The sequence below is a fragment of the Coregonus clupeaformis genome, chromosome 19 (assembly GCF_020615455.1).
Source record: "Coregonus clupeaformis isolate EN_2021a chromosome 19, ASM2061545v1, whole genome shotgun sequence".
Classification (NCBI taxonomy): Eukaryota; Metazoa; Chordata; class Actinopteri; order Salmoniformes; family Salmonidae; genus Coregonus; species Coregonus clupeaformis.
In genome coordinates, this window is record NC_059210.1 from 57,227,762 (window position 1) to 57,337,289 (window position 109,528).

At 43.7% G+C, this 109,528-nt stretch overlaps 3 protein-coding genes and 4 gene segments (V, D, J or C); 3 read left to right on the forward strand and 4 right to left on the reverse strand.

The window, feature by feature from the left end:
* Positions 1-6,381: 6,381 nt before the first annotated feature.
* Positions 6,382-23,571, reverse strand: LOC121580030 (protein mono-ADP-ribosyltransferase PARP12-like). Its single transcript, XM_045205042.1, is given in 13 exon segments — positions 6,382-8,468; positions 8,579-8,730; positions 9,295-9,425; positions 9,539-9,626; positions 9,898-9,994; positions 10,226-10,346; positions 10,447-10,612; positions 10,969-11,095; positions 11,635-11,685; positions 12,701-13,004; positions 22,643-22,734; positions 22,737-22,765; positions 23,063-23,571. Coding segments are annotated over 13 exon segments (3,459 nt in total). The 5' UTR covers positions 23,335-23,571; the 3' UTR covers positions 6,382-6,639.
* A 92-nt stretch (positions 23,572-23,663) lies between these two features.
* On the reverse strand, positions 23,664-41,371 carry LOC121579018 (protein mono-ADP-ribosyltransferase PARP12-like). Of its 2 annotated transcripts, XM_045205039.1 has the most exons (12): positions 41,047-41,371; positions 40,567-40,702; positions 30,896-31,199; positions 29,808-29,858; positions 29,401-29,527; positions 28,631-28,796; positions 28,410-28,530; positions 28,079-28,175; positions 27,720-27,807; positions 27,476-27,606; positions 26,762-26,913; positions 23,664-26,651 (listed from the first exon to the last, which is right to left on the reverse strand). In XM_045205039.1, exons 1-12 carry the CDS (start codon positions 41,316-41,318, stop codon positions 24,109-24,111), a joined length of 4,188 nt encoding a protein of 1,395 aa, XP_045060974.1. In that variant the 5' UTR covers positions 41,319-41,371; the 3' UTR covers positions 23,664-24,108. The 2 variants fall into 2 exon arrangements, with proteins under 2 accessions (XP_045060974.1, XP_045060976.1); XM_045205041.1 differs by lacking the exon at positions 23,664-26,651 and having other exon boundaries at positions 26,785-26,913; positions 27,476-27,580.
* Positions 41,372-42,095: 724 nt separating this feature from the next.
* On the forward strand, positions 42,096-51,117 carry LOC123481367. 2 transcript variants are annotated; one of them, XM_045205044.1, is made up of 23 exons: positions 42,096-42,473; positions 43,003-43,205; positions 43,421-43,525; positions 43,796-43,891; positions 43,977-44,087; positions 44,239-44,362; positions 44,530-44,923; positions 45,049-45,116; positions 45,210-45,462; positions 45,603-45,763; positions 45,998-46,220; positions 46,397-46,566; positions 46,812-47,061; positions 47,175-47,317; positions 47,488-47,749; positions 47,909-48,030; positions 48,143-48,377; positions 48,504-48,649; positions 48,841-49,087; positions 49,353-49,486; positions 49,599-49,842; positions 50,033-50,181; positions 50,287-51,117. In XM_045205044.1, exons 1-23 carry the CDS (start codon positions 42,443-42,445, stop codon positions 50,523-50,525), a joined length of 4,110 nt encoding a protein of 1,369 aa, XP_045060979.1. In that variant the 5' UTR covers positions 42,096-42,442; the 3' UTR covers positions 50,526-51,117. The 2 variants fall into 2 exon arrangements, with proteins under 2 accessions (XP_045060979.1, XP_045060980.1); XM_045205045.1 differs by lacking the exons at positions 42,096-42,473; positions 43,003-43,205 and having other exon boundaries at positions 43,511-43,525; positions 43,796-43,868.
* Positions 51,118-61,815: 10,698 nt separating this feature from the next.
* LOC123481368 lies at positions 61,816-62,753 on the forward strand. The segment is given in 2 exon segments: positions 61,816-61,926; positions 62,060-62,753. Coding segments are annotated over 2 exon segments (408 nt in total).
* Positions 62,754-64,152: 1,399 nt separating this feature from the next.
* On the reverse strand, positions 64,153-66,200 carry LOC121580032. The segment is given in 3 exon segments: positions 64,153-64,584; positions 65,672-65,770; positions 66,185-66,200. Coding segments are annotated over 3 exon segments (432 nt in total).
* Positions 66,201-75,301: 9,101 nt separating this feature from the next.
* LOC123481369 lies at positions 75,302-75,874 on the forward strand. The segment is given in 2 exon segments: positions 75,302-75,411; positions 75,549-75,874. Coding segments are annotated over 2 exon segments (399 nt in total).
* A 13,015-nt stretch (positions 75,875-88,889) lies between these two features.
* Positions 88,890-90,699, reverse strand: LOC123481376. The segment is given in 3 exon segments: positions 88,890-89,476; positions 90,174-90,290; positions 90,684-90,699. Coding segments are annotated over 3 exon segments (450 nt in total).
* Between the last annotated feature and the right edge of the window lie 18,829 nt (positions 90,700-109,528).

Sequence of the window (109,528 nt, forward strand, 5' to 3'; positions counted from 1 at the left end):
GCCAAGACCAGAGAGCTGTGTAAGGACATCAGGGATAAAATTGTAGACCTGCACAAGGCTGGGATGGGCTACAGGACAATAGGCAAGCAGCTTGGTGAGAAGGCAACAACTGTTGGTGCAATTATTAGAAAATGGAAGAAGTTCAAGATGACGGTCAATCACCCTCGGTCTGGGGCTCCATGCAAGATCTCACCTCGTGGGGCATCAATGATCATGAGGAAGGTGAGGGATCAGCCCAGAACTACACGGCAGGACCTGGTCAATGACCTGAAGAGAGCTGGGACCACAGTCTCAAAGAAAACCATTAGTAACACACTACGCCGTCATGGATTAAAATCCTGCAGCGCACGCAAGGTCCCCCTGCTCAAGCCAGCGCATGTCCAGGCCCGTCTGAAGTTTGCCAATGACCATCTGGATGATCCAGAGGAGGAATGGGAGAAGGTCATGTGGTCTGATGAGACAAAAATATAGCTTTTTGGTCTAAACTCCACTCGCCGTGTTTGGAGGAAGAAGAAGGATGAGTACAACCCCAAGAACACCATCCCAACCGTGAAGCATGGAGGTGGAAACATCATTCTTTGGGGATGCTTTTCTGCAAAGGGGACAGGACGACTGCACCGTATTGAGGGTGTTAACATATAGACTAATATGTTATAAATTGTGTTCTTACACTGGTACAGTTATGCCCTATGAGAGATGTACAACTGCGCATGTGCGAAAATAAAGAAAGGGCATTTTCCCGCGTTCTGGTTGAAACACCAACGATGAACATGTGTGTTTATTCCTCCGTTAAGTAAGCCGGTATTCCTGTCCTGAAGATGACAGCACCAACAGGTTATGGGCCCAGGAGGGAACATGGAAGCCGATGGAATAGATTATGTTTCGACGGAGATGAAAAAAACTACGAGTTATGGGAGACGAAGTTTTTGGGACACTTGCGTTTGCTAGGGCTAAAGGCCACCATATTGAGCGTGGATGAAGATGAAGAAGACGGAGAGAAAAATGAAGAAGCCTACGCCCGAATTGATACAGGTTTTGGATGATAAAAGTCTTTCCCTGATAATGAGAGAAGCAGCAGATGATGGGAGAAAAGCGTTGAAGATATTGAGGGAACATTATGCAGGTAAAGGGAAGCCACGTGTGATTAGCCTCTACACTGAGCTAACTTCTCTTCAGAAAGCCAGTGACGAAAGTGTTACGGATTATATCATTCGTGCTGAGACGGCTATTACAGCACTGAGGAATGCTGAAGAGACTTTAAGTGACGGGCTGTTGATTGCAATGATTCTGAAAGGTTTGCCCGAATCATTTAAGCCGTTTGCCATCCACATAACGCAGAGTGACGAGCCGACAACTTATGGCAAGTTCAAAACCAAGTTGAGGAGCTATGAAAGCACCGAGAAGTTTAGCGCCATTTCCACTGACGACAACGTGATGAAGGCAAGTAACATTAAAGTTAGCTGGCCAAGAGGAAGAGATAAAGGGACTGAGATAACCTGCTTCAACTGTGGCCAGAAAGGGCACAAGGCCCGGGAATGTACTGTTACTGGAGAGCACAGAGAACGGAGACAGTGGTGTAGTTTTTGCAAGCGCTCCACTCATACTGACGCAAATTGCAGACGAAAAAGAAGAGACAATGTGAAACAAGCAACAGATGCTGAAGGCCACACATTTGCATTCAAAATAAGTGACTGTCAGGTTCGTGGACTGAAACATAAAGGGCTGATGGTTGATACGGGAGCAACGTCACATATAGTCACGGACATCGGGAAGTTTAAGGAGTTTGACGAGACTTTCAAACCGGAAAAACATTCCGTGGAGCTGGCTGACGGAACAAGAACGAATGGTGTCGCGGAGAGGAGAGGTGCAGCGGAGGTTTACCTGAGAGACATTACGGGTCGTCGGGTGAAAACAACGCTGACGAAGGCGCTGTACGTGCCGTCGTTTCCACAGGACATTTTCTCTGTTAAAGCAGCGACAGCCAACGGAGCTTCAGTCAACTTTCGACAGGGGTGTAACAAGCTCATCCACAAGAACGGTACCACTTTTGACATCGAGGAGTACGATAGACTTTACTATCTTAACACTGTAAGTGATGAAAATTATGATGGATGTCATGGGTGCTATGATATTCACACATGGCACAAAATTCTTGGCCACTGTAATTTTGAGGATGTGTCAAAGTTAGAAAAATGTGACAGAGGGAATGAAAATCACAGGTAAGATTGACAAATCTACCCTCAACTGTGAAATCTGCACACAGGGAAAATTTGTTCAGAGCAGAAACAGAGAGCCTGATGAAAAGGCAAAAGCAGCTCTTGAGCTTGTGCACACTGATTTGGCTGGCCCTATTGAGCCAGAGGCGAAAGATGGGTTCAGATATACTCTAGCATTTACGGATGATTATTCAGGGGGCAGTTTTTGTGTATTTCCTAAAAGCAAAAAGTGATACTGTAAAAGCTACTGAGAAGTTTATTGCTGATGTGGCCCCTTATGGAAAAATAAAGTGTGTCAGGTCAGATAATGGCACAGAGTACACAGCCAAAGAGTTCCAGTCACTGCTCAGTAAGAATGCCATAAGACATGAAACTTCAGCCCCTTACTCACCCCATCAAAATGGGACCGCTGAGAGAAATTGGAGAACACTGTTTGAAATGGCAAGATGCATGCTACTTGAGAGCAACCTACCAAAGAAATTGTGGACATATGCTGTAATGACTGCTGCAGTAATTCGCAATAGGTGTTACAATAAGCGTGTAGGACAGACTCCACACTACATGTTTACTGGGAGAAAGCCTGATCTTTCAAAGATGAAAGAATTTGGATCTGTTTGCTATGCATACAGACAGAACAAGAAAAAGTTGGACTCAAGATGTGAAAAGGGTATTTTTGTCGGGTATGATAAAAATAGTCCAGCATACCTAGTCTACTACCCAGACACTGGAAAAGTTCTTAAAAACAGATTAGTCAAGTTCGTTACAAAAGATGTAGTCGAACGCCAAACTCAGACAGATTTGGAAATGAGTGATGATCTTCATGGGGAGAGATTTCAATCCCCCATGCCAAAAGCCAAGATGGCAGATCAAAATTCCGAGACTTCAGATAGTCAGAGTCCACGCTATCCAGACAGAGAGAGGAAGAAGCCCCAGTACTTAAAAGACTATGAGTGTAAAGTGAAGTGTGATGACCAGATACCACCTAGTGTTGACTACTGCTACAGAGTAATGTGCAATGCACCACAAACCTTCAAAGAAGCAATGATTTCACCAAAATCAGAGATTTGGGCTACTGCTATGAAGGAGGAGATGGATTCCCTTAGGGAAAATGATACATTCACATTGACCACACTGCCAGAGTGTAAAAATGCAGTGGGGGGCAGGTGGGTCTATGCGGTCAAAAACAATTCAGATGAGACTGAGACATACAAGGCAAGATATGTTGCAAAGGGATATAGTCAAGTGGCAGGAATAGACTATAAGGAGACTTTTTCTCCAACTGCAAATATGACATCAGTACGTTGTTTGATGCAGCTAGCAGCTCAGTATGACTTAGAGTTACATCAGATGGATGTCAAAACAGCATATCTACATGCTCCTATTGACTGTGAAGTGTACATGGAGCAACCAGAGGGTTTTGAAGTCAGGTCAGATACAGGTGAGCAACTAGTCTGCAAACTGAACAAGTCACTGTACGGCCTGAAACAGTCAGGAAGGAACTGGAACAAAATGTTGCATGATCACCTTAGTGAAAATGGTTTTACACAGAACCCAGCTGATCACTGTGTTTACAACAAACAAACTGCAACAGAAAGGATCATTTTGATAATTTGGGTCAATGATCTAATTATCGCTGCTAGTGATAGTGACTCACTCACAAGTGTAAAATAAATGTTAAGTGAAAAATTTAAGATGAAAGATCTTGGGAGGCTTAGACATTTCCTAGGCATTGATTTTACACAAAGTGAAGGGAAAATAAAGATGAGCCAAACAAGGTACATAACCAAGATACTGGAAAGGTTTGGTATGTCAGACTGTAAAACAAGGTCAACACCATGTGAACAAAAAAACAAACTTTGATGGTGATGGTGAACCTATTGATTCAAAAAGGTATCGTGAAGTGATAGGCAGCTTGATATATGTTATGACATGTACAAGACCGGATATCAGCTGGATTGTCAGCAAGCTGTCACAATACCTATCAGAACCAAAAGAGCAACACTGGATAACAGCTAAACATGTGTTGAGGTACTTGAAGGGGACAATGAATCAGGAGTTGTGTTACAAAAAGGGGGTGGAAAAACACAACCTCGTAGCATATAGTGATGCTGATTGGGCAGCAGATCAAAGTGACAGATGAAGCATAACAGGGTATTGTTTTAGTTTAACTAAATGTGGACCTGTTATTTCATGGAGGTCTAAGAAGCAGCCAACAGTAGCTTTATCTACATGTGAAGCAGAGTACATGGCACTGGCTGCTACTACACAAGAAAGTTTGTACCTTGTACAGTTATTGGGCCAGATGGATAGTGAGTGCCAATATGCACCAGTAACAATCTTTGAAGATAACCAAGGTGCAATTGCTCTGTCAAAGAACCCAGTATGTCGTCAGAGATGTAAACATGTTGACATCAGATATCATTTCATTCGATCTGCGCTCAGTGATGGCAAAATAAGTATTGAATATTGTCCAACGGCAGACATGGTTGCAGATGTTTTGACTAAACCTGTAACGAAGTTCAAAAATGAAAAATTCTTGGGTTATATGTTTGGAATGTAAACTGACATTTGTGAGATGTATAACTGTAAGCTAAATGTGTTGATAGTTAGGTTGAGTACGACTTGTACAGTATAAGAGCAAGTGGGGGTGTTAACATATAGACTAATATGTTATAAATTGTGTTCTTACACTGGTACAGTTATGCCCTATGAGAGATGTACAACTGCGCATGTGCGAAAATAAAGAAAGGGCATTTTCCCGCGTTCTGGTTGAAACACCAACGATGAACATGTGTGTTTATTCCTCCGTTAAGTAAGCCGGTATTCCTGTCCTGAAGATGACAGCACCAACAGAGGGGAGGATGGATGGGGCCATGTATCGCGAGATCTTGGCCAACAACCTCCTTCCCTCAGTAAGAGCATTGAAGATGGGTCGTGGCTGGGTCTTCCAGCATGACAACGACCCGAAACACACAGCCAGGGCAACTAAGGAGTGGCTCCGTAAGAAGCATCTCAAGGTCCTGGAGTGGCCTAGCCAGTCTCCAGACCTGAACCAAATAGAAAATCTTTGGAGGGAGCTGAAAGTCCGTATTGCCCAGCGACAGCCCCGAAACCTGAAGGATCTGGAGAAGGTCTGTATGGAGGAGTGGGCCAAAATCCCTGCTGCAGTGTGTGCAAACCTGGCCAAGACCTACAGGAAACGTATGATCTCTGTAATTGCAAACAAAGGTTTCTGTACCAAATATTAAGTTCTGCTTTTCTGATGTATCAAATACTTATGTCATGCAATAAAATGCTAATTAATTACTTAAAAATCATACAATGTGATTTTCTGGATTTTTGTAGACATCCTTGGAGAGCTCTTTGGTCTTGGCCATGGTGGAGAGTTTGGAATCTGATTGATTGATTGCTTCTGTGGACAGGTGTCTTTTATACAGGTAACAAGCTGAGATTAGGAGCACTCCCTTTAAGAGTGTGCTCCTAATCTCAGCTCGTTACCTGTATAAAAGAAACCTGGGAGCCAGAAATCTTTCTGATTGAGAGGGGGTCAAATACTTATTTCCCTCATTAAAATGCAAATCAATTTATAACATTTTTGACATGCGTTTTTCTTGATTTTTTGTTGTTGTTATTCTGTCTCTCACTGTTCAAATTAACCTACCATTAAAATTATAGACTGATCATTTATTTTTCAGTGGGATCAAATACTTTTTTCCCTCACTGTAACTACCTCTGGAGCCAGATAACGCTTTCAATCAAGCCAGCCACTGTGGTGCCACTTGGATCACCTAATCAGTGGATTGGGCTGATAGTTTCTACACCAAGCTCAGTGACAGGTGATGAGTGTGGTGCAGTGATTGAACAAAACTATAGCCTTCATATATACCTTATGCACCACAGGACCAAGGTTGCTTACTGTACCCTTTGGCAGTGTTTACACAGGCATCCCAATTCTGATCTGATTGGTCAAAAGAGCAATAAGTGGCAAAATAATCAGAATTGGGCTGCCTGTGTAAACATTCATAGTAGTTTCTGAATGCACCACTGCCTAAAATAAAATTGTAAGTTAGTGCTACTTATTTTAAGGGGTTTGCTTCCCTCTAGGGGTTATGTTGCTGAATTGCACCCCAATCCCGCTACATTACTCCTCACCAGCAGTCAAACAAATGTCACCAGTCAATGACTTTCTATTGGTCATTGAGTTTATTTAGTTGAAAACACATAAAACACGGAAATCTAACTCCTTTACAAAAGGTGTCAGCAGACCAGAAGTCCCAGAGTAAAGGAAACATGCTCATCATATTCCTTTTTTCTAGTTGAACATAATTATTGTGTGCTGTAAGAGTTGCAAGGATTTTACACACCAAGAATGCATATTTGTCATTCAGAATTTGAACACTTTCTTTCTAAACACTTCAAATTGTCACCAGGTTGATCTTTGACCACCAAATCGTTCAATTAACTCCTGCAGTCTAGATGATGTGATAGTAGTAGAAGATGTGTCAGAAGTAGTGTTAGATGTGGAGTGGGGAGACCCCGAGAGTGTGGAAGAGTCTGTGTAAGTGGGGGTGTATGATGAGTGAGAAAGTGTGTGATAAGGTGTGCTCAATGAGGAAGAACGGGATAGTGGGTGAGAGGTACTGCTGGCAGAGAGAGTGGGAGTAGCTCTTCCTGAGAGGGTGTGACCCTGAGAGGGTGTGTCAGTTGAACAGGAAAGTGTGCAAGAAGTGGTGCTGGCAGTGGTAGTGAGTGTGAGAAAGGGGTTACTTGGTAGCCTAGTGAGTGTGCGAGAGGGGATGCTGGGTAGCCTATTGAGTGTGCGAAAGGGGATGCTGGGTGGCCTAGTGAGTGTGCGAGAGGGGATGCTGGGTGGCCTAGTGAGTGTGCGAAAGGGGATGCTGGGTGGCCTAGTGAGTGTGCGAGAGGGGATGCTGGGTGGCCTAGTGAGTGTGCGAAAGGGGATGCTGGGTGGCCTAGTGGGTGTACGAGAGGGGGTACTGGCTGGGGTAGTGGGTGTAGGAGAGGGGGTACTGGCTGGGGTAGTGGGTGTACGAGAGGGAGTACTGGCTGGGGTAGTGGGTGTACGAGAGGGGGTACTGGCTGGGGTAGTGGGTGTAGGAGAGGGAGTACTGGCTGGGGTAGTGGGTGTACGAGAGGGGGTACTGGCTGGGGTAGTGAATGTACGAGAGGGGGTACTTGCTGGGGTACTGGGTGTACGAGAGGGGGTACTTGCTGGGGCAGAGGGTGTACGAGACGGGGTACTGACTGGGGTAGTGGGTGTACAAGAGGGGTTACTGGCTGGGGTAGTGGGTGTACGAGAGGGGGTACTGGCTGGGGTAGTGGGTGTACGAGAGAGGGTACTGGCTGGGGTAGTGGGTGGACGAGAGGGGGTACTGGCTGGGGTAGTGGGTGTATGAGAGGGGGTACTGGCTGGGGTAGTGAGTGTATAAGAGGGGGTGCTGGCTGGGGTAGTGAGTGTATAAGAGGGGGTGCTGGCTGGGGTAGTGGGTGTACGAGAGGGGGTACTGGCTGGGGTAGAGGGTGTACGAGAGGGGGTACTGGCTGCGGTAGAGGGTGTACGAGACGGGGTACTGACTGGGGTAGTGGGTGTACGAGAGGGGGTACTGGCTAGGGTAATGAGTTTATGAGAGAGGTTGCTGAATGAGGGAGTGTAAGACCAATTAGCTTGGCCTAGGGTGGTATCCACCAATTGAGAACTTGGGGCTGGCTTCATGAGGACTGCAGATTGACTCAATCCCAATGGGGTTTGGGCAGGTTTTGGGAGACTTGAACGGGGAAGAGAATCGGTTGGATTAGAGGAAGTGGTGGCAGCTTGAGATGGACTCAAAGTGGAAGTCGATGGAACTCGAGAGTTTGACAGCGTAGCAGCAGCTGCTGCTTGAATCCGTTTGGATGTTAGGTATTGGACAATGGAAGAGGATTGGATAGAGACAGTCTTGGGTGGAGCTGGAGCCGAAGAGGACCAGTGCATGACGCCATCATCGTATTTGATTAGGAACTCAGGGTACACCTGGTGCCTTTCAAACACTACATATATGGATGGGTCCAGGACATTGTCCACACAGCTGTCATAGAGAGTCGGGCTTCCCTCGCCTTTTGGAGGGGGACGACGGAGGTCCGAGTTCCCCCGTGTGTAGTCACCAACAAGCACCCGACAAGCAAACATTGACCTCACTCCTGAGTGGCTGGTGTAGCTGTGTGAGTACTTGGCATCCCTGGCAAAGTAACTCCCTAAAACAAACAGAGAAGATCATCAGTAAAACAAAATGACAGACTATAGTGAGATCATGACTGCTTCTAAAATCTGACTACACATCTGACAGATGGTTAACATGAGGTACCTTCGCCATACACAGTTCCGTTGGTTCCACACAGCCTCCAGTCGAAGTTATCTCTGCAAATGGCTTCTATGTGTTTTGGATCCGTTCCGTGGAAGAGATGTAGCTCCTTGCTGTTTTTACCTCCATTGTTTTTCTTCATTAAATCTCTTTTCCTGAGAAATGACCATTAGCTGCTGTTAAGAATGCTATTTTCGGATGGTTATTCCCTATTGGAATTTGCCTCTAGGTACCATATGTAAGGCCAGAGGTCAACTTAAACAGCTCTCAGTAACTGGTATCTGGGCCCCTGAGCCATAAAATCGGCCATGGGGGTCTTTAAGCGATTAAGACGTTTCAAATGTATAGTCTATTCAACCCCAAGGTCTCCGCATTGATTTAATGCTTTGGCACCTGGCACGGAAGGATGAAACAGCGAACAGATAAAGCAAGAGTAATTAGGTCAGCCCTCCCCTCTGGAGGGGGAGAGATTTGCCTGCGGACCTCTTACAGGAACGTGTCTGTCTTTCCATATGCATGTCTATGTCTCTCTTTGTCTAATAAATCTTTAAATATAGGAGCTGTTCACCTTATATTTTGTATCTAGCATTTCTACACACCTTGACCAGGTTTTCAATTCCTAACACTGCCTACCTATAAATCGCATTCAAGCCAGGGTTTACTAAGCATTTTTGGAAGTAACATGCTAGGATTGTGAGTGAGAGTTGATGTAAACATACCACTGGAAGACTTCCCAGAGGTCCCTGTTTTGGACCCTCTCGATGCTGGTGATTTGGAAGCCCCTCATGGTCTTGTTGAAAAGTTCCTGGACCTTCTGATAGTCCCTGTCAGAACTCAGAAGAGTGACTGTCTGCAGGAGGGGAAAACAAAATGGTTCTCACAGCTGAAACCAAATGAAAGGCAATGTTAAACAGTAGACTTCCCTGCAAGCCAGAGCAGTAGAATCCCATGTAAACATGTCACCTTGTATCCAATGTCAGGTATGGCAGACTTGTCCCAAAATCCAGGAACAGCTCTGAAATTCTGAGAGCGGTTGCGTGGTCCATTTCTCCTGAAATGACATATGAAAAATAAGCTATATACAACACCAAGAAAAAAGCAGCTCAGTTGAAAAGCTCTATTAGTTCTCAACTTAAATATGCAAGTCATACTCAACTAAATAAATCCCTCTATTGTTTGAGATACAAAACCACATTTTATGGTCTATCCTAAATAGTTATGATTATAAGTAATCTATTAGGTAAATATAGAAATGTAATAAAATAAATGGTTCGATACAGAACATAGTACCCATCCTCAGTCCATTCCCATTCATATATTACCTGCTTCTTGCAGCTTGTGTGTCTGCAGTTGAAACAAAGACAGGACGTCGTCTGACCATCCTTATAGTGCCATATGTTTTTTTTTTTTGAGTCATGTCTGTAATTACAAGAATAACTATTTTAACCAGCATCCTTACAGCTACTGTTCCACATCGCTAATATCTAGGCTACCTGCCGCTGATTTTAGTACTAGAATTTGAGGGGTGTATAAGAGTAGCCTTTTTTACCCTAACTGTAACTTGTGCTGAGCGCTTGTAACTAAAATATATTATTATTACCGTAGGTTGCACATGAGAGCTGTTTTTCACAACAGTTTGAGATGTGTTACCTCTGAAACTCAGCTCATAAGACTGCTGGCCTGCAGTGAACTTTACCACAGCACTTTGATCCTCCTGGTACCTTTTCTCAAGGTATTCACTGGTGATGGATGACAATCTGTGCATCTCTTTCTGTGATTTATAGAAAAAAAATAACAGTTTACTCTCTCCAACACCAAATGTGTTGGTCCTTGTAACTCATCAGCCTGTTTGAGTGTTTCACACCACTTACGATGGATGCGTACTGGACCCATTGGCCGTACTCGTCCTCCCAGAACCACGCCCACTCTGTGGTGAGTATGTATGTGGGCTGGGTCACAGAGGAAACTGTGGAGAGACGGTGAACTTCACTGAATCCACGGGTCATGGAGTCGAAATGCACACACTCAGATCCATCACTGTGATGAAATAAGAGAAAGTCAATGGTTAAAAAAATGGGTATATTGTACCTTATTCACAGTTTGACATACTTTGTCTAGTTAAAGGTAGACTCAGCCAAATGACGTTGCCACGAGCAGCACCACAGATATTGAGATGCAAGACAGTCACACACAGCACTATATCTGCGCATGTGCACGGGTTCGCTTCACGCTGTTACAGCGTGGTAGCCACGGGACCAAAACAGCGGGAAGTTGAGTCTTGCGCTTCAATGCTCTTAGTTATTGCGGAAATTGACCCACTATGCTGTTCACTTTGTGCATATACGTCATATCGCTGAGTCTATCTTTAAGTATGACATAACAACATACTGTACCTGTGTATCTTAGAAGGGTCACAGAAGTCTCTCTCGATCGCTTCGTTTTCTGGCAGTGCTGACCAAGTCTGTCCATCCTTCACTTCCCACTTGTAGGGCATGTTAAAGTGGACTCTCCAGCATTTCTCTGAAAGTCATACGTTTGCAGTAAGATGTGATACAGTGGGGAAAAAAAGTATTTAGTCAGCCACCAATTGTGCAAGTTCTCCCACTTAAAAAGATGAGAGAGGCCTGTAATTTTCATCATAGGTACACGTCAACTATGACAGACAAAATGAGCATTTTTTTTCCAGAAAATCACATTGTACAAATCATAGTTGACGTGTACCTATGATGAAAATTACAGGCCTCTCTCATCTTTTTAAGTGGGAGAACTTGCACAATTGGTGGCTGACTAAATACTTTTTTTCCCCACTGTATGTTGTTGAGTATCATTGTTGCACCTGGGTGCCAGCCTGATTTGTCCCTGAATTGTGGTTTCACAAGGTTTGTATTGTGTATCTACTGACAACCTTGAAAGTTATAAACTCATATTCAGCCGGCTGCCATAGCTTCTGCCTGAGTAAAAATGTGGCAAAGCCATTGCAGGTGTTCTGCCAAAGCAAACATGGGAAAGCTATCCTCCAGACCCTCTGCCACACACAATATCTCCCTCGTTAAATGTACCTCCTTGTTTGCAGTCCCCCTTGACAAAGAACAGGCAGATCTCATTCCTCACTGTAAATAAACAAACAAACATTTAGTTAAATGAAATCAAAGTTGGCAACAGGGTTGGGGTCAATACCATTTCAATTCCAGTCAATTCATAAAGTAAACCAAATATCAATTCCACATTTTCCTCACTAGCTAGGTTTCCATCTGAACTATATGCACATTTTCCCCACCAGAGATGCGTTTCCATCAAATTGACTGGTTGCGGATAAAAGGCTGTGCGTGATGACGTAGTGCATATAAAGATTATGTACCGAATGAAAAATGTTGCGTTATATAGCGAATGTGCCCACTCTGGTATTGGCATGTGCGCTCTAGCCAACAGCTCGCAGATACAGTGTGGGTATAGTCTACATGATGAGATTATTATGGACATAATTTTTATTTGTCAAACGGCAGCCAAGCATTGATGATTATGTCACCAGAATAAGACCCGATTTTTATTGGAAAGGAGCATCAACCGCATCACCTTGCACTTTCACCACCATGTGAAGTTCATCATAACTTATTTCATCTGTAGCCTAATAAACGGCATGCTTTCTCAGGTTGTAGTAGGAGGACCACAACATGTTATCCTGTGACTCCAAATTTACTCCATGTTTACTTCAATATTACGGTTATTATATCAATATTTGTTAATAAAAGCGTTTCCACCGCCATTTCTCGCATAATACATTTTACTGACCCCCAAAAATCCCACCTTGTCTAACGTATTTTGTTTCCTCGACATTTGGAAAGTTTACCAATACATTTTCTGTTTCAGGCCTGTAATTACATTTTCTTTCAAACATGTACTTTATTCGCATAAAAAGGTTGGATGGAAACCTGGTTATTGAAAAGTATTGAAGAGAATTGGAATTTCAGTGTACTTCCTGAATTGATTGGTCTGGAATTGAAAAGGTATTGACCCCAAGTCCATAGAGAAATACTTCCAAGTAAGGGTTTGAAGGCAACTATGACTGTTCTGAAACATTATTCCCCACTGAACACAACCCTGTTGTTTACTCCTGCAGCCATCTACCTGTATTTCTCTGAGGACAGCTCTGGGGCCTGTTGATGGAACCAGCACCGCCGGCACCTTCACTTTTCATGGCCTGGATGTTCTGGTAGGTGGACAACATGGACGCCATTAGATCGTTAGGCACTCCCCTTTGCTGCAGGGTCCTCCATGGGTGGGGCTCAAAGAAGTCATGACACCTGTTGCAGTCGGCTCCCGAGGAGCAGGTTCCTCTGATGTACCTGTCGCACACGTGAAGTCTCCTGCACCCCTCCTGATCCGGGCACTTGCCATAAGGCCCGGTGCCTTTGTTATAAGAGTTGCATACCTGAAAGAGTGAGTGACAAGGCTTTTAAAATACTTGTTTACCATACTATTCGGGTCTATATGCAAGAAAGCATGAGAGCACACAGAGCTTTTGGGTAAATCCATTTGAATTCAATCACTTTTTGACAGAACCCCTATTGATTTCAACGAAACCTTGCCCATTGTAGAAGTGCTACACTTCTTGGACCTAAATGCCAAAACATTCAAGAGATTAAAAACAAAAAACAGTTTTAAGTGAAAATAAAACAGCATAATTCCTACTCTTAGAGGACGTGCTTCCACAATAATGTTATTTGTACCGGATACAAGGTAAAGCATTGGATTCTTCACACACCACAGTAAGACATTATACCATTACGCTACCTTTTCATGCTTTTAAAAAATGTAATTAAAGCAAGCTTTGCTTTTATACTTACAAGACGATCAAGCTTGATTGAGGTGTTTTGTCTTGTAGTAATGTGGTGCATGCCTGTATTTTCTAAAACCTTTATTTTAGCAATACATGTCATAAAAAAAAACAATGTAAAAATAACATATTTTTGGGTCAGTAGGTGCCCAACAGGTGGTGGTGTGTTGGACACAGTATCTCAGATAGATAAATCCTGTCTGCATTCCTAATTTCTGCAACTGTTAGTTTACCTGCATAATATTGACATAAGCTCTTGTGCTTCAAACATGGTCCTGTTTTATCAATTGTTGTGCTGATCAATGTTCATTACCTGTCAAAATAATATGTAGCTTAAAGTTGTTTCTACTTGTATTTCTTTTTGCAATAAAGATGGTGATGCAACAATAAAACACATTTACAACAGGCCTATATCTAAAAACATTTCAAGAACTTGGAAAGTTTCTTCAAGTGCAGTCACAAAAACCATCAAGCGCTATGATGAAACTGGCTCTCATGAGGACCACCACAGGAAAGGAAGACCCAGTTATCTCTGCTGCAGAGGATACGTTCATTAGAGTTAAGTGCACCTCAGATTGCAGCCCAAATAAATGCTTCACAGAGTTCAAGTAACAGACACATCTCAACATCAACTGTTCAGAGGAGACTCTGTGAATCAGGCATTCATGGTCGAATTGCTACAAAGAAACCACTACTAAAGGACACCAATAATAAGAAGAGACTTGTTTGGGCCAAGAAACACGAGAAATGGACATTAGACCAGTGGAAATCTGTCCTTTGGTCTGATGAGTCCAAATTTCAGATGTTTAGTTCCAACCGCTGTGTCTTTGTGAGACGCAGAGTAGGTGAACGGATGATATCCGCATGTGTGGTTCCCACCGTGAAGCATGGAGGAGGAGGTGTGATGGTGCTTTTGCTGGTGACACTGTCGGTTGATTTATTTAGAATTCAAGGCACACTTAACCAGCATGGCTACCACAGCATTCTGCAGCGATACACCATCCCATCTGGTTTGCGCTTATTGGGACTATCATTTGTTTTTCAACAGGACAATGTCCCAAAACACATCTCCAGGCTGTGTAAGGGCTATTTGACCAAGAAGGAGAGTGATGGAGTGCTGCATCAGATGACCTTGCCTCCACAATCACTCGACCTCAACCCAATTGAGATGGTTTGGGATGAGTTGGACCACAGAGTGAAGGTAAAGCAGCCAACAAGTGCTCAGCATATGTGGGAACAGATGTGAGCTGATTTGGAGGTAGTCATCCGAATGTTCCCCAGGACAACGGTGGTCTACTCTGACAACACACAGTGGAGGAGTTGGAAGTTCCAGTGGGAGGAGGACATCAACAAGCGCATAGAGATGGCCCGGCGCTCTGTCAACCAGCTGGTGTTTGCATTTCTCTGTGACAGGCGCATGCCCACAATCCGCCACTCTGCCATAAAGCACTGTGTCCCTGGCAGTACCTTAGGGATGGCATGCATCTCACTGATGAGGGCAACAATCCCTTCCTTGAGAGTCTGAGCGCTGGGCCCGTATCCACAAAGCATCTCAGAGTAGACAATTGGTCGTAAGTGCTGAGAAGAGACATTTTACTCCTACTCTTATGGGTAAAAATAGAAGCTATGCAAGAAGCCTCTTTAGTCGTAAGAGTCACACCTAGTCGACAGATATTTAGGACACCTCATGAGCTGTCCTAACCAGTTAAGAGTTACCAGCAGGTGTCTTGATTATAGAAAAAGGTAGCGAGTCAGTGGTTCCTGGATCATAGACATGCAATTACTTTGGAGTTGAAATAATATTTTGATATTTCTATATGATCAATCCATAAATATTCTAGACCTACAGGCAACAGTTTTGTTGATAACGAAATCTGAAAATACTCTGGATACATTCAGTAACATTATAAGACTATTCCAGGAAAATGTGGTGTAGGTGCAACATAAGACAAAATAATTACAACGGTTTGAGTGAGGACTAACTGGTGTCTCCAAGTGGCCACACACCTCTCCAAAGTGTGCACAGTTACTAAGTGATTTCAATGCTCTTGTATGACTCAAAGATGAGTCTTCAACTATAAGGTCGTTTTTTTTTTAGCTCTCCTAGCCGTGCCATTGAGGAACTAGAGCAAGCACACTGGTAGTTGTTTTGTTTGGAACACAAGCGTCCCTGCCATCACACAATTACTGTTGTTGTTAACATAATCCAAAAACGTTATAAATCGCAATCTGGGCCAGGTGGGCATGTTTGAAAGCTTGTTCTATTGCCAACAAGCTAAGTTATAAAATATGATATTACAGTGTCAGACTTTCACAATGCAATTCAGAGAAACAGATAGTAATTTTGGTGTACATAGAAAGGAGTCATGAGTACATTCAGGTGTGTGTGCAGCGGCAAATGTTCTTCACAGTAGACAAACATAGGCTCATTCTGTTCAGGGTATGATGCCATGTCATATCGTAACTGTACATCAAACATAGTGATCATAAACGTTGACACTGTATATGATATGAGTTTTATGATATGGAAATGTGAAGTGCACATTTGGACTCACAGGTGTTTGGCTTACTTGTATGACATCAAAGCAGTATTATTATAATCCTCAACATCTCATATTTCAAAATACTGTACATTTACAGCATTTCCCTCACTCAGTCAACAAAACATTTACAAAAGTTGCCCAATTACCGGCAGCGCATGGTGCTCAAGTTGAGAACGTCTGTCAGTCAAAACCCCTACAGCGCTGTGAAGCACAGAGCCTGAGGTCTGACGACATGTATAGCATCTTACTGTCCTGCCACTGCGTTCCAATTTAGGCATGCCCAAATCTGCCATTTTCAACCTGTATACGGGTACGAGTGTAAATGGTTAACATTTTAATGACAATTATCTAAAACAACAAACTCAACAAAAAAAAAATGATATTCGCATATGTTGTAGCTTAGACCTATTTTACATAATCTAAAGTTATGTTGTGCCCACCATCGGTTGAGACACAACGTGCTCTAGAATACAGGGTGGGTGTCATGTTTTGGCTGATAAATGTACTAAAATGGGAATACAATTGAAATGTCTTTCAAAATGGTGCCAGAAAGATTGTTGGAGGTGCACATATTAGAGAACATTAACTTGAATGGGAAAATCTGTTGTTTTAAATTATACTGTCAATCCTCCATTGGAAACCTATTGAATTCATAGAAAAATAGACAATAGAATAGACAACTAGACATTTAAATTGACATTCGATGGTGTGTGGAACTGCGGTCATCTTTGTGGTTGAATAAAGAGACAATACCATAAAAAATCCATAAATGTATAATTATTGTGCAAATTATATTTATAGGCTATATTAAGGTTTTTTTTCTTTCATTATTTTAGGCTATCTGGCATTAGTGCGTAAACCTAACATGCTGACCAGACCACACGCGCTGCGCTGCGTGCATGAGCATTGAAAAATAAATGTACACATACATGTTATTCAATAATTTCATCCAAACTGCTCGTGGGTGTCTGCGTAGCCAGGCGCTAAAATATTACATTTACATAAGTATTCAGACTCTTCACTCAGTACTTTGTTGAAGCACATTTGGCAGCGATTACAGCCTCGAGTCTTCTTGGGTATGACGCTACAAGCTTGGCACACCTGTATTTGGGGAGTTTCTCCCATTCTTCTCTGCAGATCCTCTCAAGCTCTGTCAGATTGGATGGGGAGCACAGCTATTTTCAGGTCTCTCCAGAGATGTTAGATCGGGTTCAAGTCCGGGCTCTGGCTGGGCCACGCAAGGACATTCAGAGACTTGTCCCGAAGCCACTCTTGCGTTGTCTTGGCTGTGTGCTTAGGGTCATTGTCCTATTTGAAGTTAAAACTTCGCCCCAGTCTGAGGTCCTGAGCGCTCTTGAGCAGATTTTCATTAAGGATCTCTCTGTACTTTGCTCTGTTCATTTTCCCTCGATCCTGACTAGTCTCCCAGTCAATGCCGCTGAAAAACATCCCCACAGCATGATGCTGCCACCACCATGCTTCACCGTAGGGATGGTGCCAGGTTTCTTCCAGACGCGACGCTTGGCATTCAGGCCAAAGAGTTCAATCTTGTTTCTCATGGTCTGAGTCTTTTAGTTGCCTTTTGGCAAACTCCATGCGAGCTGTCATGTGCCTTTTACTGAGGAGTGGCTTCCGTGTGGCCACTCTACCATAAAAGGCCTGATTGGTGGAGTGCTGCAGATACGGTTGTCCTTTTGGAAGGTTCTCCCATCTCCACAGAGGAACTCTGGAGCTCTGTCAGAGTGACCATCGGGTTCTTGGTCCCCTCCCTGACCAAGGCCCTTCTCCTCCGACTGCTCAGTTTGGCCAGGTGGCCAGCTCTAGGAAGAGTCTTGGTGGTTCCAAACTTCTTCCATTTAAGAATGATGGAGGCCACTGTGTTCTTGGTGACCTTCAATGCTGCAGAAATGTTTTGGTACCCTTTCCCAGATCTGTGCCTCGACACAATCCTGTCTCGGAGCTCTACGGACAATTTCTTGACCTCATGGCTTGGTTTTTGCTCTGACATGCACTGTCAACTGTGGGACCTTATATAGACAGGTGTGTGCCTCTCCAAATCATGTCCAATCAATTGAATTTACCACAGGTGGACTCCAATCAAGTTGTAGAAACATCTCAGGGATGATCCACCTCTGGCCTGCTGGCTCCCCTTCCTCTGCGGAAGCATAGTTCCCGCTCAGCCCAGTCAAAACTGTTCGCTGCTCTGGCACCCCAATGGTGGAACAAGCTCCCTCACGACGCCAGGACAGCGGAGTCACTCACCACCTTCCGGAGACATTTGAAACCCCACCTCTTTAAGGAACACCTGGGATAGAATAAAGTAATCCTTCTACCCCCCAAAAAAAAAAAAAAGTATAATTGTAAAGTGGTTATCCCACTGGCTATAGGGTGAATGCACCAATTTGTAGTCGCTCTGGATAAGAGCGTCTGCTAAATGACGTAAATGTGCCCTTGAGCAAGGCACTTAACCCTAATTGCTCCTGTAAGTCGCTCTGGATAAGAGCGTCTGCTAAATGACTAAAATGTAAATGTAAATGATCAATAGAAACAGGATGCACCTGAGCTCAATTTCGAGTCTCATAGCAAAAGGTCTAAATACTTATGTAAATGTGGTATTTCTGTTTTCACTGTAATTATTTATTTATGTATTTTACCTTTATTTAACTAGGCAAGTCAGTTAAGAACAAATTCTTATTTTCAATGACGGCCTACCCCGGCCAAACCCGGACGACGCTGGGCCAATTATGCGCCGCCCTATGGGACTCCCAATCACGGCCGGATTGTGATACAGCCTAGAATCGAACCAGGGTCTGTAGTGACGCCTCAAGCACTGAGATGCAGTGCCTTAGACCGCTGCGCCACTCTGGAGTATTGTGTTTAGATTATTTAATGCATTTTGGAATAAAAGGCTGTTGAATAACAAAATGTGGAAAAAGCCAAGGGGTCTGAATACTTTCCGAATGCACTGTATGTTACGAATTTGCAATAAATTGCAATTCGTACAATATGTTACGAATTTGCAATAGGTATGATACCTTATGTTACAAATTCCAATTTGTTGTGGCTTGCTGGCTAACATTAGCTAGACTAGGGGTTAAGGTTAGGAGTTAGGTTAAAGGGTTAAGGTTAGGAGAGGAGAGGTTAAAGGGTTAAGGTTAGGATAGGTTAAAGGGTTAAGGTTAGAGGAAGGGTTAGCTAACATGCTAAATAGTTGCAAAGTTGCTAAAAAAGTAGTAAGTAGTTGCAAAGTTGCTAATTAGCTCAAATGCTAAAGTTGTCCCTGATGAGATTCGAACACAACCTTTATATGCCCACTCATCCACCCCGACCAATCACCCTCCTTTTTTGCCTCAAATAACCTTCTCTCTTATGTAACCATACCAAACGTAACATATCATACTATGGTGCGGGTGAACAAACAGCTGACCCTCGCACCACCAGTCTGCAGTGGTGGAAAACGTACCCAATTGTCATACTTGAGTAAAAGTAAAGATACCTTAACAGAAAATGACTCAAGTAAAAGTGAAAGTCACCCAGTAAAATACTACTTGAGTAAAAGTCTAAAAGTATTTGGTTTAAAATATACTTAAGTATCAAAAGTAAATTTAATAGCAAAAATATACTTAAGTATCAAAAGTAAAAGTACAAATATAAATCATTTCAAATTGCTTATATTAAGCAAACCAGACGGCACAATTTTCTTGTTTTTAAATATTTACTGATAGCCAGGGGCACACTACAACACGGAGACATAATTTACAAACAAAGTATTTGTGTTTAGTGAGTCCTCCAGATCAGAGGCAGTAGGGATGACCAGGGATGTTCTCTTGATAAGTGCGTGAGTTGGTCCATTTTCATGTCCTGCTAAGCATTCAAAATGTACAAAGTACATTATTTTCTTTAGGAATGTAGTGAAGTAAAAGTAGTCAAAAATATAAATAGTAAAGTAAAGTACAGATAACCCAAAAAACTACTTAAGTAGTACTTTAAAGTATTTTTACTTAAGTACTTTACACCACTGCTAGTCTGAAGGTATAGGTTCATTCTATGAATTATATTTATATGATTGAAATGACACCCACCCTGTATTCAAGAGAATGTTGTCTCAACCGATGACACAACACAAAAACCTCAGATGATATGAAATAGGATCTAAGCTACAACATATGCTAATATGACAAAAATAAGAGTTTACGCGTTTTTAGACACTTGACGTCAAAAAGGTTTTTTCCAAGAAATAATAAAATAGTTTGACAACACTTTTTGTAAGCTTTTAAATTATATCAAACTCAACCGTTTATCTTTTCCAGTGATGAAGACATGGATGTCTCATAGGTAGGGTGGAGTATGCAAAATGGATCAACTTAGAGCACCTTTATCTCCTGAATGTTTTGGCATTCAGGCAGGGTGAAAATTACAGGGGAGCAAGAGGGGCTCAGCTCCCCTGAATGAGACATTAACTCCCCTAAATGCAACAAAAGACAAACTTTGGGTGGGTGGGGGGGGTCTCTAAATAATGCTAATTTAACCATTCTCCTATTTGTATAAAATGCAGTGGTAAATATGTTTTACAGTGGTAAATATGAAAATAAAAGCTTCCAAATGAAATGAACACCCCCACCTCCCTGTCATGGTTTAAACCCTTTATATCTATGTGGAGGTGCTGTCTACTCAGTCATGCTGAATTTCGGCCTCAGCTGAGCTCCTTTACGCATAGATTTTCCTTTGTACTTCCTCATTTTCGCCATTTGTTTGCCATACGTCCTTGATTTAAAATAGCCTTTATTCAAATGCATTGGATTTATCTATTGATTTGTCATTGTTTGCTTTTGTCAGTCAGCTGTTTAGAGCGCTCATTGCTTTGTTTTTCAGGTTCCTGGTGTTCTCTGTGTCATCCGTGGCCAGAAGTAGTAGACCATTTATTTAGCTTTATTATTTTCTATCAATATTTGTTTTCTTTCCTGGATCAGCTGATGATGGTCGACAATATCACTAGACAACTAGCCTACAGCTAGACACCAATGTGCATCCAATCCATCCAACACGTATACTTTAATGACTGTAGGCCTATAGTTGACTCTATTGGTTAGAAGCATTCGATTTTGCAATGGCATAGGCCTACATTATTTTGGATTTGTGTGCCCATGAGATCTGTTTTCACTGCGAAACATAATGAAATGTTATATAGGCATAGTTAAACTTACAGTTCATTTTCCAAGATCTCCAAGATCCATACAGGGTTTGTTCAATGTTGTAATTCAATTGTGAAATGCTTAATAATGACAAATAACACTGTCATAAATGTCATTCATGTAAGGAAAGAAAGGTAGTGTTTTATGTCACACGATCTGTGAAGACTCCAAGCATTCAACTCATGAATTATGGTCAACTCATGAACTAGGGTGTAAACATGTTTTGATTAAACTCATAGGCCAATTATATTGAATGTAGGCTACCTGTTCTGCGTGTGTTCATGTGTGTAAAATTGCATCGGCTGACAGGGTAGGCTACCGGCAGTTGTGTAGGCCTAGTGGAGGGTAAACACAAGTAAACGCTGTTTACCCACCCTTTTCAGAAAAATGCATTGAAAGTATAGGGAGTATTACTTTTTTCACCGTGACAGGCAATCAGGAGTTTACCCACCTATTTTTAACCACTACATCACTGGCTACCGGTAGGCCTATTTGAAGTTCATGGTAATACACATTGTAGCCTAGTCTAGTAAAGTTGACCGTGTGTGTTAGGGTGACCATCCCGTTTTTCCCGGGACAGTTTCAGCCCCATTTCAGGTGTCCTGACTTTTCAGGCTACAAAAAAGGTACATTTGTCAGCAAGACACAATTAATGTAGGTCTAATCAATGGCAATCCCTGAATGTCATTAGGCACACTTTTTGGTGTTTTGTAACAGATGTCTATTTCCATTCATGAAATGGCACCAGTATACATGAAGTTTGGATGCCGGAATTATTTTGGAGTGGACAAACATGCACAGGTAGCCTACTTTTCAAGTCCAAAAGATCACTTTCTGACCACTTCTTCCATGGGCAAACATATGGAAAGTTTTATTTACATAAAAAGGATGCTGTCAAAAAGTGATTGAATTCAAATGGATTTCAAATGTGCAGAGAACACATTTACATTTACATTTAAGTCATTTAGCAGATGCTCTTATCCAGAGCGACTTACAGTTAGTGAGTGCATACATTATTTTTTTATTTTTCATACTGGCCCCCTGTGGGAATCAAACCCACAACCCTGGCGTTGCAAACGCCATGCTCTACCAACTGAGCTATCTGCCGGCCATTCCCTCCCCTACCCTGGACGACGCTGGGCCAATTGTGCGCCACCCCATGGGTCTCCCGGTCGCGGCCGGCTACGACAGAGCCTGGATTCGAACCAGGATCTCTAGTGGCACAGCTAGCACTGCGATGCAGTGCCTTAGACCACTGCGCCACTCTTCATCCGTCACACACACACACAGGGCAGGCTCTATCCTTTTTGGGTCTCTAAGTGAGATTTGGTTGCCCCCCCCCACCTTGCAGGCAAAACATTTTAGTGGCCCTCCCTCTTGATGGCAGAGAGAAATTTACGTTTTAAAGTGAATTTTCTGCAATTCTACACATTTTGCCATGACTTATGCCATGTTAATGATATCTGAGTGAGAGTGACTAACAACATGAGGCACATACTGGGGGTATAAGGGCGTTGTCATTCTGCAGCAGTAATGTACACAGCTCCTTCCTGTCCAGTTCCTCCAGGTGATGCTCTCTCAGGACTCTGATGTCAGCTCATGGCAGAGACGGCATCCTTGTCTGCAAATCACAAGAAGAGCGAGAGGAGATTTCATATTTAGCTCTTTAAAAACGTTTTGTTTTAGTTTTTCTTAAATGTCATATCTACAAACTGGCACGAACCTGTAGCAATTGACATTTATACTGTAGTGCATTACCTATGTCACATTCTGTAAGACCACATGAATTTAGAAAATTGAAGAAATAAAATAGTAGAATGAATAGAAGTAATATGATGGGTAAATAACTGCACGTTAGAGATTCAGAGACGGTTCATAGGCCAGAGTAAAAACAAACAGTAAAGTAAAAAATGTTTACCTCTCATTGGATGGACATGTTCCATACAGGTAGAACTTGCACAGGTGTAAATTGCTGCAGCCACTACATCCATTAGCTCTGCATAACCTCATCTTTGTCTGGGCAACTATCAGTTTGTTTCCCTTAGAGACAGCACTGGTAAACATCTCCTGATTCCCTAAAACACTTTCCAGGTCATCTTCTATCGTGCTAATGTTGGCACGCAATTCTCCCAGCTCAAATGATCCATTATGGGCACAGAGGACCTTGTAGATCAGAGCTGTTGTATCCATGTCAGTCACCGTAGTAGAACACCAGACTGTTGGCCCTCGCAAACGCACAAACTGTACATATGGTCAAAGCTGAAGTAGACCTTTGCTCTCCATTACCTACAAAACAGGTGACCAGCATGCGACAAAACCATTTCTGACTAAATGAAACTTACAGTATATGTAACCACTCCCCTGTTATGAACGTAGCCAAGTATAACAAACAGGCAATAGATCACACTAATGCCAGTAAACACCCTTTTAAATACGTCACATTGAACTCTGCCCGAGTGGCATGTGGAACCTTCATTTCCGGCACAATAGGCCTGTTAGACACACAGGAGCAGCAGTAGTGAGTCATTGATTCAGTTTAATGTCAATAAAGATTATATGTGTCCAAGTAAATAACGTTTCTGACATTAGGGTGTTTGAAAATCTCTTAGAAACAAGTAGGCTAGTCCAAAAAACATCCACAATCAATGATTTTATGAGTGTTTAAGTTTAAAACAAAGAAATCAAACTTGTTTCATGTATGGACTGTGTCAGCAGACCTGAATAGGAAACATCATCATCAAATTCATATTTTTGCAATATTACAAACTTCGGGTACGTTGTGAACAGATTTACTGTTGTTAAGCCCTTACAGGTAAAGATACACAGCTATACTACATCTTTAATATGCAAATGCACTTATCATTCATCATTTTAATACATTTTCTTTCTTAATATATATATATTTTAATGAAGTTCGCGATCAAACTTTCCATTAACTTACTGCTCAATCCTGACAAAGGCAAGTTATTGGAGAAGGCACTTGTTTTTTTCTTTGGTGTCCCTCCTTTGAGCTGTTGGAACACTGTACAGTGACTCAGGAGGAGATCTAGTGATGCTTGTTGTGGTAGTTAGTGGACGAGAGAAGGCACCTGTCGAGGGAGGGAACACCCGAGATAGGTTGCTTGCTGAGGGGGAGAGTGTGCTAGAAGAATTGCTTGACGTGGAGGGGGAAGCGCGTGAGGGAGTTTGTGTGTAAGTGGAGGAGTATGAGGAGTCAGAAAGTGTGTGATAAGGTGTGCTCAATGAGGATGAACGGGATAGTGGGTGAGAGGTACTGCTGGCTGAGGGAGTGGGAGTAGTGGTCGTTGAGAGGGTATGAGGCCGAGATAGGGTGCCAGTTGGAAGGAAAAGTGTGCGAGAGGGGGTGCTGGCTGAGGGAGTGAGTATAGGAGAGGGGGTGGGGGGTTGGGGAGCCAGTCTACGAGAGGCGGTGCTGGCTGGGGGAGCGAGTCTACGAGAGACTGTGCTGGCTGGGGTAGTGAATGTATAAGAGGGGGTACTGGCTGGGGTAGTGTGTGTACGAGAGGAGGTACTGGCTGGGGTAGTGAGTGTAGAAGAAGGGGTACTGGCTGGGGTAGTGAGTGAGGGAGAGGGGGTACTGGCTGGGGTAATGAGTGTATAAGAGGGGGTGCTGGCTCGGTAAGCGAGTCTACAAGAGGCTGTGCTGGCTGGGGGAGCGAGTCTATGAGAGGCTGTGCTGGCTGGGGTAGGAAATGTATAAGAGGGGGTACTGGCTGGGGTAGTGAGCGTAGGAGAGGGGGTACTGGCTGGGGTAATGAGTGTATAAGAGGGGGTGCTGGCTTGGGGAGCGAGTCTACAAGAGGCTGTGCTGGCTGGGGTAGGGAGTCTATAAGAAGGGGTACTGGCTGGGGTAGTGAGTGTACGAGAGGGGGTGCTGGCTTGGGTAGGGAGCGTACGAGAGGGGGTACTTGCTGGGGTAGTGAGCGTACGAGAGGGGGTGCTGGCTTGGGTAGGGAGTGTATAAGAGGGGGTACTGGCTGGGGTATTGAGCGTACGAGAGGGGGTACTGGCTGGGGTAGTGAGCGTACGAGAGGGGGTACTGGCTGGAGTAGTGAGCGTACGAGAGGGGGTACTGGCTGGGGTAGTGAGCGTACGAGAGGGGGTACTGGATGGGGTAGTGAGCGTACGAGAGGGGGTACTGGCTGGGGTAGTGAGCGTACGAGAGGGGGTAATGGCTGGGGTAGTGAACGTACGAGAGGGGGCACTGGCTGGGGTAGTGAGTGTAGAAGAAGGGGTACTGGCTGGGGTAGTGAGTGAGGGAGAGGGGGTACTGGCTGGGGTAGTGAGTGTATAAGAGGGGGTGCTGGCTCGGTAAGCGAGTCTACAAGAGGCTGTGCTGGCTGTGGTAGTGAATGTATAAGAGGGGGTACTGGCTGGGGTAGTGAGTGTAGGAGAGGGGGTACTGGCTAGGGTAGTGAGTTTATAAGAGGGGGTACTGGCTGGGGTAGGAAATGTATAAGAGGGGGTACTGGCTGGGGTCGTGAGCGTAGGAGAGGGGGTACTGGCTGGGGTAGTGAGTGTACGAGAGGGGGTGCTGGGTTGGGGAGAAAGTCTACGAGAGGCTGTGCTGGCTGGGGTAGTGAATGTATAAGAAGGGGTACTGGCTGGGGTAGTGAGTGTACGAGAGGGGGTGCTGGCTGGAGTAGTGAGCGTACGAGAGGGGGTGCTGGCTGGGGTAGGGAGTGTATAAGAGGGGGTACTGGCTGGGGTAGTAAGCGTACGAGAGGGGGTACTGGCTGGGGTAATGAGCGTACGAGAGGGGGTACTGGCTGGGGTAGTGAGCGTACGAGAGGGGGTACTGGCTGGGGTAGTGAGCGTACGAGAGGGGGTACTGGCTGGGGTAGTGAGCGTAAGAGAAGGGGTGTTGGCTGGGGTAGTGAGTGTGTGAGAGAGGTTTGCAAATGAGGGAGTGAAATCTCGGCCTAGGCTGGTATCCACCAATTGAGAACTTGGGTCTGGCATTATGAGGACTGGAGATTGACTGGATATCAATGGGGCCTGGGCAGGTTTTGGGAGAGACTGATGGACTAAACGCAAAGTGGGATGAGAATTGGTTGGATTTGAGGAAGTGGTGGCTGCAGTTTTAGATGGATTCAAAGTGGATGGAACTCTCTTCGATGGGGTAGCAGCAGCTGTGGCTTGAATCCGGTTGGATGTTGGGGTTAAGGAAGTGGATTGGATAGAGACAGTCTTGGGTGGAGCTGGAGCCGAAGAGGACCAGTGCATGACGCCATCATCGTATTTGATTAGGAACTCAGGGTACACCTGGTGCCTTTCAAACACTACATATATGGATGGGTCCAGGACATTGTCCACACAGCTGTCATAAAGAGTCGGGCTTCCCTCGCCTTTTGGAGGGGGACGACGGAGGTCCGAGTTCCCCCGTGTGTAGTCTCCAACAAGCACCCGACAAGCAAACATTGACCTCACTCCTGAGTGGCTGGTGTAGCTGTGTGAGTACTTGGCATCCCTGGCAAAGTAACTCCCTAAAACAAACAGAGAAGATCATCAGTAAAACAAAATGACAGACCATAGTGAGATCATGACTGCTTCTAAAATCTGACTACACTTCTGACAGATGGTTAACATGAGGTACCTTCGCCATACACAGTTCCGTTGGTTCCACACAGCCTCCAGTCGAAGTTATCTCTGCAAATGGCTTCTACGTGTTTTGGATCTGTTCCGTGGAAGAGATGTAGCTCCTTGCTGTTTTTACCTCCATTGTTTTTCTTCATTAAATCTCTTTTCCTGAGAAATGACCATTAGCTGCTGTTAAGAATGCTATTTTCGGATGGTTATTCCCTATTGGAATTTGCCTCTAGGTACCATATGTAAGGCCAGATGTCAACTTAAACAGCTCTCAGTAACTGGTATCTGGGCCCCTGAGCCATAAAATCGGCCATAGGGGTCTTTAAGCGATTAAGACGTTTCAAATGTATAGTCTATTCAACCCCAAGGTCTCCGCATTGATTTAATGCTTTGGCACCTGGCACGGAAGGGTGAAACAGTGAACAGATAAAGCAAGAGTAATTAGGTCAGCCCTCCCCTCTGAAGGAGGAGAGATTTGCCTGCGGACCTCTTACAGGAACGTGTCTGTCTTTCCATATGCATGTCTATGTCTCTCTTTGTCTAATAAACCTTTAAATATAGGAGCTGATCACCTTATATTTTGTATCTAGCATTTCTACACACCTTGACCAGGTTTTCAATTCCTAACACTGCTTACCCATAATCACATTCAAGCCAGGGTTTACTTAGTATTTTGGAAGTAACATGCTAGGATTGTGAGTGAGAGTTGATGTAAACATACCACTGGAAGACTTCCCAGAGGTCCCTGTTTTGGACCCTCTCGATGCTGGTGATTTGGAAGCCCCTCATGGTCTTGTTGAAAAGTTCCTGGACCTTCTGATAGTCCCTGTCAGAACTCAGAAGAGTGACTGTCTGCAGGAGGGGAAAACAAAATGGTTCTCACAGCTGAAACCAAATGAAAGGCAATGTTAAACAGTAGACTCCCCTGCAAGCCAGAGCAGTAGAATCCCATGTAAACACGTCACCTTGTATCCAATGTCAGGTATGGCAGACTTGTCCCAAAATCCAGGAACAGCTCTGAAATTCTGAGAGGGGTTGCGTGGTCCATTTCTCCTGAAATGACATGAAAAATAAGCTTCATATACAACACCAAGAAAAAAGCAGCTCAATTGAAAAGCTCTATTAGTTCTCAACTTAAATATGCAAGTCATACTCAACTAAATAAATCCCTCTATTGTTTGAGATACAAAACCACATTTTATGGTCTATCCTAAATAGTTATGATTATAAGTAATCTATTAGGTAAATATAGAAATGTAATAAAATAAATGGTTCGATACAGAACATAGTACCCATCCTCAGTCCATTCCCTTTCATATATTACCTGCTTCTTGCAGCTTGAGTGTCTGCAGTTGAAACAAAGACAGGACGTCGTCTGACCATCCTTATAGTGCCATATGTTTCGTTTTTTTGCGTCATGTCTGTAATTACAAGAATAACTATTTTAACCAGCATCCTTACAGCTTCTGTTCCACATCGCTAATATCTAGGCTACCTGCCGCTGATTTTAGTACTAGAATTTGAGGGGTGTATAAGAGTAGCCTTTTTGACCCTAACTGTAACTTGTGCTAAGCGCTTATAACTAAAAAGTATTATTATTATTACAGTAGGTTGCACATGAGAGCTGTTTTTCACAACAGTTTGAGATGTGTTACCTCTGAAACTCAGCTCATAAGACTGCTGGCCTGCAGTGAACTTCACCACAGCACTTTGATCCTCCTGGTACCTTTTCTCAAGATCTTCACTGGTGATGGATGAAAATCTATGCATCTCTTTCTGTGATTTATAGAAAAAAAATAACAGTTTACTCTCTCCAACACCAAATGTGTTGGTCCTTGTAACTCATCAGCCTGTTTGAGTGTTTCACACCACTTACGATGGATGCGTACTGGACCCATTGGCCGTACTCGTCCTCCCAGAACCACGCCCACTCTGTGGTGAGTATGTATGTGGGCTGGGTCACAGAGGAAACTGTGGAGAGACGGTGAACTTCACTGAATCCACGGGTCATGGAGTCGAAACGCACACGCTCAGATCCCTCACTGTGATGAAATAAGAGAAAGTCAATAGATAATTCAAAATAGGTATTTTTTTTATTTCTTTTTTATTTTACCCTTATTTAACTAGGCAAGTCAGTTAAGAACAAATTCTTATTTTCAATGACGGCGTATCCCGGCCAAACCTGGACGACGTTGGGCCAATTGTGCGCCGCCCTATGGGACTCCCAATTACGGCCGGATTGTGATACAGCCTGGAATCAAACCAGGGTCTGTAGTGACACCTCTAGCACTGAGATGCAGTGCCTTAAGACCACTGCGCCACTTGGGAGCTCATTGTACCTTATTCACAGTTTGACATACTTTTTCTAGTTAAAAGGTAGACTCAGCCAAATGACGTTGCCACGAGCAGCACCGCAGATATTGAGATGCAAGACAGTCACACACAGCACTATATCTGCGCATGTGCACGGGTTCGCTTCACGCTGTTACAGCGTGGTAGCCACGGGACCAAAACAGCAGGAAGTTGAGTCTTGCGCTTCAATGCTCTTAGTTATTTGCGGAAATTGACCCACTATGCTGTTCACTTTGTGCATCTACGTCATATCGCTGAGTCTATCTTTAAATATGACATAACAACATACTGTACCTGTGTATCTTAGAAGGGTCACAGAAGTCTCTCTCGATCGCTTCGTTTTCTGGCAGAGCTGACCAAGTCTGTCCATCCTTCACTTCCCACTTGTAGGGCATGTTAAAGTGGACTCTCCAGCATTTCTCTGAAAGTCATACGTTTGCAGTAAGATGTGATATGTTTTTGAGTATCATTGTTGCACCTGGGTGCCAGCCTGATTTGTCCCTGAATTGTGGTTTCACAGGGTTTGTATTGTGTATCTACTGACAACCTTGAAAGTTATAAACTCATATTCAGCCGGCTGCCATAGCTTCTGCCTGAGTAAAAATGTGGCAAAGCCATTGCAGGTGTTCTGCCAAAGCAAACATGGGAAAGCTATCCTCCAGACCCTCTGCCACACACAATATCTCCCTCGTTAAATGTACCTCCTTGTTTGCAGTCCCCCTTGACAAAGAACAGGCAGATCTCATTCCTCACTGTAAATAAACAAACAAACATTTAGTTACATGAAATCAAAGTTGGCAACAGGGTTGGGGTCAATACCATTTCAATTCCAGTCAATTCATGAAGTAAACCAAATATCAATTCCACATTTTCCTCACTAGCTAGGTTTCCATCTGAACTATATGCACATTTTCCCCCACCAGAGATGCGTTTCCAGCAAATTGACTGGTTGCGGATAAAAGGCTGTGCGTGATGACGTAGTGCATATAAAGATTATGTACCGAATGAAAAATGTTGTGTTATATAGCGAATGTGCCCACTCTGGTATTGGCATGTGCGCTCTAGCCAACAGCTCGCAGATACAGTGTGGGTATAGCCTACATGATAAGATTACTATGGCCAAAAGAGCAAGATAATTTTTATTTGTCAAACGGCAGCCAAGCATTGATGATTATGTCACCAGAATAAGACCCGATTTTTATTGGAAAGGAGCATCAAGCGCATCACCTTGCACTTTCACCACCATGTGAAGTTCATCATAACTTATTTCATCTGTAGCCTAATAAACGGCATGCTTTCTCGGGTTGTAGTAGGAGGACCACACAACATGTTATCCTGTGACTCCAAGTTTACTTCAATATTACGGTTATTATATCAATATTTGTTAATAAAAGCGTTTCCACTGCCATTTCTCGCATAATAAATTTTACTGACCCCAAAAAAAATCCCACCTTGTCTAACGTATTTTGTTTCGTCGACATTTGGAAAGTTCACCAATACATTTTCTGTTTCAGGCCTGTAATTACATTTTCTATCCAACATGTACTTTATTTGCATAAAAAGGTTGGTTGGAAACCTGGTTATTGAAAAGTATTGAAGAGAATTGGAATTTCAGTGTACTTCCTGAATTGATTGGTCTGGAATTGAAAATATATTGACCCCCACCATGGCTGGCAAGCAAGTCCATATAGAAATACTTCCAAGTAAGGGTTTTAAGGTAACTATGACTGTTCTGAAACATTATTCCCCACTGAACACAACCCTGTTGTTCACTCCTGCAGCCATCTACCTGTATTTCTCGGAGGACAGCTCTGGGGCCTGTTGATGGAACAAGCACCGCCGGCACCTTCACTTTTCATGGCCTGGATGTTCTGGTAGGTGGACAACATGGACGCCATTAGATCGTTAGGCACTCCCCTTTGCTGCAGGGTCCTCCGTGGGTGGGGCTCAAAGAAGTCATGACACCTGTTGCAGTCGGCTCCCGAGGAGCAGGTTCCTCTGATGTAACTGTCGCACACGTGAAGTCTCCTGCACCCCTCCTGATCCGGGCACTTGCCATAAGGCCCGGTGCCTTTGTTATAAGAGTTGCATACCTGAAAGAGTGAGTGACAAGGCTTTTAAAATACTTGTTTACCATACTATTCGGGTCTATATGCAAGAAAGCATGAGATGAACACACAGAGCTTTTGGGTAAATCCATTTGAATTCAATCACTTTTTGACAGAACCCCTATTGATTTCAACGAAACCTTGCCCATTGTAGAAGTGCTACACTTCTTGGACCTAAATGCCAAAACATTCAAGAGATTAAAAACAAAAAACAGTTTTAAGTGAAAATAAAACAGCCTAATTCATACTCTTAGAGGAGGTGCTTCCACAATAATGTTATTTGTACCGGTTACAAGGTAAAGCATTGGATTCTTCACACACCACAGTAAGACATTATACCATTACGCTACCTTTTCATGCTTTTTAAAAATGTAATTAAAGCAAGCTTTTCTTTGCATGCCTGTATTTTCTAATGTCATTTAAAAAATACATGCAAAAATAACATTTTTTTGGTCAGTAGGTGCCCAACAGGTGGTGGTGTGTTGGACACAGTATCTCAGATAGATAAATCCTGTCTGCATTCCTAATTTCTGTAACTGTTAGTAACAGACACATCTCAACATCAACTGTTCAGAGGAGACTCTGTGAATCAGGCATTCATGGTCGAATTGCTACAAAGAAACCACTACTAAAGGACATCAATAATAAGAAGAGACTTGCTTGGGCCAAGAAACACGAGCAATGGACATTAGACCAGTGGAAATCTGTCCTTTGGTCTGATTAATCCAAATGTCAGATGTTTGGTTCCAACCGCCGTGTCTTTGTGAGATGCAGAGTAGGTGAACAGATGATATCCGCATGTGTGGTTCCCACCGTGAAGCATGGAGGAGGAGGTGTGATGGTGCTTTTGCTGGTGACACTGTCGGTTGATTTATTTAGAATTCAAGGCACACTTAACCAGCATGGCTACCACAGCATTCTGCAGCGATACACCATCCCATCTGGTTTGCGCTTATTGGGACTATCATTTGTTTTTCAACAGGACAATGACCCAAAACACACCTCCAGGCTGTGTAAGGGCTATTTGACCAAGAAGGAGAGTGATGGAGTGCTGCATCAGATGACCTTGCCTCCACAATCACTCGACCTCAACCCAATTGAGATGGTTTGGGATGAGTTGGACCACAGAGTGAAGGTAAAGCAGCCAACAAGTGCTCAGCATATGTGGGAACAGATGTGAGCTGATTTGGAGGTAGTCATCCAAATGTTCCCCAGGACAACGGTGGTCTACTCTGACATCACACAGTGGAGGAGTTGGAAGTTTCAGTGGGAGGAGGACATCAACAAGCGCATAGAGATGGCCCGGCGCTCTGTCAACCAGCTGGTGTTTGCATTTCTCTGTGACAGGCGCATGCCCACAATCCGCCACTCTGCCATAAAGCACTGTGTCCATGGCAGTACCTTAGGGATGGCATGCATCTCACTGATGAGGGCAACAATCTCTTCCTTGAGAGTCTGAGCGCTGGGCCCGTATCCACAAAGCATCTCAGAGTAGACTATTGGTCATAAGTGCTGAGAATAGAGACATTTTACTCCTACTCTTATGGGTAAAAATAGAAGCTGTGCAAGAAGCCTCTTTAGTCATAAGAGTCACAACTAGTCGACAGATATTTAGGACACCTCATGAGCTGTCCTAACCAGTTAAGAGTTACCAGCAGGTGTCTTGATTATAGAAAAAGGTAGCGAGTCAGTGGTTGCTGGATCATAGACATGCAATTACTTTGGAGTTGAAATAATATTTTGATATTTCTATTTGATCAATCCATAAATATTCTAGACCTACAGGCAACAGTTTTGTTGATAACGAAATCTGAAAATACTCTGGATACATTCAGTAACATAATACTATTCCAGGAAAATGTGGGGTAGGTGCAACATAAGACAAAATAATGACAAAGGTTTGAGTGAGGACTAACTGGTGTCTCCAAGTGGCCACACACCTCTACAAAGTGTGCACAGTTACTAAGCAATTTCAATGCACTTTATGACTCAAAGATGAGTCTTCAACTATAAGGTAGTTTTTTTTAGCTCTCCTAGCTGTGCCGTTGAGGAACTAGAGCAAGCACACTGGTAGTTGTTTTGTTTGGAACACAAGCCTGCATCCCTGCCATCACAAAATTACTGTTGTTGTTAACGTAATCCAAAAACGTTATAAATCGCAATCTGGGCCAGGTGGGCATGATTTTAAAGCTTGTTCTATTGCCAACAAGCTAAGTTATAAAATATGATATTACAGTGTCAGACTTTCACAATGCAATTCAGGGAAACAGATCGTAATTTTGGTGCACATAGAAAGGAGTCATGAGTACATTCAGGTGTGTGTGCAGCGGCAAATGTTCTTCACAGTAGACAAACATAGGCTCATTCTGTTCAGGGTATGATGCCATGTCATATCGTAACTGTACATCAAACATAGTGATCATAAACATTGACACTGTATATGATATGAGTTTTATGATATGGAAATGTGAAGTGCTGTGCACATTTGGACTCACAGGTGTTTGGCTTACTTGTATGACATCAAAGCAGTATTATTATAATCCTCAACATCTCATATTTCAAAATACTGTACATTTACAGCATTTCCCTCACTCAGTCAACAAAACATTTACAAAAGTTGCCCAATTACCGGCAGCGCATGGTGCTCAAGTTGAGAACGTCTGTCAGTCAAAACCCCTACAGCGCTGTGAAGCACAGAGCCTGAGGTCTGACGACATGTATAGCATCTTACTGTCCCGCCACTGCGTTCCAATTTAGGCGTGCCCAAATCTGCCATTTTCAACCTGTATACGGGTACGAGTGTAAATGGTCAACATTTTAATGACAATTATCTAAAACAACAAACTCAACAAAAAAATGATATTCGCATATGTTGTAGCTTAGACCTATTTGACATAATCTAAGTTATGTTGTGCCCACCATCGGTTGAGACACAACGTGCTCTAGAATACAGGGTGGGTGTCATGTTTTGGCTGATAAATGTACTAAAATGGGAATACAATTGAAATGTCTTTCAAAATGGTGCCAGAAAGATTATTGGAGGTGCACATATTAGAGAACATTAACTTGAATGGGAAAATCTGTTGTTTTAAATTATACTGTCAATCCTCCATTGGAAACCTATTGAATTCAGAGAAAAATAGACAATAGAATAGACAACTAGCCATTTAAGTTGACATCCGACGGTGTGTGGACCTGCGGTCATCTTTGTGGTTGAATAAAGAGACAATACCATAAAAAATCCATAAATATAAATTGCACAATAATTATACATCTATAGGCTATATTAAGGTTTTTTTTCTTTCATTATTTTAGGCTATCTGGCATTAGTGCGTAAACCTAACATGCTGACCAGACCACACGCGCTGCGTGCATGAGCATTGAAAAATAAATGTACACATACATGTTATTCAATAATTTCATCCAAACTACTCGTGGGCGTCTGCGTAGCCAGGCGCTAAAATAGAACTTGGCTCTATTATAGATGCTTGACGCCCTGCAAGTCCCATCTCTCCCATCTACTAATAGTTTTTTACGTGGGTGATTGAAAGATGAACGAGGCCCACACTCCAGTCCAATTGGTGACGGTAATGCACCATATGCATTTCAGGTCAAATAACAACCCATGTTTATCTCCCAGGACAAATTAGCTAGCAACCTGTCCCCAAATTAATATAGTTGGTTTAGGTATTTTAACCTGCGTGTCATGAACGCGTCAAGTGGGGATAGACAGAAATCAACATGTGCATACGAGGACCCGGTTTGGTCATCATGTAAGCAACCTGGTCTCAAATCCGAAACACTCCATTTATATAATATGATATGTTACGTTTGTTATGGTATGTATTAATTTGTGGATGTCCATCATCCATTTCGTATGATATGTTACGAATTGCAATTCGTACATACAGTGCATTCAGAATCCTTGAGTTTTTCCACATTTTGTTAGGTTACAGCCTTATTCTAAAATTGATAATTGTTTTTTCCCCTCATCAATCTACACACAATACCCCATAATGACAAAGTAAAAACAGGCTTTTTGACATTTTAGCAAATTTATAAAATAAAAAAAACTGAAATATCACATTTACATAAGTATTCAGACTCTTCACTCAGTACTTTGTTGAAGCACATTTGGCAGCGATTACAGCCTCGAGTCTTCTTGGGTATGACGCTACAAGCTTGGCACACCTGTATTTGGGGAGTTTCTCCCATTCTTCTCTGCAGATCCTCTCAAGCTCTGTCAGATTGGATGGGGAGCGTCGCTGCACAGCTATTTTCAGGTCTCTCCAGAGATGTTAGATCGGGTTCAAGTCCGGGCTCTGGCTGGGCCACGCAAGGACATTCAGAGACTTGTCCCGAAGCCACTCTTGCGTTGTCTTGGCTGTGTGCTTAGGGTCGTTGTCCTGTTGGAAGTTAAAACTTCGCCCCAGTCTGAGGTCCTGAGCGCTCTTGAGCAGGTTTTCATTAAGGATCTCTCTGTACTTTGCTCTGTTCATCTTTCCCTCGATCCTGACTAGTCTCCCAGTCCCTGCCGCTGAAAAACATCCCCACAGCACGATGCTGCCACCACCATGCTTCACCGTAGGGATGGTGCCAGGTTTCTTCCAGACGCGACGCTTGGCATTCAGGCCAAAGAGTTCAATCTTGGTTTCGTCAGACCAGAGAATCTTGTTTCTCATGGTCTGAGTCTTTTAGTTGCCTTTTGGCAAACTCCATGCGGGCTGTCATGTGCCTTTTACTGAGGAGTGGCTTCCGTCTGGCCACTCTACCATAAAAGGCCTGATTGGTGGAGTGCTGCAGATACGGTTGTCCTTTTGGAAGGTTCTCCCATCTCCACAGAGGAACTCTGGAGCTCTGTCAGAGTGACCATCGGGTTCTTGGTCCCCTCCCTGACCAAGGCCCTTCTCCTCCGACTGCTCAGTTTGGCCAGGTGGCCAGCTCTAGGAAGAGTCTTGGTGGTTCCAAACTTCTTCCATTTAAGAATGATGGAGGCCACTGTGTTCTTGGTGACCTTAAATGCTGCAGAAATGTTTTGGTACCCTTTCCCAGATCTGTGCCTCGACACAATCCTGTCTCGGAGCTCTACGGACAATTCCTTGACATCATGGCTTGGTTTTTGCTCTGACATGCACTGTCAACTGTGGGACCTTATATAGACAGGTGTGTGCCTCTCCAAATCATGTCCAATCAATTGAATTTACCACAGGTGGACTCCAATCAAGTTGTAGAAACATCTCAAGGATGATCAATAGAAACAGGATGCACCTGAGCTCAATTTCGAGTCTCATAGCAAAAAGTCTAAATACTTATGTAAATGTGGTATTTCTGTTTTCACTGTCATTATTTATGTATTTATTTTACCTTTATTTAACTAGGCAAGTCAGTTAAGAACAAATTCTTATTTTCAATGACGGCCTACCCCGGCCAAACCCGGACGACGCTGGGCCAATTATGCGCCGCCCTATGGGACTCCCAATCACGGCCGGATTGTGATACAGCCTAGAATCGAACCAGGGTCTGTAGTGACGCCTCAAGCACTGAGATGCAGTGCCTTAGACCGCTGCGCCACTCGGGAGTATTGTGTTTAGATTATTTAATGCATTTTAGAATAAGGCTGTTGAATAACAAAATGTGGAAAAAGCCAAGGGGTCTGAATACTTTCCGAATGCACTGTATGTTACGAATTTGCAATAGGTATGATACCTTATGTTACAAATTCCAATTTGTTGTGGCTTGCTGGCTAACATTAGCTAGACTAGGGGTTAAGGTTAGGAGTTAGGTTAAAGGGTTAAGGTTAGGAGAGGTTAAAGGGTTAAGGTTAGAGGAAGGGTTAGCTAACATGCTAAATAGTTGCAAAGTTGCTAAAAAAGTAGTAAGTACTTGCAAAGTTGCTAATTAGCTCAAATGCTAAAGTTGTCCCTGATGAGATTCGAACACAACCTTTATATGCCCACTCATCCACCCCGACCAACCACCCTCCTTTTTTGCCTTAAGTAACCTTCTCTCTTATGTAACCATACCAAACGTAACATATCATACTATGGTGCGGGTGAACAAACAGCTGACCCTCGCACCACCAGTCTTGGTGGAAAACGTACCCAATTGTCATACTTGAGTAAAAGTAAAGATACCTTAACAGAAAATGACTCAAGTAAAAGTGAAAGTCACCCAGTAAAATACTACTTGAGTAAAAGTCTAAAAGTATTTGGTGTAAAATATACTTAAGTATCAAAAGTAAATTTAATAGCAAAAATATACTTAAGTATCAAAAGTACAAATATAAATCATTTCAAATTGCTTATATTAAGCAAACCAGACGGCACAATTGTCTTGTTTTTAAAAATGTACTGATAGCCAGGGGCACACTACAACACGGAGACATAATTTACAAACAAAGTATTTGTGTTTAGTGAGTCCTCCAGATCAGAGGCAGTAGGGATGACCAGGGATGTTCTCTTGATAAGTGCGTGAGTTGGATAATTTTCATGTCCTGCTAAGCAGTCTCTAAATAATGCTAATTTAACCATTCTCCTATTTGTATAAAATGCAGTGGTAAATATGTTTTACAGTGGTAAATATGAAAATAAAAGCTTCCAAATGAAATGAACACCCCCACCTACCTGTCATGGTTTAAACCCTTTATATCTATGTGGAGGTGCTGTCCACTCAGTAATGCTGAATTTCGGCCTCAGCTGAGCTCTTTTACGCATTGATTTTCCTTTGTACTTCCTCATTATCACCATTTGTTTGCCATACGTCTTTGATTAAAAATAGCCTTTATTCAAATGCATTGGATTCATCCATTGATTTGTCATTGTTTGCTTTTGTCAGTCAGCTGTTTAGAGCGCTCATTGCTTTGTTTTTCAGGTTCCTGGTGTTCTCTGTGTCATCCGTGGCCAGAAGTAGTAGACCATTTATTTAGCTTTATTATTTTCTATCAATATTTGTTTTTTCTTTCCTGGATCAGCTGATGATGGTCGACAATATCACTAGACAACTAGCCTACAGCTAGACACCAATGTGTATCCAATCCATCCAACACGTATACTTTAATGACTGTAGGCCTATAGTTGACTCTATTGGTTAGAAGCATTCGATTTTGCAATGGCATAGGCCTACATTATTTTGGATTTGTGTGCCCATGAGATCTGTTTTCACTGCGAAAGATAATGAAATGTTATATAGGCATAGTTACACTTACAGTGCATTTTCCAAGATCTCCAAGATCCATGATTCGTACAGGGTTTGTTCAATGTTGTAATTCAATTGTTAAATGCTTAATAATGACAAATAACACTGTCATAAATGTCATTCATGTAAGGAAAGAAAGGTAGTGTTTTAAGTCACACGATCTGTGAAGACTCCAAGCATTCAACTCATTAATTATGGTCAACTCATGAACTAGGGTGTAAACATGTTTTGATTCAACTCATAGGCCTAATATATTGAATGCAGGCTACCTGTTCTGCGTGTGTTCATGTGTGTAAAATTGCCTCGGCTGACAGGGTAGGCTACCGGCAGTTGTGTGGTCCTCTGTAGCTCAATTGGTAGAGCATGGCGCTTGTAATGCCAGGGTAGTGGGTTCGATCCCCAGGTCCACCCATACGTAAAAATTTATGCACACATGACTGTAAGTCTCTTAGGATAAAAGCGTCTGCTAAATGGCATATTATTTATTATATTATAGGCCTAGTGGAGGGTAAACGCAAGTAAACACTGTTTACCCACCTTTTTCAGAAAAATGCATTGAAAGTATAGGGAGTATTACTTTTTTCACCGTAACCGGCAATCAGAGTTTACCCACCTATTTTTAACCACTACATCACTGGCTACAGGTAGGCCTATTTGAAGTTCATGGTAATACATATTGTAAGCCTAGTCTAGTAAAGTTGACCGTGTGTGTTAGGGTGACCATCCCGTTTTTCCCGGGACAGTTTCAGCCCCATTTCAGGTGTCCTGACTTTTCAGGCTACAAAAAAGGTACATTTGTCAGCAAGACACAATTAATGTAGGTCTAATCAATGGCAATCCCTGAATGTCATTAGGCACACTTTTTGGTGTTTTGTAACAGATGTCTATTTCCATTCATGAAATGGCACCAGTATACATGAAGTTTGGATGCCGGAATTATTTTGGAGTGGACAAACATGCACAGGTAGCCTACTTTTCAAGTCCAAAAGATCACTTTCTGACCACTTCTTCCATGGGCAAACATATGGAAAGTTTTATTTACCCTATTTTCCGCACTATAAGGCTCACCGGATTATAAGCCGCAGCAGCTAAATTGAATGATGTGTACATATATAAGCCGCACTGGACTATAAGCCGCAGGTGTTTTAATGTTTAATTACCATATGTAAGGGTTCGTGCACAGAGGGGATTGTCGGGAAAGAGATGGCTGCTTGAGGAAGCTCCCATTTATTAACATTTCAACAAACAAGTTGCATATTTGCATAACGTATTCAAGTGTTACCATTTAGTGCAATAGTAGCTACAGAACATATACTGTGCTGTGTAAACTGTACTGTATCACATAGCGTTTCAGACACACAAACTTTTCAACACTGCTCTCGTTCTGTCTCTCGTACCACTCTCGGTTCCACTTTTACTTTTGCGCGCTACCTGTCTCACTCTTTTCCGGCCTCCAGCTTTTCCTGCTGGAGCCCGCCGCTTAAAGGTGGGGGGCGCGGACCGGTCATAGAGCCCATAGAGTTAAAGTTGGTGGACTGTAACCTGTAAAATCCATAGATTTAGGAGGTCTTCTAGTGGCCGTTAGCTGTAAAAATCCATAGATTAGCCGCGCCGTTATATAAGCCGCAGGGTCGAAAAATGGGGAAAAAGGCGCGGCTTATAGTCTGAAAATTACAGTACATAAAAAGGGATGCTGTCAAAAAGTGATTGAATTAAAAATGGATTTCAAATGTGCAGACAACACCTCTTCATCCGTCACACACACAAACACACACACACACACACACACACACACACACAGGGCAGGCTCTATCCTTTTGGGGTCTCTAAGTGAGATTGGTTGATTACTACAAGTTTAGATAGCTGGATAGACTAATTTACCAATCTAGCTGGATAGACTAATTTACCAATCTAAAAATGGCTAGCTGACATGACTAATTGAGTGACTGTCAGTGACTGACCTAATAAGAGAAAAATTGCTGATACACAAACAAATTTCGAACTTGCGTATTACACTATTCTAACGCTCAACAACAAGTTGAGACCCCGATAGATTCTCTCCCCCCCCTTGCTTATGCCTAGAGCCGGCCCTGCACACACAGACACACACATTCCACTGATCCACATCAGCAGTAAGAGGAAAACGTTTGGCTCTTACCGGTGGAAGGAGGGAGTTGTCATTTTGTAATAATAGCTGCCGGAGTTCCTGTCTACTCAACGTCTCAAGTTGATGCTCTCTCAAAACTCTGGAGTTATGTTCGGAGTGCAGGTCATGGCCAAAGCGGCATGTCCGTCTGCAGTCAAAGTAACAATAAACAGGTCAATAAACTTACAAAGCACAATTCAGTTTGCTGAATTAATTCAACATCTAAACCCCATAGAATTTTTCAACACTGACACAGTTTCAAGTTTTGGGCTGAAATACCTCAACTGTAATATTGATAAACAGTTGCAATGATACATTTAATGTGTAGGCACACAGTCTAACATTGGGCGAGTTCGTTTTGCATGGCCTGGTGCCCCGGATGAGCGGAGTTTACAACGGGCCATGCAAAACAAACTTTCCTACTTTAAGACTTCTCTGGTTCTAAACGCAGCCTGTTTAGCCTACATCATATATAACATATTTCATGCTTACCTCCCCCTACTATTCTTGCAGTCCCCAAACAGATAAAATTTACACAGGTGTAAATCATTGCAGCCATCACATTGCTGAGCTTTGCAGCGTCTAACTTTCGTTTTCGCAATAATGCGTTTGTTTCCATTGCACACCCCTATAGAAAATAAATCGTTTTCAACAAGTTTATCAAGAGCGCAGATAATATCTGTCCCACACCCAATATCTGCCAGATCTGCATAGTCCAATGTTCCTTGCTGATTGCAAATTATTTTTAACAATTGCTGAGCCATCTCGCAATGACTTGCGCGACTGTTGTTCCTGGTTTACAGCAAAGACAGTATAGTATGAAGATAATCTAAAACTGCTTCTCCAATAGAAATCCCCGATCACACTTGTAGGCGATGTCATGACGACGTTGGCTAGTAAAGCGCATGCGTAGAAATACGTCATCGGGTCTAACTGTCGTCTCGCGCATAACTGCGCATGTGCGGCCAATCAAATCAAAGGCATTCCTTCGATATAAAGTTGTTTTTGACGAAAATGAAAACGTGTCAGTTTGTCACTTTCACGAGGTTGGAGTTATAACATGTTCAACTACTTAAGACATTGGCTTGAATCTAGGTTGTGTCTTTAGATTTCGAGAAAATTAACAACTCAGGAATAATTTTTCACTTCTCTTTTTGACTTCTCAAGTCCCAAACCCCAGCGTGGTCTGTTTGGTCAGTTTCGCAAGCGTTCCCGGATATTGCTGTGGCTACACCCTTCCTCCTCAGTTGTGATGAAAGAAAAACGAACATTAGGGAAAAGGACAATGCAAAGACAGTAAGTACAGTATCACAGAGTGTCTAAATGGAGACCCCCGCCCTCGAATGTCATGAGTGTAATTCACACTCACACACAATTTATTGTATAAAAGAGATTAGCCACATATGGATAATTATATGGATAAATATGGATACATGATATATGGATAATAATATGGTTGTTTTGGTCTACATCCACAGTCCTTAAAATCAACCCTCCTTAAAATCAACCCGGAAGAGGCGGTGACTCCACCTAGTGGCCTTCATTAGCAAAACTGGGCTATTGTGGTTCTCCACAACCAATGGGGTAGAATCAGGCTTCATGTGATCCGGACTAAAGCGGATTAGACCAGAATCTTTGTTTGCGGTCATACAGGTTAAAACTGAGAGAAGCAGTCTCTTTATATTTTTGTATGATTTATGCGCCCAAAGATATGTATTTCGTCCTGCAGAATCATGCACGTTTTTTATTAGAAATACATCCACATTTTACCAAGATAGCATCAGAGCATTTTGGTTTGCGTTGACACTACTACCACAAGCAAAATAACCCTGTAATTGAGATATATTTGCGACACTGTCGGATATTTTTTTTTTTTTTGAAACAAGCAATGGAAAGAAGCCGTAGAGAAAATTACAAAGGTGCGTGACTTTTTCGAAATACTGATTTTTTTCTTTCACCACCTGGGCAGTGTTTGGCCTACGTTTCTTATACACATCTGCTTGCGATCATTGCTTTATAAACAACGTGTGTATAGTGGAACTTTCCGAGTTTACTAGTGCCGACCTGAACGCAGCATTATAGAGTTGAGTTTGTTATGCATCTGCATGCTGGTGCCATCCTCGTGAGCATGTATCCTGCTGCTCATATTTAGTTTAGGCTATGTGCAATTGTTTAAAGGCTAAAACTAAGATGACGTGACCCATATGTTCCCCAACACAAAGGCTCACCACTAATTAATATTCTCAAATACAGTATAAGCATGGGGTGACTAAATAAATAATGTGGCATTGTTTTTGTCTTGAAGGGCCAGTAGAGAGCTCCCTGACACTGTTGCCCTGTCAGTCCTATGATGTAATGTCTTTGGAACAGCGAATACCCAATGTGCTGGTAGATCTTAGTAGTGTTTTAATGTGAGAGTATAATTATTTATCTCTCTCTCTCTCGCAGATCCCCTTCTATCAATTTCTTATTTACGCCTTTTGGCCCCACCCCTGCAACTTCTGTCAGCTGCTATGTGGCAAGTTGTGCAGAAAGGACTTGTCATGCATTACGGGATGCTGGAGGAGTTTGTCACCTCGGTGACAGAGACAGTTCCAGAGCTGCTGAGTTACCGGCAGAGGGCCCAACTCATTCTGGGACTGAGAGCCAGGGTTAGCATCTCTGTTGAGACGTGTGTGCATGTGTGTCTGCACATGGATTTGTTTAGTGACTGAAATGTCGTTTATTTATTTTTGTACATTTAGCTATTGGTAACAACCGTATTAGTTCCCTCCAATCTGTCGAAACAGTGGTTGATAGTTGAACCAGTAAACCAGTAGCGCACAGTGCCAATGATAGTGTTGAAATACATTTTTTGTGACCATAGCTGGTTCTGGAGTTGTGTCGTGGTGATCACCAAGTCGACCCTGAGACCATCCAGCCCCACCTGGACAGAATCAAAGCTTCCATTACTACACCCAGGGACCACTGTGTGAGTGATTTACTATACACATTAACCCACAGGTGGCTGGTAGCACTGTAATTGTGGAGAATGGGTTCATAGTAATGTCTGCAATGGCATAAATTGAATGGTACACATGGTTTCCATGTGTTTGATACCATTCGATTCACTCCATTCCAGCTGTTATTATGAGCCATTCTCCCCTCAGCCTCCTCCTGTGCATAAAATACATTTCATCTATAGGAAGAAATACACAGAGTTTGGGTATTTCATCTCCCGGGGTGTGTGTGCACGTTACAGGGGACAGATGCACAAGTAGAGGATTCCGGGGCCAATTTCTTGGAGCTGGTCCAAACCCTGCTACAAGACCCAGGTGTGAAAGAGCACTTCTTCCTGGTAAGATGATGACACTCCCTCATTCTCTCTCACGCCCTCTCTCTCACTCACGTTTTCATTTTTTCCTATGTCTTCTAACCCCCAGGAGGTGTTCCCAGTACAGTACGGCCAGAAGTATGACACAGCACTGGAGATTCTCCTGTGGGAGTTCCTCTCCAGACTGGAGGAGCTGCTGCCTGTACCAGACTTTGCACAGGTGCTACCATTGAACTGAACATCTTATTCCACAACACATATTCACCTTGACTATTGCCTTCAGTTAGCCTTCAGATTACAGCATGGATTGTATTAAACTTTAACCTACCACTGCTAATGCACACCCGTGATGACTAAGGGCTCTTTCTCAGATGGTGTCATGGCTTGATGGAGCCCCCTCAGTTCTGGATGAGTGTTTGCAGTCAGCGACTCCCCCAGAGGAGATGAAGGCTTTAATTGAACAGCACAGAAATCTTGGACACGTTGATGTAAAAGGTAAGGTTGGGTCAGTGGATAATTATGACTGATGAGTCATGATCTTTGCTACTGTATCGCTTTGCTTTGATTGTTAGAATTATTAATTCATTATTTGACTGTTTGTGGTAGCTAACCGGGTGAGAAGTTGCAGTTATTTACTGAGCCTCTCATTCTCTTTCTCTCAGACACTCGCTCTTTACCTATGGACGACTGCATCCTCTCTTCTCTGTCCCTCCCTCCATTCACAAAACCGGTGACTACTGCTGACAAACACACTCAAAAACACTCTGATCACCTGCAAGAGGCCACACCAATCTCAAACCATCCAAATAAAGAAGAGATTATTGAAGTTCCCATTGACCAATCAAATCTGGAGACTGGCAAGAGGAGGATATCTGAGAGAACAAGACAGAAGAGAAATGAACAGAGGGACAGAATAAAAAAGGATGAAATTATGGAGGAGGGAACGCCATTTTCAGCCAATGAGAGTAGGAGAGGGCAGACTCTGCCCTGGAAGAGGAAAATGAGTGACAGTTCGGAGGTTCCCGGGAAACGGCAAGCAGATTCACCTCTGTTTCAGTAAGAACTGATATTGAAGTTGCTCATATAGGTGTGTCTCCCAGCATGCCTTTGATGTAATTGCGTTTCTTTTTTGGGGGATTTTAAATCTGCTTTATGTGAATTTCTGTGTTCCTCTTTTACAGGGATTCTCCAGTGAATATCGAATCTTCTAGTGAATCTCCTCTCATCTCGATATGGGGAGAATACACAGGTGTGGAATCTCTGTTCATTCTGAATGAAATGTAAAATACAGTACATGGTAAAAGAAAATACATGACAGTTTTACTTACCCTTTTGTGTCAAGAATCCCAAGGTGCTGCCTATTCCATGACGACTGACACCAAAGTCCCTTGGTCGGATGATGAGACTCTAAACCTGATAGAAATTTGGGGAAAAGACACTGTGCAGCGAGTTCTGAAAGGCTGTGTGAAAAATCGGCACGTATTCACTCTCATTTCCAAAAGTATGTCTGAGAGAGGCTACATGAGAACTGTAGAGCAGTGTCAGACCAGGATCAAACGACTGAAGAACAGCTTTCGTCAGTCTCTCCAGCAGAAGTGAGTACATTACATAAGAACATTTGCTTATATATATATATATACACTATTTGTTTTGTCTTAGCAAGTTATGGACATGGGGACAATCCCTGGAATGTGCTTGTCTGTATTCTCACACTGAAACCATCCCCTATATACAGAGTGGAATGCAAATTTTATGACCAGCTAGAGCGAATACTTGGGAATGTGTCCCCCTCAATGGTTCCTGAGGTCACCTATGATGTTGAAGAGGTGACAGATGACCAGCTAGAAGACATTGACGATTGGGAGTTCCCTGGGCACTCTGGTCTAGAAGAGATGGGTATGGTCCTATTTTACCTTTCTTTGTAAATCGCATAATATTGACTCTTGGGAAAGGGACTAATGTGTGTTTGCATGCAGCATGTTGCCCACCATCTTACAAAGAGCTCAAACTGCTTGAATGTTAATACAGCTGATTTTACATTTGGAATGTGCATTGTGATTCAACAAAATCAATCAAATGATTAATAATCAGTGATCACTGCTCTTGTGTTTGTCTCAATTTCCACGGAAGGAACCAGAAGTGTTCCCTGGACAGACTTGGAGACCCTCACCCTAATCAACATATGGGGAGAGGACAAAATGCAGAGGGAATTGAGGGGTATGCATAGAAATGGTCACCTTTTTGCTGTGATATCCCAAAAGATGTCTGCCCAGGGCTTTATCCGGACTGCAGAGCAGTGCCAGACGAGGGTGAAAAGACTGAAACGGAGTTTCCGACAGTGCTACGAGAACAAGTATGTCAATTATAGTTTAACAATCATTTGCTTTGTGCATTGGGAGTCCCACAGGGATCTATGCTCGGGCCTTTACATTCTTGTTTGATATCCTGTCATGGCTTACATTTTGTCTATTTGAGCCAGAAAAATGATTTGCTTTGAAAATGTGCTTTGTTTTCTTTCCCCAAACGCAGCATGAAAGGAAGAGAGCAAGTAGAATGCAAGTTCTATGACCTGCTGGAGAGAATACTGGGGAATGAGCTTCCCTCATACGTGGAGGTGTCAGAAAACTGTCTTGACATGGAGTCTAGAGAAGGATGGTCAGCAGACAACGAGTACTCTGTTTACTCTTTCCAGGAGAGAGGTATGGTCACATTCTCTACTGGTTAACCAGTACCTCTTTCACTAGTAAAATATAATAAGATGAACTTGAGCACTCCTGTATGGGTATGGAAGGATGGGGAAGAAACTCGTCCTAGCATATCTGACTCATTCTTTGATATCTGTGAGGAGGAGTCAACAAGGGTTTAGGGATAAGGCTGAGTGGATGGTTTGGGATTGGGCCAATCTTTCTCACACACTCTTTCCCTTTGACTCTGATCCATCCAGAGGCTGCGGTGGGCGTGTCAGAGGACAGGAAGAAGGTCCCCTGGGCGGACGGCGAGACGGTGATCCTCCTGGAGCTCTGGGGAGATGACACTGTGCAGCAGAACCTGAAGCGCTGCCCGCACAACGGTCACATATACTCAGAGATTTCGGAAAAGCTCAACTTCCGTGGTTTTTACAGAACTGCAGAGCAGTGCCACACCAGGATAAAGCGCTTGAAAGCCAGCTATCGGCAGTGTCAGGAAACCATCAAGTAACCATTGCCTTTCAGCTTCTATTATTGATACATTTGTCATTTTGCTAAAGTGAATTGGATTACAGATAGATTATAATTTTGCAATCTCTCTCTTCCTGTGTTGTTCCTAGTTCATCTGGGTCTGAGCAGGTTGATTTTAAGTTCTACGATATTTTGGAACTAATACTTGAAAGGCAGCCTCCCTCCACCAGCATTGTGGTGACTGACTTGACCAATGACATATCAGAGGAATCAAACAGTGACTCACTTCAAGGTAAAAGTTCAGCTCATTTCAAACTATGCAAACTTTCTAATGACACCCTGCATGGGTATGTTATATCATTTAGCTACTGGTTCTACTGTAGTTGCCGTCCCCTCAACACAAGTACCTTTGCCAAGTCTAAACAGGGAAACTTTTTTGTTATTGGGCTGTTTTGTATTTAGAGTCTACAGAAGCAGACAACAACACCACTTCTGAGAGGACCACACCAGGCTCATGGTCGGATCATGAGACCCTGGCCCTCATTGACATCTGGGGGGAGGACGAGGTTCAGAGGGTGCTGAGAGACTTTGTCCACAACGGCCCCGTCTACATGGACATATCAGAAAAGATGCATGACAAAGGGTACTCCAAGACCCCAGAGCAGTGTCGTTGGAAAGTCAAGTCCATGAGGAACAACTTCCGTCAGTGCTACGACAGGAAAAAGTATGTTTGTAACCAACAGGTTTAAAAATTTGATATTAATTTACAGAAACATAAGTGTACTCTAATCTAACTCATAGCCAGAATACTGCATCCCAAAACATTTTCGACCCACATTTTTTTCATTTCAAAATGGCTTCCTTTTCCGTCTGCTATTCTCAGATGTGGAAGAAAGGGAGTGGAATACAAGTTCTACAATCAGTTGGAGCGAATACTTGGGCATGAAGCGGTCTCCATTGATGAGTACGATGAAAGAGACGATCAAACAGTAGACCAGGACACAGGTACAGTGATAGTACAGACGGTTATATGTTTACACTGTAGACTCAGTCAATCCAATCAGCAGGGCGGTACCTACGATCTGGAGGTTTCCAATGTATATGTCTCCCGGAGCAGGTGCTGATGTGATGAGATGCACCCCGTGGTCGGAGCCAGAGACGCTGGCCCTCATTGAGCTGTGGGGGAACGAGGAGGTCCAGACAAGCCTCAGAGGTTGCGTCCGCAACGGGCACATTTTCGCCGACATAGCGGAGAAGCTGGCCACCATGGGGCACTTCAAAACGGCTGAACAGTGCCACTCAAGGGTTAAGCGGCTGAGGAAAACCTACCGACGGTGTCTCCACAGCAGGAAGTAAGTGGAAAGCACAGATAATTTGTGGGTAAGGTGAGTCTTGGTGTCTAAATTGGGACCTGTTACAAATGAACCCTTCACCTCCCACTGTTCTCCACCTCCTTCTACCTCTGGTCGTACCTACAGAGACGGAGGGGAGCCCTTACTCTTCAGATACTTCAGGTTCCTGCAGCCGGTGCTAGGCAACGACACTCTCTCCCCCGATGCAGAGATTGTTGATTTGTGTGATGACTTCAATCCAGATCCCACTGAGGAAGCAGATCAGGAAACATGTATGGTGCCTCCTCATCATCCTTACCCTCTAAGTCTAATGTCATTAGGGCCCTGTGTTTTTCCTGTGTCAGTGCCAACAGTTGTTTGTCCTGGTCAGGTCAAATCAGGACCCTAGTAATAATCAATCTTCTATAAATGTACTTAGTAGCCACCTAAAGCCTCCCAAAAACATCTATATATCTTTTTTAAGGCCAGGGCTCAGCCAGTTACACTGTGACAGAGTCCAGCAGAAAGATGCCCTGGTCCGATCGGGAGACCCAGGCTCTGCTGGGGGTCTGGGGTGAGGACCACGTGCAGCTCTCCCTCCGCGGCTGCTTGAAGAACAGACACGTGTTTGAGTACATCTCACGGAGGATGATGGCCCAGGGGTTCATAAGGACAGCTGAGCAGTGCCACACCCGCATCAAACGACTCAAGGCCAGCTTCCACCATGACAAGTGAGTGCAAAGGATTCATAACTACTATTTTATGTCTAGTAATTCACTTTATAAATTACACTACAACATCGGATATAAATTGAGATGCGATATCTTTACTTCATCAAATCAATGCTTTACTCAACTTCATCTCATTAATAAACAATGTAATTGCGGTCTTGTTTTTATCACTGGTATTGTTACATAGTACATATGGTCAGAGGATATGATGATCCAACTGAAATTCCCTCTGAACCATATGTCTAATCTTTCATTTCCCCACAAGGGAGTGTAAGTTCTATGACCAGATGGAGGAGATTTTATCGAAGGAGCTCAACTTCGACAGTTTGGCTGAAGATTCGTTAGACAGTGAGGAAGCTGCTGTCTGCAAGTCTATACTTGAGGTTGACCAAAGGAAAGGTAAAGCAAAGCCATACCATACCTTGAAACGTTTTATGAGTTGTCTTATTTCAACTGACCTAAACCCCTTCCCACTATAAAGAATGTGTTAATTGGGTGTCTTTGTCTTCAGCTAGCCGTCCTCCAACTGACGGCTCCAAGTTCCCCTGGAGCGACAGTGAGACCCAGGTCCTCCTCAGTTTCTGGGGGAGTGATGAGGTCCAGGAGGATCTAAAGGGCTGCACCAAAAACAGACACATTTTCACCGAGATCTCTCAGGCCATGGCCAACCAGGGCTACCTGAGGACAGCCGAACAGTGCCAGTCTAGAGTGAAGCGGCTAAAGGCCAACTTCCGCCAGTTCTGCGAGAGCAAACAGTAAGCCATGGGGGATAAGATATGGATATGAAATTGATAACCACTATTTATAATTGCAAATTGATTATGAAGATGCCATACTGATGGAACAGTTTTGTATTCATGGTCAGAGGTTTGCCATGCTCATGTTAGTAAAGCAAAGCTCATAAACTAACCAGATATGAGGAATAAGCATGTTCTTTTTTCCCAGGAGTGGAGGAGAAAATGTGGAGTGCAAATTCTACGATCAGTTTGTGCAAATATTCGGGAACAAGCATCTATCCTGTGACTCGCTGGCTGAGGAATCGAATGGCGCCACAGACATGGGAGAGGTCCCAGGTGGCCAAGTCCACGGGACAGGTAACTGAAACAATCTCCTAATCTCTGTACAGTAAATGCAGTTTTTACGTTATATTATCAACGTTGGGCCTTTGTTTACGTGTATTTTTTGGGGGGGCTCTCCAGAATCAGGCAGCTGTCCATCACCATGGGAACTAGATCTCCCCTGGAGCATTGAGGAGACTGAAGCCCTCCTCGACATATGGGGCAGTGACAGAATCCAAGAGGACCTGAGGGGAAACACTGAACTGGAACACATGTATACAGAGATCTCCCAAATGATGGCTGACCAGGGCTTCATGAAAACAGCAGAGCAGTGCCAGACAAGGGCGACGCAACTGAACCTGAGTATTATTCCAATCTGACGACGAGGAAGCATTAGGGATCATCTGAAGATAGTTTTGTAGCGCCACAGGAAAGCTACAATGACTCAACAATGAATTCTGGAAAAGAGGTGTATGAACAGTTACAATGACCTGTGTCTCTCCTGTCTCCTGCGTTGTTTTCAGAGAGGTTCTGTATTCTATCAAAGAGGCGCTGTTGCTTTGTTGGATATTGCTGAAGAGACTCAACATCCATCCCACTCTTTCTGTTGGAAATCAGACACATTTATTTAACCTTTATATAGGTACTTAAATCTAAGTGTAATGGACTATCTGAATGTTTTTTTGTCATGTATTTCACTGAAAGTGTATATGTGTTGTGACAAAGGGACCTATTCAGTGAACTTAACGAAACCTTTTAAAGGGATTGGCTTGAGTGAATCCTCTAATAAGAATTGGTAAAAACCACATGACATTCTGAACATCTTGATTTTGCATTATGATTTGCCAAACAAAAGGCTTGCTATTATGTACATATTTTTGTATTTTATGTACATTTGTGTTTTAGCAAACTCACTGTGCGTTTAGGGCTATTCTCAAGTGAATTAATTTAGATAAAATTCCTTTGAGTGGAGTTTGATTGCCTGACTGTTTGGGTACTTAAGTGTCAATACCATATCATCTCTGTTACTGTGGTATATCTTTCTCTCAATGTGTTTGAACCTTTATCTAGGTTCACCGAAACGCTGAGGTTTCTGTTGTTACCATCTCTAACCACTGGGGGGAACATGAGACCAAATCCTATTTTTATCCTCAACAGATTGTCTGGAGCAGAGCCCCACAGTAAGTAGCCACTAGAATTCTGGAAGCACAGGCACCTACATTTTGTTTACTCATACGTTATTATTAGATAACACGGTGAGATAGCCGTTGCAACAAATCCTTTTCTCAGCATTGATGGTGTTCGTTGTTCCTCGGAAGACTATTTGCATAGAGACGGACACTTTGCATTGGCAGCACATGCTTCAGTGGTCTGGGAGTGTTCATAGCCCTGTGAGTTTAACACTTCATGACTGAGAGCTGTCATTCATGACAACAGAACCCACAACAACCATTGTTTGAATGTTAAATAACGAGGCAGAGGCATTGATGCGAGTAACCAGTCTTGTTCAGTATATTGCAATACATCCGGGTATCTCAAGTACACCGGTAAAACACTGGAGTTGCAGTAATGAACATTTACCAACAGATGGCATCAATGTGCCATCTTCCACCCATAACATCTTCCCTTTTATAAAATAGGACAGGAGCTGTCAATTCACTAACAAAACAAACCTAGTAGTAATTTCCAACATGAACAGTTAAGTATTTTTATTATATATATATATATTTTTTTTTTGATTAACCACTTAACACATCTTGATACTCTCTTCACTTTTATCTCTGTCTGTCAACAATCCCTAATGGGAAACCTACAGATTAAGTCTTTTTGGTGGCTGGGACAGACGCCCACAGCGTGAAAAGACAGGGGGCTTGTCTGCGTGGACTGCGGGCTCCCGCACAGGCGTGTCACCTGACTGTCTAAGGGGAGTATTGATGGGCGAGGGAGTGGCCGACCTGTGATCCCCTGGCTCTTCGCCCAGTGCCTCAGGCCCCATGTGACTTGCTGGGGTTCCGTCTTTTGTCATGCGACCCCTATGACCATCCGAGTTCTGAGTAGATGCTGGCTCAGCAATCCGAAGGTCAACCCTGTTACGACGGTACAGTGATCCATTCACTTCGACCAAGTAGGAGCGTGGTGCCACTTTCTGTACACAGGATCCGAGTCTCCAGAGGCCCGACCGGTCACCTGGTAGTGGCTTCATTCGCACCGTTTCACCCACCCTGAGCTCAGGTAAGTCTTTTGCTGATTTGTCGTAGATGAACTTGGAGACCTGTCTTCTGTGACGTAGCTTCACCAGCACGTCTGTCACCACACATGGCTCCAGGAGAGTGCTTGCTACTGGCAGAGCTGCTTTTAAACGCCGTGCCATGAGGCGCTGGGCCGGGCTGCTATCCATGCCTTCTGTCGGGGTATTGCGCCATTGCAGGATTGCTTTCCAGGCATCTTGGCCCTCTCGCAGAGCTTTTTTGCAGAGGTTCTTTGCAATTTTGACTGCCGACTCAGCCTTCCCATTAGCTTTTGGGTGTCGTGGTGATGAAGTGACGTGCTCGAATTCCCATTCTGCAGTAAATTTTCGGAACTCACATCCGGAGAATTGGGGTCCATTATCTGAAATTACCCTATCTGGCTGGCCATAGCGGGCAAACTGAGCCTTGCAGCGTTTGATCGTTGTCTCTGCTGAGAGGTCGGGAGGAGGTCAATCTCCCAGAAGTCTGAGTAATGATCAACTACCAGCAGAAAGTCTTTGCCACTGTGCTGGAAGAGATCTAGACTTACTATCTGCCAGGGGCGCATTGGTAGCTCGTGGGACATCATCGTCTCTCTCTGTTGCTCAATGGCATATTCATTGCAGATTGTGCATTTACTGACATAGTCTTTGATTTCACTCTGCATTCCTGGCCAATACAGTGTGTCACGTGCTTGTCTGTAACAGGCCTCACCTCCTATGTGACTTGAGTGCACGCGCGCCAACATCTCAGGGCGCAGAGACCGGGGAATAACGACTCTCTGACCCTTGAATATTACTCCGTTTTGAACACTGAGCTCTTCTTTGACTGGCCAATATTCTCTGGTGGCTAAAGCAGTTTCTTCCTTGCAGTCGGGCCAGCCCATCAGAATCACAGACCTCAATGCCTGGAGTTGCTCGTCCCTGTCTGTGTGCTGTCTGATTTGTATAAGGCGCTGGTCTGTAACATTGAGGTAGTCAGCCTGGTTGATGTGTTCAACATCCACTTGCTCTGTTTGTAAGCTGCACACTGCGTGTTGTTCATGCATGGAGCGTGTGTGAGTGCCTGATGCAGTAGCCCTGCTGAGCGTGTCACTCACATACATCTCTGGCCCTGGCTTATACACCACCTTGAGGTTGTAGTTTTGTAGGGCCAGTAGCATGCTCTGCAGTCGTTTCGGGGCATTCAGGAGAGGCTTGCTGAATATAGCAATAAGGGGCTTGTGATCTGTCTCTACGGTAATATTGTCACGCCCGTACAGGTAGTGGTGGAAGCGTTGGCATGCAAATACAATGCTGAGGCACTCCTTCTCTATCTGGGCATAGTTCTGCTCTGTTGGAGTGAGTGCCCTAGAGGCGAATGCCACAGGCTGGCCCTCTTGCATGAGGCAACAGCCCAGTCCATACTGGCTTGAGTCACTCTGAATCGTGACAGGTTTTGACACATCGTAGTATCGCAGTACAGGTGTCTGGGTGACCAGTTGTTTTATTTCCCTCACCGCTGTGTCATGTTTTGGGAGCCAATGCCAGATGGTGTCCGTGTCCATGAGCCTCCTTAGTGGTTCACACACTTCAGAGAGCCGCGGTAGGAACTTGGCCAGGTAGGTGACGAATCCGACGAAGCGCTGCACTGCTGTCACGGTTTCGGCCGAGACTGCTCCTCCTCCTGGTTCGGGCAGGCTTCGGCGAGCGCCGTCCCCGGAGTACTAGCTGCCACCGCTCTATGTTTCTGCAGTCCATTGCTTTTGTCTGTCTGTACCACCTGTGGCCAATTGTGTGTTGATTGCGTGCCCTATAAGTTCCTTGTTTTGTGTTAGTATTATTGTGTGTTGTTTTTCCCTGTCATGTTGTTCGGAGCTACGTGTGTGCACTCTGTTTGTTTTATGTTTAGTGTTTACGCGTGTTTGCGTAATTCTCCCTCGCCTCTTGTTTTTGTCGAGGTCGTGTTTTTGACTTTGGATTATTAAAGTCTGTTGGACTTAACCTCTGTGTCCTGCACCGGACTCCTCCACCACATCCACATCGGTTCCCCTCTGACAACTGCCTTCACGTCAGATGGGTGGGGCATATCCAAGACAGCCTTCACTTTTTCTGGATCCGCCTTCAATCCGGTGGAGGACAAGATGTGCCCATGAAAGCGAACCTCTGGCACTTTAAACTGAAGCTTTTTTATGCTTAGCCTTAGCTTGACCTGTCTGCATCTGACCATCAGGGCCAGCAGCTTGGCGTCATGGTCACATTCTGCCTCCTCATCACTGTCCCCACAGCCCACTACGAGGATGTCATCTGCTATGGGTTCCACGCCGCTGAGTCCCATCAACAGCTCGTGCTGTTTCCGCTGATACACCTCTGGAGCCACGGAGACACCAAACGGGAGCTTCAACCACCTCTTCCTGCCCCAGGGTGTCCAAAAGGTGGTCATGTAGCTGCTGGGCTCGTCAAGCTTGCACTGCAGGAAGGCATCTCTGGCGTCCACGAGCGTGAAGACTCTGGCCTTTGGGAGCTTGTAAAGAACATCCTCCAACGTGGGCATAATGTAATGTGAACGTCTCAGAGCCCGGTTGAGGTGTTTAGGATCTATGCATATCCGTAGCTTGTCTGGTTTCTTGACGATAACCATATTACTTATCCAGTCTGTAGGCTCGGTGACGGATATAATGTGGCCATCTGCTTCGTATTTGTCAAGCTGAGCCTTTGTAGCTGCTTTCATGGCCACTGGTACATTGCGAGGTGCACACTGGACAGGCTGGATTGCTGCATCCAACTCAAAGTGGACTTCGCCGGGAACTGACTCGACCGGTGCGTTGAAGACATCATGGTACTTGCTTAGGAGAGTCTCCTTGCTCAGGGGCCCAGCCTGGACTTTGTCTATAATGTTAAGATCAGCTGGGATGGTGAAGTTAATAAGCCCAAGGCGCTCGCATGTAGAACCTGACAGTAATGGCTGTTGACTAGCCTCAACTATTTCAAACTCAAGAGTGTGTTTCTGGCCACGTAAAACACACCTAAAGAGGTCATGAACTGGCCTGAATACAGTTTCAGCTTGGTGCTACTCTGTGTGAGTTTGTCTCTGGGCGCGAGCCTCCTTTTATCTTTAAGGCTCATAACGTTACATGTGGCCCCTGAATCTAGCTGGCATTGCTGTGGTTTATTATTAAGTAGCAGAGTGACAAACCATTTTTTTTCCTTTTGCCCTTACTGCCCCTATGCACTCGCTAGCATATACATCCTCTGTGCTGTTGTTCCCTTCATCTGTGTTTATTTCAATGGAGTGCACTTTACCCTCCTTTCTCTTGCTTTTCATGCAGGCCCTTGCGAAGTGATTGGCTGTACCACAGGATTTGCATATTTTTCCATAGGCTGGGCAGTGTTCTTTTCCTCGTCCATGAGAAATGCCACAATATCGGCATGCATTGGGGTTGTCTACTGCAGAGTTGGCTGTAGTATTAGCATTAGCTGTGGCAAAAGGGAATTTCTTTATTGGCTGCCTGAATGTAGCATTGACATTGTCCATATGTTGCCTTTCTAGCTCCATGGACCTTATCTGTATATCCGTAAGCTCTGCTGCACGGCATGTCTCCACTGCCAAGACTAGTGTCAGGTCACGTTCTCTCAGCAAACGTCTGCGGGTGCCCTCATCAGTTATGCCAAGCACTATCTTGTCTCTGATCAGTTCATCTCTTAAAGCACCATAGTCACATGTAGCTGCCTTTTCCCTTAGCTTAGTGACAAAGCTGTCAATGGACTCCCGTCCTCCTGTTTGCAACAACCGAAAACATAACGCTCGTAGATAACGTTCTTTGCTGGCTTAAAGTAAAGTTCGAGAGCATCAAGAATAGCTGTAGCGTTACCTTGCTGAGCTGCTGTTAGGTTCAGGTTGTGTTTGTATACGTGTCGGCATTCTGCTCCCATTATAGTCCTCAAAGTGGCAGCCACTACCTCATCGTCCTTTTCCCGAAGTCCCGTTGCTAGTGCATAGTCCTCCCATTCACCTCTAAACGTATCCCAGTTTGTGCTCCAATCTCCGCTGAGCTTCATAACGGCGGGAGGGGAAATGTTCGCTGCCATGTCTAAACGGTGCTAACAACACTGAAGCTAACTAGCAAACTCAATCTAGCTAAGGACAATTCCGGAGAAGTTTTACTCAACTAAGCTTTTTAAAACCAGAACAGGTGACTCTAATTTGCGGAAAGCATGGTTAGCTATCCGACTCTGACACCATGTTTGAATGTTAAATAAAGAGGCAGAGGCATTGATGCGAGTAACCAGTCTTGTTCAGTATATTGCAATACATCCGGGTGTCTCAAGTACACCGGTAAAACACTGGAGTTGCAGTAATGAACATTTACCAACAGATGGCATCAATGTGCCATCTTCCACCCATAACAACCATGACTTTTATCTTTATCTGGACACTTGCTTTCTGCTTTCAAGGTGAGAATTGTATTTGCTTGGTTTTATGTTAAACTATTTGGTACATTGAAATTATGATAGAATTTACACAAGATGTGTTAAAGGAGGTACTTGCTAATATTTTTTTTCAGAATCCAGAGGGTGCTACACTTTGACTCAGACTCCTGCTGTGAAGGCTGTTCTCCCAGGACAGACAGTCTCTGGGGTATAAAACTAGCAGTGATCCATATGGGAGTTGTGGTGGTTCAGGTAAAGTGTCTAGCTTGGTACCAGCAGAAACCTGGAGGAGCTCCTAAACTCCTCATTTACTATACAAGCACCCTTCAGTCTGGGACTCCATCTAGATTCAGTGGCAGTGGATCTGGGAGGGACTTCACTCTGACCATCAGTGGAGTCAAGACTGAAGATGCAGGAGATTACTACTGTCAGAGTTTACACTACCCCAACAGTGTCTGGGTGTTCACACAGTGATACAGAGCCGTACAAAAACCTCCCTCAGTCAGACTGCACAGTGACTGTACTGCTACAGCTGGGACCTACTGCAGGTGCTGAGGGGGACACAGTGACATGGAACACTAGTCAGTAGAAGACATCAACTCCGGCATGTGACAATATGATTAGAAAGCGATCATTCAGATCACATGTTCTATCATCATCATCAGTATGCTGAGTAAATTATCATGATCACTATTTGTCTTGACACGTAAGTGCACCTATAAAAAGTAACCCCACTGAGTAACAGAAGTCATTTGCAAATTAAAATGAGAAACATTTCAGCCGCCACTTCCCCCCTGTATGAAAAGGAAAAATATGTGGATTTCAGACATTAGACCACATGTCAGTAACTGTCAATGCCTGTCTTTAGTAATACCCATCTTATATGTCATCTATTACATGGTGGTTTATTCATTGTAAGAAAGTCCCCTTCCTTGAATCCACCATAGAGGTTACAGTAAAACTAGTCCACCCACTCACATCTGGCCCAGTCCAGGCAGTGAAACTAGACTGGTATCTGTGGGAGTGAAACTGAGATTTCCATAGACCAGATTTTCACTATGTTCCGAGGGGGATGGAGGTAGAGAAGACCCCCACATTGTAGAAAACCATTGAAGAAACATGTAATTTAATAAAATCATATTAGGAATTAAACATGATAAATATATATGTTATGGAAAGTTACAGTTTAGGAGTGTGAGTTCTGAGAACAGATCTTAGAGGTTTATTATCAAATATCACTAATTATTATCACTGGTATTGATGCTACAGTATAACAGGATCATTCAGTTCTAGAAATGATTGCAGAGTATTTATTGTAGCAGATGCCCTTTTAATTATGTTTGATAACATGAGATTAGGTATATGCTACAATGCTGAAATTATAAAAAGATGCTGATTGATCTAAATTAGTCTGAAATGTTCTGCCTATTCATGCGATAGTGATCACTGGAATGATGATAAAATGAACTCTTGGGGTTGTTTTCTAATCAAAACAAGCTTTCTTTGAACTCAGAGGCAAGAAGACATGCACAACTTAATCTCAAAATAGTTCATTAAGCACAGAGCACTAATGTTATTATTCACTATTATACTGTAACATTCAGCTCTAAAACACTAATGTTTCCAGAACTAACACCACGTGGGGACTCTCTAGAACCCTACAATGGCTTCTCCGGTCTCTAGACACTACAGTGACTTCTCCGGAAGGTGGCTGAATCACTGGTGTCGTCGTGGGTGACCCTGCCTTGCTCAGGGTCAGGGTGCTGTAGTGGCCGACCTTCTCTTCTGTGGTGGTCAGGACCCCTCCTTCACCTCCGCCCTGTCCACCTCCCAGCTCACCATTGTCCCCTGGGGGGAGTAGCTGGAGGAGGGGAGAGAGGACAGGGTCAGCTACTACTACTGTTCTATAACATTAGGAGAGGAGAGAGGAGAGGGTCAGCTACTACTACTGTTCTATAACATTAGGAGAGGAGAGAGGAGAGGGTCAGCTACTACTACTATTCTATAACATTAGGAGAGGAGAGAGGAGAGGGTCAGCTACTACTACTGTTCTATAACATTAGGAGAGGAGAGAGGAGAGGGTCAGCTACTACTACTACTGTTCTATAACATTAGGAGAGGAGAGAGGAGAGGGTCAGCTACTACTACTATTCTATAACATTAGGAGAGGAGAGAGGAGAGGGTCAGCTACTACTACTGTTCTATAACATTAGGAGAGGAGAGAGGAGAGGGTCAGCTACTACTACTGTTCTATAACATTAGGAGAGGAGAGAGGAGAGGGTCAGCTACTACTACTGTTCTATAACATTAGGAGAGGAGAGAAGAGCTGCCCAGAGGAGGGGTGAGAAGAGACACTTATCAGTGAACAAAACCATTTCATATCGACAATAGACACAGGATAAACAACTAGCTACAGAACAGAGAACAATCAAGAACAATGAAACACTTAATCTATAAAGATAAAGGCAAAAATAAACTCTGAATATATTTTTTGACAAAACAATCCATCAGATAAATGTATGTGACAAACATGCTCTACAGTTTAGCCCACCAAGAGCAACAAAACACTAGGAGTGGGTTTCCTGGACACAGATGAAGCCTTGTCCTACACTAAAAAGCACTTTCAATGAAGATGATCCATTGGGCTTGCTTTTTAGTCATGGACTAGCCTTAATGTGTCCAGGAAACCACCCCTGAATCTACAAAGACACGCAGTAAACAGATATTATATATTCAGATGTAATATTCAGTGTAAATCTCCATATCAATTTTGCATATCTACTTTTTTTTTTTTTACTCTGAGACACAAGCTAAAATGAACTCAAAATACTATTCAAAAATATAGATGAGGTTCACCTTTAAACCATGTCAGTGTTAACATCTACTATGAATACAATACAAAGTGTTGCTTTTATTATAGAAATAGTAGTTTCTACATCATGACAGAACAATGAGCTGACATGCAATACTGGATACCAAAATGTGCTCTTTGAAAATCGCATGTTAGAATACTTATGGTTTTATTGCCAAATTAACTTGGTGGTATGTGAACAATTCTCTCACTTCGGTGACTCTGCCCTCTAAAAATGTACAAATGTGTCCACAGAAATCTCTAAAAAGATATAGCCTAAAAGTCTTTCCTCTGGAGAAGATGATAACATCTCATAACGTTGTTCAATAGCATGATTACATTTAGTTTTATGAGAGAATAGAAAAATGGACTTACTTTTCACGACCAGTTTTGTGCCACTTCCAAAAGTCCAACACACTGATTCATTCTGGTGTCTCTGTACAAAAACCTCCTTCACACAAGAGTTAGAACCTTCACAAAGTGACTGAGTACTGAAGTACTAGTTTAATACAATAGGGACTAATAGTAATAGGAGAGACATGGAATATGTTTTGAGTAATTATGGAATGGAGGATCGCACACAACTTTTGGAAGAGCTTGAGGAGGAAATGGAACATGACTAGAGTGAGGATGAATTAAATGAGGTGGCAGGTGCAGTGATGACTGCTGAAAAGAAGTTGAGTGTAGAGGGAAGTAGTGAGGTGAGGAAGGTGGGCGTTAAGTGCAAAAACAGGGATACTCCAGTAGTTCAGAGATGGAAGTTGTTGAGAGTGAGGGTGAAGTACCTGCGGCGAGGATCGCAGAGTTTGGGTCTCATCCCAAGTATTATAAGGATGATTTTGGCCCAGTGGGAGTGAGATTTGTAGAGAGAGTAGATCCTTGCTTTTTGGTTGATCCATATGTGGTGTCAGGTTGGGTGGAGGAGAGGTTGGGGAATGTTGAGTTGGTGAAGGTAACACAGAGTGGACTACTGATGATTTATTGTGTTTCCTCCACCCAGAGGGAGAGGGCGCTCTGGATTTCAAGATTAGGGACAAGAGTTGTGACGTGCTTTGCTCTCCAGAGCAGGGCCTCATTGAAAAGAGTGATAACGTGGGTGGCATTAAGTGTTGAGGAGGAGCAGTTGAAATGGAAGATTCCTGGTGTCTGTGACACCCTCTGTTTGGTGAGACGTAGATCCGGTGGGGAAACGGAGAAGACATTATTTGATGCACAGTTGTTACCAGATAAGGTAAAGGTAGGAAGTATCAGTTATCCCGTGAGAGTTTATGTTCCGAAAATATTACGGTGTTTTAGGTGTCAAGGTTATGGGCATATTGTAGCAGTGTGTAGTAGGGAGATGTGAGAAGTGTGCAGGAGGGCATGAGACAAAGGAATGTGTGTTATTGTTGGAGAGATTTGTGTGTGTTAGTTGTCGGGGTGATCATGGGGCTGGTGAGAGAAAGGCAGATTGAGGTTGCCAGGGTCAGAGTAGTATAGAAAGTGTCGTATGCTTAAGCAGTGAAGAGAGTGGTAGAGGAAGATAGGTACAGGGTGAGGGATCCTGAGAGGATTCCTGTGAGTAGGCAGAGAACAAGAGAGAGTGATGGGAGGAATATGTGCTTAATTATGGTGGGCTTTTCAGCATTTATAGCCATGGTTGTTAATTGTACTTTAGAAATGGATCGAAAGTCACAGAAAATAGAGGTTGTGGTGGCAGCGGCAGAGAAGTACTTGGGAGTGTGAGGATTTACTGCAGAACAGCTGCAGGGGGTGTTGAGTGGTAGTGATATGTCCTCTCAGACCGTTGGTCTGTAGTAGGACTAGGTAGGGTTAAATAGTGGAATGGGTGGTGGGTTTTTAGAGAGGGTCTAGAGTAGGACTAGGTAGGGTTAAATAGTAGAATGGGTGGTGGGTTTTTAGAGAGGGCTAATAGGTGGTAGGGTCATTTTCCTTTTTCCCAATGTTGTATTATTGTATCAAAGAATATAAGATAGGTAGGCTGTGAAGGGCCTCACACACCAGTACAGTAGGTGGCGGTGTATGCCCCTAAAATTTGGATGTGATCCGCCAACCAAATCCCAAAGAAGAAGAAGAACCCTTCAACTACAGTATCCCTTTGGGACCAAAAAAGTATGTTTGCATAGAGAGAACACTTTGCATTGCCAGCGCATGCTTCAGAGGTCTGGGAGTGTTTATATCCCTGTGAGTTTAACACTTCATGACTGAGAGCTGTCCTTCATGACAACAGAACCCACAACAACCATGACTTTTATCACCATCTTCATCTGGATATTTGCCCTCTGTCTCCAAGGTAATATATCTGACAGAAAATGACCCGGATCATATAAATAAATATATAAGCTCATTACAGGTTTGGTGAATATGCTATATGGACAAATGAATGAACAATGTAATGCTAATTCTACATGCCATCTCTGTTTCAGAGTCCAGAGGCCAGTACACTGTGACTCAGACTCCTGCAGTGAAAACTGTTTCAGTGGGTCACTCAGTCAGTCTCAGCTGTAAGACCAGCAGTGCTGTATACAGTGACAGCAATGGACACCATCTAGCCTGGTATCAACAGAAACCTGGAGGAGCTCCTAAACTCCTAATATACTGGGCTAAAACCCTTCAGTCTGGGACTCCATCTAGATTCAGTGGCAGTGGATCTAGGAGTGACTTCACTCTGACCATCAGTGGAGTCCAAGCTGAAGATGCAGGAGATTACTACTGTCAGAGTTTACACTACCCCAACAGTGTCTGGGTGTTCACACAGTGATACAGAGCCGTACAAAAACCTCCCTCAGTCAGACTGCACAGTGACTGTACTGCTACAGCTGGGACCTACTGCAGGTGCTGAGGGGGAAGAGACAGTGACATGGAACACTAGATGAGGTCAACTGTGACATGTGACAATATGGTTAGAAAGCAATCATTCAGTTCACATGACCATCATCATCATCATTAACATCATCATCATGGTTATAACCTGTTATATTTGTCATGGCCTTTAAGCGTGTATAACATTTATTTGAAGTGTTGAAACACATTTTCTGTCAATATGTAAAGCAAGATCTACAGATGTAAAACCAAAGGTGTTCTGACCTCAACATTACTTCAACGTTACAATCACTTCAGCCCCCAATACAAGTCCCAAAATGGACCTCAACCAAATGTGTGATATAAATTGTGATCTTCTAGCATTATATTAACTGTTTTCATGAGCAGGTTACTGACTGTTAGATCTGTGAATGAGACATGATGCTGGGTTCAAACATGAGACACATGTACACTACATACACTATCTACGTAAAGTATAATATCCATTTGATCTGTAATTAAATACATTGTGGCATATCTGTTATGTGCTTCCCTGAATCCACCATAGAGGTTAAAACCAGTCCACGCCCTCACATCTGGCCCAGTCCAGGGTATTTCAGTAGTGAAACTGTTCAACTACTAGTCTGGTATCTGTGGGAGTGAAACTGAGGTTTACATAGACAGGGCTGGGTGGTTCTGCTTGTCCCAGAATAGAGCAGCACTGTCACCAGATGTTCACTCTGTCACCAGGGGGTTGGAGGTAGAGAAGACTGTCACTACACTATGTAGCAGCGTTTCCCAAACTCTGTCCTCTGGACCCCAAGGGGTGCACGTTTTGGTTTTTGCCCTAGCTTTACACAGCTGATAAAAAATAATCAACTAATCATCGAGCTTTGATAATTTGAATCAGCTGTGTAGTGTTAGGGCAAAAAACGAAAGGTGCACCCCTTGGGGTCACGAGGACCGAGTTTGGGAAACACTGCTATATCTTGAAATAGTGGCACTTGCAATATTTGTATTTAAAAAATATATATTTAGCTTCAAATCACAGCCTATAACACACGTGAGAGTCCAAGATATCGGTTGACTGTTGATAGTTCTTATTTTATTACTGTAAAGTCTGTCAAGTCAAACACATATGACCCAGACTCAGTATCCTGATGAATGAAGACAGTCAACTACTACCATGGCAGAACCTCTTTTATTATATGGGTGGTCCTCTGTAGCTCAGCTGGTAGAGCACGGCGCTTGTAACGCCAAGGTAGTGGGTTCGATCCCCGGGACCACCCATACACAAAAAAAAAAAAAAATGTATGCACGCATGACTGTAAGTCGCTTTGGATAAAAGCGTCTGCTAAATGGCATATTATTATTATTATTATTATATCATAGTATATTGTGATAGTATTACTTACTGGTCAATTATGATGTTAGAGTGAGTTTTAGACTTGACAGTTTTTAAAGACACCATTAATCAGCCTTACTGAATACATATTTTTCCAGAATATTGCAAATATACACTATCTATGATCCAGTTTATTAATAAAAACAACAGAAATATGCATTCCAAAAAGAAATATTTATTTTAATCCATTATCACACAATCGAAGCATCAAAGCAAACATGATAGTGAATAAAAGCAGATCACATCAAATCTAAAACTAACACAATCTCAATCTACAGAATGGATTGACACATGAACTCAAGCCAAGCCCCTGTTAGTCTACACCAGAGTGATCACTATATTGAAGAGCGACTGATTTTAGAACAAAGCAAGTCAAAGCAGAGGAACCAGTATCCTCTCTCCACAGGGGGTGTGTGACTGAGGGGTCCTACCCAGAACAGTCAGCCCTCCTCAGTGTCTTGGTGACTGGAGTCTGGGATTTCTGCTGGGCTTCACAGGTCACCTCTCCTGCCTTGGTCCACTCCTGGGAAGTGAGAGTCAGTGTGCTGCTCCAGCTGTACAGGCCGTCCTTCTCCTGGACCCCGGGACTGGCCTCCTGCTTCTTGCTGGTCCCGTCCACTTTCCAGCTCATGGTCCAGTCTGAGGGGAAGCCCTTGTTGGCCAGACACGTCAGTGTGGCTGTTGTTGTACTGGACAGCTCCTCACTAGAGGGGGGCAGGACGGTGAGTGTGGGGGAACTGTTACCTGGAACAAACAGAACACATCAACTAAGTAACTACATCAAGTACAGTTACAGTAAGAGCTTATCTTCAGCAAAGGACAAATCAAAATAAAGTGAATTGGAAATGCCCTCTAAATATGAATGTACAAGTTAGATTGGCAAAAGATGTGGATAAATCACAAACTGTAATATGATAAAGCAGATTAATGAACCGAACAAGTTTTAAATAAGTAGAGTAACAAGTCATACAGCATCAGTTATACATGTCATACAGATATTATTTAGGAATGAATCTGATCACAATAGCCTTTTCATATTCATAGTCTTTGCAGAATTTGAGCATAAATTAGTTTGAATCACATATCAACCATGTTAGTTCATGAAGTCGGTTCCAAACATGACTGAGACCGTTTGTCTTAACACTAACAGTGAATGCTACCATGAACTCAATGAAACAATAATGACTACTATATCCAATACTATTAAATAGTCATCATACCAGAATTAAGAGTTATGGTCTCCAATCATACAAATCAGACATAAATAAACCTACAATTTAACATTTTGATTAAAAAAAAAAAGGTTTTTGAAAGAAGGCTCAGTCAAAAGTAATGAAAACATTTTGAAAATCTAAAATTGCAATAGTTTCATAGAGACAGAGTGTAAGAATAACATACTTAATAAATGTAATCAGAAAGAAATATCAAGAGAGTGTCACGATCGTCTGAAGGAGGAGACCAATGCGCAGCGTTGCGAGTGAACATGATGACTTTATTAACTTAAAGCAACCACGAAGAAAACAACAAATGACGATCCGTGAAGTTCTATACTGAATACTACTAACAGCAACAAAGAAACAATAACCCACAACACAAAGTGAACTCACACAGTATAAATATGGCTCCCAATCAGAGATAACGAGCCGACAGCTGACACTCGTTACCTCCGATTGGGAGTCATACGACTAATCAAGAACAATTAACCAAACATAGAAAATGCACAACCAGAAATCCCCAACATAGAAATACACCCAAACAATGAAACTAAACAACCCTGGCTCAAATATCAAGGTCCGTGGAGCCAGAGTGTCACAGAGAGCTTGTTACTTACTTCCAACATCTAGTCTGGTGCCGCTACCTAAAGTCAACCACAGTGATACAATCCCTATTACTGATCGTACAAAAACCTCTCTGTGTTGTGATGCTGCAGCTGTTACAGTGAAGATCACTCATACAGAATCATAATCAACACAAATACACGTTAACATCTTCCAGGTAGAACAAACACTTCATATAAGCTGTTTCTAGATAATAAAAATATGAATTGTATCTTAAATCCAGATATGAGTATTTTTTCCTTCTTCTGTGTATCAGGTGTTCTCCTAGTCTGTAGGTACAGTCCAACATTAGATCCAGTGTTGCTAGTATTCCTCCATATTGTCCATATGAAAGACAACAGCAGCAGCAGTACTGATAGTGATCCATGTTGTATAGTCCTTTATTAAAGATGTTGATCTCAGATTTAACAGTGGTTGTAAAGTCACAGAGGACAGACAACACTACCAGAGGAATCCTACCAGCTTTAGTTTAGAGAAGTGTTCACTAACTGATTAGAGGAACTTACATGAGAAACCAAGCATGAGTGAACAAACAGTTGCATAATGCATCTGCCCCACTGCTCTAAGAGTGTTTATATCCCTGTGAGTTTAACACTTCATGACTGAGAGCTGTCCTTCATGACAACAGAACCCACAACAACCATGACTTTTATCACCATCTTCATCTGGACACTTGCTTTCTGCTTTCAAGGTTACACTTTACTACTACTACTACTATTACTACTACTACAACAACAACAACTACTACTACTACTACTACAACTACTACTACTACTACTACTACTACTCCTACTGCTACCACTACTGCTACTACTATTACCACTACAACTACCCCTGACAGAGGGACTAGCTGGAGGAGAGAGGAGCGAGGCGGGTCAGCTACTACAACTCTAAATTAGGAGAGGAGAGGAGAGGAGAGGAGAGGCGAGAAGAGGAGAGGAGAGGAGAGGAGAGGTGTCAACTGTCAATGTGCAGCGGTAGGACGGAGTCAGGCGCAGGACACAGAACTGAGTAAACAACGTACTTTACTAGAAAAATAAACAACACTAATTTCCACGCAGGGAAAACACACCAGCTCACATAAGTCTTAGACACAAAACAAAGAACAAACATGCACAAAACCAAGTGGGAACCAGAGGTTTAAATAGGGAAATAATATAATGTAATGGGAACCAGGTGTGTACAATCAAGACAAAACAAATGGAAAAAGAAACGTAGATCGGTGGCAGCTAGAAAGCCTGTGACGACGACCGCCGAACGCCGCCCGAACAAGGAGAGGCACCAACTTCGGCGGAAGTCGTGACAGTACCCCCCCCCCCCTTGACGCGCGGCTCCAGCAGCGGGCCGACACCGGCCTCGGGGACGACCCGGAGGACGAGGCGCAAGACGATCCGGGTGGAGACGGTGAAATTCCTGCAGTAAGGAAGGGTCCAGGATATCTTCCACCGGCACCCAGCATCTCTCCTCCGGACCGTACCCCTCCCACTCCATGAGGTACTGAAGGCCCCTCTCCCGACGCCTTGAGTTCATGACGGCTCGTACAGTATATGCCGGGACCCCCTCGATGTCCAGAGGGGGCGGAGGAACCTCCCGCACCTCAGACTGCTGGAGCGGACATGCCACCACCGGCCTGAGGAGAGACACATGGAACGAGGTGTTAATACGGTAATCAGGGGGGAGCTGCAAGCTATAGCATACCTTGTTCAGTCTCCTCAGGACTTTAAATGGCCCCACAAACCACGGACCCAGTTTCCGGCAGGGCAGGCGAAGGGGAGAGGAGAGGAGAGAAGAGGAGAGGAGAGGAGAGGAGAGGAGAGGAGAGGAGAGGAGAGGAGAGGAGAGGAGAGGAGAGGAGAGGAGAGGAGAGGAGAGGAGAGGAGAGGATCAGCTACTACTACTACTATTACTACTACTACTACTACTACTACTACTACTACTACTACTACTACAACAAAAACAACAACAACAACTACTACTACAACAACAACTACTACTACTACTATTACTACTACTGCTACTAACACAACAACTACTACTACTACTACTAATACTACTACTACAACTACTGAGGAGAGGAGAGGAGAGGAGAGGAGAGGAGAGGAGAGAGGAGAAGAGGAGAAGAGAGGGGAGAAGAGGAGGGGAGGGGAGAGGAGAGAGGAGGGTCAGCCCTAAGGAAAGCAAAGGTAAAAATATGTGTTTTAAGATCTCTATTAAATATTTCCACAGTTTCTGCCCCCCTCAGGTTCTCTGGCAGGCTATTCCAGAGGCTGTGGGCATAATAACTAAAGGCTGCCTCTCCATGCCTCTTGGTCCTAGGCTTTGGGATAGTTAAAAGGCCAGTGCCAGAGGACCTGAGGGACCTACTGGGAACATAACTTAAAAGCAGTCTGACATGTATTGGGGTGCACAATCGTGGATTGATTTAAAAACCAATCTTAAAATTAATTATAAAACTCACAGGCAGCCAGTGCAGAGATCTTTAAAGCGCTGTAATGTGTACTCTACGTCTGGTCTTTGTCAGTACCCGTGCTGCAGCATTCTGTATGTTTTGCAGTTGACCAATGGCTTTCATGGGTAGACCAGACAGGAGAGCATCACAGCAGTCAAGCCTGCTTGTAATGAAAACATTGATGAGTCTCTCTGTATCAGCCTGAGAGAGAAACGGCTGCATCTTGGAAATGTTCCTCAGGTTGTAAAAAGCTATTTTGGTCACATTCCTAATGTGTGATTCGAAATTTTGTTCTGAATCTAAAATAACACCTAGGTTTTTTTACCTAGTGTTTTATCTTTATTGCCCGTGAATTAAAATGTTTGGCTAGATTCTCTCTCTGTGCTTTGGGTCCAACAATAAGTACCTCTGTCTTGTCTTGATTTAGCTGGAGGAAGTTATTTTTAAATAAATAAAAATTAACACACATTTTACCTTTATTTAACTAGGCAAGTCAGTTAAGAACAAATTCTTATTTACAATGACAGCCTACACAGGCCAAACCCAGACGACGATGGGCCAATTGTGCACTGCCCTATGGGACTCCCAATCACGGCCGGTTGTGATTCAGCCTGGAATCGAACCAGGGGATCTGTAGTGACGCCTCAAGCACAGAGATGCAGTGCCTTAGACCACTGCACCACTCGGGAGCCCAAGTTGTGAGCCATCCAAGTATTTAAATAACTAATACAGTCTAATAATTTATCCATGAAGTTGAAATCCTCTGGTGACACAGAAATGTAAAGTTGAGTATCGTCTGCGCAGCAGTGAAAATCAATGCTGTGCTTTCTGATAACGGTTCCATATGGTAACATATGTAAACTGAACAGTAACGGACCCAAAATAGAGCCTTGTAGAATGCCAACTGTGATTTGTATTTTCTTTTAACTATGTTCACCAAGGGTGTCAAAAAACTCTCGACCGGTTAATTAGGTCCTAAACCAATTTAGAATTGGACCGGAGAGGCCAACCCACCTCTCCAGTCTGTCCAGAAGGACATCATGGTCAACAGTACAATAGGGACTGATAGTACTGAAGTACTAGTATAATACAATAGGGACTGATGGTAATAAAGTACTAGTATAATACAATAGAGTATAATACTAGCAAACTCCTTATTTACTATGCTAAAACACTTCAGTCTGGGACTCCATCTAGATTCAGTGGCAGTGGATCTGGGAGTGACTTCACTCTGACCATCAGTGGAGTCCAGGCTGAAGATGCAGGAGATTACTACTGTCAGAGTTTACACTACCCCAACAGTGTCTGGGTGTTCACACAGTGATACAGAGTCGTACATAAACCTCCCTCAGTCAGACTGCACAGTGACTGTACTGCTACAGCTGGGACCTACTGCAGGTGCTGAGGGGAGGATATGATCCAGTACAATGACACATCAACTAATCTGAATATAGATGATGTGCAATGATCAAAACCCCTAAAGATGAACTGTGTTTTGAATAGCTATAATTTAATCAACATGATTCCAACACATACAATATACCACTTAAACATTACCCATACATCCTCCCTCACACCACTGTGGTAGTTCCAGAGAGCAGCAGGTGAAGCAGGATACTGGAGACGTATGATCTGTGGAGATCTCCCCTGTAGAGCACAGCCAATAGGCAGCATCACATATTCAACACATAGACTGCAGTTACTAACCCTGACCACTGGAGGGAGACAGAAAGCAGATACTATCTGCTCTAATAAAACAGTAATAACGTTATGCTCCACTTGTAGATGTCTAAAGTCATTATATCAGTCCCCATTCAGCACTAATATCAGAAACCATATCAGTGATTACATAGATATCATGTTTCTACATCACATCAGTCTCTGTCCAGGAAGACTACTTACATGTAGGACACTTTACTGAATAATGGTGGATGGGGAGAAGACCAGAAGATTATTTGCATAGTGATGATGCTCTGCATAGACAGCACATGCTTCAGTGGTCTGAGAGTGTTTATAGCCCTGTGAGTTTAACACTTCATGACTGAGAGCTGTCCTTCATGACAACAGAACCCACAACAACCACAGAGGACCGTGGTCCTCTGTAGCTCAGCTGGTAGAGCACGGCGCTTGTAACGCTAAGGTAGTGGGTTCGATCCCCGGGACCACCCATACACAAAAAATGTATGCACGCATGACTGTAAGTCGCTTTGGATAAAAGCGTCTGCTAAATGGCATATTATTATTATTATGACCTTTATCACCATGTTCATCTGGATATTTGCCCTCTGTCTCCAAGGTAATATATTTTACAGAAAATTACCCGGACAATTGCAATATTAGGCTATATAACCTCATTACAGTTTAATTTCATATGCTATATGGAAAAATGTATTAACAATTGAATGCTATTTCTACATGACATCTCTGTTTCAGAATCCAGAGGCCACTGTAACTCAGACCCCTGCAGTGAAAGCTGTTCTCCCAGGACAGACAGTATCTCTGAACTGTAAAACCAGCAGTGATGTCTATAACAATAACTTTCTAGCCTGGTATCAACAGAAACCTGGAGGAGCTCCTAAACTCCTTATTTACTATGCTACAACCCTTCAGTCTGGGACTCCATCTAGATTCAGTGGTAGTGGAACTCATAGTGACTTCACTCTGACCATCAGTGGAGTCCAGGCTGAAGATGCAGGAGATTACTACTGTCAGAGTAGACACTACATCAATAGTAAAGATGTGTTCACACAGTGATACAGAGCCGTACAAAAACCTCCCTCAGTCAGACTGCACAGTGACTGTACTGCTACAGCTGGGACCTACTGCAGGTGCTGAGGGGGAAGAGACAGTGACATGGAACACTAGATGAGGTCAACTGTGACATGTGACAATATGGTTAGAAAGCAATCATTCAGTTCACATGACCATCATCATCATCATTAACATCATCATCATCGTTATAACTTGTTATATTTGTCATGGCCTTTAAGTGTATGTAACATTTATTTGATGTTTTGAAACCCATTTTCTGTCAATATGTAAAGCAAGATCTACAGATGTAAAACAAAAGGTATTCTGACCACAACATTACTTCAACGTTACAATCACTTCAGCCCCCCCAAAACAAGTTCCAAAATGGTCCTTAACCAAACGTGTGATTTAAATTGTGATCTTCTAGCATTATATTAACTGTTTTCATGAGCAGGTTACTGACTGTTATATCTGTGAATTAGACATGATGCTGGGTTCAAACATGAGACACATGTACACTACATACACTATCTACGTAAAGTATAATATCCATTTTATCTGTCATTAATTACATGGTAGCATATCTGTTATGAGTCCCTCCCTGAATCCACCTTAGAGGTTAAAACCAGTCCACTCCCTCACATCTGGCCCAGTCCAGGGTATTTCAGGGAGTGAAACTGTTCAACTACTAGACTGGTATCTGTGGGAGTGAAACTGAGATTTACATAGACAGGGCTGGGTGGTTCTGCTTGTCCCAGAATAGATCAGTACTGTCACCAGATGTTCACTCTGTCCCCAGGGTGTTGGAGGTAGAGAAGACTGTCACTACACTATATAACAGCGTTTTCCTAACTCGGTCCTCGGGACCCCAAGGGGTGCACGTTTTGGTTTTTGCTCTAGCACTACACACCTGATTCAAATAATCAACTAATCATCAAGTTATGATAATTTGAATCAGCTGTGTAGTGTTAGGACAAAAAACTAAATGTGCACCCCTTGAAGACCGAGTATGGGAAACGCTGCTAAATCTTGAAGTAGTGCCACTTGTAATATTTGTATTTTTTTTATATTTTTTTTTAGCTTCAAATCAAAGCCTATAACACACGTGAGAGTCCAAGATATCGGTTGACTGTTTGATAGTTCTTCTTTTATTACTGTAAAGTCTGTCAAGTCAAACAGGTCTGACACAGACTCAGTATCCTGATGAATGAAGACAGTCAACTACTACCATGGCAGAACCTCTTCTATTATATCATAATATATTGTGATAGTATTAAATACTGGTCCATTATGATGTTAGAGTGAGTTTTAGACTTGACAGTTTTTAAAGACACCATTAATCAGCCTTACTGAATACATATTTTTCCAGAATATTACAAATATACAGTTTCTATGATACTGTTTATTAATAGAAACAACAAAAATATGCATTTCAAAAAGAAATCTTTATTTTAATCCATTATCACACAATCGAAGCATCAAAGCAAACATGATAGTGAATAAAAGCAGATCACATCAAATCTAAAACTAACACAATCTCAATCTACAGAATGGATTGACACATGAATTCAAGCCAAGCCCCCTGTTAGTCTACACCAGGGTGATCTCTAAATCAGAGAATTACTGATTTTAGAACAAAGCTAGTCAAAGCAGAGGAACCAGCATTCTCTCTCCACAGGGGTGTGTGACTGAGGGGTCCTACCCAGAACAGTCAGCCCTCCTCAGGGTCTTGGTGACTGGAGTCTGGGATTTCTGCTGGAATTCACAGGTCACCTCTCCTGCCTTGGTCCACTCCTGGGCAGTGAGAGTCAGGATGCTGCTCCAGCTGTACAGGCCGTCCTTCTCCAGGACCCCGGGACTGGCCTCCTGCTTCTTGCTGGTCCCGTCCACTTTCCAGCTCATGGTCCAGTCTGAGGGGAAGCCCTTGTTGGCCAGACACGTCAGCGTGGCTGTTGACTTACTGGACTATGTCTTCAAGAGAGCGAGAGTTGCACCCCTTCTCAAAAAACCTACACTCGATCCCTCCGATGTCAACAACTACAGACCAGTATCCCTTCTTTATTTTCTCTCCAAAACTGTTGAGCGTGCCGTCTTTAGCCAACTCTCTTACTATCTCTCTCAGAATGACCTTCTTGATCCAAACCAGTCAGGTTTCAAGACTGGTCATTCAACTGAGACTGCTCTTCTCTGTGTCACGGAGGCTCTCCGCACTGCTAAAGCTAACTCTCTCTCCTCTGCTCTTGTCCTTCTAGACCTGTCTGCTGCCTTTGATACTGTTAACCATCAGATCCTCCTCTCCACCCTCTCCGAGTTGGGTATCTCTGGCGATGGCTCACTCTTGGATTGCGTCCTACCTGACAGGTCGCTCCTACCAAGTGGCGTGGCGAGAATCTGTCTCCGCACCACGTGCTCTCACCACTGGTGTCCCCCAGGGCTCAGTTCTAGGCCCTCTCCTATTCTCGCTAATCACCAAGTCACTTGGCTCTGTCATGTCCTCACATGGCCTCTCCTATCATTGCTACGCAGACGACACACAACTCATCTTCTCCTTTCCCCCTTCTGATAACCAGGTGGCGAATCGCATCTCTGCATGTCTGGCAGACATATCAGTGTGGATGACGGATCACCACCTCAAGCTGAACCTCGGCAAGACTGAGCTGCTCTTCCTCCCGGGGAAGGACTGCCCGTTCCATGATCTCACCATCACGGTTGACAACTCCGTTGTGTCCTCCTCCCAGAGTGCAAAGAGCCTTGGCAACACCCTGTCATTCTCCACTAACATCAAGGCGGTGAGCCGATCCTGTAGGTTCATGCTCTACAACATTCGGAGAGTACGACCCTGCCTTACACAGGAAGCGGCACAGGTCCTAATCCAGGCACTTGTCATCTCCCGTCTGGATTAATGCAACTCGCTGTTGGCTGGGCTCCCTGCCTGTGCCATTAAACCCCTACAACTCATCCAGAATGCCGCAGCCCGTCTGGTGTTCAACCTTCCCAAGTTCTCTCACGTCACCCTGCTCCTCCGCGCACTCCACTGGCTTCCAGTTGAAGCTCGCATCTGTTACAAGACCATGGTGCTTGCCTACGGAGCTGTGAGGGGAACGGCACCTCCGTACCTTCAGGCTCTGATCAGTCCCTACACCCAAACGAGGGCATTGCGTTCATCCACCTCTGGCCTGCTGGCCCCCCTACCTCTGCGGAAGCACAGTTCCCGCTCAGCCCAGTCAAAACTGTTCGCTGCTCTGGCACCCCAATGGTGGAACAAGCTCCCTCACGACGCCAGGACAGCGGAGTCACTCACCACCTTCCGGAGACACTTGAAACCCCACCTCTTTAAGGAATACCTGGGATAGGATAAAGTAATCCTTCTACCCCCCCTTACCCCACCCCAAAGAAATAAAAAAAAACATATTGTAAAGTGGTTATCCCACTGGCTATAAGGTGAATGCACCAATTTGTAAGTCACTCTAGATAAGAGCATCTGCTAAATGACGTAAATGTAAATAAAAATGAGTCCAGGCTGAAGATGCAGGAGATTACTACTGTCAGAGTTTACACTACCCCAACAGTGTCTGGGTGTTCACACAGTGATACAGAGTTGTACAAAACCTCCCTCAGTCAGACTGCACAGTGACTGTACTGCTACAGCTGGCACCTACTGCAGGTGCTGAGGGGAGGAGATGATCCAGTACAATGACACAGTGTGAAGTAGAGCTGAACAACAATAGAGTCAAACTAGAGCTATGTCTAGAAGACCTTAGATCATAACTGATCACTAAATGTTTCTCCTGACCATTAACTACATGTTGACTCTGTTGAGTAACTCACAGAAAACCATCAACTAAACTGAATAGAGATGATGTGCAATGATCAAACCCCTAAAGATGACCTGTGTTTTGAATAGCTAGAATTTAATCCACTTGATTCAAACACATACAAGGAAGCCCTTAAACATTACCCATACATCCTCTTTCACACCACTGTGGTAGTTCCAGAGAGCAGCAGGTGAAGCAGGAGACTGGAGACGTATGATCTGTGGAGATCTCCCCTGTAGAGCACAGCCAATCAGCAGCATCACATATTCAACACATAGACTGCAGTTACTAACCCTGAACACTGGAGGAAGACAGAAAGCAGATACTATCTGCTCTAATAACACAGTAATAACAATATGCTCCACTTGTAGATGTCTAAAGTCATTATATCAGTCCCCATTCAGCACTTATATCAGAAACCATTTCAGTGATTACATAGCTATCATGTTTCTACATCAAATCAGTCTGACGGTCCAGGAAGATTACTTAAATGTAGGACACTTTACTGAAGAATGGTGGATGGGGAGAAGACCAGAAGATTATTTGCATAGTGATGATGCTCTGCATAGACAGCACATGCTTCAGTGGTCTGAGAGTGTTTATAGCCCTGTGAGTTTAACACTTCATGACTGAGAGCTGTCCTTCATGACAACAGAACCCACAACAACCATGACTTTTATCACCATCTTCATCTGGATATTTGCCCTCTGTCTCCAAGGTAATATATTTTACAGAAAATTACCCGGACAATTGTAATATTACGCTATATAACCTCATTACAGTTTAATTTCATATGCTACATGGAAAAATGTATTAACAATTGAATGCTACTTCTACATGCCATCTCTGTTTCAGAATCCAGAGGCCAGGTCACTGTAACTCAGACCCCTGCAGTGAAAGCTGTTCTCCCAGGACAGACAGTCTCTCTGAACTGTAAAACCAGCAGTGATGTCTATAACAATAACTTTCTAGCCTGGTATCAACAGAAACCTGGAGGAGCTCCTAAACTCCTTATATACTATGCTACAACACTTCAGTCTGGGACTCCATCTAGATTCAGTGGTAGTGGAACTCATAGTGACTTCACTCTGACCATCAGTGGAGTCCAGGCTGAAGATGCAGGAGATTACTACTGTCAGAGTGAACACAACCTCAACAGTGTCTGGGTGTTCACACAGTGATACAGAGCCATACAAAAACCTCCCTCAGTCAGACTGCACAGTGACTGTACTGCTACAGCTGGGACCTACTGCAGGTGCTGAGGGGGAAGAGACAGTGACATGGAACACTAGATGAGGTCAACTGTGACATGTGACAATATGGTTAGAAAGCAATCGTTCAGTTCACATGACCATCATCATCATCATTAACATCATCATCATGGTTTTAACTTGTTATATTTGTCATGGCCTTTAAGTGTGTATAACATTTATTTGAAGTTTTGAAACACATTACCTGTCAATATGTAAAGCAAGATCTACAGATGTAAAACAAAAGGTGTTCTGACCTCAACATTACTTCAAAGTTACAATCACTTCTGCCCCCCAAAACAAGTCCCAAAATGGACCTCAACGAAATGTCTGATTTAAATTGTGATCTTCTACCGTTATATTAACTGTTTTCATGAGCAGGTTACTGACTGTTAGATCTGTGAATGAGACATGATGCTGGATTCAAACATGAGACACATGTACACTACATACACTATCTATGTAAAGTATAATATCCATTTTATCTGTAATTAATTACATGGTAGCATATCTGTTATGAGTCCCTCCCTGAATCCACCATAGAGGTTAAGACCAGTCCACTCCCTCACATCTGGCCCAGACCAGGATATTACAGGCAGTGAAACTGTTCAACTACTAGACTGGTATCTGTGGGAGTGAAACTGAGATTTGCATAGACAGGGCTGGGTGGTTCTGCTTGTCCCAGAATAGAGCAGCACTGTCACCAGATGTTCACTCTGTTCCCAGGGGGTTGGAGGTAGAGAAGACTGTCACTACACTATATATCAGCGTTTCCCAAACTCGGTCCTCGGGACCCCAAGGGGTGCACGTTTTGGTTTTTGCCCTAGGTTTACACAGCTGATAAAAAATTATAAGCTAATCATTCGAGCTTTGATAATTTGAATCAGCTGTGTAGTGTTAGGGTAAAAAACTAAATGTGCACCCCTTGGGGTCCCGAGGACCGAGTTTGGGAAACACTGCTACATATTGAAGTAGTACCACTTGTAATATTTGTAATTTAAAAATATATATATTTAGCGTCGAATCACAGCCTATAACACACGTGAGAGTCCAAGATATCGGTTGACTGTTTGATAGTTCTTCTTTTATTACTGTAAAGTCTGTCAAGTCAAACATGTCTGACACAGACTCAGTATCCTTATGAATGAAGACAGTCAACTACTACCATGGCATTAACTCTTCTATTATATCATAGTATATTGTGATAGTATTAAATATTGGTCAATTATGATGTTAGAGTGAGTTTTAGACTTGACAGTTTTTAAAGACACCATTAATCAGCCTTACTGAATACATATTTTTCCAGAATATTGCAAATATACAGTATCTATGATCCAGTTTATTAATAAAAACAACAAAAATATGCATTCCAAAAAGAAATCTTTATTTAAATCCATTATCACAAAATCGAAGCATCAAAGCAAACATGATAGTGAATAAAAGCAGATCACATTAAATCTAAAACTAACAAAATCTCAATCTACAGAATGGATTGACACATGATCACTAAATCAGAGAACGACTGATTTTAGAAAAAAGCAAGTCAAAGCAGAGGAACCAGCATCTTCTCTCCACAGAGGTGTGACTGAGGGGTCCTACGCAGAACAGTCAGCCCTCCTCAGGGTCTTTGTGACTGGAGTCTGGGATTTCTGCTGGGCTTCACAGAATTGGATCTTAGGAGCGCATATAACTTGGTGCGCATTAGAGAGGGCGATGAATGGAAGACAGCATTTAGCACGTCCTCCGGTCATTACGAGTACCTCGTCATGCCATATGGGTTAATGAATGCTCCCTCAGTCTTCCAATCCTTTGTAGATGAGATTTTCCGGGACATGCAGGGGCAGGGAGTAGTCGTGTACATAGACGATATTCTGGTGTACAGTTCTACCCGAGCTGAGCATGTATTCCTGGTGCGCCGAGTGTTGAGGAGGCTGTTGGAGCATGACCTATATGTCAAGGCAGAGAAATGTCTGTTCTTTCAGAAGTCGGTCTCCTTTTTGGGTTATCAATTGTCTGCGTCAGGGGTGAAGATGGAGGTTGACCGGGTGTCAGCTGTGCGTAATTGGCAAACCCCAACCACTGTGAAAGAGGTGCAACAGTTCTTGGGTTTTGCGAATTATTACCGGAGGTTTATCCGGGGTTTTGGACAGGTGGCAGCTCCCATTACGTCTCTGTTGAAGGGGGGTCCGGTGCGCTTGCAGTGGTCAGCTGAGGCGGACAGGGCTTTTGGGAGACTGAAGGACCTGTTTACCTCAGCGCCGGTGTTGGCGCATCCGGATCCAGCTTTGCCTTTCCAGGTAGAGGTAGACGCGTCCGTGGCTGGTATTGGGGCCGTTCTCTCCCAACGGTCTGGCACACCACCTAAACTCCGCCCCTGTGCTTTTTATTCTAAGAAGCTCAGTCCGGCGGAGCGGAATTATGACGTAGGGGACAGGGAGCTGTTAGCCGTGGTACAGGCCCTAAAGGTGTGGAGGCATTGGCTTGAGGGGGGCTCAACACCCTTTCCTCATTCTAACTGACCACCGTAACCTGGAATACATCCGGGCAGCTAGGAGACTGAATCCTCGCCAGGCCCGCTGGACTATGTTTCTAGCCCGGTTTGTGTTTAAAATCACTTACATCCCTGGGTCCCAGAACGGGAAGGCAGATGCCCTGTCTCGGCGATATGACATGGAGGAGTGGTCCGTTGAGCCCACTCCCATAATACCGAAGTCGTGTCTGGTTGCACCGGTGGTATGGGAGGTCGATGCCGAGATCGAGCGGGCGTTACGCACCGACCCAAGTCCTCCCCAGTGTCCTGTGGGTCGGACGTACGTTCCGCTCGAGGTACGCGATCGCCTCATTTATTGGGCTCATACGTCCCCCTCCTCTGGACATCCAGGTATCGGCCGGACAGTTCACTGCCTTAGCACTAAGTACTGGTGGCCAACGTTAGCCAGGGATGTGAGGATTTATGTCTCCTCCTGTTCGGTGTGTGCCCAGTGTAAGGCGCCCAGACATTTGCCCAGGGGTAAGCTACAACCCCTGCCCGTTCCACAACGACCCTGGTCCCACCTCTCGGTGGATTTTGTTACAGACCTTCCCCTCTCACAGGGGAATACTACCATCCTGGTCGTTGTGGATCGGTTCTCGAAGGCCTGTCGTCTCCTACCCATGCCGGGTCTACCTACTGCCCTACAGACCGCTGAGGCTCTGTTTACCCATGTCTACCGGCATTACGGGGTACCCGAGGATATAGTGTCTGATCGAGGCCCCCAGTTCACCTCCAGAGTGTGGAGAGCGTTTATGGAACGGTTGGGGGTTTCGGTGAGCCTTACCTCAGGTTACCACCCGGAGAGTAATGGGCAGGTTGAACGTGTCAACCAGGATGTGGGGAGGTTTCTGAGGTCTTATTGCCAGGGCCGGCCGGAGGAGTGGGCGAGATACGTTCCGTGGGCCGAGATGGCGCAGAACTCTCTCCGCCACTCCTCCACCCAACTAACCCCTTTCCAGTGTGTGTTAGGGTACCAGCCGGTTCTGGCACCTTGGCACGAGAGCCAGATCGAGGCCCCTGCGGTGGATGAGTGGGTGCGGCGCTCGGAGGAGACGTGGAACGCTGCCCACGTTCATCTGCAGCGGGCCATCCGTCGGCATAAGACGAGCGCCGATCTCCACCGCAGTGAGGGCCTGTGTACGCACCTGGAGATCGAGTCTGGCTCTCGACCAGAAACCTGCCCCTCCGCCTGCCCTGCCGGGAAGCTGGGTCGGCGGTTTGTGGGGCCATTTAAAGTCCTGAGGAGGTTGAACGAGGTGTGTTACAGGTTAGAACTGCCTATTGATTACAGGAATATTAACCCCTCGTTTCATGTGTCTCTCCTCAGGCCGGTGGTAGCTGGTCCACTCCAGGATTATGAGATAGAGGAGATTCCTCCGCCCCCGTTGGACATCGAGGGGGCTCCGGCGTACACTGTGAGGTCCATCCTTGATTCGAGACGCCGGATGGGGGGTCTCCAATATCTCGTGGAGTGGGAGGGGTACGGCCCGGAGGAGCGGTGCTGGGTGCCGAGGAGGGACATATTAGACCTGTCACTGCTGACCGAGTTCCATCGGGGTCATCCTACGCGCCCTGCTCCGCGTCGTCCTGGTCGTCCCTGAGGCCGGGATCGGCGCACGGCTGGGACCGCGCGTCAAGGGGGGGGTACTGTCACGGTTTCGGCCGAGGCTGCTCCTTCTCCTTGTTCGGGCAGGCTTCGGCGGTCGTCGTCCCCAGAGTACTAGCTACCACCGTTCGATGTTTCATGTTTGTTTGGTTTTGTCTAGTTGTACACCTGTCCCTTGTTAGTGTTTGATTTTGTTTCCTATTTAGTTATCGTGTGTTGGGTCAGGTGTTATGTGTGATTATTTTTGTCAGCTGTTGCCTTCGAGGAGTTTCCTCTCTCGTTAGTTTGTATTTTCGAGAGTTCGCACTGTGTGCGCTTTTTCTTGTTTTTGCGCACTGTGTGTTGTGCGTAATTGTTCGTGCCGCCCGGTTGGGTTGGCGACTCATTCCTGTTTTGGAGTAAACAAAGTCTGTTGAAGAACACCCTTGTTCCTGCACTTGATTCACTGCACCACATCCACACGCAGCACTCTGACAACAGCAATAATGACTACTATATCCAATGCTATTAAATAGTGATCCTACCAAAATTAAGAGTTATATTCTGCAATCATACAAATCAGACAAAAATAAACCTACAATTTAACATTTCGATTCAATAACATTTTATTAGAACGAAGGGTCAGTCAAAAGCAATTAAAACATTTTGAAAATCTAAAATCGCAATATTTTCATAGACAGAGTGTAAGAATAACATACTTAATAAGTGTAATCAGAAAGAAATATCAAGTGAGCTTGTTACTTACTTCCAACATCTAGTCTGGTGCCGCTACCAAAAGTGTCCCACAGTGATACAATCCCTATTACTGCTCGTACAAAAACCTCTCTGTGTTGTGATGCTGCAGCTGTTACAGTGAAGATCACTCATACAGAATCATAATCAACACAAATACACTTTAACATCTTCCAGGTAGAACAAACACTTTATATAAGCTGTTTCTAGATAATACAAATATGATTTGTATCTTAAAACCAGATATTAGTATTTTTTCCTTCCTCTGTGTATCAGATGTTCTCCTAGTCTGTAGGTACAGTCCAGCATTAGATCCAGTGTTGCTAGTATTCCTCCATATTGTCCATATGAAAGACAACAGCAGCAGCTGTACTGATAGTGATCCATGTTGTATATTCCTTTATTAAAGATGTTGATCTCAGATTTAACAGTTGTGGTGAAGTCACAGACAGACAACACTACCAGAGTAATCCTACCAGCTTTAGTTTAGAGAAGTGTTCACTAACTGATTAGAGGAACTTACATAAGAGACCAAGCATGAGTGAACAGACAGTTAATTATGTCTGATCATCATCAGAATAAAAATAAATGGTGGTGTGACATAAAAGTTGCCATACATAAGTTATTTGAGTAAAAGTTGCTGTTTGATGTCAGAGCGTTGGCCTAGTTACCAAAAGGCTGCTAGTTCAAATCCCCAGGACGACACGGCGAAACATCTGTCGATGTGCCCTTTAGCAAGGCACTTAACCCTAATTGCTCCAGGGTCGCCGTTTATAATGGCAGATGCTGGCCGTGACCCCACTCTCTGAGGATGTCTCAGTGGGAGTTGGGATATCCCCCCCAAAAAACATATCCAATCCCCATATAATACACATGTGTGAAATAGGACAAATATAAGCACCCACCTAATTACTATTATTAGAAAAGCAAACGTATGCAAGATAATTATATTCTTATGATGGGAGCCTACTTGGAAACTGAAATAGATTTGAAACACTCATTTGCATAATGCATCTGCTCTAAGAGTGTTTATAGCGCTGTGAGTTTAACACTTGATGACTGAGAGCTGTCCTTCATGACAACAGAACCCACAACAACCATGACTTTTATCACCATCTGGACACTTGCTTTCAAGGTGGTACTACCTCCTCCTCCTCCTCCTCCTCCTCCTCCTCCTGACAGGGAGACTAGCTGGAGGAGAGAGGCGGTCAGCTACCACAACTCTATAGTAGGAGAGGAGAGGGAGAAGAGGAGTGGAGAGGGTCATCAACTACTACTATACTACTACTACTACTACAACAACAAAAACAACAACAACTACTACTACTACTACTACTACTACTACTACTACTACTACTACTACTACTACTACTACTACTACTACTACTACTACTACTACTACAACAACTACTACAACTACTACTACTATTACTACTATTACTACTACAACTACTACAACTACTGAGGAGAGGAGGAGAGGAGAAGAGAGGGGAGAAGAAGAGAGGAGAGGGTCAGCTACTACTATTACTACTACTACTACTACTACAAAAACAACAACAACTACTACTACTACTACTACTACAACAATAACAACTACTACTAGATATGTTTTAAGATCTCTTTTAAATATTTCCACATTTTCGGCCCCCTCGGGTTCTCTGGCAGGCTATACCTGAGGCTGGGGGCATAATAACTAAAGGCTGCCTCTCAATGTCTCTTCGTCCTAGGCTTTGGGATAGTTAAAAGGCAACTGCCAGAGGACCTGAGGGACCTACTGGGAACATAACTTAAAAGCATGTCTGACATGTATTGGGGTGCACAATCGTGGATTGATTTAAAAAACAATCTTAAAATTAAATCTAAAACTCACAGGCAGCCAGTGCAGAGATCTTTAAAGCGCTGTAATGTGTACTCTACGTCTGGTCTTGATCAGTACCCGTGCTGCAGCATTCTGTATGTTTTGCAGTTGACCAATGGCTTTCATGGGTAGACCAGACAGGAGAGCATCACAGCAGTCAAGCCTGCTTGTATTGAAAGCATTGATGAGTCTCTCTGTATCAGTCTGAGAGCGAAACGGCCGCATCTTGGCAATGTTCCTCAGGTGGTAAAAAGCTATTTTGGTCACATTCCTAATGTGTGATACGAAATTTTATTCAGAATCTAAAATAACACCTAGGTTTTTTTACCTGGTGTTTTATCTTTATTGCCCTTTAATTAAAATGTGTGACTAGATTCTCTCTCTGTTATTTGGCTCCAACAATAAGTCCCTCCGTGTCACGCCCTGACATAGAGTTTGTTAGTTGGTTTGGTCAGGGTGTGAGTATCTATGTAATGTGTAATTCTATGTGGAGATCTAGTATGTTTAGATCTATATTGGCCGGGTGTGGTTCCCAATCAGAGGCAGCTGTCGATCATTGTCTCTGATTGGGGATCATACTTAGGTAGCCTGGTTGCCTACCTTAGTTGTGGGATCTTGACTCGTGTTTGGCTTGTTGTGTGTAGCCACTGTTGAGCTTCGCGTTACGTTGCTTTGTTGTTTTGTCTAGTGTTTATTCGTTCTAATAAACATGTACGCATACCACGCTGCACCTTGGTCTGACCCATCTCTCAATGAACGTAACAGAAGATCCCACCAAACAAGGACCAAGCAGCGTGCCCAGGAGAAGCAGAAATCATGGACTTGGGAGGAGATATTAAATGGTAAGGTTTCATGGACATGGGAAGAGATCCATGCTGGGATGGATCGCCTTCCTTGGGAGCAGACAGAGGCAGCAAGGGAGGAGAAACGGCAACTTAAAAAGACTTGTTCACGAAGAAAGCCTGAGAAGCAGCCCCAATAAATGTTTGGGGGGGGGCACACGGGGTGGACGACGAGGTAGCAGGAGGCCGTGAAAGTGCTGACTGTAGAGGAGGAGGCCGCTATTTTAGAGGTCCTCCAAGACCTGCGGATCTGCAGTTTAAGAGAGGAGGCCACCACATTACGGGCGCTGATAGTGAGAATAGAGCAGGAGAGCTCCCTTCAAGAGGAGGCGCTGCAGGAGGCCCGTAGGGAGAAGGAAGTAGTGGATGCACGGAGAGAGGAGCTGGTCAGGCAAAAAAAGGAGTGTGTGTTCATTGAGGAACCAAGGTATGCGGAGATACACACTGTGTCACCAGTGTGCATTCACAGCCCAATGCGTCCTGTGCCAGTGCCCCGCACGTGTCGTGCGAATGTGGGCATCCAGCCAGGACGGGTTGTGCCAGCTGTACACTCCAGACCTCCAGTACGCCTCCACGGTCCAGTATATCCTGCTCCGTTCTAAGCAATGTGTCACCAGTGCACCTCCCCAGCCTGGTACGCCCCGTACCTGCTCCCCGCACCAAACCAGTGGTGCGCGTACCCAGTCCAGTACGACCCGTACCTGCTCCCTGCACCAAACCAGTGGTGCGTGTATCCAGTCCGGCACGGCCCGTGCCTGCTCCTTGCACCAGACCAGTGGTGCGTGTTCCCAGTCCGGCACAGCCCGTACCTGCTCCCTGCACCAAACCAGTGGTGCGTGTATCCAGTCCGGCACAGCCCGTGCCTGCTCCTCGCACCAAACCAGTGGTGCGTGTCGCAAGCCCGGTACGCCCCATGCCTGCTCCTCGCACCAGACCAGTGGTGCGTGTTCCCAGTCCGGCACAGCCTGTGCCTGCTCCTCGCACCAAACCAGTGGTGCGCGTCTCCAGTCCAGCACGGCCCGTGCCTGCTCCTCGCACCAGACCAGTGGTGCGTGTTCCCAGCCCGGTGCGGCCCATGCCTGTTCCTCGCACCAGACCAGTGGTGCGTGTCCGCAGCCCGGTAAGCTTCTCCACTCCAGTGCCAGAGCAGTCCGCTCCACCGGGGCCCAGTCCAGCTCTGATCAGCTGCTCCAGTCCAGTGCCAGAGCAGTCCGCTCCACCGGGGTACAGTTCAGCTCCGGTCAGCGGATCCACTCCGGAGCCAGAGCAGTCCGCTCCACCGGTGCCTAGTCCAGCTCCGGTCAGCGGCTCCACTCCGGAGCCAGAGCAGTCCGCTCCACCGGGGTCCAGTTCAGCTCCGGTCAGCGGCTCCACTCCAGGCCCAGACGTCAGCCCCTCTCCAGGTTCGGGGCCTCCCACACCAGGGTCCAGACAGGGCTTGGTGCATCGTGGGAGGAAGGAGAGGGGAAGGATCGCGCCGAGGTCCAGACCAGACCAGACCAGGGGTGCAACGGGGAGGCAAAGAGGGAGAGGTCATCACGCCCGGAGCCGGAGCCGCCTCCGAGGCTGAATGCCCACCCGGACCCTCCCCTAATGAGTCAGGTTGGTGCAGCCGGAGTATGCACCTTTGGGGGGGGAGGTACTGTCAAGCCCTGACATAGAGTTCGCTAGTTGGTTTGGTCAGGGTGTGAGTATCTATGTAATGTGTCATTCTATGTGGAGATCTAGTATGTTTAGATCTATATTGGCCGGGTGTGGTTCCCAATCAGAGGCAGCTGTCGATTGTTGTCTCTGATTGGGGATCATACTTAGGTAGCCTGGTTGCCTACCTTAGTTGTGGGATCTTGACTCGTGTTTGGCTTGTCGTGTGTAGCCACTGTTCAGCTTCACGTTACGTTGCTTTTGTTGTTTTGTCTAGTGTTTATTCGTTCTAATAAACATGTACGCATACCACGCTGCACCTTGGTCTGACCCGTCTCTCAACGAACGTGACACTCCGTCTTGTCTTGATTTAGCTGGAGGAAGTTGTGAGCCATCCAAGTATTTAAATAACTAATACAGTCTAATACATTATCCATGGAGTTGAAATCCTCTGGTGCCACAGAAATGTAAAGTTGTGCATCGCTGCGCAGCAGTGAAAATCAATGTGGTGCTTCCTGATAACGGTTCCATATGGTAACATATGTAAACTGAACAGTACTGAAACCAAAATCGAACCTTGTAGAATGCCACCTGTGATTTGTATTTTCTCTTAATTATGGTCACCAAGGGTGTCTAAAAACTCTCGACAGGTTAAATAGGTCCTCAACCAATTCAGAACTGGACCGGAGAGGCCAACCCACCTCTCCAGTCTGTCCAGAAGGACATCATGGTCAACAGTACAATAGGGACTGATAGTACTGAAGTACTAGTGTAATACAATAGGGACTGATAGTACTGAAGTACTAGTATAATACAATAGGGACTGATAGTATTGAAGTACTAGTCAAATACAATAGGGACTGATGGTAATAAAGCACTAGTATTATACAATAGAGTATAATACTAGTAAACACCTTATTTACTATGCTAAAACACTTCAGTCTGGGACAATTGCAATATTAGGCTATATAACCTCATTACAGCTTAATTTCATATGCTACATGGAAAAATGTATTAACAATTGAATGCTATTTCTACATGACATCTCTTTTTCAGAATTGAGAGGCCAGGTCACTGTAACTCAGACCCCTGCAGTGAAAGCTGTTCTCCCAGGACAGACAGTATCTCTGAACTGTAAAACCAGCAGTGATGTCTATAGCAAAAACTATCTAGCCTGGTATCAACAGAAACCTGGAGGAGCTCCTAAACTCCTTATTTACTATGCTACAACACTTCAGTCTGGGATTCCATCTAGATTCAGTGGTAGTGGATATCATAGTGACTTCACTCTGACCATCAGTGGAGTCCAGGCTGAAGATGCAGGAGATTACTACTGTCAGAGTTTCCACTATCCAAATAGTACATTTGTGTTCACACAGTGATACAGAGCTGTACAAAAACCTCCCTCAGTCAGACTGCACAGTGACTGTACTGCTACAGAAAGCAGATACTATCTGGTCTAAAAGCAGTAATAACGTTATGCTCCACTTGTAGATGTCTATAGTCATTATATCAGTCCCCATTCAGCACTTATATCAGAAACCATTTCAGTGATTACATAGCTATCATGATTCTACATCACATCAGTCTCTGTCCAGGAAGACTACTTACATGTAGGACACTTTACTGAATAATGGTGGATGGGGAGAAGACCAGAAGATTATTTGCATAGTGATGATGCTCTGCATAGACAGCACATGCTTCAGTGGTCTGGGAGTGTTTATAGCCCTGTGAGTTTAACACTTCATGACTGAGAGCTGTCCTTCATGACAACAGAACCCACAACAACCATGACTTTTATCACCATCTTCATCTGGATATTTGTCCTCTGTCTCCAAGGTAATATATTTTACAGAAAACTACCCGGACAATTGCAATATCAGGCTATATAACCTCATTACAGTTTAATTTCATATGCTATATGGGAAAACGTATTAACAATTGAATGCTATTTCTATATGCCATCTCTGTTTCAGAATCCAGAGGCCAGGTCACTGCAACTCAGACCCCTGCAGTGAAAGCTGTTCTCCCAGGACAGACAGTCTCTCTGAACTGTAAAACCAGCAGTGATGTCTATAACAATAACTTTCTAGCCTGGTATCAACAGAAACCTGGAGGAGCTCCTAAACTCCTTATTTACCAAGCTACAACACTTCAGTCTGGGACTCCATCTAGATTCAGTGGTAGTGGAACTCATAGTGACTTCACTCTGACCATCAGTGGAGTCCAGGCTGAAGATGCAGGAGATTACTACTGTCAGAGTTTACACATTCCCAACAGTGTCTGGGTGTTCACACAGTGATATAGAGCCGTACAAAAACCTCCCTCAGTCAGACTCCACAGTGACTGTACTGCTACAGCTGGGACCTACTGCAGGTGCTGAGGGGGAAGAGACAGTGACATGGAACACTAGATGAGGTCAACTGTGACATGTGACAATATGGTTAGAAAGCAATCGTTCAGTTCACATGACCATCATCATCATCATTAACATCATCATCATGGTTTTAACTTGTTATATTTGTCATGGCCTTTAAGTGTGTATAACATTTATTTGAAGTTTTGAAATACATTACCTGTCAATATGTAAAGCAAGATCTACAGATGTAAAACAAAAGGTGTTCTGACCTCAACATTACTTCAAAGTTACAATCACTTCTGCCCCCCAAAACAAGTCCCAAAATGGACCTCAACCAAATGTCTGATTTAAATTGTGATCTTCTACCGTTATATTAACTGTTTTCATGAGCAGGTTACTGACTGTTAGATCTGTGAATGAGACATGATGCTGGATTCAAACATGAGACACATGTACACTACATACACTATCTATGTAAAGTATAATATCCATTTTATCTGTAATTAATTACATGGTAGCATATCTGTTATGAGTCCCTCCCTGAATCCACCATAGAGGTTAAGACCAGTCCACTCCCTCACATCTGGCCCAGTCCAGGGTATTACAGGCAGTGAAACTGTTCAACTACTAGACTGGTATCTGTGGGAGTGAAACTGAGATTTACATAGACAGGGCTGGGTGGTTCTGCTTGTCCCAGAATAGAGCAGCACTGTCACCAGATGTTCACTCTGTTCCCAGGGGGTTGGAGGTAGAGAAGACTGTCACTACACTATATAGCAGCGTTTCCCAAACTCGGTCCTCTGGACCCCAAGGGGTGCACGTTTTGGTTTTTGCCCTAGGTTTACACAGCTGATAAAAAATTATAAGCTAATCATTCGAGCTTTGATAATTTGAATCAGCTGTGTAGTGTTAGGGTAAAAAACTACATGTGCACCCCTTGGGGTCCCGAGGACCGAGTTTGGGAAACACTGCTACATCTTGAAGTAGTACCACTTGTAATATTTGTAATTTTAAAAAATATATATTTAGCGTCGAATCACAGCCTATAACACACGTGAGAGTCCAAGATATCGGTTGACTGTTTGATAGTTCTTCTTTTATTACTGTAAAGTCTGTCAAGTCAAACATGTCTGACACAGACTCAGTATCCTTATGAATGAAGACAGTCAACTACTACCATGGCAGAAACTCTTCTATTATATCATAGTATATTGTGATAGTATTAAATATTGGTCAATTATGATGTTAGAGTGAGTTTTAGACTTGACAGTTTTTAAAGACACCATTAATCAGCCTTACTGAATACATATTTTTCCAGAATATTGCAAATATACAGTATCTATGATCCAGTTTATTAATAAAAACAACAAAAATATGCATTCCAAAAAAAAATCTTTATTTAAATCCATTATCACAAAATTGAAGCATCAAAGCAAACATGATAGTGAATAAAAGCAGATCACATTAAATCTAAAACTAACAAAATCTCAATCTACCGAATGGATTGACACATGAACTCAAGCCTAGCCCCCTGTTAGTCCACACCAGAGTGATCACTAAATCAGAGAACGACTGATTTTAGAAAAAAGCAAGTCAAAGCAGAGGAACCAGCATCCTCTCTCCACAGAGGTGTGACTGAGGGGTCCTACCCAGAACAGTCAGCCCTCCTCAGGGTCTTGATGACTGAAGTCTGGGATTTCTGCTGGGCTTCACAGGTCACCTCTCCTGCCTTGGTCCACTCCTGGGCAGTGAGAGTCAGGGTGCTGCTCCAGCTGTACAGGCCGTCCTTCTCATGGACCCCGGGACTGGCCTCCTGCTTCTTGCTGGTCCCATCCACTTTCCAGCTCATGGTCCAGTCTGAGGGGAAGCCCTTGTTGGCCAGACACGTCAGTGTGGCAGTTGTTGTACTGGACAGCTCCTCACTAGAGGGGGGCAGGACGGTGAGGGTGGGGGAACTGTTACCTGGAACAAACAGAACACATCAACTAAGTAACTACATCAAGTACAGTTACAGTAAGAGCTTATCTTCAGCAAAGGACAAATCAAAATAAAGTGATTTGGGAATGCCTTCTAAATATTAATGTAAAAGTTAGATTGGTAAAAGATGTGGATAAAACACAAACTGTAATATGATAAAGCAGAATAATGAACCGAACAAGTATTAAGTAAGTAGAGTTTCAAGTCATACAGCGTCAGTTATACATGTCATACATATATTATTTAGGAATTGATCTGATCAGAATAGCCTTCTCATATTCATAGTATTTGCAAAATCTGAGCATAAATTAGTTTTAATCACATATCAACCATGTTAGTTCATGAAGTTGGTTACAAACATAACTGAGACCTTTTGTCTTCACACTAACAGTGAAGGCTACCATGAACTCAATACAACAATAATGACTACTATATCCAATGCTATTAAATAGTGATCCTACCAAAATTAAGAGTTATAGTCTGCAATCATACAAATCAGACAAAAATAAACCTACAATTTAACATTTCGATTCAATAAAAATGTATTAGAACGAAGGGTCAGTCAAAAGCAATTAAAACATTTTGAAAATCTAAAATCGCAATATTTTCATAGACAGAGTGTAAGAATAACATACTTAATAAGTGTAATCAGAAAGAAATATCAAGTGAGCTTGTTACTTACTTCCAACATCTAGTCTGGTGCCGCTACCAAAAGTCCACCACAGTGATACAATCCCTATTACTGATCGTACAAAAACCTCTCTGTGTTGTGATGCTGCAGCTGTTACAGTGAAGATCACTCATACAGAATCATAATCAACACAAATACACTTTAACATCTTCCAGGTAGAACAAACACTTGATATAAGCTGTTTCTAGATAATACAAATATGATTTGTATCTTAAAACCAGATATTAGTATTTTTTCCTTCCTCTGTGTATCAGATGTTCTCCTAGTCTGTAAGTACTGTCCAGCATTAGCTCCAGTGTTGCTAGTATTCCTCCATATTGTTCAAATGAAAGACAACAGCAGCAGCTGTACTGATAGTGATCCATGTTTTATATTCCTTTATTAAAGATGTTGATCTCAGATTTAACAGTTGTGGTAAAGTCACAGACAGACAACACTACCAGAGGAATCCTACCAGCTTTAGTTTAGAGAAGTGTTCACTAACTGATTAGAGGAACTTACATAAGAGACCAAGCATGAGTGAACAGACAGTTAATTATGTCTGATCATCATCAGAATAAAAATAAATGGTGGTGTGACATAAAAGTTGCCATACATAAGTTATTTGAGTAAAAGTTGCTGTTTGATGTTAGAGCGTTGGCCTAGTTACCAAAAAGGCTGCTAGTTCAAATCCCCAGGACGACATGGCGAAACATCTGTCGATGTGCCCTTTAGCAAGGCACTTAACCCTAATTGCTCCAGGGTCGCCGTTTATAATGGCAGATGCTGGCCGTGACCCCACTCTCTGAGGATGTCTCAGGGGGAGTTGGGATATCCCCCCAAAAAACATATCCAATCCCCGTATAATACACATGTGTGAAATAGGACAAATATAAGCACCCACCTAATTACTATTATTAGAAAAGCAAACGTATGCAAGATAATTATATTCTTATGATGGGAGCCTACTTGGAAACTGAAATAGATTTGAAACACTCATTTGCATAATGCATCTGCTCTAAGAGTGTTTATAGCGCTGTGAGTTTAACACTTGATGACTGAGAGCTGTCCTTCATGACAACAGAACCCACAACAACCATGACTTTTATCACCATCTGGACACTTGCTTTCAAGGTGGTACTACTACTCCTCCTCCTCCTCCTCCTCCTCCTCCTCCTGACAGGGAGACTAGCTGGAGGAGAGAGGCGGGTCAGCTACCACAACTCTATAGTAGGAGAGGAGAGGGGAGAAGAGGAGTGGAGAGGGTCATCAACTACTACTATTACTACTACTACTACTACAACAACAAAAACAACAACAACTACTACTACTACTACTACTACTACTACTACTACTACTACTACTACTACTACTACTACAACAACAACAACAACTACTACTACTACTACTACTACTACTACTACAACAACAAAAACAACAACAACAACTACTACTACTACTACTACTACAACAACAAAAACAACAACAACAACAACTACTACTACTACTACTACTACTACTACTACTACTACTACTACTACTACTACTACTACTACTACTACAACAACAACAACAACTACTACTACTACTACAACAACTACTACAACTACTACTACTATTACTACTTTACTACTACAACTACTACAACTACTACAACTACTGAGGAGAGGAGGAGAGGAGAAGAGAGGGGAGAAGAAGAGAGGAGCGGGTCGGCTACTACTATTACTACTACTACTACTACAACAAAAACAACAACAACAACTACTACAACTACTACTACAACAACAACTACTACTAGATATGTTTTAAGATCTCTTTTAAATATTTCCACATTTTCGGCCCCCTCGGGTTCTCTGGCAGGCTATACCTGAGGCTGGGGGCATAATAACTAAAGGCTGCCTCTCAATGTCTCTTCGTCCTAGGCTTTGGGATAGTTAAAAGGCCACTGCCAGAGGACCTGAGGGACCTACTGGGAACATAACTTAAAAGCATGTCTGACATGTATTGGGGTTTACAATCGTGGATTGATTTAAAAAACAATCTTAAAATTAATTCTAAAACTCACAGGCAGCCAGTGCAGAGATCTTTAAAGCGCTGTAATGTGTACTCTACGTCTGGTCTTGATCAGTACCCGTGCTGCAGCATTCTGTATGTTTTGCAGTTGACCAATGGCTTTCATGGGTAGACCAGACAGGAGAGCATCACAGCAGTCAAGCCTGCTTGTATTGAAAGCATTGATGAGTCTCTCTGTATCAGTCTGAGAGCGAAACGGCCGCATCTTGGCAATGTTCCTCAGGTGGTAAAAACTATTTTGGTCACATTCCTAATGTGTGAATCGAAATTTTATTCAGAATCTAAAATAACACCTAGGTTTTTTTACCTGGTGTTTTATCTTTATTGCCCGTTAATTAAAATGTGTGACTAGATTCTCTCTCTGTTATTTGGCTCCAACAATAAGTACCTCCGTGTCACGCCCTGACATAGAGTTCGCTAGTTGGTTTGGTCAGGGTGTGAGTATCTATGTAATGTGTAATTCTATGTGGAGATCTAGTATGTTTAGATCTATATTGGCCGGGTGTGGTTCCCAATCAGAGGCAGCTGTCGATCATTGTCTCTGATTGGGGATCATACTTAGGTAGCCTGGTTGCCTACCTTAGTTGTGCGATCTTGACTCGTGTTTGGCTTGTTGTGTGTAGCCACTGTTGAGCTTCGCGTTACGTTGCTTTTGTTGTTTTGTCTAGTGTTTATTCGTTCTAATGAACATGTACGCATACCACGCTGCACCTTGGTCTGACCCGTCTCTCAATGAACGTAACAGAAGATCCCACCAAACAAGGACCAAGCAGGGTGCCCAGGAGAAGCATAAATCATGGACTTGGGAGGAGATATTAAATGGTAAGGTTTCATGGACATGGGAAGAGATCCATGCTGGGATGGATCGCCTTCCTTGGGAGCAGACAGAGGCAGCAAGGGAGGAGAAACGGCAACTTAAAAAGACTTGGTCACGAAGAAAGCCTGAGAAGCAGCCCCAATACATTTTTTGGGGGGGGCACACGGGGTGGACGACGAGGTAGCAGGAGGCCGTGAAAGTGCTGACTGTAGAGGAGGAGGCCGCTCTTTTAGAGGTCCTCCAAGACCTGCGGATCTGCAGTTTAAGAGAGGAGGCCACCACATTACGGGGGCTGATAGTGAGAATTGAGCAGGAGAGCTCCCTTCAAGAGGAGGCGCTGCAGGAGGCCCGTAGGGAGAAGGAAGTAGTGGATGCACGGAGAGAGGAGCTGGTCAGGCAAAAAAAGGAGTGTGTGTTCATTGAGGAACCAAGGTATGCGGAGATACGCACTGTGTCACCAGTGTGCATTCACAGCCCAATGCGTCCTGTGCCAGTGCCCCGCACGTGGCGTGCGAATGTGGGCATCCAGCCAGGACGGGTTGTGCCAGCTGTACACTCCAGACCTCCAGTACGCCTCCACGGTCCAGTATATCCTGCTCCGGTTCTTCGCACTGTGTCACCAGTGCGCCTCCCCAGCCTGGTACGCCCCGTACCTGCTCCCCGCACCAAACCAGTGGTGCGCGTATCCAGTCCAGTACGACCCGTACCTGCTCCCTGCACCAAACCAGTGGTGCGTGTATCCAGTCCGGCACGGCCCGTGCCTGCTCCTCCCACCAGACCAGTGGTGCGTGTTCCCAGTCCGGCACAGCCCGTACCTGCTCCCTGCACCAAACCAGTGGTGCATGTATCCAGTCCGGCACAGCCCGTGCCTGCTCTCGCACCAAACCAGTGGTGCGTGTCGCCAGCCCGGTACGCCCGTGCCTGCTCTCGCACCAGACCAGTGGTGCGTGTTCCCAGTCCGGCACAGCCTGTGCCTGCTCCTCGCACCAAACCAGTGGTGCGCGTCTCCAGTCCGGCACGGCCCGTGCCTGCTCCTCGCACCAGACCAGTGGTGCGTGTTCCCAGCCCGGTGCGGCCCATGCCTGTTCTTCGCACCAGACAAGTGGTGCGTGTCCGCAGCCCGGTAAGCTTCTCCACTCCAGTGCCAGAGCAGTCCGCTCCACCGGGGCCCAGTCCAGCTCTGATCAGCTGCTCCAGTCCAGTGCCAGAGCAGTCCGCTCCACCGGGGTACAGTTCAGCTCCGGTCAGCGGATCCACTCCGGAGCCAGAGTAGTCCGCTCCACCGGTGCCCAGTCCAGCTCCGGTCAGCGGCTCCACTCCGGAGCCAGAGCAGTCCGCTCCACCGGGGTCCAGTTCAGCTCCGGTCAGCGGCTCCACTCCAGGCCCAGACGTCAGCCCCTCTCCAGGTTCGGGGCCTCCCACACCAGGGTCCAGACAGGGCTTGGTGTATCGTGGGAGGAAGGAGAGGGGAAGGATCGCGCCGAGGTCCAGACCAGACCAGACCAGGGGTGCAACGGGGAGGCAAAGAGGGAGAGGTCATCACGCCCGGAGCCGGAGCCGCCTCCGAGGCTGAATGCCCACCCGGACCCTCCCCTAATGAGTCAGGTTGGTGCGGCCGGAGTATGCACCTTTGGGGGGGAGGTACTGTCAAGCCCTGACATAGAGTTCGCTAGTTGGTTTGGTCAGGGTGTGAGTATCTATGTAATGTGTAATTCTATGTGGAGATCTAGTATGTTTAGATCTATATTGGCCGGGTGTGGTTCCCAATCAGAGGCAGCTGTCGATCATTGTCTCTGATTGGGGATCATACTTAGGTAGCCTGGTTGCCTACCTTAGTTGTGCGATCTTGACTCGTGTTTGGCTTGTTGTGTGTAGCCACTGTTGAGCTTCGCGTTACGTTGCTTTTGTTGTTTTGTCTAGTGTTTATTCGTTCTAATGAACATGTACGCATACCACGCTGCACCTTGGTCTGACCCGTCTCTCAACGAACGTGACACTCCGTCTTGTCTTGATTTAGCTGGAGGAAGTTGTGAGCCATCCAAGTATTTAAATTACTAATACAGTCTAATAATTTATCCATGGAGTTGAAATCCTCTGGTGCCACAGAAATGTAAAGTTGTGCATCGCTGCGCAGCAGTGAAAATCAATGTGGTGCTTCCTGATAACGGTTCCATATGGTAACATATGTAAACTGAACAGTACTGAAACCAAAATCGAACCTTGTAGAATGCCACCTGTGATTTGTATTTTCTCTTAATTATGGTAACCAAGGGTGTCTAAAAACTCTCGACAGGTTAAATAGGTCCTCAACCAATTCAGAACTGGACCGGAGAGGCCAACCCACCTCTCCAGTCTGTCCAGAAGGACATCATGGTCAACAGTACAATAGGGACTGATAGTACTGAAGTACTAGTGTAATACAATAGGGACTGATAGTACTGAAGTACTAGTATAATACAATAGGGACTGATAGTATTGAAGTACTAGTCAAATACAATAGGGACTGATGGTAATAAAGCACTAGTATTATACAATAGAGTATAATACTAGTAAACACCTTATTTACTATGCTAAAACACTTCAGTCTGGGACAATTGCAATATTAGGCTATATAACCTCATTACAGCTTAATTTCATATGCTACATGGAAAAATGTATTAACAATTGAATGCTATTTCTACATGACATCTCTTTTTCAGAATTGAGAGGCCAGGTCATTGTAACTCAGACCCCTGCAGTGAAAGCTGTTCTCCCAGGACAGACAGTATCTCTGAACTGTAAAACCAGCAGTGATGTCTATAGCAAAAACTATCTAGCCTGGTATCAACAGAAACCTGGAGGAGCTCCTAAACTCCTTATTTACTATGCTACAACACTTCAGTCTGGGACTCCATCTAGATTCAGTGGTAGTGGATCTCATAGTGACTTCACTCTGACCATCAGTGGAGTCCAGGCTGAAGATGCAGGAGATTACTACTGTCAGAGTTTCCACTATCCAAATAGTACATTTGTGTTCACACAGTGATACAGAGCTGTACAAAAACCTCCCTCAGTCAGACTGCACAGTGACTGTACTGCTACAGAAAGCAGATACTATCTGGTCTAAAAGCAGTAATAACGTTATGCTCCACTTGTAGATGTCTATAGTCATTATATCAGTCCCCATTCAGCACTTATATCAGAAACCATTTCAGTGATTACATAGATATCATGTTTCTACATCACATCAGTCTCTGTCCAGGAAGACTACTTACATGTAGGACACTTTACTGAAACATGGTGGATGGGGAGAAGACCAGAAGATTATTTGCATAGTGATGATGCTCTGCATAGACAGCACATGCTTCAGTGGTCTGAGAGTGTTTATAGCCCTGTGAGTTTAACACTTCATGACTGAGAGCTGTCCTTCATGACAACAGAACCCACAACAACCATGACTTTTATCACCATCTTCATCTGGATATTTGCCCTCTGTCTCCAAGGTAATATATTTTACAGAAAACTACCCGGACAATTGCAATATCAGGCTATATAACCTCATTACAGTTTAATTTCATATGCTATATGGAAAAACGTATTAACAATTGAATGCTATTTCTACATGCCATCTCTGTTTCAGAATCCAGAGGCCAGGTCACTGTAACTCAGACCCCTGCAGTGAAAGCTGTTCTCCCAGGACAGACAGTCTCTCTGAACTGTAAAACCAGCAGTGATGTGGCTAACAATAACTATCTAGCCTGGTATCAACAGAAACCTGGAGGAGCTCCTAAACTCCTTATTTACTATGCTACAACACTTCAGTCTGGGACTCCATCTAGATTCAGTGGTAGTGGATCTCATAGTGACTTCACTCTGACCATCAGTGGAGTCCAGGCTGAAGATGCAGGAGATTACTACTGTCAGAGTTTACACAGTGGTCCAGTGTTCACACAGTGATACAGAGTCGTACAAAAACCTCCCTCAGTCAGACTGCACAGTGACTGTACTGCTACAGCTGGGACCTACTGCAGGTGCTGAGGGGAGGAGATGATCCAGTACAATGACACAGTGTGTAGTAGAGCTGAACAACAATAGAGTCAAACTAGAGCTATGTCTAGAAGACCTTAGATCATAACTGATCACTAAATGTTTCTCCTGACCATTAACTACATGTTGACTCTGTTGAGTAACTCACGGAAAACCATCAACCAATCTGAAAAGAGATGATGTGCAATCATTAAACCCCTAAAGATGACCTGTGTTTTGAATAGCTAGAATTTAATTAACATGATTCAAACACACAATATAGACCACAAACATTACCCATACATCCTCCTTTACACCACTGCTGTGGTAGATCCAGAGAGCAGCAGGTGAAGCAGGAGACTGGAGACGTCAGAGCTCTGGAGATCTCCACTTTAGAGCTGTCATTCGGTGGCATCACAAGGTCCACACACAGACTGCAGTTACTGACCCTGACCACTCGAGGGAGACAGAAAACATAGACTGCCTGGTCTAATAACACATTAATAACAATATGCTCCATTTGTAGATGCCTATAATCATTATATCAGTCCCCATTCAGCACTTATATCAGAAATGATATCAGTGATTACATAGGTATCATGTTTCTACATCACATCACACAACATTTACTAATAAAGTCTGACTGTCCTAGAATAATATTTACATATAATACACTTTGTATTGGCTCCACATGCTTCAGTGGTCTGGGAGTGTTTATATCCCTGTGAGTTTAACACTTCATGACTGAGAGCTGTCCTTCATGACAACAGAACCCACAACAACCATTACTTTTATCACCATCTTCATCTGGACACTTGCTTTCTGCTTTCAAGGTTACTTTGGTGTCTAAGACAACGATGCTGATCTATGCTGTGATGATAAGAAGTCCGCTTACACTGTACTTTGATTACAAAAGTTTATTTGTATCAAAGTTCACAGTATCAATTTACAGACATCTGCAAAATATCTGGAGAGAAACGGCCAATCTGTTGATCTAATATGTTGTCTCTCCCCGTCCCTTTGTTCAGAACATGGTATTTATATCCTATGTAACATAATATGGCGTGATTTTAATAAACCAATTCCCTGCCTCTACATAGCAGACTTTCCTCTATTCCAAGAAAGCTATGTAGTAATGCTTTCCAGATGTTTCCGCAAGCCGAGCCAAGTTTCCTCTAACACACCATTTGCAAACGTCAGCAAAATTAATAACTGTTTAGGATACTACATATTTCCCCCCTTCGAGACTAATTAAGTCTCGAAAACAAAAATAATAGGATTATGACAAATAACAATTTTTGTTCTTGAGTAACTTCAGCAATAAACCAAAATGTATGGAGAGTAAACACATGGTTATATAGACACATTTTTGTATGGAGTGTAAATAAATTGTTATGGAATGTAAATAAATTGTTATGGAGTGTAAGAGCGAAAAACCTGTATGGCAGCTTTCATTCCAAATATCCATGTATTAATCAAGACAGGAAAATTCTCTCACGGTCCCTCTGCCCCAGGCGACCACCTAAGTACTCCAGATCAATTTATACATCTTTATCAATGCATTTTAAGCTATGATGCAATTGAATACACATGAAAACCTCAGCAAACAAAATACAATAAAAAATGTCCACATTCAGGCTGGTCGACCCATCGGACCCTTCTGTGGATTCTCTCTGTCCCTGCCTAGACCCAATATCCTTAAGCTTCAACAAAATAAACAAAAACATCTGAGGTCCCCACATGTACCCAACAACAGAAAACATAATTCTTCAAAACATTAATACAGAAAGAATATAACACAAATTATGTATTACACATGCAAATATGTCTATATATCATTGCAGACACTGGAATGTAGTCCACTATACTTCATCTCCTCAGCAGTGTCGACTTCCAATGAAACATTGATGATGGAATCTGAACATCTCCACACCTTCCTTGTTCCACTTCCTCCAGTCCATTCATATTGTCCATGTTTGAGTATTTGAATCCCCTCTACACATTCCCCATATGCTTCTGGAAGAAAAGAAAAGACCAACCAGTATCTTTTGCAAAACAACACATGCAAATTAACCTTGTGCTTTGCTGGAAAAAAATGACATCCATTATGTTACGGGTCAAATTGACCCGCACAGTTTAAACACACTCAAGACAGTCAAAGAATTAAGTAAAAACAGAAACAACTTTATTTTGTCTTATCAGACATTTCAGAAAGAAGAAATACAATACTTTTTTATTTTTTTAAACAATATTTAAGAACTATTTGTTAAACATATTTCCTTTCTCACAAACAAGATTTTTCAGTTTCCCCAAGTAGGTTTTTCCCCCCTATTGGTCCATATTATCCCTTCAGTCTTTCTCTCTACATGTTGAACACAATGTGTGTGTGTGCTTTCTGCAGATGTATTTATTGCATTCTACACAAGTGGTGCTTGTTTTACTGTCTTGTCGAAGGGGGCAGAGCTGGCATCTTTTCCGTTTCTTGCCACTGCCTGTATCCACTGGATCCATTTCTGGTTGATTGAGGCATGTGTTGATGGTCCAGCTTGAATTTTCTGGACGGCAGATGCAGCTGCTGTCGACCGAGGAGGCCGGATCTCCTCTGGATCTTGGGAGTGATGAGAGCTTTGCCCGAGCTCCTCTAGGAAAAGCCAAGTCGGTACAATTTGCCACCATTCCATTGCTGGTTGATTTCAGTCCCACAGGACATAGGCATTGTAAGCAGACACATCCACAATGTTGTAGAAAATCACCAAAGGCCAGCGGGCAGTCATGCGCTGACAACTATATGTTGCTGTGACTTTATCCAAATTGTCAACTCCTCCTTTGGTGGAATTGTAGTCCAGTATTATTTGTGGCTTGATGTCCTCTCTTGCACTCAGCGATGCATCTTTGTGCATTGTGCTCATTACAAGAACATTCTTGTTCTTCTTTGGGCAGTATGAAACAACAGTTGCATTTTCAGAGAAAGCAAATTTAGAGGAATGCACAGTTCTGCCCTGCATTTTCAGAAGCTCACTGGGAAGTTCAGGTTTGTTTTTTCTGATTGTTCCAACCATGGTCAGCTTTCTCTTCTGTAGTTCAACACCAAGGCGGTAGGATGTGAAGAAGTTGTCACACGTGATGTTATGACCTTGCAGCCCTTCACTCATGTCCAGCACCACCCGCATCCCCTGGTTTTTCTCAGGCACTCACGGGTGGCTTCCCCAGTGTAAACTTGCATATTCCATGCATAGCTTGATGTGGCATCACATGCTGCCCATATTTTGATGCCATATTTTGCAGGCTTGTTTGGCATATACTGTCTGAAGGGACAACGTCCTCTGAATGGAACAAGGCGTTCATCAACTGTAACATGAGGACTGGGATTGTACAGTAACGGTAGAATTTCCACCCATTTATCCCATACATCTCTGATTGCAGCTAGTTTGTCTCTTTCACGTCGACCCGGTCTGGTATCACGGTTATCAAAGCGAATCACCCGAGAAATTATGTGGAATTCTTGTAGAGACATTGTTGCCCGAAATATTGGCCTTCCATTCTCTTCATTCCACAGGCTGGCCGTTGCTTCTCCGTTTGACCGGTAGACTCCAGCTAATATGAGCAATCCAATGTATGCATGCAAGTCAATCCGATCCAGTGGCTTCCAGTTCTCTTGAAACACACGGCTCCCCTCCAAGTTGGTCATGTCCAGAACAATCTTCTCTATTGCTTGGGGTAAAAAGAGCTCAAAAGCTGATTGTATGTCATGGACTCGAGTGACAGCAAATCGTAGGTCCTGGAACCATTTTATTACATTGGAAGCTGAGAGTCTACCTTGACCTCGTTGTGGTGACGGTGACCATTCAATATGACCATCTTTAGACTTCCATGTCTTCTCTTCTCTTGATGATGCTTGTTGCATGCTCTGTCTCTCATCTGATGTAGGGGATGGTACTGGCAGACTCCTCCTCTGAATCCTCTTCAATGAAGACAAAATCTGGATCATCAACAGCATTGTCCTCTATCTCTGAAATATCCTCTGTCTCTGAAACCTCTTCTTCTTTTCACTGTCACAGTCCAGAATTTGTGATAAGACTTCATTGATTGAAAATCTTTTGGAGCTCATTTTTGAGTGTCTGTGTCAGGGACCTGCTGCTCTCACACTGAGGAGAAGCTTGGGAAAGCCCTTTTAACCCAAACACAATTCTAAAAGTGCAACCAGGACCAGTCAAAACAAAATACATCAAAGACACTTTTTGTTTTGCACCTGTGCAAAAATATATACACATGAAAGCCTCGGTCAAAATGACCCACAACATCATGTTTGTATACAAAATGTACACAGACATTCCACAACACATCAGTGTGTCCACATTTTGCAGTTAGGTTCATGACCCTAAATGAGGAAAAGTCATGTAATTTCATGGCGAAAAAGAGTGGTTAACTAGTATTTTAGACAACGCAAAAAGTGGAAACGGGTCAAATTGACCCACAACATAACAGGAGGGTTAAAACATCAATGTCAGCAATAATATAAGAATGATATATAAGATTATATATAAAATGAATGACATCACATTTCCCCCTTTTGAATCATCAGAAAATACTAAATATCACAAGAATATGTAAAGACGTAAACAATTATCGGATATTCAAAATGGATATCTATCCATCAATACTCCATCCAGTCTACTGTAATATACTGCTCCTGAACTCCTTTGGTGACTGTGGAAACTTCAACAGACTTTAAATCTTCCATCATAAGCGTCACCTTACGGGTTACATAGCCTTCTAACCAGTAATTCTTAGCCGTAACAAATTTGAACGCTGGCTCTAAATAAGTACAAGTATATTCTCCCTGATCTTCCCATGTAATATTACTCAAAATAAGTGAGCGATCACTCATAACCCTCTTCCACTTCATATCGTTGTACAAAATATACTTCCTTTGACTAGGTGGCACAGCTTCTACTTCTGGTCCTGATAACAACACTTCTTCGCCATAATTATCTCTCCACGTGGGAGGAATGTCACCACCCCCACTCCGTCTCTCACATCTACAAGGAAGATGAGCTGTACAACCCATCCTAACCCTAATGACAGTCTTTTCTTCTAAAATTGGTGTTGGAAGCGAGTTTCTGAGGCGCCATTGTAATGAAATGTGATACATTTATAGCTTTAATAGCTGTCAATGTTGAAAGAGTTGAATTGCTTCTTACTGTTGTTGTATTAGGCTGAAGTGTTGATGTAATTGTTGTGATTCATCTATTTTCCCTACAGCTTGGAGCTCTTTACTTGTATTTCCATCTATCACCACTAGCGTCACTACATTAACTCTCAGTCCCGACTCTAATCCCTCACTTTCAAACTGTGGATTATAAAAAATACATTTATAATCACCTTGATCCTCCTGCTGGGAATTGTACACATAGAGAGTACAATCACCCTAAATCTTCATTCTTCTCTTATCATTCAGCAACGCATACTTTCTCAATGCAACTGCTCCTAACAGATCTAAACTCCTGCCATAGCTCTCTTCCCACTGAACTCTAAATTTCCCTTCACCACTGTTCTCTCTCGTGCACTGGCATGGAAGCTGAGCTGACTTCCCTAGGGTTACTTCATCCTGCTCTCTTGAGCCTTCAACATCCTGTTTCTCTGTGCGTGGCACTTCTTCTCCAGGCGCTTTAACACAATGTGACAAATGATACCACGTTGGAGACCCTTTAACCTGGACAGCTGTTCCAGTACTACGAACAACTTCAAATGGTCCTTCACGACGTTCGTTATACCACTTCCTTCTAAATACCTTCCCGAACACCTTGTCCCCAGGTTGCACTGTACTCCGTTTTTTCTCATCAAGCTTCTCCTGCACCTCTTCTTTTCTTTGCCTGTCAGAAACATATGTGGACAGCTTTTTATGAAAATTGGCCATATATGTAACGTACGCTCTCATTTCATCTTCCAAGAGAGCCAAGCTTGGACCCTTTCCGCTTGTTCGCAAACAAGGCGTAGGCATCCTTCTTCCTGTGACCAGTTCATGGGGTGTCATACGTAGATCACGCAACTCACTTGAGCGACACACCATTAATGCTAAAGGAAGCGCTGCTATCCAGTTTAGACCCAGTATGCTGGCAAATTTTGACAATGCGATTTTTTCAAGACACCGTTCATTTTTTCACAAATCCCTTGACTTTGTGGGTGATAAACTGCTCCCAAGACGTTACTTAATTCCCAATTTTTTGCAACATCAATTTCACTGATTTATCCACAAATTCTTTCCCATTGTCTGAGGATATTCGATCGGGGAAGTCCCCACCTGCTTATGACTTCTTTACACAAGAACTTAGCAACCGACTGAGCATCTTTTCCGCTTGGTTGGACAGGCCTCCGCCATCGTGAAAATCTATCTACAACCACCAACATGTATCTTTTCCCATCAACTGGTTTTATCATATCAACAAAGTTGATAACCAACTCACGCATAGGACCTCTCGGTGTAGGAATGTGACCAGGAAGAACAGTCACACCCTGCGAACATTATTTTTCAGACAAATTGTGCACCTGCCTATGACATAGTCAACCTGTTCAAGCAAATATGGTTCCCAAAAACCATACTCCTTTGTGATCTTTCTCCTAACCTCCCCCTTGCAACATGAGCTAACCCATGTGCTTCCTGAATCATCAGACCTAATAGGTCTAGAGGCGCTACTATCAACCCCTCATGGTTTCTCCAAAGACCAGTAGTATCTTTGACGGCACCTCTGTCTAGCCATAATTGTTTGTCGATCGTAGAAGCAGCTTCCTGCATCAAAATCACATCCTGCGTAATTTTGTCTTCCAAGTCCACTGCATGAGTGACCAGAAAAACTTTGCCCAATTTGTCCGCTCCTGTGACGGCTTTTGCAGCTTCATCAGCAGCTTTGTTCCCTTGTGTGACTTTTGACACATCTGTCTTATGAGCTGCACACTTAGCTATCGCTATCTCTTTAGGCTTCATCATAGCATGCAACAGTTTCATTATTTGCGGATGATGTTGTATCGGAGAACCATCCGTTTTCTTAAACCCTCAACCTTTCCACACTGCTCCAAACAGATGACATACACTACGTGCATATGCTGAATCAGTGTATATCGTCACTCGCTTTCCTTCTGCTAACAAACATGCTTCTGTTAGCCCCACAAGTTCAGCAAGTTGTGCAGACACAGGCTGTGGTATTACTTCAGCCTTTTCAACGACAAATCCAGTTCCTTGGCTTTCAACTACTGCATAGCCAGCACACAATTTATCTCCCACACGATAACAAGACCCATCAGTCCAATACTCCAGGTCTGCCTCACGTAATGGAAAGGCTTGCAAATCTGATCTAAGCCTTTAGTATTTCTCTGCTTCTTGGACACAATCATGTGGCTCACCATCCTCTGAAGTTGGCAAATTCTCGGCTGGATTCACCGTATCACACCTCACTAGGGTGACATCTTCCTGCTCTAAGAGCCTATGATAGTCTCTGAGCCTAGGCATAGTCAATGTATATTTTCCAAAGTTCAGAAGATTTCTGAGACTATGATGGGTAAGAATTGTTACTGGGTAACCCATTGTAACAGATGATGCTTGTTATACATTGAATATACTCCCACCATTGCTCTGTGGCACAGTGGTAGCCCTAGTTCTACTTCGGAATAGGCAGTAGAGTAGTAGGAAATAGGCTGAGGATTCGTCCCTGTGCCTGTCGGCTGACAAAGAACTGCACATGCATATTTACCTCCAGTAGAAGTAGACACATATAGCAAAACATTCTTAGAGTAGTCTGGTAGTGTGAGTGCAGGTGCCTCCTGCAACCTCTGTTTGATCGTTTCAAATGCCACAAGGCCTTCCTGTGTCCAGGAAGATTGCTATGGAGTTGACCACCTCCAGTATCCTTAACCATAGCTCTCAAAGGTCCCGTCAAACTAGCATAGCTCTCAATCCAAGCTGAAGAATAACCAGCAATACCAAGAAATGTCATCATCTCTCTGACAGTTCTAGGCTTCGGGCCATATCTGAATAGCTTCCAATTGACTATCCGAAATGCTTCTGTGTCCATGCGTTATTTTCTGACCCAAATAAACAACCTTCTCCTGGCAATATTACAACTTTTTCTGTGAAACCTTATGCCCCTTTTCTGCTAATACCTGTAGCAATTTAATTGAGTCTCTATGACATGTTTCCTTATTCTGTGAGCAGATAATTATATCATCTACGTACTGAATGACAGTGCTTTGCAATATCTGATCTATCCCTACCAAATCATCCTTCAGTACTTTATTGAAAAGGTGGGGGCTATGCCTGTACCCCTGTACCAAACGACTGTACTCATAGAACTGTCCCTTATATGTGAACCCAAATAAACCCTGACTTTCTACACTAAGTGGAACACTAAAAAATGCACCACATAAGTCTAACACCGTAAAATGTGTCGCATCAGGAGGAATTTGGGCTAACAAGGTATGCGGGTCTGGCACTTCCGCTGGAAAGTCAGTCACTACCTCATTCACTGCTCTCAAATCATGAACCACACGATAAGTTCCATCTGTTTTTTTCACAGGCAACAAAGGTGTGTTACTCTGAGGATTTTTTGTTGTCCTTAAAACACCTGCTTTCAAAAGTCCTTCAATTTGTGGTTCGATCATTTGGATTGCTTCATCTTTCAATGGATACTGATTCTTCCAAGGAGGTCTGGCTCCTGGTCGAAGTTCAACTTTCACCGGTTGGGCTGATTTCACAAGTCCAATATCGGTATTGTGTTGAGACCACAAACATTCTGGAACTTGTTCCAACATCTCCTCTTTCATAGGGTCTGAATCCATCTTCGCACTGCAGATAGATTCATGTGTCATCTGTACAGCTTGTGGCTCTCCTTGTCCTTCGAAATCATGATTCTAAGAAATCGCTGATCTTCACTCCTCCAAATCGCCAATTCTCTTTCATCGGTCAAAAACAGCTTTCTCTGCTTCTGTCATCATTTCTCCTATTTGCTTCTGCTCATAGCCTTCAGAAACCATAGGTCACATGGCACACTCTTCTCAATCTCAAATTCTTTATCCAGATAATCATCTGTGTTTATCTTCACAGCTGCTCCTTGTGGTCCTAAAATTATGCAACATGAGCTGAGATGAACTTTTCTTTGGTTGATGACTCAACCATTTCCTCTGAGTCTGATTGGGCAGCATTCTTGAAATACTTGGCGTACAATGAAATGGATATTTCGGAAGCCTCATCTAGCATGTTTGTCGACAATGAATTTCTCCCATATCTTAGCCTGCTTCAAAAAATCTTCACTGAGATTTCCAATCCAGAATACTGAAGAAGAATCCATCTCTGTCGTCATCAACAATTGGTAAACCTTTTCCCTGGCACTTCTACCAGACACTGCGTCTGGTGTACATTTTATTGTACAGTTCAATTTACACAATGCATCTCTTCCCAACAATGCGATAGGTGTATGTTCTGATACCAGTATGGGTATTGTAATTTTCTGATTTTCATAGCAGAGCTCAATTGGTTCTAAGAGGAATCAGCTGTTTCACTCCCTCAAATCCGATTGTCCTAATTAGTTGATTGGACATAGGGAGATGTGTAGCATCTTCAGCGTTCTAGTAAAAGCAGCTCCACTATCCGCCATCACTTCCAATGGTCGTTTGTTTACTTTCACCTCAATTTGGATATTTTTCCGGTCCTGATGCCACCAGCTGACACCCCCCTTCGGATCTTCTGGGCACCTCTAGAATCCTTGCTCCGGGCCCTATAAGGGTTCACGGTCCTCAGATGATCTTGACTGGGCCCTGTATCTTCCTCTGAAATTCCCTCTGGTGTTTCCTCCTGGCCCATTACACTCACGGCAAAGTGACCAACCTGTCACAATTGTAACACACTTCTGAAGATTGCTGGAAGTATGGCTTAAATTTTCTCCTCTTCCTCTTCCTAAACCTTCTCATCCTCTTCCTCTCCAATTCTTTCTCTGTCAGAAACTGGCTGTGGATGTGGAACGACTGGTCACCATATTGGTGGCTGGTACAATTGCGGTTGGAACTGGTTCGGTTGGCTGTGTCAGTGATTGTTGATTTGGTACACACTGATTCTGCATAACCAAGCTTGTTTCTTCTCCTTCTTATTCTCCACCAGTTGTATTTGATTGAGTTTTCTGAGAGTTTCTTGGTCTGTTCTTTCTGGCTGTGTTCCTTTTTCGGTACAGATCCACTTGATGGGCTATATGATCTGTATAGACACTCACGCGTCCAAGTCCAACCACCTCTAACAGTTTGCTCCTTACTGGTGAGGGCAGTCCCATCTGTAGTTTAGCTCTCAAAATTGACTGCTCAATTTGACTCACATCTGGATCATTTCGTGTAATATTTCTCCACACTTGATGAACTCTGTGACACGTAGGCTCTCGGATTTTCTTGTTGTCTAAGTGGATCAATCAGAATGTTGTCAGGATGCACATTTGTTGGAAACCGTATCTTTCAGTGCTCCCCACAGCCGATTTCTTGCAGCCAACAATTCAGGGTCGTTCACTGCAGTCCCCACATATCTATGAAGTCCAGCTCTCTGAAAAATGTATTCCATGCCTGGAATCCAAGGAGATTAGCCAAAAGTATGTCTGCAGACTGTTTCCACGTATTCTTCCAACTTTGAAAACCAAGGATATATTCAATCTTGAAGAGTAGGCAGCTTCTCAAGTATATCTGACATATCAGTATTCTGCAAAGGCTTATACTCCAGGTTCTGTCCTCGAATGATCACTGGCATCATCTTCTTACTGGTGCTCCCTTGTCTTGGCCTTAATGTATACTTCTTCTCCAATTCTTGGGATCCTTTTTTCATAAGTTTTTCTTCTGTATCTTCAGCTTCTTGAGTTGTTCTTCCAATTGTCTTACTTCTTCTAAATTATTGGCCTTATCCAGGCATGATATGCATTGATCTATATCTTGTTCTATTTCTTCTGTGCTAGTCATTGTAGGATAAAATCCTCTTGAATATGAAGTACTTTTAATCTCCAAATCTTCATCGCTGTCTCCATCTACTTTCATCAGAACTCGAATCTCTTGTATTCTTCTTCTTCCAACTTCCATCACCCCTTCTTTCTGCTCTGGCCAACCTCTGTCTGATCACGGGGTCATATCCACCCATGATCTCTTCTGAATCACTCTGATCATCATCATCATCATCCTTGTCTCTTCAGGTCCATCTCCTGAACCTCACTCCACCCTTAGTTTTCAGACATCTCGTTTTGTTCTTGCTTTTGGAGTTTGGATTCATCTTTATGAGTCGATTTCTGCTCGTCCTCTCTCTATTATTTGTTCATCTTCATCTCTGATGGCAACAATCACCCCTTCTGAATGATCACTGGAAGCTGAGGATAGGCGTCCTTAAACTCTACTTCTTCCTATAAGGTGGGGGTCTTTTTGCTGAATCCATATGTGAGAAAGGTGTATTGACTTCTGCCATTTGTTTTTCTGTTACCTTCACCTCTTTTGCAATTTCTCTATACCTCTGTCTCTTTGATCTTTTCTATCTTTTATCAGTTTTTGTCCTTCATTTCCAAACAGCTGTAGAACACCCAGCTCTCTTTTGTCTCTTTTCTTTACGTTGTTCCCTTCTTTTGATCTGCCTTATATGTGGATACGGCGCACTTGCATTATCTTGATGATGTCTGGGTTAAGAGTCCCTTCCACTGGCCATGGTTGTTCAATGTCAGGCCAACGTTTATTCCATTTTCCAGACAACTTGCAATACCATTAACTAGAGGATTACTGGCTTTTTGTACTACATCAGGAGTATTACTTTTGTAGTTTTGATGTCCTTTTTCCGCATTGTAACGACTCTTTTATATGTGTCTCTCCTTTTTATTTATTTTATTTGTAAATGTTTTTTTTAAATGTTTTTGTGTGTGATTACAATTAATCAATCAACCAATCAATCAATCAATCAATATATCACTTTATTTTATTAATTTTATTTTACCAAATTATTGATTAGTGGCAATCTTACCACATCCGGTCAGGAAAAGTAAAGGAAAGTAGTCAACTTCAGAGCAATCCAAAAAAGAATAAACACCTCTAATCCTGCAACACTACATTACCTTAATTTTACAGAATAATGTCAGTGTTGGATTTCCAACACCACTCTAATCAAAACAACTCATTCACAAAAACCCTAATGTGGAATTATCAAGTACATCAATTCATCAGTCTGTTTGTCAAGTTCCTGTGAAATGGTCACAACATATGGAAAAATTCTATGCATACACAATGTATCTATTATATCCTGTAAGGGAACGTGGGTTTGTGGATAAACAGTACTGGCCTTAGTTGAGTTGATCCGTTGTCAGACACACCCTTGCGCATGACGCACTCGTCAGCACCTCATCTCTCTCTCTCTGTCTCCCTCCTTCTGCCTCTCTCACACCACAGAAGAACAAAGGAAACAGACAACAATTTAGTATTTTAT

What these genes read in the sequence shown, in the direction of transcription:
- LOC123481367 (XM_045205044.1), top strand. Translation starts at nt 42,443, where the DNA reads ATGGAAAGAAGCCGTAGAGAAAATTACAAAG. An exon ending in CAGTGTCAGGAAACCATCAA is followed by an intron (nt 47,062 to 47,174) that starts GTAACCATTGCC and finishes TGTTGTTCCTAG; the next exon opens with TTCATCTGGGTCTGAGCAGG. An exon ending in GGAAGCAGATCAGGAAACAT is followed by an intron (nt 48,650 to 48,840) that starts GTATGGTGCCTC and finishes ATCTTTTTTAAG; the next exon opens with GCCAGGGCTCAGCCAGTTAC.
- LOC121579018 (XM_045205039.1), bottom strand. Translation starts at nt 41,318, where the DNA reads ATGGCTCAGCAATTGTTAAAAATAATTTGCAATCAGCAAGGAACATTG. An exon ending in TTATGAGCTGAGTTTCAGAG is followed by an intron (nt 28,176 to 28,409) that starts GTAACACATCTC and finishes TTGTAATTACAG; the next exon opens with ACATGACGCAAAAAAACGAA. An exon ending in CGGAACTGTGTATGGCGAAG is followed by an intron (nt 26,652 to 26,761) that starts GTACCTCATGTT and finishes TGTTTGTTTTAG; the next exon opens with GGAGTTACTTTGCCAGGGAT.